At 38.7% G+C, this 121,896-nt stretch overlaps 8 protein-coding genes across 22 annotated transcripts; 5 read left to right on the top strand and 3 right to left on the bottom strand.

Annotated features, from left to right (window-relative positions):
* Positions 1 to 2,825: 2,825 nt before the first annotated feature.
* lrrc58b (leucine rich repeat containing 58b) lies at positions 2,826 to 11,515 on the bottom strand. The gene is made up of 4 exons (XM_034693948.1): positions 10,770 to 11,515; positions 4,961 to 5,089; positions 4,443 to 4,720; positions 2,826 to 4,316 (listed from the first exon to the last, which is right to left on the bottom strand). Exons 1-4 carry the CDS (start codon positions 11,240 to 11,242, stop codon positions 4,123 to 4,125), a joined length of 1,074 nt encoding a protein of 357 aa, XP_034549839.1. The 5' UTR covers positions 11,243 to 11,515; the 3' UTR covers positions 2,826 to 4,122.
* A 1,983-nt stretch (positions 11,516 to 13,498) lies between these two features.
* On the bottom strand, positions 13,499 to 45,153 carry fstl1b (follistatin-like 1b). The gene is made up of 11 exons (XM_034694436.1): positions 44,823 to 45,153; positions 44,635 to 44,691; positions 24,890 to 24,991; positions 24,630 to 24,759; positions 21,326 to 21,358; positions 20,006 to 20,136; positions 19,131 to 19,249; positions 18,608 to 18,720; positions 17,823 to 17,933; positions 17,618 to 17,712; positions 13,499 to 14,984 (listed from the first exon to the last, which is right to left on the bottom strand). The coding sequence occupies exons 1-11, from the start codon at positions 44,823 to 44,825 to the stop codon at positions 14,943 to 14,945; spliced, it is 936 nt and encodes a 311-aa protein (XP_034550327.1). The 5' UTR covers positions 44,826 to 45,153; the 3' UTR covers positions 13,499 to 14,942.
* Positions 45,154 to 56,081: 10,928 nt separating this feature from the next.
* LOC117820476 lies at positions 56,082 to 57,324 on the top strand. The gene is made up of 4 exons (XM_034694253.1): positions 56,082 to 56,192; positions 56,289 to 56,609; positions 56,718 to 56,808; positions 57,027 to 57,324. Exons 1-4 carry the CDS (start codon positions 56,120 to 56,122, stop codon positions 57,154 to 57,156), a joined length of 615 nt encoding a protein of 204 aa, XP_034550144.1. The 5' UTR covers positions 56,082 to 56,119; the 3' UTR covers positions 57,157 to 57,324.
* A 1,811-nt stretch (positions 57,325 to 59,135) lies between these two features.
* On the top strand, positions 59,136 to 61,539 carry LOC117820475. The gene is made up of 6 exons (XM_034694252.1): positions 59,136 to 59,209; positions 59,859 to 59,988; positions 60,097 to 60,405; positions 60,514 to 60,604; positions 60,999 to 61,081; positions 61,164 to 61,539. The coding sequence occupies exons 2-6, from the start codon at positions 59,919 to 59,921 to the stop codon at positions 61,268 to 61,270; spliced, it is 660 nt and encodes a 219-aa protein (XP_034550143.1). The 5' UTR covers positions 59,136 to 59,209; positions 59,859 to 59,918; the 3' UTR covers positions 61,271 to 61,539.
* A 16,248-nt stretch (positions 61,540 to 77,787) lies between these two features.
* LOC117819933 lies at positions 77,788 to 79,410 on the top strand. The gene is made up of 5 exons (XM_034693472.1): positions 77,788 to 77,858; positions 77,967 to 78,275; positions 78,384 to 78,474; positions 78,871 to 78,953; positions 79,035 to 79,410. The coding sequence occupies exons 1-5, from the start codon at positions 77,789 to 77,791 to the stop codon at positions 79,139 to 79,141; spliced, it is 660 nt and encodes a 219-aa protein (XP_034549363.1). The 5' UTR covers position 77,788; the 3' UTR covers positions 79,142 to 79,410.
* A 3,958-nt stretch (positions 79,411 to 83,368) lies between these two features.
* On the top strand, positions 83,369 to 91,253 carry LOC117819934. Of its 12 annotated transcripts, XM_034693475.1 has the most exons (5): positions 83,369 to 83,384; positions 88,499 to 90,215; positions 90,324 to 90,632; positions 90,734 to 90,824; positions 91,041 to 91,253. In XM_034693475.1, the coding sequence occupies exons 2-5, from the start codon at positions 90,146 to 90,148 to the stop codon at positions 91,168 to 91,170; spliced, it is 600 nt and encodes a 199-aa protein (XP_034549366.1). In that variant the 5' UTR covers positions 83,369 to 83,384; positions 88,499 to 90,145; the 3' UTR covers positions 91,171 to 91,253. The 12 variants fall into 12 exon arrangements, 9 of the variants coding, with proteins under 9 accessions (XP_034549366.1, XP_034549367.1, XP_034549371.1 ...); XM_034693476.1 differs by lacking the exons at positions 83,369 to 83,384; positions 88,499 to 90,215 and adding an exon at positions 86,088 to 86,244; XM_034693480.1 differs by lacking the exons at positions 83,369 to 83,384; positions 88,499 to 90,215 and adding an exon at positions 86,088 to 86,296 and having other exon boundaries at positions 90,324 to 90,419; positions 90,809 to 90,824.
* A 693-nt stretch (positions 91,254 to 91,946) lies between these two features.
* Positions 91,947 to 111,771, top strand: LOC117819932 (nectin-1-like). Of its 4 annotated transcripts, XM_034693468.1 has the most exons (8): positions 91,947 to 92,350; positions 96,452 to 96,790; positions 96,888 to 97,190; positions 100,798 to 100,888; positions 103,433 to 103,587; positions 106,676 to 106,778; positions 106,910 to 107,015; positions 107,304 to 111,771. In XM_034693468.1, exons 1-7 carry the CDS (start codon positions 92,278 to 92,280, stop codon positions 107,010 to 107,012), a joined length of 1,167 nt encoding a protein of 388 aa, XP_034549359.1. In that variant the 5' UTR covers positions 91,947 to 92,277; the 3' UTR covers positions 107,013 to 107,015; positions 107,304 to 111,771. The 4 variants fall into 4 exon arrangements, with proteins under 4 accessions (XP_034549359.1, XP_034549360.1, XP_034549362.1 ...); XM_034693469.1 differs by lacking the exons at positions 106,676 to 106,778; positions 106,910 to 107,015; positions 107,304 to 111,771 and adding an exon at positions 103,904 to 104,221 and having other exon boundaries at positions 92,153 to 92,350; XM_034693471.1 differs by lacking the exons at positions 106,676 to 106,778; positions 106,910 to 107,015; positions 107,304 to 111,771 and adding an exon at positions 103,868 to 104,221 and having other exon boundaries at positions 92,153 to 92,350.
* A 683-nt stretch (positions 111,772 to 112,454) lies between these two features.
* LOC117819776 lies at positions 112,455 to 119,322 on the bottom strand. Its single transcript, XM_034693234.1, has 7 exons — positions 119,316 to 119,322; positions 116,518 to 116,586; positions 116,047 to 116,133; positions 115,264 to 115,572; positions 113,062 to 113,200; positions 112,955 to 112,970; positions 112,455 to 112,814 (listed from the first exon to the last, which is right to left on the bottom strand). Exons 3-7 carry the CDS (start codon positions 116,126 to 116,128, stop codon positions 112,728 to 112,730), a joined length of 633 nt encoding a protein of 210 aa, XP_034549125.1. The 5' UTR covers positions 116,129 to 116,133; positions 116,518 to 116,586; positions 119,316 to 119,322; the 3' UTR covers positions 112,455 to 112,727.
* Positions 119,323 to 121,896: the final 2,574 nt, after the last annotated feature.

The raw sequence follows: 121,896 nt of genomic DNA, 5'->3' as shown, positions 1-121,896 counted from the left end.
CTTTATAGTAATGATGTTTCTTTGAAGTTACTTTGTTCCTCTTTATAGTAATGTTGTTTCTTTTTAGTTATTTTGTTCCTATTTTTAGTAATGTTGTGTCTCTAAAGTTATTTTGTTCCTCTTTATAGTAATTCTGTATATTTGCAGTTCTTTTGTTCCTCTTTTTAGTTATTTTGTTCCTCTTTATAGTAATGTTGTCTCTTTGAAGTTACTTTGTTCTTCTTTATAGTAATGTTGTGTCTCTGAAGTTATTTTTTTCCTCTTCATAGTTCTTTTTTATCTCTTTAAAGTTATATTGTTCCAAATTATAGTAATGCTTTGTCTCTGAAGTTATTTTGTTCCTCTTTATAGTAATGTCTCTTTGAAGTTATTTTGTTTCTCTTTATAGTAATGTTGTCTCTGAAGTTATTTTGTTCCTCTTTATAGTAATGTTGTGTCTTTGAAGTTATTTTGTTCCTCTTTATAGTAATGTTGTCTCTGAAGTTATTTTGTTCCTCTTTATAGTAATGTTGTCTCTGAAGTTATTTTGTTTCTCTTTATAGTAATGTTGTCTCTGAAGTTATTTTGGTCCTCTTTATAGTAATGTTGTGTCTCTGAAGTTATTTTGTTTCTCTTTATAGTTCTTTTTTTATCCTTTTAAAGTTATTTTGTTCCACTTTATAGTAATGTTTTCTCTTTGAAGCAATTTTTGTTTCTCTTCATAGTTTTTTTTTGGTATCTCTTTAGAGTTTTTTTTTCCTTGTGGTTATTTTGCTTCTTTTATTTTGTTTGAATGTCTTGAAGTTTGTTTTTTTGTCTCTTTGTAGCTATTTTATGTCTCTTAGTAGTCATATTGTATCAACTCTCAGCGGTTTTGTTTTTCATTTAGTTGTTTTGTGCCATTGTAGTTGTTCTGAATCAATTTGCAATCTTTTTCAACTCTTAATTGTTGATTCAAGTCTCCATGCAATTATTTTTCATCTGTAGTAATTGCCTCTTTGTTTCCTTTGCATCTCTTGTTGCTGTTTTGCATCTCTCTGGGTTGCTACACTGACTTCCCAACAAGAAAAGATTAGCTGTTGCCTTAGCAGAAGCTCTGAAGCTCTGGTCTAAGAGCCTCATGATTCCATGGGCCCCTCCGCACGTGACTGGTGGACAAGTTGAGTTATCCATCCATGGTGCTATGGGAACTTGCTTGAAAAAAACACTGAAAAAGGAGCAAAAAGAGCGATGTAATAACACTGGAACCCAGCTGCGACTTGATCAGACACCATTCAAACAAAAAAAATATGTGAGACTTAAAGTTTTGTTCTCAAAAGCCGGGTAAATAGAAACAGTGAGGTGAAAAGAGGTTGAATGAGGCGCTGGTGTAGAAGCAGAGTGTGTGAAAAGAGACTGGAGAGAAGCGAGTGGCTCTTAAATGGTGAGGCTAAGGGATAAGCACATTGTGTGAAGCAGAATGCACTCACCCTGGCATCCCTTTGCTTCTAGATGACAAGAATGGTCTCTACATAATTGGCCTACAGAATGAACTCAAATGCAAATGAAACCTGAATAAATCCCAAAACTGCAGAGTGCTTGGATTGCTTCATGTATACAAACTCACAGATTAAAAGCTCACTCAAGAGGAGTGTGTATTGAAGTTTGTCAGTAAATATAAACAGGTCATTTCATGTTGAGAGGAAATTGATTACATGATGTTATCACTTTCAATCTTTCAACTACTCACTTGGGGAAGAACACACCTTGTTAGTCATAGCTCACTCTCAGTCTTAGGTGCAGTTTCACCTTCTGCTGAGACACTTCCCACCCACTGTAGTCCACTAGTGATCAATATTCCTGCAGCATAGTGTCAAAATAATTAAATCCCTTACAAAGAATGTTTGTGTCAGTTTTGATCGCACTTTAGAAACCACTTCTTGGGTTATTGTGATTGATTTTGCATTTTTTTCACAGATGGAGGGATGGAGTTTTTTATTTAAGATAGGTTGCAGAACTGCAAACATATTTCATCATTCAGGGAAAACTGTGTCCACAAGTTTTTGCCTTTGATAGATAATATATCATAACTAACCACTAGGGGGTGCAATTGGTACCATATTTGAAAGTGTGCATTTGAAGAACCCCGTAATTCAGCACTTTCAGTTTAAGACATACTAAATTTGAAACTTTCCACTAATGTTAATACTTCAAAAATGTAAATAAAATGACTTGAATGTTAGAATTAATTTCTTCTTCTTCTTCTTCTTCTTCTTCTTCTTCTTTTTTTTCTCTCTCTCTCCCTTCTGTTTCCCTTTTCTTGCACTGTTTTGAGTTTGGGTTATTTTATTGTTATGTTATTTTTAATTTAAAGTATTTAAAAATATGGGGGGAAAAATGCAATTTACTTAAAAGTACAGTGATCTGGAAAGTTGCAATTGTTTTCCATGCAATAAAGTAAAAAAAGAATATGTTAGAATGAGGAATATTAAAAGAATACATTTCCCTTATGAGCTCCACAGTTTGGTATCAGAGGTAAGTGTCTAGCACGAACAACTTTCTGGAGATACAACTTATCAGGAAATCACAATGCATCACATTTTAGAGATATTACAATCATTCTTTATTATTATTATTATTATTTACAGTACAGTTAACTTACATTATTTTTATGAAATACAAGACCATACAATTAATATAACTGATATATTTCAGTTTACGTGCCATCTATTCTGCAGGTCATTCAAATATGAAGCGTATTTAACATTAGAAATATGATTTCTATAAAAGCAGCTTATCCTGTTATAAAAGGCTATTCTTCTTCTTCTCTACAGTTATCTGTACAAAATCACTCACTGAAAAACGGGTTATCATTCATTATGTTAATCTTGTCACATTACAGGGTGCATATATCACATTGTTTGATTATCTGCCTCACTGTCAGAGGTTCATGTTAGTAAGGCACTTAATGTTTTAGTTCAGGTATTAATGTAACAAAGAAAGGGGCGTCCTCTTCTGTTTTGTGAACATGATGGTAAAGCTAGGAGCACCTCTCTCTCCTTAATGATGGAAACAGGCTGTTAAATATCCTACAGCTTAAAGAGTCATTTTTCTGTTTGATGTGTTGTTTCTGTCAGAGATTAACTGTTTGTCTGTTGACTCTATTCACACATATTTAGCCTTATTCTCAACAGCCCCAGACATAGACCTGAACACCGTTTTGTTCAGTAGCTATTGTTTCTGTGCGAGCATTGTGAAGAGTTTTCCCCGGTCCAACCCACGTCCACTTCCTGTGTGTAAGCCCCTTCTCCACATATTCCCATGGCCCATAGTGTGGGTCAAATTAAAACAACTGTGCTATAAAAGGCAAACATTTTTCAAGGTTGGTTTGCAGCGGGCGTGGAGCAGCTTTACTGCAGGAAACCTTTCACCCAGAAATCCCACACAGTGAGTAAAAAAAGGCCAACTCACACATCGTTCTCTGTAAATTGAGAATAACTCAGAATAGTGGTGCTAAAGTTATGTTGAAGCTGCTGCTGCTGCTGAAACATTTCATGAACCTCAGACTTCATTTCATGTTGGCGTAGCAGCTCTGATGCTCATCAAGGTAAAAGCAGACCATGCGTGCTGTCAGCAGCTACACAAAAACCCAAAATGCATTCATCCAAAGATCCAGAAAAAACTCCCGAACAATCTTCTGCAGCCACCAAGAAGCACCAAATGTTTTCTAAAGATAAAGAACGCTGCCCTGAAAAATAAAAGAATCCGTTGGCTCCTTTAGTCTTCACTGAGTTAAACCGTCCTCTGTCACTCGACCGTGAAAAATGCCTTTGGGGCCAAAAGACTCAAAGACTGATTTGCATAGCTATGTGGAAAAAAAGCAAAGGTTTCCCTCGAATCCTGATGTGTAGATTGATTTGAGACAAGGGATAGATTTCTTTAAAAAAAAATAGCCACAAATTGCAGAAGTTAGAATGGTTGTCTCACATTTTGTGCATCACATACAGCCACTGAGAATGTCTGTAAAGCAGTATCAGTTCTTGAGTTTGTGTGGTTGTGTTTTTGTGATTATCCGTCTTGCAGTGAGGTTCATCCCTGTATGAATGTTTAACAGTGACAGACTGACACGGCTACGCTGGCCAGAGGGTCTACTCCGTGTTCGGGCTATCCCAAAAGCACCCTCTGGAGGCGGTACGCCGGCACGCTGCTCTCGTCCTCCGAGTCGGCGTCGCTCTGTGGGTTTGAGCTGCAGGGTGAAGTGCATTCAGGGGAGCACAGGTAGTGCATGAGGGGCAGCCGGTACTTTCCACAGAAATCTACAAATTTGATCTGCCGCACGCAGGAATCGAAGTAGACACCTGGAGAGAGTCATATATGACAGGAGAAACAAAAGGACAGGAAGGGTCACATGAGACCTTTTCCTTATGCAGGAGAGTCAAAGCCAAAACAAAATGCCAGCAGTAAAAATACTTTAAGCCTCTTACCTGCACATTTAGGGTTGGGGCACTTGCTGGCCAGGTCCAGGTAGTACAGTAGGTTGGAGGGCAGGTCCCGGGGGTAGTAGGGAATATTCCGGCTCTTTACGGTACGGCCTGCCAGCTCAAGCAGTGACGGGGGGTCGTAAGTCATCTCCTTGACAAAGCGCACCACCAGCGGGTTGCCACGGAGGCTGAGCTCTTGCAGGTGCACCAGACAGAGGATCTCCCTCGGGAGGTACGTGAGCAAGTTGTTGTGAAGGCTTAAAGATCTCAGCGAGTAGAGCCTTGAGTGAGACAGAGAGTGTTTTGATTATGCAGTCGTCCACAAAAGATCAGTGCAGGAATTGGGGAAGGAAACTACATACATACTTCAAGCTTTTTGTAGAAGTTGTGTGTGTGTGTGTGTGTGTGTGTGTGTGTGTGTGTGTGTGTGTGTGTGTGTGTGTGTGTGTGTGTGTGTGTGTGTGTGTGTGTGTGTGTGTGTGTGTGTGTGTGTGTGTGTGTGTGTGTGTGCGTGTACTTACTTTGTGAGCTGTGGGGGGACACTTTGGATGCGGTTGTCACACAGCACCAGGTAGCTGAGGTAGGGCAGGTTCGCCACTTCTGGAGGAATAGCTGTGATTAGATTTCCACCCAAGTACAACAGCTCCAAACTAAAAGACAGAGAGAGGAGAATTTGCTTTGTTATTATCAAACACTAAATAATATCACAAAGAACAGTAAAACCAAAAAATCATAATAATTTACAATTAGTTTTTTTTCATATTTTTCTCATACAAAAAAAAAAACTTTCAACGGTTGAGCCTCAAAGTGTATGTTTGTACTTTAATTTGCTATGATTTGTCACAGTAAACCTAACCAGTTTCATACAGTGAGGTGAACATTTTATGGAAATCAGCTCTGTTAAACCCAAATTAGAACCTAAACATCCCACAAGGGGGAGCTAAAGGTGTATGGTTTCATGTCCATAGTTCATGGCCTGTGTTTCAGGGTCTAAATGCATTTGTGGGGCCCTGCTTTATATCAGAGAGAAGAAAAAGGTGACAGAAATGATCTCATACATCGCTCAGCTACAGACAAATTGTTAGCATACAAAGATAACACATGAAAAAAACTTAAATGTGCACTTATTTTCTAAAGATAGATAATCTTGATATGTGGGGATCCAGAAGAAGACGAAGACAACAGAAGGATGCTTCTACAGCTAACATCTGTAGAGTATGGGGAGGGAACACAGAGACGAGGAGGGAGCGATGGATGGCTGGTCAGTGAGAGTAAGCTGTCAGACCATCTGCCTGCTGGATCTGATGACACAGCGAATGAGGGACAGGAAGCCATTATGCTGCTGTCCTTGGTGGCTGTGTACTGAGCAAGCCCCGTGTGTGACCGAAGTGGAGACACTTAGGGTTTTTTCGCTGACCTTGCAGACACAATGACACAAATCCCCACCCAGAGGGATACGTTAGCGGTTATGATGCGTTACAGTAAAAAGAGGGCTAGTTTTTTTTGCACAAGTTAGGAACTTTCATCTCATGCATGATGCACGAGGATTGTTTTTTTTTTTTTTTTTCTGATTCTAAATATGTTTTTGAACAAGGTAAAAAAATCTCAAGAAATCAAAACAACTTATATAATTTTTAAAATAAAGATTAAAGAGTCATTTCTTTTCAAAAAGGAAACAAAGCATAGCTCTGCTTTATTCAAGTGTCCTTGATAGACCATGACACTGCGAAGGGAACATAGCCAATTGGGGGGGGCTAAATGCCTTTTTTCACTGAGAGGACAGGACTGTGGATAGAGCAGGAAACCAGGAGAGAGGGTGGGGAGTGACACGAGGGAATGGAATCCCTGGTTGGAATCGAACTAAGGCTGCCAGCTCGAGGACAATGACCTCTGCGCTCAATTTAGCCACTGTAGGCCAAACTGGCGCCCCAAGATGCCCCTTCTGATGGCATTCACCACTTACTAATGAGCCATGTCCACACTCTCAACATTCACGAAAGATTTTAGGGCATCTTCACTTTTTCTTAAAATATTTTATTCCAGAGGAAAATGTTATATTGTTGCATCTTTGCGTCTCGTAGCATAAATATAACGTCAGTGTTGCAGCCTATAAAAGCCTTGCCTCGAATACAGAACCTATCACATATGTCACATCTCACCTGATAATCATGATCAATTGAATGCAACACTGGTAAACAAACAACAATAACACATTTTATGGCTTTATGAAGGAACTGTATTCTTTATTTTCCTGTTTGAATCCTATAATACGTCAAACATGTACACATGACGTGTCCAGAGAGTCGTTTTCAATCCAATCAAAGAAACTGGGGCAGATACAGAAAACTTGGAGTGAATACTCACCACACAACTGGCCAGTTCCAGTAAGTGAAAACAGGCTTTCAAGGGGGAGGAAGGAATCCAAAACAAATGAAGGCTGGCAACATGTGTTTATAACCACATTGCCCTCATTTATCCTCTTCCCGTTAACTCACTTAAGTGAGCGAGCCACATAAACATGATGCGGAGTCAGATAAAGTGGGTCACTGTGACGTTTTGACTATACTCATAAAATGATAAGGATCGATCTTGTATGTCACGTACAAACATATTCACTACTAAAAGTTTTGAACCAACTACCACTTACTGAACTTTATAACTTGTTTTTGTATGAGATTACTCATGTGTTTACTTACATGCTTGGTCATGGCCGAAGTATTTAAAACACCGGGGCTATTTTTTTGTAATGTATTGCAACATGCCTGTCTTAGTCTCTGTGTGTGGCCATTCTTGTTTCATCATTTTGAATGCAGTGTTTCAGTTATATTCAATAATACTTCTATTTATTTCAATCTCATGTCCAAATCAGTCCAGTAAAATTACTGGACCAACTTCAGAATTAAATATCATGCAAACACCCCAGATTACAATCTTTAAATAACCATATCAGAAATTCAAATGGTTGCCTCAGTGGGACGGTGTAATGTTTAACAGTAATAGTGTTGCCAGGTTGAAAAGGTGGGTCAACTCTGACTCACGAGACAACTGATAAACACTGGAGCTTTACAAATGGAGCACATGCAGCAAGTGCAAGAGCTGAAATACGAGTTTTTCAATGCAAACATAGCCGCTAGCATTTCCATTTGAACTAATTTATCAAGTTTAAAAAATTATCTTAAAAATTAATATTTGGCTAGAGGCAGGCATTGTTGTAATACTTGCACTTGGTGGGTAAGGATTATAAAAGGCTACATTGTATTTATAATGTGCTGTACATTTGAACCATAGACTGTATAAAATATGGACGTAGTATCTGTGACGTCACCCATCTGTTCCTGAGAGCTGTTTTGAAGCAAATCAACGGCGGCAGCCATATTGGTAATGTGGAACTCAACTAGGCAGAGTGTGACGTAGTGTGAGCCTCTTAGCCAATGGCTGTGTGTTCCCGACCGGGAGTCACGTCAGTCATATCCTTATTTGGGCAAAACTCGTAATCTTAATATCTTCTTAACCGTCACGTTAGAAAAAAATTCACCCCCCGTACAGTGTGTGCCATTAGAGAGATTAGCTTTGTAGGACCAAGCCGTTTTTTTGAACCAGGCTGTAAACATGTTTATTAATGCTGCAAAGATCGTCTTTTTCCCATTCATATCTATGTGGTTTCTGGTGTTTCTGCAGCCAGCCTCAAGCGGATTTTCGATGTATTGCAGTTTATAACACTTCCGCATTGGCTTCATCGTTTGAGACCGGAGTTTGCCACTTGATTTGAACACACATCGAAGTATGCTACTGTCGCAATAAAAGGCATATTTTGTCACAACTTTGATTCATTTATCTTTGACGCATTTATTGTGGTACATTTGTTCATTTTAAAAAAGCTAGTCTTTTTTAACAGCTTACTGACCAACAATATGAGCCCTTTTTAATATTTATGTCACTTTCAATGTAAGTTTCTTGTAGAAGTTTCGTACTTCAATATACAGGTATTCATAGCAACAGCATTTTGGGGCCATGTCGTCCTATAATCCAGGGGTTTGCGACCGCAAAATATGGGTGCCAAAGTTTTGTGACCCCCACTGTCCCTCAAAGTGATTTAATGTGGCTTCATTTAGCTGGTCTGCAGAAAATTACCCTACCTATATGAGCATGAGGCTGTGTTTCCTGTGCCTTTATGAATTACCTGCTGCTACTGAGGCTTTTGATAATTAACTGTTCACTAACCCTAAGGAGTCATCTGACAAAAAGAAAGACAGAAAACTCATGACATTTTCTATTTTCAAGGTTTTATTTCAAGTGTAGCCACTATTTTTGTCGATATTTTTTACTATAATGGGTAAAATGTACTATTTTAAAAAAAATAAACATTCTGGAAGACATCTCACAACCCTCAATTTGTGTTTCGCGACCCCAAAGTGTCCCGACCCAAACTTAGGGAACCCCTGATATAGGCTACCAGTTAACTTAAATGATCCAGGGGCTAAACCAACCACTTAAGAACAGTGACAGCAACTTACATTGGTGTAAACTTAATATAGCCTACTCTGAGGTGGCTTTATACGGAAAAATAATATAACTACACAGAAGTTTAATTTACCCTCTCTTTGTACTGACCAGTTATGCTAATAAGTCTCTAAATGAAGAAGGCTACTGATGCTTATGTGTCTATAGCATTACTTTGGTCACAACTTTGACTCATTTGTCAGTGAAGCATGTTTTAACAGCTAACTTACCAAATGATAACCAACTATCTGAGCCCTTATTTGATATTTAGGCCTATGTCATTTGCATTGTAGTTTCGTACTTCATAATACATTTATACCAACAGCACTTTGAGGCCATATCGTCATATAGGCTATCAGTTAACTTAAATGAACTAGTTACAAGCACAGCAACATTAACTTATATTGGTGTAAACTTGATAATATAGCCTACTCTCAGGGGTGGACAGTAACAAAGTAAATTTACTTGAGTACTGTACTTAAGTACAGTTTGTGAGTATCTGTACTTTACTTGAGTATTATGTTTTTGGGGGAACTTATTACTTTTGATTTCATTTCATTTGAAATAAATATTATACTTTTGACTCCACTCCATTTCTATCAATGCTCCAGTTACTCACTACTTTTGCTTTGAAGTCAGCTGATGAATTTTCTTTTCTGGAATGCAGATCAAACATTATTCAGATCAATCCATTCATCTAGTTGTGGTAATGATGACTATGAATGAGAAGGATGATGATTCTCTACCTGAGCTCTTCCATATTTTCAGCCCAAGTTTTAGGCTTTTTAGATAAATAATGATTTGTATTGTTGTATATCACTGATCTGTTTACCATACAAACTTCATCACAGCCTCCAAAACATCAGCATCTAACCTGAGAAAGCATGTGGAGGTCTGTTGCTAACACACTTGTTTTATTCCAGATGAACATTTTTAAACCTCATGCTTTGTGAATATAAGTTTTGAGATATTTTGAAAAGTACTTTGAATACTTAAGAATTTTTAAAAGCAAGAACTCCAGAACTTTAACTTAATTAATAATTTAATATTTTTTCACTTGTAATGGAGTAATATTTGACCAGGAGGATATAAGTGTAGGCTACTTGGTCCATCATTGGCTACTCTGAGGTGTCCTTGTATGGAAAAATAACATAACTACAAGGAAGTTTAGTTGACTGTGTCTTTATACATATAGGCTACTGTTCAGTTATGTTGTGGGTCAAATTGACCATTTTTAAAGTCTATTTTAGGCAATATATGACTTCCAAACCAGGTTAATGCAGCATAAAAATCTGGGCATCATGTGAGAGAAGAGAAGTCGTGTTAATTTATCAACATCACTACATAAAAATAAAAAATACAATTTTTTTTTAAATAAAATAAACAAAAAATCCATGTCATGTCAAACTATTGTATTTATATTTAGGGCTTTCCTGTGTGTATTAAAAACAGTTTTAACATGAATTTTAATGAAAAACGAGTGAGTTATCCTCATTGAACCTTGATCTGTGAGAATTAAAGAACACAAAATGCACTAAATCTTGATTTAAATGGTCAGTAATGGAGTTAAAAATTTGATTTAAAAAAAAATGTGTCAAATTGACCCAGTAACATTATTGCTGTTCCAGAGAAACCAACATAACAGGAGGGTTAAGTGTCCAAATGAAGTAGGCTTGGCTACTGTGGTTAAATCGTCGGACACAAGGAGGGTGTGTGAGAATGCGTTGGCCCCTTGCTGAATAGCTGGCCTTGCTATGTTACTCGGATGTGTAACTATTGTGCCAAGTAAGCAAAGTCTCCTTTTGTGGCCTATTAACCTCCATGACCTACCTGGTTAGGTTCTCTATCTCTGCAGGTATACTCCTCAGTCTGTTTCCGCCCACTGAAAGCGACTGCAGACGCAGCAGTTTCATACACTGCAGCGGGATCTCCACAAATCGGTTCCCACTAAAGTTCAACACCTCCAGCTGTAGGGAGCCGAAGTCTTTGGGCAGCGAGAACTCGTCCAGGCGGTTGTTCTTGGCTATGAGTGTTTTCAGCCTGGTGAGCTTCGTGATGCCCTCGCAGATGGCCGACAGTCCGTTGTTGCTGATGTCCAAAAACTCCAGGCTGCAGAACAGGCTGACGGATGAGGGCAGCGAGGTCAGCCGGTTGTAGTTCAGGTAGAGTTGTTTAGTGTCTCTTTTTCTCTCGTCGCTGATTGTGTCAACGCTTAAAGTGTTCAGGTTCAAACGAGAAAAGTCGAGCACGCTGTCGCCTGCTGCTGCTGCCGCCGCCGCTGCTGCCCCTTCGTGGATCTCCATTTTGGCAGTTCTAGCGTGGATTTAAACTCTGAACTAAGTCTTTGCAGAAGTTTTGCTGTCGGCTGAACGCCCCCGTACACCGCGAGTTAGCTCCGGGACTGTCCGACTGTGACTGACATGAGGAAGAGAGAGCTTTCTAAACACCCTACCGACACATCTAACAACATCTCCGGTTAGAAATCCAGGTCGCTAATTAAGTCCTGATTACTAGCTACCGTGGCTGTGTGTAACTACATTGAATTCAATGTGCCTGTAGTACAATGTAGCCGTTTTTTGAGGGGAACGTTCGCAACAGAGTGCTGTGATTGGCTGATTCTCACATAAGCCCCGCCCTCATACGCGTTGATTGGTCAGTCTCATACTCAGTCATTTCACACAAGTACGAGAGAGATTTGTATCAAGCTGATTTTGCAAGATGTATGATCATTAAAACGATAGAGTAGCATTACCACGTTGCTTTGTGTGGAAGCTGTTTTAGTTGCACCGACGAGAGATAATCAGCCGATGATCCCTCATGCCATTTGCCCAGTCCTCACTGCCATTATGCAACACCCCTCTTCTGTTACATTATGCAATGCTCTGCTGACTGAAATGTGCATAGAATGAGAAGTGGGTAAAGGATATTTGGGTGCCGCCCACTGTATTCAGTTCTGTCAGAGTTCTATTCTATTTATGTTAGTGAATGAGGAGCAAATTCTAGAGGTAGGATATGAAATTTACATAAGTGCTGCATATGTTCAAGTGTAAGCAGTGGTGGATAAAGTACACAGCTTCATTATTTAAGTCAAAGTATAGATACTCCAGGTCAAATATTACTCCAATACAAGTGAAAGTTGCTCTGTCAGATTATTACTTGAGTTAAAGTACTGGAGTACTTACTTTTAAAAATACTGAAGTTTTCAAAGTAATTCTTAAAAAATCTCAAAACATTGTATTTTCAAAATACATAAATGCAGTCAAGACATAGGAGTGCATTATGTTAACTCGTGTTTATTTAGAAACCATTACTTGAAATCTCTAAAACTATACCATGGAATAAAAACAGCAACTAAGTTACTCCAAGCACAGACAACTTAGTTTGAAATGTTCATCTGGAATGAAACAAATGTTACGTAGCTCAACACACTTTCTCAGGTTGGACAGCGAATGTTTGTATGTTTGAGCAGAGTGGGAAACAGGGAGAACATTTCAAACAATATGCATCATTCTTCATTTAAAAAACCTCTAACACAGGCTGAAGATATGACCATGGGTGCTCAGGTGGTGAATTATAGCCATCATTACCACCTCTAAATGAACTGCCAGATCTGAGTGAAATCTGCTCTGTTTGCTTCACGTTAAAACGTGGGATCAGATTTCAGAAAAGAGAAGGAAATTCATGAGCTGACTTCAAAGCAAAAGTAGTGAGTAACTAGAGCACTGATAGAAATGTAGTGGAGTAAAAAGTACAATAATTGTCTTCTGAATGTAGTGGAGTAAAAGTGATAAGTTCCCCCAGAAAATAATACTCAAGTAAAGTACAGATACTCAAAAAATGTACTTAAGTGCAGTACTCAAGTGAATTTACTTTGTTACCGTCCACCACTGAGTGTAAGGCACAGAACCAGACTCCTGTAGCCACTAGTTAATGTTAAGACAGAGATTTTAGAATTAAACATGACATGAACTCAGAAGATAAGGTGCACTGTCACTGTTCAAACAAGCTAACAGACTATGAAAGTATTCATCTAAAGCAGTAAGCATTAAAGTGCAATAGCCCATAACTGAAAAAGTTGAATGGGAAAGGTGATTTTATAATATTCCAGATCCCGGGATCCTGGATCCTGGATTATAGTGTGTTACATTTTTTGAGATACATTTTGAAATGGGCTGGAGGCCAGAGGAGATGATCCCACAGGTTCCCTGCACTTAATGCAATATCCTTTAAAGATCCAAGGTTTTTTATTGTCATACCAACACAAGCTGTCACATGAGGTGGAACAAAGTCTTGTTTCTCAGACACACACAATTAAAAAAAGAAGAAAAGCAAGAGCTCTTAGACTGCAAGTAGCAGCATACAAAAACAGAAATAAATAGAATACTATAAATATTGTGCATATATGAAGAAAATAGACTGATTTGAATTTGGTACGTGAATAGTGCAAATCTACTTTCCAAGTCTGACTGTTCATCTTCAAGGAAAAGGAATTTCCTTTTATATTGAAAACTAAAATGTGCAGATAAGAGCACACTTGCATACACAATGACAAAGCAGTGTTGTGGTTTATGGGTTTTATTGGCATACATACGTATTCCTTACAGTCTCTGCACGTTTAGTGGAATAGAAAGATTTAGCCTAAACCTAGAAATGCAACTTTCACACAGACATTTATCAGGGATAGAGTCACAAAGCACTAGTTCACTGCTAAACAGCAGCAGAAAGCACACTCATTCTTGCTCTGGCACGTGGCATGATAGCCTACGTGCAGGCGAAGGTAGAGACCTATACGGCTTGCAGGTCTAAGGCACTGATTTTTATTGTCAAACCTCCCAATTTAGGTACAGGATTTTAACAAATAAACACATTTAACAAATCAAACTACTCTCAGCATCAATAGCGCACACACACATACACACGCACACACACACACAATTTATACGCACCCCACTTATTGATGCGTCTAAGCTACTATAGCTGACAGTGAGGCTAATCCTTCTGTTAGAGTGATTTTGAAAGCACAGGTATAGTGTTGTTGCTGGGTCCAGAGTAATGTTTTACCTGGAGAGTTTTGTACAACATTCAAACACTTCATTAAGACTTTGGTTTCAGTTTTCACCATGCTATATTCAGATCAGGTCTCACCTGGCTGCAGCCGTGCAGCTCTGCACTGAAAGATGGGACCGCCAAGTCTCTGTCTGAGAAATGTCAGCCAATGAGAGAGAAATGTTAAAAAGCACCACAGAGACTGGCCTGAGCATAACATGGGAACAAGATGAGTTGCAACTCGAGCCAAAAACATACTGTACATAGAAGCAAACTTTTTTTTTTTGGCAGCAAAATTATTACTTAAGCAGGAAGATTAAAACAAAAAAAATCAGGCTTGTGATAAACATAAGAAAAGGAAAGAAAGAAAGAGAAGTGCATCAGTCAAGTAGTGGCCTGCTGTGGCAGTTCTAAAAAATAACAAAATGACTAGTAGCTCCTTCACCCTCTAACTCCAGCTTCTTTAACCAACCTGCTGCCTGTTAAACCACTGAGAGCGTGGAAACACTTGCTGCACCCGGTGTAAAGCGGCATTCTGACAGCCCCCTCATTTAGTCAGATGGATTCTCCACTCACATAACCCCGCTACCCTCCTTTGAACTATGACTCTCTCATTCCTAAGCAGTGACAAAATGCCTTTTCCCCCCCCCTAATTACTGTAAAAATATAAGGATTGTAGTAAAAATAGCCCCGAGGCTAGTGTAGGGGCGCAGTAATCAAATACAATCAAATATGACAGTACTGAACACGAGGGAATCCTATAATACTCTGATTGCCCCTGAATCTAACAAACATCAACACAAAAACACAAACATTGTAAAAAAAAAAAAAAAGTGTAATAATTAACATAGCAGAGAAACATTAAAAAGACAGTTTCAAAACAACACATGGCCGCAAGGTAAATCAAGTATGGAGAACTGGTGATGATGTGCATCCTCTCCTTCATTGCCCCCTTGTTTAGACCTCCTTTGTGCTGGCCTTCATCTTCTCAACTGTTTCCTGTTTTTAAAAAAACAAAAGAGTAGACAGAAGAGTTGGATGTATTTAACAGTTTAATAGAATTATTTCAAAATAATGCAAAAAAAAGTGTGATAGATAGATAGATAGATAGATAGATAGATAGATAGATAGATAGATAGATAGATAGATAGATAGATAGATAGATAGATAGATAGATAGATAGATAGATAGGAACTTTATTAATCCTTTGGGAAGGTTTCCTCAGGAAATTCAGAACAGAAGTGTGAGATCTATGTTATTCTTTAATATTACTCACCACATTTTAAAAAGTAAACATATCACTTTAGTGCCCTATGAAAAACAAGCTAGTTGTTTTCTAATGACTGAATTAAGCATACAGCTGATGGCACCAAAACGATTCCCACAGCGGCACATGTGTTTACAGTGGCATCATAAGCCTCCATCCTGGGGTGCAGAGTACATGGTCATGCTGACTCAGCCGTGGCCTAAAGCCAGAGATCTGGTCCTACCTTGGGAGCCTCATTCTCTCGTTTGCATACAGAAGTTAGCGTGACATTATGTTGGAAAAATATCTAACTGGTGTATCAGAACAAGAGGGAGTGTCTGCATTAGGTCATTTATACTTGCTTGTAAAAAAACAACAACACAGGACTAGACTCACTTCACTGTCACCAACTGTCTGGGGAGTGTTATGCTAGTAGCTGCTAATGTGGCTAACAACCTTAAAAGGATATATCAGTGTTTTTGAAGTGGGGTTGTATGAGTTTTATGTACACTAGTAATTGTACTAGTCACAACAGATGCTGCTCAGCTCGGCCCCTGTAATAAGAAATCCAAGGGAGCAACAGCACGCAAGCTAGGCTACAGATTTCAACAGAAGGGGCCATTTCTGCCATGTAATTTAGCTAATTTTGAAACATTCTTACCCAATCACTCATCTCGGTTTCGGTGTACGCTGTAGTGGGATTTTTTTCTGGCACTTCAATGTGCCACCAGAAAGCCTGTTTGTTTTTGCACTATGGACGTGCTTGACTCCAGCGGCAACAGCTTCTACTACTCGTCTCATCACTATCACCTCTCTCTCCTATTCTCCTCTATCCCTCTTTCAAGACCAAACTTGGTCGAGGCATGATGGCTGTCTAACATGAGTCTGGTTCTGCCTGAGGTTTCTGCCTGTTAAAAGGATGTTTCTCCTCACCACTGTAAATAGCTAAATACTGCGATGTGCAATGCCCATGATGGATTAAGGTGGGGTCAGACTGAGTCTTATCCTGTCTTGAAGTTGGGTCTCTGTTCATAATTTGACATAGAGTACAGTCTAGACCTCCTATGTTTGTAAAAGCGTCTTGAGATAACGTTTGTTGTGCTATACAAATAAAGATTGATTGATGGATTAATTGATTGATTGACTATTTCCGGATGCAACACAGACGTGCTCTTCCGCCTCAAACTCATACAAAGCCACTTCAAAAACACTGAAATATTCCTTTAAGAAGACAGTCTTGAGGAGGAGGATTGGTGTACAAGAATCCTATAAGATAAGTTCTTTCCAACTCTCAAATAAAATTGAAAAAAAAACAGACTTGTAGTTTTCTCCACTACTTCCTGGGAATTCTTTAAACAAGCTTAGCTTGGGAGGTTGTTGGCCTTGCGGATTAAGCTCAGAGGCTATAGCCTTCGTCGCAAAGGACGCATGTTCATTCAAGCCTCGTCCATTTACTGCATGCCCCCCCCCCCACTCTCTTCTCCCTACATTTCCAGTCTCCAGAATTTCTTTTTATATATATATATATATATATATATATATATATATATATATATATATATGTATATATATAAAGCTTGGCTCAGGCCTCTCTGAAATCACAAAATGCTCAAAGCAGCAAGCACTAAGATCTGTGAATAGACTAGTATGTGTAAAATGAAATGATCCCCTCTATCAGACTGCTATATGACACTGTTTTTATGTATATAAATTCAGCCATATACCGTATTGTAAGCTACTTGATGCTCACTCTAAAGAATAGCCAACAATATAACCACCTTTGAATCGCCAAACAAACCTTGAGGACACTCTACGATGGATAACAAAAAGGAAAGTGCTGGTGATCATTTGGCTCTTTTAATCTGCCATCTGCCCTCTGTTTCATACCCACGGCCGTATCATAGTTTTATTGATCTAATTTAGAAAACACTTCTTCATTTCACGGTGTCTGATTTATCGTTTCACTTTTCAGGCCAGTGCTCATAAAGCCGCTGGTGCCCTGGCTCACTGAGCTGCGTTGGGTTGGTACAATGTCGCATAAAAATTTACACTCACAGATTCCTCTGTGAATTGTTTTGTGCTGGGTGAGCAGTTTGATTTCAAATGCTCTTTGTCCAGAGACACAAAGTCAGATCCCGGAGGAATCTCCGAGCAGACACTTGCTTTATGGGCGACGTCAACTATATTTCATGGACCCTATAACCGAGTGGGATCCTGTGAGGAGTGGGCTTTAATATGACTCTGATATACACTTCAGATTTTGTGACTATGGCTATTTGCCCTGTAGAGAAATTCTAGGACACACCTATGACCCTTTTTATATTGATATGATTCATTTTTTTTATTATTCTATTGTTTGTTGTCGTTTTTGATTGCAAACACAGACCTGGTGCTTGTTGAGCTCAGCCACACGGAGGTTCCACTCTTCCTCAGTCATCTCTGCCCCAGCATCTGCTGTCTCATCCAAAGCTGCTGTTTTGTCTGCAAAGATAATGTCAAAGTAAAAGTGTAGTTTTATATATAAATATAGTATAAATATTATTGAAATAATAATAAGTAGTGTAAAATCCCTTTGTGGTGTTGTATCTTACCAGTGCAGGTCATCGCAGTGCAGACCCAGTTGCCACAAGCACAAACACAGCGGTTACACTCAACCTGGGTCTCTGCTCCATCCTCGTATGTCTCATCCTCCAAGGCACATTCTGCAGAACACACAAAAAGATTCAGATAAGACCACATGGACTGGACTATGTAGAAGAATGCTGACAGAAAAAAAGGCCACTGGGAAATTAGTAACCACAAATGAGACTCTTCAAAATGCTTCAGACTTCATGCACTAGTTTAGTTTAAACTCACGTGTCTACATTAAGTTTGAGATGACAAATGCAAAGTGAGCACGTCTGCCAAAAAACACTGAAAGAGGCTTGTGTTTCAGAATTAAAATAAAAAAAGAAATTCAAGACATTTAAGATTTTTTCCAGCCCTGGAGGTCCACGATACACCCTGACCCTGTTTGTGAGCTAAACATGGAATTTATAAACACACAAGACTCAAGGACACACAAACCCAGCCAAATGTTTGTGTATCCTTGAGTCTCGTGAAACTCCGGGGGTTCAGTGCTCTGAGCTGAATGCTATTTTTCTCTCTGCTTCCTGTGAACTTTATCCTAAATATTTCCACATCTGATGACTTGGCAGGCTTCAGCGTCCACCACAAACTCTGACTGTGTCTCAGACTGTGCAGGAAACTGTTTCAGATAAACTTCTGCTGCCTGCCGGGCATCAGGACTGCCTGACCAAACTTAAAGCATCCATATGAACAGTATGTCCATGTGTTTCTTTCTGTTACTTTATGTACACAATCACTGTAAACTTACTCTTCTCTGGTGGATTGAAGCCAGGCTTGAGGCAGTTGAGGAACTCATCAAAGCTCAGCTTCCAGTCTGCGTTCTCATCAGAGAGCTCGATGAGGGCATCAACACACAGGCTCCTGGAACACACAATCACACATGCAAACATGGGATTTAAATGAGCTTCTTCATGCAGGTACAACAGAACTCTGGAAAATCACACAGTAGAAATGAAGATTGGGTGAAATAGTTTGATTTTTCACACAGCTCAGGTGTTTATTCCAGGGAGGGTTCCCACAGGAGGCCTTCGATAGTGTTTGCACCGGCTAGATAGGGTTCATTGAATGTACTGCGTGTCTGAAAATAGCTCCGCGGCACACAGATATGGATCTGTACGTGCAAGCACTGCCACAGAGGAAAGTGTTCCCAGAATTTGAAGGTAAAAGTGGCAGAAAAATATGCAAGCTGGAGCCATTCTCCCACATCTCCACCCTTCCCTTATATAAACTCATGTCAGCCTGCCAACCAGCAAACACATGCACACACTGACCTGAGCAGTTTGTTGCTCTCTTGGTCTGCATACGACTGCAGCTCGACGACGGAGTCATTTTGCTGGATGAATTTGAGCAGCTCTGAGGAGTCCAGCTGAGAATCACCATTGTCGTATGACTGTAGAGATGTGGAGGGCACACTTAACATCAAAGTGAAAGAACATGTGTACAATATATAGAATAACGTCCATTTTATTCTGACCTTCACAATGTAAAGATTACATTTCAAAGTGTTAACACTTTAATCCCATCAATTCAGATTAGACGCATTTTTCCAACAGGAAATATTCCAATCAGTGTTTGAAATATTTTGTAATTAGCCGTCACAACCACAAAGAATCCAATCATGTTGCATTTTCGGCTAACATCTTAACATGAATGCATAATCATTTCTCATTGGGAATTATCGCCGGAGGTATTTGTTGGCTTCAGCTTTCAGAAAACATTCAAATCAAAGAACTGTTCACATAATTAAAAAGCCGTCACATCAACATGTCGTTTGTGAGACATGCTATAGATCTTAATGCTAAGGAGAGTTAGTTTGAAGAAGGCTGTGTTCATACTTAATGATGGGAAAGATCACATAGATAAACCCTGCTGTTTAAACAAACTCTTCACAGAACCATCTGTTCTTCTACGGGGGATCTCACACACAGAGGCAGGGGTGCTCCTCTACAGGCACCCTCATTAAACTGAATTACAGCCCTCAGCTGACGGGCTTGTCAAAGCTCTGTCACATGAATAATTAGACGCTGTCTGAGGCAGCTTTGAGGACCAGTGTGGTCAGAGGAGACCCACATGAATTATTTTGGGGCCATTCTGTAAGAAGAACAGTCGAGGGATAGTTGTTTTGTCTTTTTGTACAAAACAATACCTTGAAGTATTTGAGCAGGATGTCGGAGAAGTTGGATCCTTTGACAAACCAGCCGTCTGGGACAACCTCAGTCTGCAGCCACTGGATAACACGGCCCCTCAGCTCATTGCGATCAGCTGCATAGCAAACCACTGGGAAGTGTAGGGAACATTTCCATGCGTCATTATTTCATCATAAGAGAATTGTCAGAATATGATCGAACCAATAAATAATAATAATAATACTAACTTTATTTATATAGCACCTTTAAAAACAAATGTTTACAAAGTGCTTTGACAAACAAAGCGTAGTTCAAATAGCAGAGTAAACAATTTGACATACAGTGAGGAGAAAATGTTAACAATGCAAAACATAATGCAACGCAAAAGGTTAAAAGGAATACACGTCAATTAAACAGTATGGAGTGGTGTGACAATGGACCAGTAAATCATTGTTGAGAGGTTTTTCAGGGTAAATAGATTAAATAAATAAATAAATACAAATAAATGAATAAATAAAAAATGGAGAAGTAAATAAAAGCATTAAAAGGGCAATAAAAGAGGTTTTAAGAGTAAAAGGACAACATCAAATTGGGAAAAGGATGAATTAGCAACATTAAAATAATAAAAGAAAAATAATAATAATAAATTAAAACAATAAATAATCAAATAAAATCTAAGACAATTAATTAGTTGGATAAAAACTAAAATTAATAATAAAACAGAAGTAAAAGCGGTTAGAAGATAAAGTCACATAAAAGCTAGTCTGTAAAAATGGGTTCTAATAAGGGATTTAAAAGATGTCACTGACTCTGCATGCCTAATCTCCTCAGGGAGTTTGTTCCAAAGTCGAGGAGCTCTGACGGAGAAAGCACGATCCCCTTTGGATTTGAGCCTCAACTTTGGAACGACCAAAAATGCTCCACCTGAGGATCTAAGATGGCTCACTATTTATTAGCATTTCTGCAATGTATCCCGGGGTGAGACCCATATGAGCTTTAAAAGTGGTCAGTAAAATCTTAAAATCTATTCTAAAATGCACAGGAAGCCAGTGGAGAGAAGCAAGGACAGGAGTGATGTGATGAAAGACTATTTGTTGAGCTATTGTGTCCTTTTTTCCTGACAATAAAATACTTATTACACCTTGATAAAAGCCAGACCAGATCAACCTAAATCTATATTTAAACAACAACTGAAAAGAAGTCTAAATTTACATCAAATACCTAAACATCAATGCAAATAATGCAAACAATTTTCAAGACATACGTCCCCAGGACATAAACACACATGCACATAAATACCAAAACAAGCAAGGACACTCAAAAACCACACACACACTCACCTGGGCTAGCAGCTGCCTGCTCCGATTTCTTCTCTACAGTGTTAAAAGGAGAGAAAGAACATGAAATGTGAAGTGTAATAATGCTTTTATTCAACAGCATTGATTCAGAACATTGGAGATAAACTTTGCTGTCAATGAGCTCTTGGCCAAAGGTCTTTTAAAAGTGACTGCTGCAGCTCTGATCAATGTTCAGCCCAGCGGGGACACAACCACTGTGACATCTCAGACTGCGAGCAGTGAAAGGTTCACTCCACATAAGAGACGACTGTGTGATGCATTAACGCATAAAGTCATGGCTAGGTGTGTGTGTGTGTGTGTGTGTGCAGCACACTGTTTTTGTGCAGTGACACGTGGGTGGCCTTATATGGTCGACTATCAACCTGTTGACCTGGAGTATCAGTTATATGAATATGGGCAAGTAGATAATAAATGGAGAAGTAGATGGGCAGGGATCAAACAGCAACCGCTTCAATTTACCACACACGCTGTTATCAGCACTCACAATTTGTCAGGTGAGCCAAACACAATCCCACTCACACAACTGATCTGTTCTTCTACTTCAAAACAGTAACAGTTTTTTTTCTGACAAAAGTTGAACAAAAATGTGAGTAACTGGAATAAATACTTCCCAGATTGTGATCTAATGAAAAGTTGAGACCTCCCTCTGTTATAATATTCATGTATCAGACACACATTTATCTCATATCAAATCAAAATCATATCTTAAATTGAAGGGTACAAAGTGAAGTTTTACAATGTTCTCTTAAAAGGACACTTATTTGAGATTAGTGTTTGACGTCATGTGTAGAGGCAACAGAATCTGTGTTTTAAAGGGCAGTTTTTAAAGTCTAACAGTAATGAGCTGGGAGAACTCTGATGAACCATGAAGTTAATATAAAACCACATTACTTATTTTGATGTGATTTGATGGAGAATTCATGTTATTTTATTTGCAATCTGTGTTCATTCATCTTTCTAAAACTTAAACTGAGACGGTATTAATAGTTCTGCCTCTGCTGATGCTTTAAAGTAGAATACCCCAGACATATCACTCTGCTTGCTCAACAATGAGAGTACATACTGCTCTGAGAGAATTTCAAATTTCAGGAATGTTGTTCTTTTCCATCTCGTTTTATACAGTACAACAGAGTAAATAAAGATCCACTGTTTGTCAATAATCCACCAACGAACAAAGACAGTACACTTTTCGTATATGAGTCATTTGATCAACTCTGTTCTATTTTAACTAATTTTTTACTTGATTTCTTTCTTGATCTTATATTTTAAAGTTATATTTTTGGGGCTTTTTCGCCTTTATTCGATGGGACAGCCGAAGAGAAACAGGAAACGTGGGGAGCAGAAAGCAGCCTCCGTACGCGGGGCGCCCAGACCGCCAGGCCACCAGTGCCCCCGATCTTATATTTTAAAATATTTTCTGTTTTAATTCTTGTCACATTTTAAATTGGATATTTTCTGACAAGGTGTGGCGTTATGGAATTAAGCTGACATCGGTCTACAATTATATGTTGGGCATATGGGCACCCTGCGGGGGTGTCAATAAGTCTGAGCCAGCTTTGGGCTGCGACTCGACACAGAAAAGATTGAATCTGTGAGTCTTAATCCTTGGGAAGAAGTTCTGAGATGAATCAAAATGAAGGGGTTCATTTCAGTTAAGGCGAGATCAGTTGTGATTCTGTATCCAGCAGGACAGTAAGACTCTGCAAGTTACGGACTTCAGAGCAGTGAAGGGGGCTGATCATGTGTAATAATCCCTCCTAGTTTAAATAAATAATAAGACCCAACACTGTTTACTATGTACATTAAGTTACACAAGTACACAGAGAGAGAGAGCAGATCCAACATAACTGGCCGCATAAAAATGTGTAATGGTTATGAAATGTTTGAAGTGTTTGCTGTATGTTTTTGTTGATTGTTACTGTTCTGTTTTTTTGTTTTTAACTCTTTAAAGCACTTTGTGAATGGTGCTTTATAAATAAACTTGCCTTGCCTTTATAACTGTACAACTTTTATGTCATTTTCAGTGTTACTGTACTTTTATCACCTTATTGGACTGTTTGCCGTGTTTTAACAACATTTTTTACTATTTTGTATTACTATAATTTAATGGGAAACTCCTGGCTCTATTGTTTTGTTTTCTACACTGGTATGAACAAAACAACAATAAAGTTGGATTTGATTTTAATCAACTAGCCTATACAAAAAAATAACCCTGATCATAGAAAATCTACATAAATTAGCAAACCACGTAAAACCATGGGCGAATAATCTTGGAGTGATTTTTGACCAGGACTTGTGTTTTGAGCCTCAAATAAAGAGAGTTGTCCAGTCCTGTTTTTATCAGCTCAGATATATTTCAAAGGTAAAGTCCATTATTTCATCAAAAAACTAATTCATGCTAATTCACATCACCCCTCTATTGGCTCCCTGTTGTTTTAGGATTGATTTTAAGATACTTTTAATCACGTTTAAAGCACAACATGGACTCGCCCCTTAAAATATCTGTGTGCTTTTATCCCCCTATGAACCAGGACCAGTCTGAGATCCTCTGGCAGTGCTCTGCTTGTTGTTCCACAGTCTAAAACTGAAAAGTAAAGGTGACAGGGGCTTTTCTGTCAGAACCCCTCGACTGTGGAACAGCCTGCCAGAGGACATCAGACTTGCAGAATCAGTCCCTAATTTTATTTCACTACTCAAGTCACAAAAATATTTCATTTTGTGAATTATGCAATTTTTTAACGTTTTACCTTTCTGCTTTTATTGTCTGTTTATATTGTTTTTATGAAGCACTTTGTTACTTGTACTGAAAAGTGCTATACAAATAAAAGTATCATTATTATTATTATCATTATTATTTTAACTCAGAATTATTATAAGAGTGCTACTTTTCTCTATGAAGTCAAGGGTTTATGGCCATTTTTTAAAACAATTATAATGCCTGTGTGCTAAATTCAAGTTTATTTTGTAGGAACTCTAAATGTGTTTCTTAAACTTTCCTTTAAATCTATGTTATGTGTTTGTTCTTCAGTTAGTTGAGCTGGTTTCAAGATGTATTTCCGAGGCTTGTGCCAAGAAAAAGGCAACAGCAGTTGCTCATTTTAATTACTTTCTTCTACGCAGAGAGAAAATGATTCTCCAAAGTTTTCTCTGAATCAGATTCTTTTAGAGTTGGGGTTTCTGTGGTTTCAAGACAAGGTAACTCAAAGTCTTTTCATATCCTTTCATGTATCTTTTGTTCCCCTTTTTCTCATTGTGCTGTGTTGTCATGTGCTGCTGCTGCTCGTACCCTGGCAGTGTCCATCATGAGCCACCTGGATCTTCAGACCGGTCAGACAAGCGTCCCTGTGGAGCTCACAGTGGTTCCTGTACGTCTTACCGTTGCTCCCGCACACAGACCTCTTGTGGGGCTTACAGCTCTGACAAAGAAGACAGGAGAATAACAATGAATTCAAAAATAACCCAAGTGCTGCTTCTACAGACTTTCTGACATTCCTGACATGTAGTCAAGTCACGTCAGCTCCAATCCCAGTGACCCCTGACTCTCACCTCTATGCACAGACAGCTGGGCTCCCCCTTCTCATTTACTGCACACTCTCTGCCGGCCCCACAGAACACGTTGGCACACACTTTGCTCTTGCTCTGGAGCTCCTGAACAAAAAAAGGGAAACACGATGTTGAGACTTTAGGGCAGCTTTCTGCACGTTTCACACTCAAGGCGGCGCTGTTGTGTCATTTACATGTCCATCAGAAATCACTGAGAGGGTGTTAATCACAGTTTGTAATGCATCACTGACACTGGGCTATGACACCAAGGATTATACCTTTACATTTAACTATATATTTTCAAACTTCTATCTCTTGTACACAGTGAGTGGAGAATATTTCTTTTTTGCTCTCTATAAGGAACTCTGTATTTCCTTTTAATACTTCAGAAGTGTGATACATAAAATAGTTTTTCGGGGGCACCTTCTACCTGATTTCTGGAGTCTAACACCTCTACCTGTAGACAATCCACTGAGTCACTGCTGTGGACCTCCTGCTGCTGTGGTGCTGTGGATGTTCCAAAATCCAGCTGCTACAACTATTACGATCTGTCTCACCACTATCATCTCTCTCTCTCTCTCTCTCTCTCTCTCTCCCTCTCTCTCTCTCTCTCTCTCTCTCCCCAACCCCAACTCGGTCGAGGCCGATGTGTGTCTAACATATGTCTGGTTCTGCTCGAGGTTTCGGCCTGTTAAAGGAAGTTTGTCCTTGTCGGTGTAACTTGCTTAATACTGCAAGGAGCCCTGCTCTTGGTGTATTAAGATGAGATCAGACTGAGTCCTGTCGGTAAGATGGGACTGGATCGTATCCTGTCTTGATGTTGGGTCTTTGTTAATAATATAACACAGTATGGTCTAGACCTGCTCTGTTAGAAAGCGTCTTGAGATAGAATTTTTTTGATTTGGCGCAATATAAATAAAGACTGATTGATTGAGCACATCAGACCTTTTTGTGTACAAACATTACATTCTGTCAAACTATCCTATTCAACACAGACTGCCTCTTTAATATTGTTTAAGATAAAATAAGATATCCTTTATTCGTCCCTCAATAGGGAAATGTAAGTGTAGCAAAGTAGACAGTGCAAAACAGCATAAAGCAAACAAGAGCGTATAAAATAGCAATTATTAAAAAGTTATTAGCAATTACAATTTAAGAAGTAAAAATAAGCATATCTTACAACATATATACACAACGTATATACACAACTAAATAAGTAAATTTACATTTTTTGATTCAAGCCCTACTCTGAGCCTGTTCGCACCTCTTCCTTTAGAGTGCGCTGTTCCTCCAACATGATCACTTTAAATGGCTTTAATTTGTGGTCATGACTCTGACTCACTTTGCACACTTCGTCCCCTGTGTATAGAAGCCACATTCTTGGGCATGATTCAGATTATCTCCATAATTTATAACTGCAATCTTCCAATCCAGAGGATTATTCATCACTGTGTGTTTTGATTCAGATCTGGGCCAAGACTAACCTTTAACAATCTCACACATCTGTCTTTACAGTCACAAATATGTGTCAGTTTGCTTCCTAGTTGGTTTCTTTTTTCCTTCTTTTTCTCTAACACTGAGTTCATTTTTTAGTGTCTCTACAGATTGAGATTTGTGGAAAGACCCACTTGTGTATGCCAGTAGTTGCCATGTCAACGATGTCAGACTTTGTTCAAGTAGTGACAGCTGACCGTACTCCACTGAAATAGTGGAGCTGCTTCTTACAGCGAGTAGAAGAGGGGATACTGCAGCAGATTAAAACATTCTGTGATGCAAACAACACAATTTCCTCTCACGTGTGGAACAAAGAGTGAGGACAGAATGAAAATGTTTTAAAGTTTTAAAAATGCTTGTTAAATCTGTGTACAACTTTTTTCCTCGTTCTTTAACTCTCATTTCCCTTTGTCGACAACTTCAGGCCTGAGTCTGTTCAGCGTTTGTTTATCATAGAAGATTGCCAGTCAACTCGCCAAAAAAGTGATTTCACTGGAGCCACAAACGGACCAATCACACAACGCCAAGCGTAGTTCCAAGAGCTGCTTTATGACCCTCATTACCTCCTTCTCTCCCTCTCTCTATCCGTGTGCTTTTGTATACATGTGTGTGTGTGTGTGGGTGTGTGTGTGTGCGTGCAGGGTGTTTCCACATCTGGAGTCTGAGCTGTGTTTTCCTTTGGGCCCATTCCCATGCTCTGTGAAATCATTTCTCCTCCCTGTTCCTCTAGACTCCCCTCCTCCCTGCTCCCTCAGTAAGCCGCTGTTTCCTGTAAGAGTGAGACACAAAGTTGGCCTTGTGTGTGTGGGTGCACGTGAGCTGGCTCCGAAGCTGGCTATGCGTGTGTGTGTGTGTGTTTTTGTTGAGTCCAGGGTTCTGGTATGTAGGTTGAAATGAGGGTGGATTCTTGTGACCAAACTCCCTTATGATAGAGTGAAACAAGATGGTTGCAAGGTTGGGGGAAAGTCGAGTTAAGCGATGGAGAAGGTTTAACCCCAGAGCAGCGAGAGGAGAGGGATTGTAGAGTTTGGGTTCATTTCTATGCATGATTTTGACACACACAGATATGTACACACACACACTTGCACTCAAATGTTGAGGTCATGGAAAAATCTTCAAAGTGATCCCTGTGGCTTTGAGAGTGTTGGACAATTCAGTTTGTTAGACACAGATGTGCTTGAAGCCTGTTGAAACCTGTAGAAACCTCCGATGAGAAGATGAATAATGGATGTGCTCCTCAGATGAATCAGGTTTAAGCATACACCGCTCTCTCTTCGTCCAACTCTCTCTGCGAGGAGAATCAGCAGAGGTTCCCTGACATTTAGCTAATGAATACACAAGCACCAGGCTCTCATTTTTTTTTCCTCTTTCCTCCAGCTGATTCAAGTGGATTGTTGCCATGGTGAGAGCATGTACAGGCTCCTGTTGTGACAAGATCACAGAGGTGTCAATCAAAAGAGGCAGATTAAGCCGAGCCCCGTAATAGGATCACAGCAGAGCATGTGGTGCAGATTTTATGATTGACATAGACTGAAAACGCTGGAGCTGGGAAGGGAGACTGCCTATTTTGGTCATAAACCAAGCCTGCAAGGGCACCACTGTGTACGGCCTCATGCATGTGTCCTGGTTCTGGGTTAGAGCCTGGTCACTACATGGAATCTTAAGAACCAGCTTTTATCACAATGGCTACGTTTACATGAGACTTTTAATTTCTCTTTAATTCAGAATAAAAATGAAATCCTCAATGACCTTGTAAACACCTAATTCTGAGTGAAAATGACTATTCCGAATTATAATTGAATCCGAAGTACGTGGCTGGTTTATTCTGATTTTAAAAACAAATTCAATAATTCCTCAATCATGTATACGTTCATTCCGCTTTAAATTAATTACGGTTGTTCTGCGCATACTCGTTCCCTTGTCCTGTCACGGTGACACCATAGACTGTAAAAAATATGGACGTAGTATCCGTGACGTCACCCATCTGTTCCTGAGAGCTGTTTTGAAGCAAATCGACGGCAGCAGCCATATTGGTAATGCGGAACTCAACTAGGCAGAGTGTGACGTAGTGTGAGTCTCTTAGCCAATGGCTGTGTGTTCCCGACCGGGAGTCATGTCAGTCATGTCCTTATTTGGGCAAAACTCATGATCTTAATATCCTCTTAACCGTCATGTTAGAAAAAAATTCACCCCCCGTACAGTGTGTGCCATTGGAGAGATTAGCGTTGTAGGGCCAAGCCGTTTTTTGAACCAGGCTGTAAACATGTTTATTAATGCTGCAAAGATCGTCTTTTTCCCATTCATATCTATGTGGTTTCCGGTGTTTCTGCAGCCAGCCTCAAGCGGATTTTCAATGTATTGCAGTTTATATCACATCCGCATTGGCTTCATCGTTTGAGACCGGAGTTTGCCGCTTGGGTGACACACATATTCCGCGCTGGTGGGCACATATTCCAGGATGGCCGCCCGAGGCAAGCGTTGGACTCAAGCCGAGACTATTTATTTAATAGGAGCCTTAGAAGAAATGGATATCATGAAAAGAGTTGATGGACGGAAGCATAACAATGTGGACCTTTTTAAAGCTGTAGGGTCCAAGTTAATCAAGGGAGGTTTCCCTGACAGAGGCGCCACCCAGGTAAAAAAAAAAACAAGTGGAAACTGTTGAAGCAGGAGTACAACAAAGCAAAGGCACACAACAACAAAAGCAGGGACCGGGGTCTGCTTTCTTCCGGTAGACATAAATACGTCACGCCCGACCCTGTCCAATTAGAACCCTTCCCAACCCCCAGACCTTAAGTGGAATTGAATAAAGACGATTTAACGTGTTTTCTGTGTAAACCTCAATTCGGAATTAGTATTTCCATGAAAACGTGAAGGAGAAAAATGTAATTCCACATTATTTAATTCTGAATAATTAATTCCAAATAAAAAAACATCATGTAACCGTGGCCATTGTATCCAACTATGTTTGGGTTTTGTGCATCAAACTGCCTCATTATTACCACCTCCAGATGTGCCGATGTAATTTATTAGCAGGTAGTGGCTTTGCAATCTTAACTACTGTGATATGTTGTTGGGATTAAGAGAGAGCTTCTAAGGGGTTGTGTTATTTGACATCTCCAATGCTGACTCAAGACCATTTTTTAAATCTGGACTTGTACTCAGTCTCTGCCCCACAAAATGTTGGATCTATATCAACAAGGGTCGGGACTATAAGTAGGATACCATTACATTTCCATGCAGAGGAACTCAGTTTTTATTCTTGGTGCTACAAGGGGAATGAGGATTTTTCTAGGGATGTAGAATATTATTGGCAAAATATCAGTATTGGCAGGTAATAGCTTTAAAAGTGAATTTTCGTAATTAGCAAATATCTACTGCCGATATGTATAGCCAATAAGGTGATGCATTTGTTGTGTGCACACAATGACAGCTTACGCATGCCAACGACTAGCTTCAACATGTCTGCATTGTGAAGTGTTGGAAACAGACAGTAAGCACATTACTAGATGTCTATATTTGAAAAAGAGTACATTTAGCATTTATAGTAGAATCAAATATTTCTCTTGTTTTATGTCTCTTTCTAAGATAGACGGTCACAATATGAGTAAAAGGTAAAAAAAAATCTAGTGCAGGAGGAACAATGAAAAAAAGACTGTATCAGTATCGGCAAAAATGAGTTCGAAAATATCTGCATATCGGATATCGGCAAAAATCCAATATTGTACATCCTGGATTTTTCAGATGAATTATAAGACTGCCCATGGCTCTGCATTTAACTGTAGGCTGTGTGTGTGACTTCCACCGGAGTGGTTTTGATTTCACCTCTGTCCCTGAAATGAAAGCCTTGGTGCTGTCTTCATCTCTTAGTAGTAGCTCTAGGTTAATAACAGGGTCCTGACAACAGCAAAAATAACCACTGTACAGTTTAGGCTCCAGAGACCACTCAGCATGTCACACTATACTGCACTACTCTCACAATAAATTCACAATACAAGTGTTTGCAAAAACACATAATAATACATTGTCACATTGGGGAAAACGGAAGGAGGACCTAAGTGCAGATTTTGTACTTTTTGTTCATTTGTTTATTAAAACCATTCAATTTTAAAATCTGCATCTGGGTCCTCCATCAGTTTTCCCCAAGCAACAACCTCTGGTCTAAAAATATGAGTCCAATGCAGAAGTGCTAAAAACTGCAGTTCATGGAGGATCCGCTTGAGGGTGGCTCCGGAAGTACCGGAAACCACATACACACCAATTCAAAAAAGACGATCTTTACAGCAGAAATAAACATGTTTACAGCCTGGTACAAAAGACGAGTGTAGTCTGGATAGCTCATTTCTCGATCGGCACACACTGTATGGGGTAATGAATTTTTTTCTAACGCTGCAATTTCAAAGATATTGAGATTACGAGTCTTCCAATGAGAGGCACAGCTGACTTGATTGACAGGCAGGAACACTGTAGCTGTTGGTTAGGAGGCTCAAAGCAGCATCGGATCTGCAGGCTCAATACAAAAGTTTAGCCTGATGACCAGTTAGCTTAGTTTAGCTTAGCTTAGTTTAAATGATTTTACTTTAGCTTAGCTTAGCTTAGTTTAGTTTAAGTTTAGCTTAGTTTGGCTTAGATTAGTTTACCTTACCTTAGTTTAGCTTGGTTCATTTAGTTGGGTTTATATTAGTTTAGCTTAGTTTAATGTAGTTTAGTTTAGCTTAAGTTAGTTTAATTAAGTTTAGCTTAGCTTATTTTAGCTTAGTATAGTTTAGCTTAGTTTTATTTATTTCAGATGAGTTTATCTTAACTTAGTCTAGTTTAGTTTAGCTTAGTTTAATTTATTTTAGAATAGTTTATCTTAGCTTAGATTAGCTTAGTTTAGTTTAACTTAGTTTAAAGACTGAAAGCCAGAGGAAAACTAAGACCTGTTGAAAGCATGAAAAAAATCAAGCTTATCTATTTTATCCATTAAAAAGGATTGCCCACCTCTTTTCCTTGTAGGATCTGGGACTTCTTGTTATGACTGGTGGCCAGATGAACATCAAAAAAACAAAAGTTGTAAAAGAGTGTTTCTACAAGTTGTAGAAATGCCAGTAGGCAAGTTTTGTTGTCTTTGTAGAGAGCCTAAATATTACACTTTATGTTCCACATATTTATATAAAGCTAAGCCAACTAGCTGGGTGCACCTTACTGTATACTGAGCACTATGTTGTATATTTAAACACCACAGTACTCGGTTGTTACACACTCAGATTTCCCAAAAACCAGGAAATTCAGTTATCCATGTTTCAAATATTTACATGATCAAACAACGCATCAAGGTTCTCCCCAAACCCCCTCATTGATAACATGATTACTAGACTGATATAAACATGATTAGTAACCCAATAATCATCAGTACAGACATTAGAGATAAATGTTCAAAGTCAGCCTGAACAAAAACAAACACACCCACAGTGGGTGTCCTACTTAAATGGCATCAATTTTTCAAAACAATAAACAACGGCTCCTTATTTTCTTTCTCCCCCCATTCAGAACAAATCACTGGAGACGGAGCTCTAATAAGTGACTGGTGAATCATTACAGATTAAGCAGGGCCCTTCATACAGAGAGCTGCCTCCAGCAAAGAAATGATTGTATTTATGCACATTTCACAGCTCATTTTCACAGACTTTTTCCTCCATTTTTTCTCTGCTTCAATCTATTTATCAGAGGGTTCAAAAAGATTAGGAGAGCGAAGTGATTTTTCTCAAACCCCTCAGTGCATACTTTCGTCTTCCAATCTGAAGTACAGTGTAGCTCAATTCTCCCTGCCTTGTCTTATTCCCAGTGCTGTGGCCTTTTACGGCTGCGAGAGAGATGTGCCGGTGAGCCGAGACAAGCTTTTCAGGGCTAGACAGAAGTCAGGCGAGAAGAAGGATGAGAAGAGGGAGTCTGAGTGTTCAGAAACAGGTAGATGGTGTAAAAAAAAAAAAAAGAGGCAGGTGGTTAAAACTTGAAAGTGAAAATCTCCCCTGCCACATGTTGAACGGCTCCATGCTGAGGCTAACCGGAATTTAAGGGCAATGTAATCTCACAAAAAAATGCAAAAGCCTCTTTCATTTTCCAACACTGATGATACACATGCAGTGAAACAGCAGGACGGCTAAATCCGAACGCACTTACACATTAAAATCCCATTAGAGCATCCATCTACACGCCTTTCTGCATCCCTCCGTACGTACAACGGTACAACTAACAGAGCATGTCCGCCTTTAACTGCATGTTTTTGTGCTTTGTGCGTTTATGTTTGTCTCTGTGATGCTCCATTGATCCAGCAGGCCAATCAATGCTTCTCTCCTCTGGGTGTCATTTTACAGCCACCGTGGATCCATACCCACAATGCACCCAGACCCTCATTAGCATAAACAACATTGACTTACTGATTGTAAACACCCTGCCATGTATACGCCTACAGTGATAAACGGCATAAAGGAATCTGCTTGAAAAATGTACTGTCTTTAATAACAAGTTCATTTCTGTGAATGAATAATGCAACGATATGCCTCTCAGTAGTGATCAGGATCAGTTTAATCAGCTTAATGGGTTTATTGGGCACACAGAGTTTGATTTAATAAGACCCAGCGCTGAATCCTTCAAAATTGAGCTTTTCTCGAGACCCTCTTTTAGCGAGATGTTGATTCAGCGCTATGTTCGTCTGGAGGTTGTACTTTCCAGGATATTGAGTTGTACTGTATTACACGGAGGTGAAAGGTGAGTCAGCTTGAGTAACATCAGCATCTCAGTGAGACAGGTTCAACCATTACTGAATACCAAGAGCTTCATAAATATTTTGAAGCTGGCCCTGCATCATGAAAGATTTAATGTAACAAACAACCTGACATTTCTCCTCTCTGCACTGAGGCGCAGTTAGTCTGTTGCTGTGTTTTTTTATAAATAAAACATTGTGCTAAATGACAACTTGAATTATTAAATACAAGTTTTCCCAGACAGGTGTAAGAGGATGAACAAGTACTGGTGTGTGCGTTCATTTTGGAGACTACAATATACATTTCCAGTCCGTATGACACTCAAGAGGCTTTTTCACAACAGAAACTTTAACCAGATGATAAAAATGTAATCTGAATCGAGCAGTTGTTTTAATTTAGTTTTACTATCTTCAAAATAAGGACTACTGCTGTGAGTACAAGCAAAAGGAGAACATGATTACAAAAACGAACCCCCCAAAAATTCAGTGATTCATCAAAGAAATTACATTTCAGAACTCATTATAGAGCTATAACAATGATGCCGACATGAACAGATGAGGCTGTGAAGTCAAGGCAGGCTTTCAAGCTTCCAACTGTGTCCTGAAGGCATCAGTCTGTCTCCACACTGAGATTATTTTCTGCTCAAATTTATAATCAGCAATACGAAAAACTTAAAACAGACTTGTAGTTCTGCACTTTTTATTTCTTGTGTTTGACATTTGGGGAATGAAGCTGCATTTTCAAAGTGAAGAAGAGATATTTTCAGCACTTTCTTACAATGGCTACGTTAACATGAGACTTTTAATTCCTCTTTAATTCAAAATGAAATCCTTTTTAAAAGATTAAATACGTCACACCTGCCCCTGTCCAATCAGAACCCTTCCCAAATTGAATAAAGATGATTCAACGTGTTTACCATGTAAACCTCAATTCGGAATTACTATTTCCATGTAAACGCGAAGGAGAATACTTTAATTCCAAATGATTTAATTCTAAATAATTACCCAGAATTAAAAAACATCATGTAACCGTGGCAAATGTCTCTGAAGTAAATAGGATTCATAGCTAGCTAGGGGTTAGCATAGCTTTGGATAAATGAAGAAAAAAGGGGAAAAATCTGGTCTGCTTTGTTGGAAACGTACATATGGCCGTTTCTTTACATAGGAACAGCATTTTGGGCGGCTGAAAACACAAACTTTTGAAACTGGGTTCTAGCGTCCCCCCATCTGTTGACGTGTAAACTGCCGATTGCAATCCTGTAAAAAAATGTTGACACCACATCCCTATTTGCGTGTTTGCACTCATGACCTCATTCCCTAAACTATGTACTTTACCACTTGAACACAGCGTGTTCAGCTGACAGATGGACTGACAAATGTGTTCACAGCGAGGAAACTTCTCGCAACCCTGAGATGCATCCTCGTGTTTTGTGAGCATGTTTCTGATTACTCTGCAATGGAATAATGGAGTGAGGAAAAAAGGAAGAATCAGGAGTTGGGGTGGGTGCATTCCTGAGCTGTGTTGTGCCTCAGCTGGGGTCCGACAGAGTTCGCCTTGAGCCAAAATCTCCTCTAGTATCTAGGTCAGAGAGGTGCCCCGTGCTTGTGCCCCCCCCCTCTCCAGCACTTCCCGTTTCCCCCCTCCCCAAGTGTTGTCTCTCCAATTCTGGACTGTCCAAGACTCATCAGCCTCACGAGTGGTGTGCTCATGCCAGAAATAAAAAAGAAGGGACCCGAAAGTGCTCCAAATGAACAGCTCGTCTCCTTCAAGCCACGAGGACCTCGCTCTCACTTCTTTCTGGCTCTGAGCAGGCCTTACAAGAAGACAAGTGGAGCACAGCCAAAGAGGAATGAGAAGCAGTCTTTTTCGACTGTACGCAGACGATGAACCAGTTTCCGTCTTTAAGGAACTATCTCACATGGGAGCAACATTACTTCTCTTTTTGAATCATTACAGAAAGCTGTAGCGTTTGCCCTCAATTATTAACGCCTTTCCCTCCTTCAGAATCTGTTCAACTCTTTTTCATACATATCAAATCAGGTTCAGGCTCATTTCTTCTTGACTTGACAGCCTCCTGAGATCAGACATACAAAAAGCCTCTGCTGTGAAACACGCATCCAGCCTCAGAATGACACTATCTGCTGACATGCTTCCTGCTGAGATGTCTGTTTAGCATTTCATGGATTTCTATGAGAATGAGCTGATAGTGGATAGCTGGCAGGATGTGTCCTTGGAATAATGAGGCCAAAGTAGAGACTAATTTGAGCGGGCTCTAAAGATATGAGCTCTATGTAAAGGCTCTACGGGTGGTCTCAAACACTCTCTTGGGGGGGCCATGTTGAGATCAAACCTGCAGAAACAAAAGGAGCCCTAACAGGCGACCAGTTTACGCTGTTATTCTTCTCCCTGTTTCTTATTCAGTGCAAAAGGAATGTACCAACGGACAGGATGATGTCACCCCCGTCTGCAGCTTCTTCTTTCATAACTACCAGCCCTGTTGTTTCAAGAGCTAAAGTACAACAAACTGGGAAAGAGGAGAAACAATGGAAGAAAAGAAGGGAGAGAAACAGAGAAAGTTAAAGAGAGAGGGAGAGTACAGAAAAGCAGGAAATAAGTCACGGTCTGGGCAGGGACACATCTGCTAGCAGTTAAAACGTCACCAGAGAACATAAAATGCAACAAACAGCACCACACCAAGTCTCCCCTCCCCTTTGTAGGGACAAAAGTCTCCCCTGTCACCCACCACCTGACCCATGTCAGTCCCTAACACGACTACAAGCAGAAAGTAAAGCTTTTTGTCGACTTAAATGTGCCTTTTTTTTCTTATTATTGATTAAAAAACCATCCCTGTTTTTGCCAAACCCATTACTCTCCTTTCTCTCCATCCACTTTACCACTTTTCTCCCTCCTCTAACCCTCCCCTGCTATGTTCTGGGCATTTTTCCACTGCCAGGAGAGAGAGGGGGGGAATGAGAGGGGGGGGGAGGGTCCATGCTCGCCTCAGTCCAGGAGAATGAGTCGCTTCCCTGACCTTCTCTCTGCTCTCTTTGAGGCCAGTATTGGGGCAAATGGCTGGAGCATGTTTGTGGAGGGAAACGGCCCGTTTTTCAGACTGCAGGATGTCTTCAGTGTCAGCAGACATTTAAAATCTGTTCATAGCAGACAGTGAGTGAGAGCTGTGATTCTTGCATTTAAGAAATCAGGTCTCAAAACTACAAAGAGGCATATTTGTATCTTTTTTTCTGTAGTTCTTTGCAGACATATCCAGTTACGAAGCACGTCTGACTCAACTTTGATGCATAACACACACTAAAAGATCATGTAAAAGACTAGATTCTATTAAATTAGAGCTAAAAAAAATCACATTACAGTACTTTGTATTGAGGCTTAGAATGTTCAGCTTCATATCTTTTATCTTAAATTTTCTGATGCTTCAAAATACTGAGGCAACAACATAATACAACGCAAACAACCTCAGCTCCAATTCACGCATCTGAGCCAGTTCTACTCACTGAATAAATAACAAGATCTGTGGCTGAAATCTCAGCAAAGACACTGCTGATATTTGAGCGAGGAATACTGTGACTGTTTCAAATGTTTTAAATGAAGTAGAGTGGGCCAAATAGTTCGGGCTTTCACCCTGTCAGGTCTGCTGATTTATGTTCCTGTGTTTGACATGTTATCTTCCCAACATGAGCATGACCTCTTTTTACTCGTTTACACCAAATCAGCAGCTCTGGAGTGTCCCTGGGTCAAGTCAAGACACAGACCGACCAGGGCCTCACATACAGTAGATGGTTGTGCTCTACATCTATGCAGTTTTATTCTATTTTTTTTTTACAGTACATGAGGAGCATCTGGTTCTGTGCCTTGAAAAAGGAGCGTCTGCAGCTGGAGGTTACTTTTGTTTAGTTAGCCTACAAGTTGATGCATGAGCCTGGTGTTCAGAGGCTACAGTCCTTGCCACAGCGGTCACTGGTTCAACTCTCGGCCACAACCCTTTGCTGCATGTCATCACCCACTCTCTGCTCTCCACATTTCCTGTCTCTTCTGAGCTGTCCCATTCAATAAAGTAAACTGGCTAAAAATAACCCAAAAAAAAGCGATAACTAGGGATGCACGATATTATCAGCACGTTATCGGTATCGGCCGATATTGGCTTATAAATGAACTATCGGACATCGGCCAACACGCCGATATCAGCCGATATAATTAACCAATAAAATAATGGGCTGCTGGGGCACTGGTGGCTTAGCAGTCTGAGCACCCCACGTGCAGAGGCTACAGTCCTCGTCGCAGGGGTCGCCGGTTCGATTCCTGCCCAGTCGACCATTTCCTGCATGTCTTCCCCCACTCTCTACTCCCCATATTTCCTATGTCTCTTCAGCTATCCTATGGAATAAAGGCAAAAAGCCCCAATAATATAACTAAAACAGAGGTTAGGTTTACTTACTATGTCAAATGTGAAATTGGCCAAATTTGCCCTGGTTGTGTGTATTGTTATGATTGTCTCAGGGAGAGCATTATCCAAGTTTTATGTAGGATGTATCTGTTTGTATTAATTTTGTTTGAAAGCAATTGTCATAAATAAATATGCAGCTTTAAGTATTAAGTATTTTTCTTATTTTGCACAAGAAATGAATATAACATAACCAATGTGATAAGAGTATTAGCATAATACTGTACGCTAATTCCAATACAGAAGAGAATTGATGATCTCTGCAATAAGGTGTGCGGCAAAAAAAAATCGTTAGCGGTAATCGGCTTAATGAGTTGTAAACTATCGGCATACCGGATATGGGCAAAAAAAAACAATATCGTGCATCCCTAATAATAACTTATTTTCTATTGGATATTTTAGTACATTTTGTAAGCAGAACTGGAGAACTTTTAGTTCCATTGCAACATTATCTATGCAAAAATTCTAACTTTTAATTGAGTGTTTTGACAACATGGTAATATTTTTCGTATTTTGGTAAATGATCTGAGAGGAACATCTTTTCAGAAGACAAAGAAAAAGGAGCAAAGCAAAACTGAATTTGCTCTCAACACAACTGAATAACAAACACTCAAACACTCAAACACTGCATATCAAGCTGTTTTGCTGCCTCATCATACACATCGCAACACAATCACCTCTGTGACACAAACCACTATTAGGTAACACTGTGTACATGAGCCATGTTTTTCACTCTGCTGCAGTTGTCAAGGCTTTCTGGGTAAAGGTGGAGGAATTCAAACAATGACAACTGGCTAGAACAATGGCAGCCGGTTAATCACCAATCCCGCGGTGACCCCCTCACTGCCAAGTAAACTGCATTACAGATGCAGGGCCTGATCTCAGGGTGCGTCTGCTACACAGGCTGCTGGATGCAATCTGATCTCTGGAGGAGGTTAATGGGTTGTGTGAGGTTTCTGCCTGACTAGTAATGCTAAAAAAATGTCGGTGCTGAGGTAAAATGCAGCATCATAGGGATTCAAACTACAAGCTACAAAGAGAAATACTTCCTTAAAGACAGAAACTGGTTAATCGTCTGCATACAGTCGAATAAGAATGTTTCTCATTCGTCTTTAGAGATGCACAAGTTTCATCATAATGAATATTATACTCTTTAAACAATACAGCATAACCTGATGTCAGTAAATCTACCTCAATGTATCTTTAACTGGATTCCTTTCAGGGCCCTGCAATTGACTTGTGATGGTTTGTATCGTCTCACCTTCAAACAGGAAGCATTACTGAGGAGTCTGATTTGGGCCTCTTCACCTTTATGCATGCTTCACTTTTAGCATGCATGACAAAGTTAAACCCTTTGAGCACCCTTTCATGCTCCTCTTTGTCATCTGTGTGCGTGTTAATTTATGTGTGTAGAGCCTTTAGTGCAGAGTGCCGGTAATGATAAGACACCGGCACAGCTGGTACGCTAAATGAGGATTCCTTTCAAGCCAAGCCAAGAGTGAAGAGTACACACTGCAGGGACATGAAACGCAGCACACACACTCCTTTACTGTGTCCCTCTGCCCCCTCACCCTACAGCCAAGTCTTACCTCACTCTCTGTCTCCCCCGCTGTAATTGCATGACTGTGGCTCCATCCTCTCTCTGGTTTACATCACTCTAAACTCTCCGGCCTGTGCAGGATCCCTGACTGGATGCTGGGCTACAGTAATTAGAGCAAGCTGAAACAGACAGAGGACATAGCGTCCCCTCTTGCTCATGTTCCCTACACCTGGGCAGATATTTTTAGCCCACCTTGAATTAGAGGGAGCAGGCATCAACATGGCAACATAGCGGGGTTGCCAAGCTCAATCATGGTCTGCAGAATCTGGCCCTAAACAAGAACCTTCCTCTTCTTTTTTACTTCTCCCTGTCCTCTCCCGCCTCCGTGCTCTTGGACGTTTTGAGATGGGAGGTGAAACCGTGTGGTTGCCTTGTTGACATCTGCATTTTTTCCGAGATCCAGAGCTGGTGCAGATAACTTAATTAACCCGTGTCATTCCACCCAGTCACAGTGGATGAGGGAGGATAACAAGATAACGCAAAAAACAGAAACACAAACCCACCTTTCTTTCTTTCTCTGGGTTCATGTGCGAGTGTGTGCGCAGGCATGTTTCCCCCGAGGCTGCAAACTCCTGTGACTTCCACTATGCCTGGATCCCGACCTCCTTTGCATATCAAGCTCTCCGTGTGTTTGACTTCAACATTTTATTCACAAGATGCATATCTCCTTCCTCGCCTGCAAACACACACACATCCGCACACCAAGTCCTGACCCAGGCCACCCTGCAGCACTTCATCTCTGAGCTGCTTGTCTTCAAACGCTGCAATTTCTCACCTCGGAAAGCACACAGGCATTGTCCTTCATAATAAATCACGAGTTGGTGTCCAGATTTTAATAACCTGCCCTCACGCCAGCGAGTAAACACATCAATTCACACTCAAAGAGTCCTATTTTCATCAGTGTTTACAGCTTTTTTTACACTGTGTATACAGTTTTAAACACATCTCTCCTTGCTAAACACACATGCTGGAGGCTCATCAGATCATCTCCGGTGATTGCTTTGCTCAAACTTGTAGCATCATTGGAATGCCTCTTCAGACCCCTTCCCACGGCAAGACAACAGGCCGTATATTATCAGGGTAATTACCTCTGGAGAATAGATGCCTCTCCAATGCTTCCCCATTAACTTGGTGGGTATACACTCAACAGACTTTTCTGTGTGCTCTGTCCTCGCCATGTCATACCTCACAGATCACCGCCAAGCACATTTTTCCTGCCAGCAGACGGATGTAGGGACAGCAGCGGAAGGTCAACCTACACGTCAGGCTGTTGTGGCAGTAGGGACACTAATGGCCATCTGCGTAAGGCTATAAAAATGGATTGGGCTGCAGACAATTGGTTTATCTAGCAGGGCACATTTGGTGTAGCTGCAAGTGCTTGAAAAAATTCATCCTCTAATTAGGCCACAGCTATTTCCCCGTTTAGTCCTTCAGCCTGCAACTGTTGTTCAGGTCAACAGAGGAGTCAACGCAAAGCCAGGTGTTCAACAGCTGTGACTGACAATCAATCACCACCTGGTGTTTGTTCAGAAATTTAGCTTTGAGACGAAAAATGCGTCTACGACAAACAAAGTGAAGAGTCTCAATAACATCCTTTACAATCGAAATAATATTAAGCTCATTATGATATTCGTGTACTAATTTCTAAAGACTGTGTGGGCGTGGCTTGTCACATTTTGACTGACATCAGCCTGGCTCATCAGCACAGAGAACCAGCACACTGTGGCCTTAAAAATTATATTTAAAATCATGAGTTTTAATCAGAGAAGGAACCAGAAGCCAAGACATCTGAAGGTTATTTATTCCAACCAGTCACGGAATGGTGAGTCACGGAACACTTTGCTTACTTTGCCAGAGTTTGCAATTAGCATAATCATGCAAAGCCGGCCGAGATGCCCTTTTTTTCTAAAAAATGTAATGCTGAATGGTAGCTCTTTAGCTTACGCTAGTGCTAAATAATTCTGACGCTATACTACTTATGACAACACTCGACAAATATCAGAACAATAAAGAGTCACCGCTAATGAAAACATAGTCAACTGGAGTGTTCACTCAACTCCTTGAGCTGTCATTTTTTTTCCACCCTTCCTGTTCAAAAAGCCTCTGAGAGACTTTCCTATGATTGACTGCTGAATTAATTATGAAACTAACAACTGGATTTTAACAATTCCCAATTCAGACACATTTTTGGGCAAGTTTACAGAAACTTTATGGACAATAGATTCCAAGAAAAAATTCTCCAAGGGGACAATTATTATTGTATCATTCATATCATAACGAATTGTGTCACTGTGTAGTTAAACATTCTTCATATTGTATTGTGTTATACCTTATCGTTTCAAATAACATCGTATCCTGACGTTTAGTTTAGTTTCGGTGTTGTGTCGTATCCATAGACTGTAAAAAATATGGACGTAGTATCCGTGACGTCACCCATCTGTTCCTGAGAGCTGTTTTGAAGCAAATCGACGGCAGCAGCCATATTGGTAATGCGGAACTCAACTAGGCAGAATGTGACGTAGTGTGAGTCTCTTAGCCAATGGCTGTGTGTTCCCGACCGGGAGTCACGTCAGTCATGTCCTTATTTGGGCAAAACTCATAATCTTAATATCTTCTTAACTGTCATGTTAGAAAAAAATTCACCCCCCGTACAGTGTGTGCCGTTAGAGAGATTAGCGTTGTAGGGCCAAGACGTTTTTTGAACCACGCTGTAAACATGTTTATTAATGCTGCAAAGATCGTCTTTTCCCATTCATGTCTATGTGGTTTCCGGTGTTTCTGCAGCCAGCCTCAAGCGGATTTCCGATGTATTGCAGTTTATATCACTTCCGCATTGGCTTCATCGTTTGAGACCGGAGTTTGCCGCTTGGTCGTATCCCATGATGTACCTCTATGGACAATGGAGTCGAAGAAAAAAATTCCCAGGGGACTATTGTAGCTTGTCATATTGTAAAGAATTGTATCATACAGTAATGCAACCTACTGTATTGTTTCTTACTGATCATAGGGCATCACTTCATATCATGTTGAGTCTATGTGTCATAACAAATCCTATCATATTGTTATATCTTAACATTTCAAATAACATTGTAGCCTAGACATTTCATGTCGATTTCGTGTCGTATCCCATCCAAGCGGCAACCTCCGGTCTAAAAATATGAGTAAAATACGGAAGTGCTAAAAACTGCAGTTCATCAAGGATCCGCTTGAGGCTGGCTCCGGAAGTACCGGAAACCACACACACACCAGTTCAAAAAAGCCGATCTTTACAGCAGAAATGAACATGTTTACAGCCTGGTACAAAAGACGAGTGTAGTCTGGATCATTCTCGATCACACTGTACAGGGTGTGAATTTTTTTCTAACGCTGCAATTTCGAAGATATTTAGATTACGAGTCTTCCAATGAGAGGCACAGCTGACTTGATTGACAGGCGGGAACACTGTAGCTGTTGGCTAGGAGGCTCAAACTCTGCCTCTTCACGTCACACTGGCTCGACAGCAGCAATATGGCTGCCACCGACGATTGACCTCAAAACAGCTCTTCAGAAACAGATAGGTGACATCAAGGATACTACGTCCATATTTATACAGTCTATGATCCCATCATATACCTCTATGGACAATTGTATTGTATCTTATTGTATCATAGGGCATCACTTCGTGCCACTGTGTCGTAACACATCCTATGTTATACGTGTCGTGTCATTTTGTGACGATTTCATGTTGATTCGTTTCGTGTCGTATACCATCATGTACCTCTGTGGTGTTGTATCTTAGTGTATCATAGGACATCACTTCTGTGTCGTGAAACACCCTATCCTATTAAATTGTGTTATATCTTAGTATTTCAAATAACATTGTATCCTACCGTTTCGTTTTGAATCGATTTCGTGACGTTTTGTTTTGTACCCTATCGTATCCCATCATATACAATAATGTATCACTAAAATTTGCATTTGAACTTATTTACTCTACTGATGCTGTAAACCCCCCATACTACACAGTTAGGTGGGCATCCCTCTGTGCCATCAGTCCAGTACATTATCTCCATGTTTACTCAGTGGCTGGACTACTTAGCGCCGCAGTGCGAGACCCATAAGGTGAGCATTCTCACAGCCCCTGAGTACACTCACCACCCCTGAGCACACAGACAATCACACACAAGCTCTCAAGTTGTCTGACCACCCAAACAAGGTGTTTGTGTGCCATTAGAGCAGCTGCCAGGCGGCAGAGCGTTACACCGCCAAACCCTTCAATACTGATGATGAGGACCATCAAACCCCAAGTGCCAGCACACACAAGCCCTCCCTGCTTTTCTTTTCACAGCTGTCTGTCACTTTAGTGTCACTCTGGCAGCTTTTTATTTGTGCTTCTAACTTCAAACCCCATAAATAAGACTTAAATGGTATTTTTTCTGGTGTATGTGGTCAAGTGGGATGCAAAGCATAAATGTTATATCCTCAAAAAAAGGGGGAAAGCAAGTAAAAAAGGCCATAACAAGAAAATGATTAAAAATAGAACCACCTACAGTTGAGGAATGGATTAATATTGTGTACGAGATTTACATTATGGAAAACACTGTCATTTCACCTCAGAGTGCAACAAGGAAAGTTCTACCGGATTTGGACAAAATGGACTGAGTATGTGAAACCATTAAGATCTGATTTCATTTAAAGCTATATGTCGTTGTGATGGCCCGCTCTCTTCAGCTACTCTTAATTTTGTTTTATTTTTGAATATCACAAGAGGAAGCTCCCCTGTTCTTTTGTTTATGTTATTGCAATAGAATGACTTAAGAACAAAAAACCTTGGAAAGGCAACACAGACAAAAAAACAGTCGGACTACACATACGATCACCTTTCCCGATTCCCAGGGAAGGGGGTGATTATACGATGGAAAATACTTGAAGTGGACTAAAAAAAGACTGTGATACCGAGGTGTTGAATGCCAAAGAAATTGTATTGTATACTGTGCAATTCCAATTAAAAAGAAAAATTCAAAAAAAAAGTGTGAAAAGTCTCACATTTTAATACCATGAAATCATGTAGAGGATTAGGAATGATGTCCCTACTGAAATCAGTCCCACTGGCAATTAAGTTCAACTGTTAGCCTGATTTTATCAACAATGAAGCTCATAATTACTTAAGAGTGACAACAATAAATGCATAATTGGTTCTCCTTGAGATGATGAACACTATGACAAGCTATAGGCTATAAGTATAGGCTTGAAAGCCCAGCTGTGAATGTCTCATTTTCACAAAGGCACCATGTTTTTTGAGGATAATAAACGCTTTACAGATGTTTCATATCTCGTCTATGTGAATAAAACTGTTGTTTTTATGTTGCAGAAAATATTAGGAAGTGGTTTTAAGCAATATTTGAACCCAATTTTTAACCGCACATGATTTAGTTTTAAGTTTAAGTGACAAAAACACCGTTGAACTTACCTCGGCGTTACAGACAGCCAGGGCCAGCAGAACCAGCACGGTGATACCTCGCGACATCTGGACGCAAAAAGGAGAAAAAGTCAGATTTAGTGTGATAAAGAGTTAAACATGTATATAGTCTCTAAAGCAGCTACTTATCGGGTGTAGTAAACTTAAAGAAAAACGCTACTTTTACAATTCAATGTTACCATTTTGTGAAGAAAAAAAGAAAGCAGCAGCTCCGCTCGGAAAGCTTCTCGGAGGAGGAGGAAGAGGTGGAGGTGGAGGAGGAGGAAGCCGGAGCTGGAGCTCGTCTGGTCTGGTGGATGTTTGTTGGGACGGAGGGAAGCAGGGGAGCAGGAGGTCCGTGATTTGAAGAAATGTGAGGAGCGCGGAGGAATTCGAGCCAGTCCGTCGGTCTCTCCTCCTTCTCTGTCTCCGCCACGGCCAATGAAAACGTCTGGAGTCCTCTGAGGACGTTTACAGAGGAGCAGAAGAGGGGGGGAGGGACCCAGGAAAGAGTGTGTAGGCTTGTGTCTACCCTTTTATGTGTGCTCCTGGAGAAAAATTACACTACAAAATGGCTTTTTCATAATGTATTTTCGCTTGACACGCCATTTCATCTGCGTCGACAGTGTTTCAGCACCAACATTTCCCTGCACAATTATCTTTCGTCGAAGGACAACCCCATTTTTCGTGTCATTTATTGTGTTTGTTGCATGAACCAAACAATGGCAGGTGTCGTCAAAAAAAAAGGTTTAAAGTCAAATTAATTAAAGTTGGTTTCTACCCTGTGGCAACTTAAAGCTGTATGTGTTGGTCTGTGGTCACTAGTGGGCAGCAGAACTCCAAACTAAGCTCCAGTGGTGGACAAAGTGCACAGCTTCATTACTTCAGTCAAAGTATAGATCCTCCTGGTCAAATATTACTCCAATACAAGTGAAAGTTGTTCAGTCAGATTATTACTTGAGTTAAAGTACTGAAGTACTTGCTTTTAAAAATACTTCAGTATTCAAAGTTCTTCTTAAAAAATCTCAAAATGTATTTTCACAAAGCATGATGGCAGTCAAGAATACATAGGAGTACATTCTGCTGCATTATGTTTATCTAGCAACCATTACTTAAAATCTCTAAAAACTATACCATGGAATAAAAACAGAAACTAAGTTACTCCAAGCACAGACAACTTAGTTTGAAATGTTCATCTGGAATGAAACAAATGTTACGTAGCTGAACACACTTTCTCAGTTTGGACAGTGAATTTTTGTCTGTTTGGGCCGAATGGGAAAAAGGAGAACATTTCAAACGATACCTATCATTCTTCATTTCAAAAACCTCTAACATGAGCTGAAGATATGGCCGTGAGTGTTCAGGTGGAGAAATATAGCCATCATTATCACCTCTAAATTAACTGCTTGATCTGAGTGAAATCTGCTGTGTGTTTGCTCCACGTTCAACTGTGGAGACGCACGATATACAGGTATGGCTAAACCACTGAGACAAACAGAACTATACAAACACATTTTACTGTCTGTGGGATCAGATTTCAGAAAAGAGAAGGAAATTCACGAGCTGACTTCAAAGCAAAAGTAGTGAGTAACTAGAGCACTGATAGAAATGTAGTGGAGTAAAAGGGACAGTAATTGTCTTCTGAATGTAGTGAAGAAAAAGTAATAAGTTCCCCAAAAATAATACTCAAGTAAAGTACAGATACTCCAAAAATGTACTTAACTACTGTACTCAAGTAAATATACTCTGTTACTGTCCACCACTGCTAAATACAAAACTTACTTCCTGCTGCTACTGAAAAGGAACTTGATAAGAATCTGAACAAACTGTGGTGTGAATGTGCAACCAAGACATTTCAAAGGATATCAAAAACAAACCAAAAGAATTATGTGCATATGTATGCTAGCACATTTGAATAATGTCTAGTACTTTTGAGATACTTAGTATGACAGGCAGAAAAATTTAGTAGTTATCAAATCAAATCAATTTATACATCACTTTACACACAACACAGTTGCTCCAACGTGCTTTACAGCAGACACAACAAGGAAAACACAAAGCAAATTAAATGAAAACAACACAAACAAAGGAAGAGATAGAGAGAAATCAGAGTGGTCCGAGAGCAATACAATTAAATTAAAACAGCAATGACAGGGATGACAATTGACAGTGCAGTGACCATGGTTATAGTAGTGGCACTATTACAATAACTTCTTTGTTGTTGATAGTGACAACAACAACAACAATGGCAACAACAATTAACATTATCATTGCCACCATCATCCTTATCATAATAGTAATGATAATAGAGCTCACAAGAAGCATCTGAGATAGTTAAAAGCTAATGAATATTGTTCTAGACGATTGGAAACCATTATAATACCTAAATTGAGTCGTGTTGAATTAAACACTAGGGTTTCTTTTGCTCCTTTAGAGTCAGAAAGCTATTGTTGACTAATTTACAAGCTAGTTATTTCACCAAACACAAAATTCACACTTTCTATGAACAGATATCTAAGTTCCAGCTGTACAAAAAGGAAAGTTTTGACATTTTTTAGTCTCTAAATGTCTCTCCAAGAGGAGTTCTAAGTGTTTAAAATATCTGCATTCAAGAAAAAGACAAATTCCTGAAACAGGTGAATCTCAACCTGGATAAAACTAAGCCACATTTACTGCGTTGGCATAATGAATATGATAAAAACCAAGCATCTAGAATTGATGTGACTTTATTGGGTTTTAAAGTGACATTGAATAGGTTTATGTTTACAGACAATGCTACAAATTTGAGCATTTAAATCCCGAGGATTAAAGCCCTCCACATCTCTCATATTATGTGTGTTTTGTGACAACATGTACTCCAGGATTACAAACAGTATTGCATGCATGCTGCTTTTGAGGAGTAATTAAAGGGTGATCTCAGGAATTGAACACAGCACTGAATTCTGCACAGAAAAGAGAGGATGAATGAATTCTCCCCACTGCAAGACATCAATTATATATAACTCCATCCCCCTCCTAGCAAGCCTACCTGTTTAAATAGATGCTGTGATTATTTGACACCCTGGGGGCTTCTTGTATGAACCTGTGTGTTTTTGAGAGTGTGTACATGTGTATGTGTTAGCATGTGTTCTGGTGATTCATTTTCTGCACTGATGTTGAATAAGAAGCAGGGGGGAACATGCTGAGTGTTGTTTTATGTTCTGTATATGACTTCATGCATATTATTTCCCCTGCACATTTAATATAAATGCAGATATAATTTTCCATATTTTTTAACTTATTCTGTGACTTTTGTTTGCCTTCTGGTTTAGCTGCCACGCAGGAAGCTGTGTGGAAAGAAAGGAAAGGTAAGGTTGTTTCTCTTTGTGTGTGCTTCCCAAGGGGAGTTCTAAAAAAAAACATGCATCAAGTCAACAATGCAACAGTGACAAATTCATTTTTACATGTTGAAGAGAAGACTAAACTTTGCCGCTTATTTTCAGAGTTACCTCCTGAGATACTGGGAGACATATTTCAAGTATAACCCAAGATGCCAAATATTAATACTTATAACTTTGCAGATCAAAGTCATTTTATAGGTCATGGGAAATACAAGTGAATATATAAGAAGCTGTATGAAGCCTTTTTGGGGGGACTCCACAGAAAAGCTGAGACATGTCTGATACACTGACTCAAGTGGTGTCACTAGACATCTGGCACTAGGAAGAAGCAGAAGGGGAAAGAAATTAATTACATTTACTCATGTTACTGTGATTGAATGGCTTTTCATGTACTTTTTTGTGTAGTTTTTAAGATCAGTAATTTTACTTTTATGTACTTTTGTGGGAGGTCCCTCTCTTTTGCAGCTGTGGCATGCATACGAAATTACAATACAAACTGTTTCAGTTGTGTTGCTTATTGTCTCAGTTGCTTTTGTAGGTTATAAAGAAGCATCATTGTTAATTTAATTCTGTTTCGCAACCCATTAAAAACTCCTTATTGTGGTTTTAAGGCTAGCCGCTCAAGGCTACATTGGCTGCTACTAGCATTACACCCCAAATCTTGTAACAGTTTCTGTTTGAGTGGCATTTGGGCAATGTAGGAACCCTGATTTTACAAGATGGGAGTCATTGGGGAAAGAAAGATGAAATCTCAGGTATTGGTAGATGCATTATTATGGCTTTGAACTTTCTGGGTTTGCTCAGCTGGTAGAGCAGGCGCCCCATTTACAGAGTCTACAGTCCATGTAATATTGGTTCTGGATCCCAACTGATTTGGTGCATGTCATGACTCTGCCCACATTTCCTGTTTCTCTGTCAGGCTGTCCAATCCAATAAAGGCCCATGTATATAATCTTTCAATTTTACATGGTGAGTTTAAAAATGTTACAGCATAGAGCAGATGTGGAGCAGCTCAAACATATCTGCAAATCTGTACCTGGCAACTTATTTCAGTAGTTTCTGCCTCTATTCTTAATTCTTTCAATATATCATCTGCTTTAAAGCTAGGGTTAGTAGTCACAGAAAACTAGCATGAATTTGATTGTAGCATTTCCTCTGGACTCCATCTAACCCCTCCCCCCCTCCCCTCGGAGCTCCTCCAAAACGACACCCCCATTCACATGCATGAGCGCCGCTGATTCGTGACCATATGATCGTGACTGATTCAAAACCAGTCCTCAGCACATCATTTGAGTTTTGCACTACGTCAACTTATGTCTCACTCAGCGGTATGAAAACACCAAAACATTATCATAGTAAACGTTAAAAACACAAACAAACATGATATGTACGCGCAGGAGGCGGGCAGAACGGCAGGACAGGATTTGATTGGTTTCATAATTTGGCTCCTAATGGCAAGGATTGGTTGATGTTTTCCCAGGTTTACTCCGGCTGTAGATAGCAGCTTTTTTTTCACTCTTTTTTAAGAACACGTTATTTATTGATTGTCATCGGGACATAAAGACAATTTTAACCGGTATAACAAAAAGTGTATCTAAATCTGACTACCAACCCCAGCTTTAAGCTGCTAAAGCTGTGTGAAAAGTGTTTCCTGTCGATTTTTGAGAATTCCCCAGGGCCTGGTTATTGCAAAAGTCAACTGCACAATTAAAGCAAGTGGTGGTTTTGGTTAACACTCAGCAGAAACCTGACCAAATATTACTCAGAATACAAACTGTGCTCTGTGGTGAGATGTTTCTCTAATGTTTCTACGAAACATTATTTGATCTTGACAGGTCTACCACAAATGGCACAACGAAGAGCTGTTTTTCTATTATTAGTATTGTATTAATTTGATCTATTGAATTCAACAATAGCTCTACTTCCTCCTTACTATCTGACACAGTCCTTCTCTGTTAAAGACCTCTAAATTATTAGACAGAAAGTAACTGAAAAACACCTCTTGATTAGTAAACCGAAAGTTCATAGACAGATTATCCTGTCATCTGCTCCCTCCATTTTGCCACTTGTTCATCGTTCATCCTATCTTTGCCTGTGCACATATGCATGAACACACAGACACACATACACAGACACAGACACAGACACAGACACACACACACACACACACACACACACACACACACACACACACACACACACACACACACACACACACACACACACACACAAACACACACACACACACACACACACACACACACACACACACAAACACAAACACACAGAAATATTAAAGATCGACTCTGAAAAGGACACACTGTTACAGCAGATTTACTTCACCATGTTCTGCAAGCAACTGGGAGACGATGAATACTTAATCAGACAAAATGTTTAATCTCTGTTGTTGCTGTAGCGTCCAACAATACACTGTCCGAGTCATCAGCATAAGAAACTTCTCTCTGCAATAGCTGATTTAAATTTGCACTCTATTCACATACATGCGGACGAATCATACAGTATTCAGGATGGAGAACAGAGGTATTAGCTCCTCTCATGTCCCTCTGTGTTCTGCCGGAGGCTCTCCGAGAGGCATCTCAAATATTCACAAACATCCATCAATGCCTAAAGGGTCAAAGACTAGCCACGGTCACACTGAATCACACTCACACAGACACATACTTGGAGGCAATAAAACACACTTGGGCACACACTCCCATGCACCATACACACTCAATTAGTTTCATTCGGCTGCTGGACTTTTCTTTAATCACAATGTTTCTATCATCTCTATCTCTGAGGCATGCCGAAAAAGTGTGTTTCAAATGCAGCCATGGTGTGTGTATCTGCACCTCAAGGGCTCTGAAAAGAAATGCTCTCTATGTGTGGGTGTTGAATTGCAACGTATATGTACTTGTCTGAAAAATGTGTTGTGAAGGTCTGAGGCTTCCTGTTGCATGTGTGTTTGTGTGTGCGGGGGCCCCTGCAGTCTCTCAGAATGTGATCGAGCTTCGGTCTCACTATAATGCTCATGACATTGTTCTGCCCTCACAATTTTCCCAGCTGCAAGTACAGAATAGAAGATAGAAATGATGCTGCATGCAAACAAAACAGCTAATTAGCTCTAATTAAAGCAGTGTTAGAATGTTTTAGGGGTGTTTCTCGCCTTAATGGAAACAAATGAGCTGATGCTACAGGGGTTTCCTTGTTATTGTTGTTGAAAAGCAGTGTTTTCTTTTCTTGCTTGTTAGTTGGTCTTTTCTCACTTGGTCTCAGGTGAATATGGCCAAGGGCGCCTGCTGGCTGCTATTACTGAAGACCTCATTCATTAACCTGGCTTTAGGACAAAAGAAAGAAACCCTTTAGTGCGTGCATACTGCATACACACATAACCCTGAATGCAAACTAATACCACCAACGAGGGATACAGAGTGGGAGGGGGCTTGTGCAAAAACACAAAGGAGTTGCATCAGATATATGCAGTGATGCCCCAAAGAGTAGCCACATACATGAGACATATTGAAAGTATGGTGTCCAATAAAAGGAATCACAGAGCTTGTTGTTTGTTCCTGTGGCGGTCTTGTTGCTCTGCAGACCTTTGGTCAAGCAGTACTGTTCCAAAAGATCAATGCTCAAATTCTGCTTCAGTCCAGAGCAATGCGAACAAGATACTGAGAGATAATGACATCAAGAAAGCTTATATGTTCATTCTTTATACTTTTATAGTGTCATTGAGTAATAGAAGATACTAAGCAGGGGCGGACTCAGGTTGTTAAGGGCAAGGGGGCTACACCACAGCCTACCACCGGCAATGACATTCAACCCTCCCACAATAGAGGGGAAGTGCCCACCTACTTAAACCAACACAAGAAACCATTAACACAAATAACATCCATTCTACTTTATTGTACAATAGTCTGCATTATCTTCATTTATGTTATATACTATAGTGATCTTCATTTAACAGCTCTGTTCTTATTATTTTAGATCCTTCTGTTGCTTTTGACACAGTCAACCATTCCATCTTACCTCAACGTCCTGAAACCTCGGTCGAGCCTTAAAATTCCTCCATTCTCAAAGAACCTTTTCAATTGTCTCAGGAAATTCCACTTCACCTGTTTTACATTTCCAGTGTGGTGTTACTCAAGGATCTGATCTCAGCCCCCTTCTTTTCTCCATTTACATGCCTCCCCTCAACCAGATCATTCCGAAACATGGTGTCTCTTTTCACTCGTATGCAGATGATGCACAGCTGTCTACTACTACTACTATTCCTCTCATCACTATCGTCCCTCTCTCTCTCCCTTATTTTTCCTCTATCTGCTACCTGCTATGTGTGTAAAAGCGTCTTGAGATAACGTTTGTTGTAATTTGGCGCTATACAAATAAAGATTGATTGATTGATTGATTGATTGACTGATTGATTGATGTTCCCCTCCATCCCAACAATCAACAGATCATTTATTGTATCGCCTCACTGACATTAAAAGCTGGATGTCTCGTATATTTTTAAAGCTCGACCATGACAAATCAGAAATCATCATTTTTGGTCATTCTCTCTCTTCCATCCTTCCCCAAAACAAACTCACATCACTGAACAATAATATCACAATGAGAAATATACTAATAATTACTGTTTTTCCATCTCAAGCAAATCTCCAAAATAATATCATTCCTTTCTCCCTCTGATTTGTACAAAGTCATTCATGCTTTTTTCTCGTTTACATTACCTTAATGCACTTTTAATTGGTATCATTCAGAGCTCTCTCCATTGACTCCAGCTGGTTCAGAACAAAAAAAGAACAACACATCACTCCTGTCTTTACTTCTTTACTAGCCTATATTAGTTGCTCATGTTTTTTTTTTTATCGTATTGATTTTTAGGTTTTATTGATTACTTTAAAAGCTTTGTATGGACTTGCTCCAGAAATGTCATGTGTCCTTTTGACTCCCTATGTGCGACTTACCTCAGATCAGTGGTTGATGCTCTGCTGGAGGAGCCCCAAGACTGTGAAACTCTGTATTTTTACTTTCTTTCTTTCTTTCTTTCTTTCTTTCTTTCTTTCTTTCTTTCTTTCTTTCTTTCTTTCTTTCCTTTTTCAGCTTACGCTCTTTGCGTCAACCACAGCAAAGGTGCAGGCTCTTGGTATAATTCACTACACACTGAGTACTACTAAATGAAAGTATTTCTTTCCCTTACTTATTGCAGCTGTTGCGGCAAAATGACAAAAATGAGACAGAAATATTAAATAAATTCAAGGTAAATCATCACAACACGCACTGTGCAGTGCAGTGCAGCACGTGGTCACTGTGAGAAGACTCCATCAAAGTAAATCTTCTTTGCTTTGATGAGAGATGATAAATTCATACTCCTTCTGACACACACACACACACACACACACACACACACACACACACATCATCAAACTGTTGATACATTTTCAGCATACCTGATGTTACCTTCATCCTGTTTTGGTTACTCTGGCAGCTTCTGTGTTTGGTCAAATTTTAAGGCACCTTTAACAAACACAAACACAAGTACAAACTGAATTATACAGTGACTGCTGCTGGCTGCTTTGCAATTTTGGGAAACAGGTGACTGTAGCATCCTCTGCTGGGGGACTGTACAATTAAATCACTTCTGCACCATTCACATCTTCAAGTCTTCACAACCATGAATCATTATTCAACACAGTTACTGATTCCTTCTCCTCATACATAACAAGGCTAATAAATGTCCCAACTATTCTTTATTTTTGCTGCAGACAGCATGTCCATCCAGAGCATAATAATGGATTCTGTGCTTATGATCAAAATAGACGGCTGAATATGATGACAGCAGATTGACATGTTTGAGATGCATTTCAGATCAGACAGTCAACGTCTTCAAGTAAATTTTCTACCATCAGGTTCCTTCCTGTTTGGCTGTTTATCACCTTTTGAAAGTGAGTTTCCTGTTTCTGTTTTTTTTCACAGTTTGAGTGTGATTGAGTGGGTGCAGGAAGGAAAAAAGGAAATGAGAGTCACCTTTGTGTGTCAAAGCTTCTGTATGAATGTTTTGGATATGATGGAGGCAGATAATATTATAAGTAAACTATAAAATATAAAATAAAATTGTAAAAAGATAATATAAAATATACAGAAAATATAAAATATGTAATATATAATATAAAAAATATAAAAATGTAAAATATATTATAAATATTTAAAATATAATATGAAAACAAACATTAAATATAATACAAAAATGTAAAATATTGTATTAATATTATATATGTAAAAAAATAATATAGTCTATACTAACGCATCAATCAACCAATAAATCAGACCTGGAATATTCCCCACACCATGACATTTTAGTTTCCATTTACTTTAAGCTTGATTGAGATTTATTGTACTTCTGTGTGACTTGGCAATATGTCTCTGTCTTCCCGGGTCACTGTTTATGATTCACACTGACACACTACTCTGTCAATCTCACATCTTAATCGCACTGATTTCTCATACTGTGTGTGATTTTTTAATAACCTGGTGCAATTTTATCTGTGCAATAACTTACATCACTATCTATATTTATCAGATAGAAGTGTACATAGTGTGTATATATCTGTAATATTTGCCATATTTTATTTTATTGTATTGTTTTAATATTTTTAACTATGTTAGTACATTGTTGTATTCCTCTGTCCCGTGTTGTAAGCTGCTGTAACAAAATAATTTCCCCCAATGGGGGATCAAATAAGATATATCTCATCTTATCTTATCTTATACTATGTCTTAAACCTACTTTTTGAAATGCATATACAAATGAAAAATAAGTTATAAATGCAATCAAGCATTTTACATTAGTAAAGGAAAACAAAGATAATAATGATTAAACAGACTAAAAATGTATCATTTTTGGACATTTGGACTTAAGAAACAACATTTTTGTCTTTAACAGAATATTTGGCAGTCAATGAGCGAGTACAAGTATTTCATTTGTCAAGCAAAGCAACGTCAGACTTTCCTTTATAATGCAGAGCAGAGGTTTTTCAATCTCAGAAACACAAACAGGAAATGCAATATGACCATTTGTGCCTTTGGCTTTTCTAAAATGAATCCAATATCCAACTGTAGCAAGGGTTTTCAACAGGCTTTAACAGGAGGTCTCTGCCCACACAGTTGAAACATACACATACAATGTATGTTTTCACTTCCCTGTATGAGGACACCATGAGAAAGTATAAAAACAGGTTTGTTTCAAAATGTTCAAAAGTCTTGGAGAGTATAACTCTCTGCCTTCTAACTCATTTGTGATGGAACAAAGCTTGAACTGTCATGATTTTCCCTATAAGGTGGGTGTATAGTATTTGCTTCGTCTGTCACATAAGGAAACCTGTCCCTTCTGAAATACAGAACCCTATTTAAGAGTAGGAGTAGCTAACGTGTCTGGAAAAATGTACACAAATTGAATTCAGACAACTAAACTGACAAACAGTTTAACAGTATGTAGTGCAGTGTCAATGTGGAATATAGATGATTGCATCATGTTACAATATGACTTTAAATGTCAAACACTCACACAGTAACAGCCAGCATGCACATCACTGGGGCCATGAACTGAAGCAGCTGAGATGGATTAAGCTTTCTTTTCATTTTCTGTGATTCAAATAGATATCGGTCTTTTCTGATGTTGGTTTCTTTTTACAAATTAGATGCAGAAATGAATCAACGTTTGTTAAAGTCATTATTGTGACTGTTAAGTGTCAGAATGTTTAGAACATGCGGTGTAATGGTGTTGCATAGACAATGCTCAACCCTGTGAATCTTAAGTCACACCCTGTGGAGACGGTCTGTTTAGAAATAAACTAAGGTGTTACCTACAGCTGAAAATTGCACTCATACATACTGCATGTGTATTTTGCTTTATATTACAGCATGATTAAGTTGACTCAAACGGTGACTTGTGTTACACTTTGCTGCTGTTTTATTTACTTGTTAAATCCATGATGGTCCAAACCATGTCACACTTACTTGAAGCAGCTGAAAACCATCAAACCACTTCCTCTTCTCTACGCCCCCTTTACAATTAGACTCAGAGGCTGGTGGTAAAATGTCAGTCAGTCTGTCTCTGTATGATGGTCATCATGTCTCCCCTGAACCAAGCAGCTCTGCTCTTGTTTCTATCCACGTACGGAGTCTCTGCAGGTAGAGTAGAGATTTGTGTTTGTTATGCATGCTTCTCTTCAGGCTAAACTGGGGATATGTTTTGTATTGATTGGTTGTTTCTTTTCCGTTTTTAAGGATATCATTCAGTAGTCCACATGAACATGCTGGGTTACAGGGGAGACTCTGTCACACTCGCTTGCAACAAATCAGAGGCAGATACAACACAAATCAGTTGGACCAAAGGCAGATCTCTTTTTGCTTATTCAATCTCACTGAATAATACTTTATCAAATTTCAGCTCTGACAGAGTGAAGATAGACATTAACTCACCTTCACTGCTGATCATTATCAATGCTCAGGATGACGATGAAGGACTCTACACATGTAATGTAACTGACACTGATGGTCTTTTGACTATTAATTGGAATTTAACTATATCTGAGAGACCTGCTAAAGGTAGGTAGAGCTCAAAGCTGAGCTTATCACGTTTTTACAACAGTTACATTGTCCGTCAAAGCTCTGATGAAATGCAATAAAAGATCACTCACATCTCTTTCAATTCAGAGGCCAGGTCAATGTGGTATTCACCAAAAATAGTCATACCTGTGGCTGGAGTGCTTCTGTGTTGCATCATTGCAGCTGTCTGTCTCTGCAGGTGAGTCATGTGTGTCTTTTTTTATTATATTATTATCTCTGGGAGCTAATGTAAATTTGAGTATAGAGTTCAATATTTAGTTGTCTGCATTTAAAAGTATGTTAATCCCTATCAGAAAAGGGGTTTCTAAGCATGTCGTTTAGCTGAGTTTCAGACAATCAGATCAATAAATCATCTGAGGTGTGTGAGTCATTTCTGTAACTGCTTTATTTCTGCAGAAAACTGAGGCGCAAGACACCGAACCCGAACCCGGCCCATTCTCCAAACGTGCAGAACTCTCAAGAGCAAACGGGCACAGAGAGGAATAGTCAGTACATGGAGAGGCTCAACTCAATCTACAACACCTAATGAACTGACATGACTTTAAATGAAGGATAAACAAAGGACACAGTATCATATGCAGAGATAAGTAATGATGGACATCAGCACACATTTTACGGTTTAGACCAAGTGTTACAAAGACAGCCAGCCAGAGGATGGAAATACTGATAGCTTTGCTTATCATTAAGACATTAAGACCTGTGAATTAATAGTGGGGATTTGTTTTTCTACATTCAGTTTTTATATCCATTGAACTCCATTGTATATTTGTTTGTTTTGTCTTATATAAATAGTAGTTTTGACAATATGCTGTATTAAAAATTGTCCTTTCTGTCCTGCACTCACAGAGGCAAGTTCCTAACCATTTATGTGGGACTCCAGCTCAGTTTAAACTAATCCTAACTCTAATCTTAACTCCAGATTAACTCCAGTTTAACTTTGACTAAGCATCTCTCCAACTTGCTCAAACTGAACTTCAACCAAACTTTGACTCACATCAGACTAAACTCCCACTCAGCTTCTCAACAGAGTCTCAATGAAGACGTCAGTCCAACTGAACTCTGACAAAGTTCTGACTTAACTCGTACTTAATTCCAGCTTAAGTCCAAATCAAGTTTAACTTTGACCAGACTCCAAATCCACTTTGTCTCCACTCGTACTCAACCCAACTCTAACTTAACTTCAACAGAACTCCAGCTCAAATTCAACTAAACTCAGCTTGACTCATATTAGACTCCAACCCAACTCAAATCTAATTCAAGCTTAACTCAACGTGAACTCAAGTCCATCTTAAGTCCAACTCAGACTCCAACACATTGATTACACTATGACTCAACCCAGACTCAACTTTGACTACACTCTGACCCAACTTTAAATAAAATCTGACTCAACTCGTGTTTAACTCTAACTGAATTCCATCCTAACTCAAACTCAAAAGCTGCATACATAATTATTCTTTGCTTTAAATGGGCCTCAACGCAAAATAAAAACAACCCCCTAATTTACTTAAAATCAACAAAATCACTTCCATAACTCTGATTCTACTCAAACTATACTCTAACTTAACTTCCACTCAACTCAGCTTGACTTCAATTAGACCTAGACTAAACTCAAGCTGAAGCTAAACTCCAACTTTACTAAACTCAAACTCAAGTCCATCTCAAGTACCACCGATCTTCAACTTGACTCAAACTCAATTTAGACTCAACTCTGACTCAACTAGGCTCAATTCTTATCCATCTTGGCTAAACTCAAGTGGCTTAAACTGGGATGTTTTGTCTTCTATGGGGAACATTATGGTATTACAGGACAGTATTATTTTTTATTTGATTTATTTTGTGGGGGGTGGGTCATTTTTGCCTTCATTGATAAGGTGTTATTTATCTTTAACATTTTTATGAGCTCTGTTTGACCTGCCAGGACTACAGATGAAAGCCTTATTGCTAACTCTGGCATACCAGGGGATTCATGTTAAGGGTCTATTTTTTGGGAAAGAGACAAATGTCATTTTGCCAGTGTGGTTTAGCAGGATTAATTCCTTTAGTTTTATTAACATGTATTTAATCATTTAAACAGAAAAAAGTCTGAAGTACATGCTGTTGACTCCTCTTAGTGGACGCATCTGTAGTCCACATCTATTACTAGGATCTGGTTTTGCTTCTCATAAAAGTTGAGAAGTTACTACTTTCTCCTCACACACCCTGTGGCCAGCTTTTTGCAGAAGTGGTTTTCACACATCTTAGCATAGCTGAAGTATGTAGATGTTACCTTGTGGCTCATAATAGTTACAGTTCAAAGAATGTTAACGGTTTATTACTGCAAAGCTTGATACCTATAGATGCTAACTTTGATTAAATTATGGCAATAGGGTCTTTAATTTTGCTCACTGTTTTGTTTGACCTATTATTGTTTTGTTGCTGATAGAAAAAGAATCAAACCACTTCCTCCCTTTTTGAATGTTTCCGTAAGAGCATTCAAAAATCCCAGTCTGTTAGTTTCTGTCAAATGGTTGCCATGTTTGGCCTGAACCAAGCTGCTCTTCTCACCATTCAGCTACTAGTTTTGTGCCAAATCCTTCCAGGTAGAGTAGAGATTCATATTTGTTAATGCATACTTTTCTTAAGGATAAACAGGTGATATGTTTTGTATTGATTGGTTGTTTCTTAGGATTAGCTAACCTATCTGGAAAAATGTACACAAATTGAATTGAGATAACTCAACTGACAAACAGTTTAACACTATGTAGTGTAGTGTCAATGTAGAATATAGATGATTGCATCATGTTACAATATGTCTTTAAATAACATTTTCTGTGATTAAAATAGATATCGGTCTTTTCTGATGTTGTTTTCTTTTTACAAATTTGATGCAGAAAAGAATCAACGTTTGTTAAAGTCATTGTGACTCTTAAGTGTCAGAATGTTTAGAACATGCGGTGTAATGGTGTTGCGCAAACAATGCTCAACCCTGTGAATCTTAAGTCACACCCTGTGGAGACGGTCTGTTTAGAAATAAACTAAGGTGTTACCTACAGTTGAAAATTGCATACATACTGTACGTATGTACATTTTGCTTTATATTACAGCATGATTAAGTTGACTCAAAAGGTGACTTGTGTTACATTTTGCTGCTGTTTTATTTACTTGTGAAATCCATGATGGTCCAAACCATGTCACACTTAATACATTGAAGCAGCTGAAAAGCATCAAACCACTTCCTCTTTTCTACAGCCAGTTCACAATTACATTAAAAGGCTTGTGGTGAAAAGTCAGTCAATCTGTCTCTGTCTGATGGTCATCGTGTCTCCCCTGAACCAAGCAGCTCTGCTCTTGTTTCTATCCACGTACGGACTCTCTGCAGGTAGAGTAGAGATTTGTGTTTGTTATGCATGCTTCTCTTCAGACTAAACTGGGGATATGTTTTGTATTGATTGGTTGTTTCTTTTCCATTTCTATGAACATCATCCAGTTGTCCACATGAACATGCTGGGTTACAGGGGAGACTCTGTCACACTCGCTTGCAACAAATCAGAGGCAGATACAACACAAATCAGCTGGACTAAAGGCAGATCTCTTTTTTCTTATTCAATCCCACTGAATACGAGTTATTCAAATTTCAGCTCCGACAGAGTGAAGATAGACATTAACTCACCTTCACTGCTGATCATTATCAATGCTCAGTATGACGATAAAGGACTCTACACATGTACTGTAACTGACACTGATGGTCTTTCGACTATTAATTGGAATTTAACTATATCTGAGAGACCTGCTAAAGGTAGGTAGAGCTCAAAGCTGAGCTTATCACATTTTTACAACAGCTACACTGTCCGTCAAATCTCTGATTAAATGCAATAAAAGGTCACTCACATCTGTTTCAATGCAGAGGTCAGGTCATCTGGGTCTTTTCTGCTCGTAGTCTCATCTTTGACTGGATTTCTCTTATTTGGCATCCTGCTGGCTACCTGTCTCTGCAGGTGAGTCACAGTTTTATTTTTGCTCTGTGTGTAAAAATTGTTGCCAAATTTACATTCCTTAGTTCATCTTGGCACACAGTTACTTCCCCACGCATGTAATGTCCACCGCTTGAATGAAGGTGTGCTGCATTCTGATATATGAGTTGAAGTGCTTCCCACAGGTTTTATGTTAAAAATAAAAAGACAGCTAAAGACAAAGTTTGAGGAAGAGGTAGATAAGGGTGAAAGTGTAGAGAGCAAAGTGAGAGGCAGAGGGCGACAGAGTCACAGAGAAGAGACTGCATGACATTGGAAGCAAAAAGAGAGTGAGATGGGAGAGAATTAAACAGAGACAGAATCTGAGAGGAAGGGAACTGATTTTGATATGTCATATTATTCACATTTATACCTACAGAAAAAGCAACACCAAGACTCAAAACCAGGACCTATCCTGGAGCAGAACCCTGACTTTTGCCGAGTACCGAGTTCACTCTGGAGGTCAGAAAAATGTGCCATCACTCAAATGAACTTCTCCCTGCATTTCATTCTTGGAGTTCATTTCCACTCTCTGCCCCTGCAGGTGCCTCCATTTCATCCCCAGAGCTGTCTGGTACTCAGGATGCAGGAATTGATAGTCAATGGGTCTCAATTCAATATTTGCCCAGACAGGCATGGAGTTCAGATTAAAACTGATTAAGAAACAAAAAAGATGTTGGAGAGATGTTTTCAAAAGAATGGGACAAATATGATGATGTATACGTAAAAAAGAAAAAGATGCAGCAAGAAAACTGATGGCCTTGTTTTTGTTTGCACCACTAGACTGAAACAAATTTGCTCCCTTGGTTCTTTAAATTAGAGGTTAACACTTTACTGTATGCCTTTGTCTTTTACTGAAGTGCTCTGTAGCTGTAATGTAATTTTTTAAACCCCTATTAAATCACCCTTTTCAATTCTCATCACCTCTGTGGAGTATTTTTGCATTGTTTAAAACCGTTTCCAAGTGTGTTATTGTCTTGTTTTGTTATGCTCATTGTCTCCTCATGTTTTATTTAGAGCACTTTAAATTGCCATAGTTTCTTAAAGGTGCAGTGTACAGGTTAACATATCATAATTATTAATAATATGTTTAATGTTTCTGTGAATTATAACGTGTAAGGTGGAGCAGCAATTAAAATTTTGGGGTTCAATCAAGTGTTTCTGTTCCAGATGTGGAGAAGGTCTGTTGAGAAATAAACTAAGGTGTTACCAACAGCTGAAAATTGCACACATATTGTACAAAGTTACATTTTGCTTTATATTTCAGCATGATTAAGTTAACTCAAAGGGTCATTTGTGTTTCACTTTGCTGCTGGTTTTGCTTCTCATAAACGTTGAGAAGTTATTACCTTCTCTTGCCGCATACTGTGGCCAGCTTTTTGCAGAAGTGGTTCTCACACGTCTTAGCATAGCTGAAGTATGTAGATGTTACCTTGTGGCTCATAATAGTGACAGTTCAAATAATGTTAACGGTTTATTACTGCAAAGCTTGATACCTATAGATGCTAACCTGAATAATATTATGGCAATAGGGCCTTTAATTTTGCTCACCGTTTTGTTTGACCTATTATTGTTTTGTTGCTGACAGAAAAAAAATCAAACCACTTCCTCCCTTTTTGAATCTTCTGTGAGAGCATTCAAAAGCTGATTGTCGTGCCAGTCTGTTAGTTTCTGTCAAATGGTTGCCATGTTTCGCCTGAACCAAGCTGCTCTTCTCGCCATTCAGCTACTAGTTTTGTGCCAAATCCTTCCAGGTAGAGTAGAGATTCATATTTGTTAATGCATACTTTTCTTAAGGATAAACAGGTGATATGTTTTGTATTGATTGGTTGTTTCTTAGGAACAGCAAACCTGTCTGGAAAAATGTACACAAATTGAATTGAGATGACTCAACTGACAAACAGTTTAACACTATGTAGTGCAGTGTCAATGTAGAATATAGATGATTGCATCATGTTACAATATGTCTTTAAATAACATTTTCTGTGATTAAAATAGATATCGGTCTTTTCTGATGTTGTTTTCTTTTTACAAATTTGATGCAGAAAAGAATCAACGTTTGTTAAAGTCATTGTGACTCTTAAGAGTCAGAATGTTTAGAACATGCGGTGTAATGGTGTTGCGCAAACAATGCTCAACCCTGTGAATCTTAAGTCACACCCTGTGGAGACGGTCTGTTTAGAAATAAACTAAGGTGTTACCTACAGTTGAAAATTGCATACATACTGTACGTATGTTCATTTTGCTTTATATTACAGCATGATTAAGTTGACTCAAAAGGTGACTTGTGTTACACTTTGCTGCTGTTTTATTTACTTGTGAAATCCATGATGGTCCAAACAATGTCACACTTAATACATTGAAGCAGCTGAAAAGCATCAAACCACTTCCTCTTTTCTACAGCCAGTTCACAATTACATTAAAAGGCTTGTGGTGAAAAGTCAGTCAATCTGTCTCTGTCTGATGGTCATCATGTCTCCCCTGAACCAAGCAGCTCTGCTCTTGTTTCTATCCACGTACGGACTCTCTGCAGGTAGAGTAGAGATTTGTGTTTGTTATGCATGCTTCTCTTCAGGCTAAACTGGGGAAATGTTTTGTATTGATTGGTTGTTTCTTTTCCATTTCTATGAACATCATCCAGTTGTCCACATGAACATGCTGGGTTACAGGGGATACTCTGTCACACTCGTTTGCAACAACTCAGGGGCAAATACAACACAAATCAGCTGGACTAAAGGCAGATCTCTTTTTTCTTATTCAATCCCACTGAATAAGGCTTATTCAAATTTCAGCTCTGACAGAGTGAAGATAGACATTAGCTCACCTTCACTGCTGATCATTGTCAATGCTCAGGATGACGATAAAGGACTCTACACATGTAATGTAACTCACAGAGACGGTCTTTCGACTATTAATTGGAATTTAACTGTGTCCGAGAGACCTGCTGAAGGTAGGTAGAGCTCAAAGCTGAGTTTATTACTTTTACAACAGCTACATTGTCTGTCAAGGCTCTGATGAAATGCAATAAAACGTCACTCATATACTTTCATTGCAGAGGCCAGGTCATTGTGGTATTCACCAAAAATAATCATACCTGTGGCTGGAGTGCTTCTGTGGTGCATCATTGCAGCCGTCTGTCTCTGCAGGTGATTCATTCTCTTTAGTTATGTAAAGTTAAATTTCAGTTCTCTGTCTTTTTTGGATTATATTTCATCTCTGGGAGCTAAGGTTAATTTGAGTATAGCGTTAAATCAAGTCTAAGTTAATCCTTGGTTATCAGAAAAAGGGGCTTCTAAGCATGTAGTTTATCTTTGTGTTATACAATCAGACCAATAACACATCTGAGGTCTTCATTTCTGCAGAAAACTGAGGCGCAAGACACCGAACCCGAACCCGGCCCAATCTCCAAACATGCAGAACTCTGAAGAGCAAATCGGCACAGAGAGGAATAGTCAGTACATGGAGAGGCACGTCTCAATCTACAACACCTAATGAACTGATATGACTTTAAATGAAGGATAAACAAAGGACATGGACACTATCACATGAAGAGATGAGTAATGATGGACATCAACCCACATTTTACGATTTAGACCAAGTCTTACAAAGACGGCCAATCAGATAAAGGAAGAACTGATAGCTTTGCTTATCATTAACACATTTAACCCAATATTACCTCTGGGATTTTGTCTCTGAGCAGTTTTTATATCCACTGAACTCTGTGTATTTGCTTTTTTTTTCTTATGTAAATATTAGTTTTGACAATATGCTGTGTTGAAAATTGTCCTTTCTGTCCTGCACTCACAGAGGCAAGTTCCTGACCATTTACATGGTGATAGCACTTAACTCTGAATCGAAGCAAACACAACTCCAGCTCAATTCAAGCTAATCTTAACTCCAGTTTAACTCCAGTTTAACTTTGACTAAGCTCCTCTCCACTTTGTCTCTGCTCGTACTCAACCCAGCTCTCATTTAACTTCAACTAAACTCAGCTTGACTCATATTATACTCCAACCCAACTCAAATCTAATTCAAGCTTAACTCAACGTGAACTCAAGTCCTTCTTAAGTCCAACTCAGACTCCAACACATTGATTACACTATGACTCAACCCAGACTCAACTTTGACTACACTCTGACCCAACTTTAAATCAAATCTGACTCAACTCGTGCTTAACTCTAACTGAATTCCATCCTAACTCAGACTCAACAGCTGCTCACAGAACTATTCTCTGACTTAAACGGGCCTCAACGCAAAATACAAACAACCCCCAATCTGACTTGAAATCAACAACAACACTATCATAATTCTGATTCTACTCAAACTAAACTCTAACTTAACTTCCACTCAACTCAACTTGATTTCAATTAGACCTAGACTAAACTCGAGCTGAAGCTAAACTCCAACTTTACTAAACTCAAACTCAAGTCCATCTCAAGTACCACCGATCTCCAACTTGACTCAAACTCAATTTAGACTCAACTCTGACTCAACTAGGCTCAATTCTTATCCATCTTGGCTAAACTCAAGTGGCTTAAACTGGGATGTTTTGTCTTCTATGGGGAACATTATGGTATTACAGGATAGTATTATTTTTCATTGTATTTTTTTTTTTTCGTCTTTATTGATACAAAAGCTTTACAGAGTCAGGAAACGTGGGAAGCAGAGTGGGTGAAGACATGCAGCAAGACGAACCAGAGACCTCTGTGATGAGGACTATAGCCTTTATATATGGGGCGCTTGGACCACTAGGCCGCTATAGGCCACTGGCGCTCGTACAGGATATAATGTTAAATTAAAGCTGGGGCGTCGCCTTGGAGGAGCTCTGAGGGAGGAGGGGAGGGGTTAGACGGAGCCCTGAGGAAATGCTACACTCAAATTCATGCTAGTTTTCCGAGACTACCAACCCCAGCTTTAAGAATATAAATGAAAAAATATATATATCTTAAAAAAGGGGGGTCAGGCTCTATTACTGTACTGTGTTTTAATTGTCATGCTATCATGATGTATTGTTTCCATCTATTGTTATTTATCTTTATCATTTGTTATGAGCTCTATTTTGACCTGCCGGGGACTAAAGATGAAAATTAGCTTCATGGCTAACTCTGGCATATTCACATGGATGCTATGTTGAAATGTTCATTAATGTGCACTGTCCCTTTAAATAAATATTTGCCACCAGGGGATACATGTTGAGGGTCTAGGGAGATGTCATTTTGCCAATGTTGTGTAACAGGATTAATTCCTTTAGTTTTATTAACATGTATTTAATCATTTAAACAGAAAAAAGTCTCAAGTACATGCTGTTGACTCCTCTTAGTGGACGCATCTGTAGTTCACGTCTATCACAAAGACCTGGTGTTGCTTCTCATAAACTTTGACAAGTTACTACCTTCTCTTGCCGCATACTGTGGCCAGCTTTTTGCAGAAGTGGTTTTCGCATGTCTAAATATAGATGAAGTATGTAGATTTTACCTTGTGGCTCATAATAGTTACAGTTCAAAGAATGTTAACAGTTTATTGCTGCAAAGCTTGATACCTATAGATGCTAACCTGAATTAAATTATGGCAATAGGGCCTTTAATTTGGCTCACCGTTTTGTTTGACCCATTATTGTTTTGTTGCTGATAGAAGAAAAAAATCAAACCACTTCCTCCCTCTTTGAATCTTCTGTGAGAGCATTCAAAAGCTGATGGTCGTGTCAGTCTGTTAGTTTCTGTCAAATGGTCATCATGTCTTCCCTGAACCAAGCTGCTCTGCTCTTGTTTCTATCCACATACGGAGTCTCTGCGTAGAGTAGAGATTTGTGTTTGTTATGGATGCTTCTCTTCAGGCTAAACGTATGTTTTGTATTGATTGGTTGTTCATTTTCCATTTTTAAGGATATCTTCCAGTTGTCCACATGAACATGCTGGGTTACAGGGGAGACTCTGTCACACTCGCTTGCAACGAATCAGAGGCAGATACAACACTAATCAGCTGGACTAAAGGCAGATCTCTTTTTTCTTATTCAATCTCACTTAATAAGAGTTATTCAAATTTCAGCTCTGACAGAGTGAAGATAGACATTAACTCACCTTCACTGCTGATCATTATCAATGCTCAGTATGACGATGAAGGACTCTACACATGTGATGTAACTGACACTGATGGTCCTACTACTATTAATTGGAATTTAACTGTATCTGAGAGACCTGCTTAAGGTGAGTAGAGCTAAGAGCTGAGTTTATCACGTTTTTACAACAGCTACACTGTCTGTCAAAGCTCTGATGAAATGCAATAAAAGGTCACTCACATCTGTTTCAATGCAGAGGTCAGGTCATCTGGGTCTTTTCTGCTCGTAGTCTCATCTTTGACTGGATTTCTCTTATTTGGCATCCTGCTGGCTATCTGTCTCTGCAGGTGAGTCACAGTTTTATTTTTGCTCTATGTGTAAAAAATGTTGCCAAATTTACATTCCTTAGTTCATCTTGGCACACAGTTACTTCCCCACGCATGTAATGTGTACCGCTTGAATGAAAGTGTGCTGCATTCTGATATATGGGTTGAAGTGCTTCCCCCAGGTTTTATGTTAAAAATAAAAAGACAGCTAAAGACAAAGTTTGAGGAAGAGGTAGATAAGGGTGAAAGTGTAGAGAGCAAAGTGAGAGGCAGAGGGCGACAGAGTCACAGAGAAGAGAGTGCACGACATTGGAAGCAAAAAGAGAGTGAGATGGGAGAGAATTAAACAGAGACAGAATCTGAGAGGAAGGGAACTGATTTTGATGTATCATATTATTCACATTTATACCTACAGAAAAAGCAACACCAAGACTCAAAACCAGGACCTATCCTGGAGCAGAACCCTGACTTTTGCCGAGTACCGAGTTCACTCTGGAGGTCAGAAAAATGTGCCATCACTCAAATGAACTTCTCCCTGCATTTCATTCTTGGAGTTAATTTCCACTCTCTGCCCATCAGGTGCCTCCATTTCATCCCCATAGCTGTCTGGTACTCAGGATGAAGGAATTGATAGTCAATGGGTCTCAATTCAATATTTGCCCAGACAGGCATGGAGTTCAGATTAAAACTGATTAAGAAACAAAAAAGATGTTGGAGAGATGTTTTCAAAAGAATGGGACAAATATGATGATGTATACGTAAAAAAGAAAGAGATGCAGCAAGAAAACTGATGGCCTTGTTTTTGTTTGCACCACTAGACTGAAACAAATAATCTCCCTTGGTTCTTTAAATTAGAGGTTAACACTTTACTGTATGCCTTTGTCTTTTACTGAAGTGCTCTGTAGCTGTAATGTAATTTTTTAAACCCCTATTAAATCACCCTTTTCAATTCTCATCACCTCTGTGGAGTATTTTTGCATTGTTTAAAACCGTTTCCAAGTGTGTTATTGTCTTGTTTTGTTATGCTCATTGTCTCCTCATGTTTTATTTAGAGCACTTTAAATTGCCATAGTTTCTTAAAGGTGCAGTGTACAGGTTAACATATCATAATTATTAATAATATGTTTAATGTTTCTGTGAATTATAACGTGTAAGGTGGAGCAGCAATTAAAATTCTGGGGTTCAATCAAGTGTTTCTGATCCAGGTATGGAGAAGGTCTGTTGAGAACTAAACTAAGGTGTTACCAACAGCTGAAAATTGCACACATACTGTACAAAGTTACATTTTGCTTTATATTTCAGCATGATTAAGTTAACTCAAAGGGTCATTTGTGTTTCACTTTGCTGCTGGTTTTGCTTCTCATAAACTTTGAGAAGTTATTACTGTCTCTTGAACCATCCTGTGGCCACATTTTTTCAGAAGTGGTTCTCACACGTCTTAGCATAGCTGAAGTATGTAGACGTTACCTTGTGGCTCATAATAGTGACAGTTCAAATAATGTTAACAGTTTATTACTGCAAAGCTTGATACCTATAGATGCTAACCTGAATAATATTATGGCAATAGGGACTTTAATTTAGCTCACCATTTTTTTTGACTAAAACAAGACTTATTATTGTTTTGTTGCTGACAGAAAAAAAATCAAACCACTTCCTCCCTCTTTGAATCTTCTGTGAGAGCATTCAAAAGCTGATTGTTGTGCCAGTCTGTTAGTTTCTGTCAAATGGTCACCATGTTTCGCCTGAACCAAGCTGCTCTTCTCGCCATTCAGCTACTAGTTTTGTGCCAAATCCTTCCAGGTAGAGTAGAGATTCATATTTGTTAATGCATACTTTTCTTAAGGATAAACAGGTGATATGTTTTGTATTGATTGGTTGTTTCTTAGGAATAACTAACCTATCTGGAAAAATGTACACAAATTGAATTGAGATGACTCAACTGACAAACAGTTTAACACTATGTAGTGTAGTGTCAATGTAGAATATAGATGATTGCATCATGTTACAATATGTCTTTAAATAACATTTTCTGTGATTAAAATAGATATCGGTCTTTTCTGATGTTGTTTTCTTTTTACAAATTTGATGCAGAAAAGAATCAACGTTTGTTAAAGTCATTGTGACTCTTAAGTGTCAGAATGTTTAGAACATGCGGTGTAATGGTGTTGCGCAAACAATGTTCAACCCTGTGAATCTTAAGTCACACCCTGTGGAGACGTTCTGTTTAGAAATAAACTAAGATGTTACCTACAGTTGAAAATTGCATACATACTGTACGTATGTACATTTTGCTTTATATTACAGCATGATTAAGTTGACTCAAAAGGTGACTTGTGTTACATTTTGCTGCTGTTTTATTTACTTGTGAAATCCATGATGGTCCAAACCATGTCACACTTAATACATTGAAGCAGCTGAAAAGCATCAAACCACTTCCTCTTTTCTACATCCAGTTCACAATTACATTAAAAGGCTTGTGGTGAAAAGTCAGTCAATCTGTCTCTGTCTGATGGTCATCATGTCTCCCCTGAACCAAGCAGCTCTGCTCTTGTTTCTATCCACGTACGGACTCTCTGCAGGTAGAGTAGAGATTTGTGTTTGTTATGCATGCTTCTCTTCAGACTAAACTGGGGATATGTTTTGTATTGATTGGTTGTTTCTTTTCCATTTCTATGAACATCATCCAGTTGTCCACAGGAACATGCTGGGTTACAGGGGAGACTCTGTCACACTCGCTTGCAACAAATCAGAGGCAGATTCAACACAAATCAGCTGGACTAAAGGCAGATCTCTTTTTTCTTATTCAATCCCACTGAATAAGACTTATTCAAATTTCAGCTCTGACAGAGTGAAGATAGACATTAACTCACCTTCACTTCTGATCATTATCAATGCTCAGTATGACGATAAAGGACTCTACACATGTACTGTAACTGACACTGATGGTCTTTCGACTATTAATTGGAATTTAACTATATCTGAGAGACCTGCTAAAGGTAGGTAGAGCTCAAAGCTGAGTTTATTACTTTTAAAACAGCTACATTGTCTGTCAATTCTCTGATGAAATGCAATAAAAGGTCACTCACATCTGTTTCAATGCAGAGGTCAGGTCATCTGGGTCTTTTCTGCTCGTAGTCTCATCTTTGACTGGATTTCTCTTATTTGGCATCCTGCTGGCTATCTGTCTCTGCAGGTGAGTCACAGTTTTATTTTTGCTCTATGTGTAAAAAATGTTGCCAAATTTACATTCCTTAGTTCATCTTGGCACACAGTTACTTCCCCACGCATGTAATGTCCACCGCTTGAATGAAAGTGTGCTGCATTCTGATATATGGGTTGAAGTGCTTCCCCCAGGTTTTATGTTAAAAATAAAAAGACGGCTAAAGACAAAGTTTGAGGAAGAGGTAGATAAGGGTGAAAGTGTAGAGAGCAAAGTGAGAGGCAGAGGGCGACAGAGTCACAGAGAAGAGACTGCACGACATTGGAAGCAAAAAGAGAGTGAGATGGGAAAGAATTAAACAGAGACAGAATCTGAGAGGAAGGGAACTGATTTTGATTTATCATATTATTCACATTTATACCTACAGAAAAAGCAAGACCAAGACTCAAAACCAGGACCTATCCTGGAGCAGAACCCTGACTTTTGCTGAGTACCGAGTTCACTCTGGAGGTCAGAAAAATGTGCCATCACTCAAATAAACTTCTCCCTGCATTTCATTCTTGGAGTTCATTTCCACTCTCTGCCCCTGCAGGTGCCTCCATTTCATCCCCAGAGCTGTCTGGTACTCAGGATGAAGGAATTGATAGTCAATGGGTCTCAATTCAATATTTGCCCAGACAGGCATGGAGTTCAGATTAAAACTGAGTAAAAAACAAAAAAGATGTTGGAGAGATGTTTTCAAAAGAAAGGGACAAATATGATGATGTATACGTAAAAAAGAAAGAGATGCAGCAAGAAAACTGATGGCCTTGTTTTTGTTTGCACCACTAGACTGAAACAAATAATCTCCCTTGGTTCTTTAAATTAGAGGTTAACACTTTACTGTATGCCTTTGTCTATTACTGAAGTGCTCTGTAGCTGTAATGTAATTTTTTAAACCCCTATTAAATCACCCTTTTCAATTCTCATCACCTCTGTGGAGTATTTTTTTGCATTGTTTAAAACCGTTTCCAAGTGTGTTATTGTCTTGTTTTGTTATGCTCATTGTCTCCTCATGTTTTATTTAGAGCACTTTAAATTGCCATAGTTTCTTAAAGGTGCAGTGTACAGGTTGACATATCATAATTATTAATAATATGTTTAATGTTTCTGTGAATTATAACGTGTAAGGTGGAGCAGCAATTAAAATTTTGGGGTTCAATCAAGTGTTTCTGATCCAGATATGGAGAAGGTCTGTTGAGAACTAAACTAAGGTGTTACCAACAGCTGAAAATTGCACGCATACTGTACAAAGTTACATTTTGCTTTATATTTCAGCATGATTAAGTTAACTCAAAGGGTCATTTGTGTTTCACTTTGCTGCTGGTTTTGCTTCTCATAAACATTGAGAAGTTACTACCTTCTCTTGCCGCATACTGTGGCCAGCTTTTTGCAGAAGTGGTTCTCACACGTCTTAGCATAGCTGAAGTATGTAGATTTTACCTTGTGGCTCATAATAGTGACAGTTCAAATAATGTTAACGGTTTATTACTGCAAAGCTTGATACCTATAGATGCTAACCTGAATAATATTATGGCAATAGGGCCTTTAATTTTGCTCACCGTTTTGTTTGACCTATTATTGTTTTGTTGCTGACAGAAAAAAAATCAAACCACTTCCTCCCTTTTTGAATCTTCTGTGAGAGCATTCAAAAGCTGATTGTCGTGCCAGTCTGTTAGTTTCTGTCAAATGGTTGCCATGTTTCGCCTGAACCAAGTTGCTCTTCTCGCCATTCAGCTACTAGTTTTGTGCCAAATCCTTCCAGGTAGAGTAGAGATTCATATTTGTTAATGCATACTTTTCTTAAGGATAAACAGGTGATATGTTTTGTATTGATTGGTTGTTTCTTAGGAATAACTAACCTATCTGGAAAAATGTACACAAATTGAATTGAGATGACTCAACTGACAAACAGTTTAACACTATGTAGTGTAGTGTCAATGTAGAATATAGATGATTGCATCATGTTACAATATGTCTTTAAATAACATTTTCTGTGATTAAAATAGATATCGGTCTTTTCTGATGTTGTTTTCTTTTTACAAATTTGATGCAGAAAAGAATCAACGTTTGTTAAAGTCATTATTGTGACTCTTAAGTGTCAGAATGTTTAGAACATGCGGTGTAATGGTGTTGCGCAAACAATGCTCAACCCTGTGAATCTTAAGTCACACCCTGTGGAGACGGTCTGTTTAGAAATAAACTAAGATGTTACCTACAGCTGAAAATTGCATACATACTGTACGTATGTACATTTTGCTTTATATTACAGCATGATTAAGTTGACTCAAAAGGTGACTTGTGTTACACTTTGCTGCTGTTTTATTTACTTGTGAAATCCATGATGGTCCAAACCATGTCACACTTAATACATTGAAGCAGCTGAAAACCATCAAACCACTTCCTCTTTTCTACAGCCAGTTCACAATTACATTAAAAGGCTTGTGGTGAAAAGTCAGTCAATCTGTCTCTGTCTGATTGTCATCATGTCTCCCCTGAACCAAGCAGCTCTGCTCTTGTTTCTATCCACGTACGGACTCTCTGCAGGTAGAGTAGAGATTTGTGTTTGTTATGCATGCTTCTCTTTAGACTAAACTGGGGATATGTTTTGTATTGATTGATTGTTTCTTTTCCATTTCTATGAACATCATCCAGTTGTCCACAGGAACATGCTGGGTTACAGGGGAGACTCTGTCACACTCGCTTGCAACAAATCAGAGGCAGATACAACACAAATCAGCTGGACTAAAGGCCCTTTTTTTTTTGCTTATTCAATCTCACTGAATAAGGCTTATTCAAATTTCAGCTCTGACAGAGTGAAGATAGACATTAACTCACCTTCACTGCTGATCATTATCAATGCTCAGGATGACGATGAAGGACTCTACTCATGTAATGTAACTAACAGTGAGGGTCTTTCGACTATTAATTGGAATTTAACTGTGTCCGAGAGACCTGCTGAAGGTAGGTAGAGCTCAAAGCTGAGTTTATTACTTTTACAACAGCTACATTGTCTGTCAAGGCTCTGATGAAATGCAATAAAACGTCACTCATATACTTTCATTGCAGAGGCCAGGTCATTGTGGTATTCACCAAAAATAATCATACCTGTGGCTGGAGTGCTTCTGTGGTGCATCATTGCAGCCGTCTGTCTCTGCAGGTGATTCATTCTCTTTAGTTATGTAAAGTTAAATTTCAGTCCTCTGTCTTTTTTGGATTATATTTCATCTCTGGGAGCTAAGGTTAATTTGAGTATAGCGTTAAATCAAGTCTAAGTTAATCCTTGGTTATCAGAAAAAGGGGCTTCTAAGCATGTAGTTTATCTCAGTATCATACAATCAGACCAATAACACATCCGGGGTCTTCATTTCTGCAGAAAACTGAGGCGCAAGACACCGAACCCGAACCCGGCCCAATCTCCAAACATGCAGAACTCTGAAGAGCAAATCGGCACAGAGAGGAATAGTCAGTACATGGAGAGGCACGTCTCAATCTACAACACCTAATGAACTGACATGACTTTAAATGAAGGATAAACAAAGGACATGGACACTATCACATGAAGAGATGAGTAATGATGGACATCAACCCACATTTTACGATTTAGACCAAGTCTTACAAAGACGGCCAATCAGATAAAGGAAGAACTGATAGCTTTGCTTATCATTAACACATTTAACCCAATATTACCTCTGGGATTTTGTCTCTGAGCAGTTTTTATATCCACTGAACTCTGTGTATTTGCTTTTTTTTTCTTATATAAATATTAGTTTTGACAATATGCTGTGTTGAAAATTGTCCTTTCTGTCCTGCACTCACAGAGGCAAGTTCCTGACCATTTACATGGTGATAGCACTTAACTCTGAATCGAAGCAAACACAACTCCAGCTCAATTCAAGCTAATCTTAACTCCAGTTTAACTCCAGTTTAACTTTGACTAAGCTCCTCTCCACTTTGTCTCCGCTCGTACTCAACCCAGCTCTCATTTAACTTCAACTAAACTCAGCTTGACTCATATTATACTCCAACCCAACTCAAATCTAATTCAAGCTTAACTCAACATGAACTCAAGTCCTTCTTAAGTCCAACTCAGACTCCAACACATTGATTACACTATGACTCAACCCAGACTCAACTTTGACTACACTCTGACCCAACTTTAAATCAAATCTGACTCAACTCGTGCTTAACTCTAACTGAATTCCATCCTAACTCAGACTCAACAGCTGCTCACAGAACTATTCTCTGACTTAAACGGGCCTCAACGCAAAATACAAACAACCCCCAATCTGACTTGAAATCAACAACAACACTATCATAATTCTGATTCTACTCAAACTAAACTCTAACTTAACTTCCACTCAACTCAACTTGATTTCAATTAGACCTAGACTAAACTCGAGCTGAAGCTAAACTCCAACTTTACTAAACTCAAACTCAAGTCCATCTCAAGTACCACCGATCTCCAACTTGAATCAAACTCAATTTAGACTCAACTCTGACTCAACTAGGCTCAATTCTTATCCATCTTGGCTAAACTCAAGTGGCTTAAACTGGGATGTTTTGTCTTCATGGGGAACATTATGGTATTACAGGATAGTATTATTTTTCATTGTATTTTATTTTTTCGTCTTTATTGATAGAAAAGCTTTAGAGAGTCAGGAAACGTGGGAAGCAGAGTGGGTGAAGACATGCAGCAAGACGAACCAGAGACCTCTGTGATGAGGACTATAGCCTTTATATATGGGGCGCTTGGACCACTAGGCCGCTATAGGCCACTGGCGCTCGTACAGGATATAATGTTAAATTAAAGCTGGGGCGTCGCCTTGGAGGACCTCTGAGGGAGGAGGGTAGGGGTTAGACGGAGCCCTGAGGAAATGCTACATTCAAATTCATGCTAGTTTTCCGAGACTACCAACCCCAGCTTTAAGAATATAAATGAAAAAATATATATATCTTAAAAAAGGGGGGTCAGGCTCTATTACTGTACTGTGTTTTAATTGTCATGCTATCATGATGTATTGTTTCCATCTATTGTTATTTATCTTTATCATTTGTTATGAGCTCTATTTTGACCTGCCGGGGACTAAAGATGAAAATTAGCTTCATGGCTAACTCTGGCATATTCACATGGATGCTATGTTGAAATGTTCATTAATGTGCACTGTCCCTTTAAATAAATATTTGCCACCAGGGGATACATGTTGAGGGTCTAGGGAGATGTCATTTTGCCAATGTTGTGTAACAGGATTAATTCCTTTAGTTTTATTAACATGTATTTAATCATTTAAACAGAAAAAAGTCTCAAGTACATGCTGTTGACTCCTCTTAGTGGACGCATCTGTAGTTCACGTCTATCACAAAGACCTGGTGTTGCTTCTCATAAACTTTGACAAGTTACTACCTCCTCTTGCCGCATACTGTGGCCAGCTTTTTGCAGAAGTGGTTTTCGCATGTCTAAATATAGATGAAGTATGTAGATTTTACCTTGTGGCTCATAATAGTTAGAGTTCAAAGAATGTTAACAGTTTATTGCTGCAAAGCTTGATTCTATAGATGGTAACCTGAATTAAATTATGGCAATAGGGCCTTTAATTTGGCTCACCGTTTTGTTTGACCTATTATTGTTTTGTTGCTGATAGAAGAAAAAAATCAAACCACTTCCTCCCTCTTTGAATCTTCTTTGAGAGCATTCAAAAGCTGATGGTCATGTCAGTCTGTTAGTTTCTGTCAAATGGTTGCCATGTTTCGCCTGAACCAAGCTGCTCTTCTCACCATTCAGCTACTAGTTTTGTACCAAATCCTTCCAGGTAGAGTAGAGATTCATATTTGTTAATGCATACTTTTCTTGGGGATAAACAGGTGAATTTTGTATTGATTGGTTGTTTCTTAGGAACAGCAAACCTGTCTGGAAAAATGTACACAAATTAAATTGAGATGACTCAGCTGACAGACAGTTTAACAGTATGTAGTGTAGTGTCAATGTGGAATATAGATGATTGCATCATGTTACAATATGACTTTAAATGTCAAACACTCACACAGTAACAGCCAGCATGCACATCACCAGGGCCATGAACTGAAGCAGCTGAGATGGATTAAGCTTTCTTTTCATTTTCTGTTATTCAAATAAATATTGGTCTTTTGTGATGTGGGTTTCTTTTTATAATTTTGATGCAAAAAAGAATCAATGTTGACTCTTCACTGTCAAAATGATCAAGACATGCAGTGTAATGGTGTTGCACAAACAATGCTCAACCCTGTGAATCTTAAGTCACACCCTGTGGAGACGGTCTGTTTAGAAATAAACTAAGGTGTTACCTACAGTTGAAAATTGCATACATACTGTATGTAGTGGCTTGCTTTCGCCAAACGAAACAAACACCTATAAGCCACTGAGGGGCTGCTTTACCGGGACTCAGTTGACGCGTCCTCCTCGTCAGGATGAATGAATGAAGTCCGCTCGTGCATTGACATCAACGGGTTTATTAGACACACAATACACGCACAGCCGATCAATCCACACTTGCATCTAATCGAACTTGTAGAATTACAGGCTTACGTCTATTGTAGACAATACGATGACAATGACGGAACAAGACGGAACGAGACGTTCGAGACAATCGAGACGATCGAGACGGTCAAAAACTGTTTGCTACCCGGTAGGCAGCTCACCTGCCACTGATTGGGTCTTCTTCCCTATATGCTTTCTAACACCTGGTTTGACACGCCCGCCACCTAGTGTCCACACAAGTGCATGAAACACACAAACAGTCCACACATAATATTGACACACATATGGCTCTAACACTGTATGTATGTTCATTTTGCTTTATATTATAGCATGATTAAGTTGACTCAAAAGGTGACTTGTGTTACACTTTGCTGCTGTTTTATTTACTTGTGAAATCCATGATGGTCCAAACCATGTCACACAACTCGGGGAATCCACAGGATGCGTGTGCGCCGCGTTACGGCTGCGACACGGCTCTGCTCCGTCCCGGGGCTTTCGCCCTGGTCCATAGGATGCGTGTTTGGAGCGGCGCGCACTCCGGAGCAGGAAACTCAAGATCCCTTGAGAACTCCAAAACGCGCGGGAACAACACAGTATAAACTTTTCCTCGTCCATGGTGTCGGATATCTTTTGAGACTGACGTCTGGCCCGATGCCACAGGTTATGACGTAATGTTGAAGAAGTGGTGAAATTTACGATCTTGTGTTTGCACATGGTGTTTATTTTGAAAGTGAGCGGATGTTGCATACGATCCTCGTGCCTGACTTCCGGGATAGTTCGATCATTTCTGTGTCGATTGACGCGTGCTGGGCGCGGGGAGCGGCGAAAATAGACTCCCCGCGTATCTCTGGCAGAGCGGCGCGGCGGAACGCTCCAGAGACGGAGCTGAGACGCGCCGCAGCGCGCCCTGTGGACTCTAGAGCATTGACTTGAATGGGAACCTATTTGCTGCGACGTGCGCGGCGCAGCCGTAACGTAACGCGACGCATCCTGTGGATCTTCCTCTTTTCTACATCCCGTTCACAATTACATTAAAAGGCTTGTGGTGAAATGTCAGTCAGTCTGTCTCTGTCTGATGGTCATCATGTCTCCCCTGAACCAAGCAGCTCTGCTCTTGTTTCTATCCACGTACGGAGTCTCTGCAGGTAGAGTAGAGATTTGTGTTTGTTATGCATGCTTCTCTTCAGGCTAAACTGGGGATATGTTTTGTATTGATTGGTTGTTTCTTTTCCATTTCTATGAACATCATCCAGTTGTCCTCAGGAACATGCTGGGTTACAGGGGAGACTCTGTCACACTCGTTTGCAACAAACCAGAGGCAGATACAACACTAATCAGCTGGACTAAAGGCAGATATCTTTTTGCTTATTCAATCCCACTGAATAAGAGTTATTCAAATTTCAGCTCTGACAGAGTGAAGATAGACATTGACTCACCTTCACAGCTGATCATTATCAATGCTCAGGATGACGATGAAGGACTCTACACATGTAATGTAGCTCACACTGGTGGTCCTATTACTATTATTTGGAATTTAACTGTGTCCGAGAGACCTGCTAAAGGTAGGTAGAGCTCAAAGCTGAGCTTATCACATTTTTACAACAGCTACACTGTCCGTCAAATCTCTGATTAAATGCAATAAAAGGTCACTCACATCTGTTTCAATGCAGAGGTCAGGTCATCTTGGTCTTTTCTACTCGTAGTCTCATCTTTGACTGGATTTCTCTTATTTGGCATCCTGCTGGCTACCTGTCTCTGCAGGTGAGTCACAGTTTTATTTTTGCTCTATGTGTAAAAAATGTTGCCAAATTTACATTCCTTAGTTCATCTTGGCACACAGTTACTTCCCCACGCATGTAATGTCCACCGCTTGAATGAAAGTGTGCTGCATTCTGATATATGGGTTGAAGTGCTTCCCCCAGGTTTTATGTTAAAAATAAAAAGACAGCTAAAGACAAAGTTTGAGGAAGAGGTAGATAAGGGTGAAAGTGTAGAGAGTAAAGTGAGAGGCAGAGGGCGACAGAGTCACAGAGAAGAGACTGCACGACATTGGAAGCAAAAAGAGAGTGAGATGGGAAAGAATTAAACAGAGACAGAATCTGAGAGGAAGGGAACTGATTTTGATATGTGTCATATTATTCACATTTATACCTACAGAAAAAGCAACACCAAGACTCAAAACCAGGACCTATCCTGGAGCAGAACCCTGACTTTTGCTGAGTACCGAGTTCACTCTGGAGGTCAGAAAAATGTGCCATCACTCAAATGAACTTCTCCCTGCATTTCATTCTTGGAGTTCATTTCCACTCTCTGCCCATCAGGTGCCTCCATTTCATCCCCAGAGCTGTCTGGTACTCAGGATGCAGGAATTGATAGTCAATGGGTCTCAATTCAATATTTGCCCAGACAGGCATGGAGTTCAGATTGAAACTGATTAAGAAACAAAAAAGATGTTGGAGAGATGTTTTCAAAAGAAAGGGACAAATATGATGATGTATACGTAAAAAAGAAAGAGATGCAGCAAGAAAACTGATGGCCTTGTTTTTGTTTGCACCACTAGACTGAAACAAATTTGCTCCCTTGGTTCTTTAAATTAGAGGTTAACACTTTACTGTATGCCTTTGTCTTTTACTGAAGTGCTCTGTAGCTGTAATGTAATTTTTTAAACCCCTATTAAATCACCCTTTTCAATTCTCATCTCCTCTGTGGAGTATTTTTGCATTGTTTAAAACCGTTTCCAAGTGTGTTATTGTCTTGTTTTGTTATGCTCATTGTCTCCTCATGTTTTATTTAGAGCACTTTAAATTACCATAGTTTCTTAAAGGTGCAGTGTACAGGTTGACATATCATAATTATTAATAATATGTTTAATGTTTCTGTGAATTATAACGTGTAAGGTGGAGCAGCAATTAAAATTTTGAGGTTCAATCAAGTGTTTCTGTTCCAGATGTGGAGAAGGTCTGTTGAGAAATAAACTAAGGTGTTACCAACAGCTGAAAATTGCACATATACTGTTCAAAGTTACATTTTGCTTTATATTTCAGCATGATTAAGTTAACTCAAAGGGTCATTTGTGTTTCACTTTGCTGCTGGTTTTGCTTCTCATAAACTTTGAGAAGTTATTACTGTCTCTTGAACCATCCTGTGGCCACATTTTTTCAGAAGTGGTTCTCACACGTCTTAGCATAGCTGAAGTATGTAGATGTTACCTTGTGGCTCATAATAGTTACAGTTCAAATAATGTTAACGGTTTATTACTGCAAAGCTTGATACCTATAGATGCTAACCTGAATAATATTATGGCAATAGGGACTTTAATTTAGCTCACCATTTTTTTTGACTGAAACAAGACTTATTATTGTTTTGTTGCTGACAGAAAAAAAATCAAACCACTTCCTCCCTCTTTGAATCTTCTGTGAGAGCATTCAAAAGCTGATTGTCGTGCCAGTCTGTTAGTTTCTGTCAAATGGTTGCCATGTTTCGCCTGAAACAAGTTGCTCTTCTCACCATTCAGCTACTAGTTTTGTGCCAAATCCTTCCAGGTAGAGTAGAGATTCATATTTGTTAATGCATACTTTTCTTAAGGATAAACAGGTGATATGTTTTGTATTGATTGGTTGTTTCTTAGGAATAGCTAACCTATCTGGAAAAATGTACACAAATTGAATTGAGATGACTCAACTGACAAACAGTTTAACACTATGTAGTGTAGTGTCAATGTAGAATATAGATGATTGCATCATGTTACAATATGACTTTAAATAACATTTTCTGTGATTAAAATAGATATCGGTCTTTTCTGATGTTGTTTTCTTTTTACAAATTTGATGCAGAAAAGAATAAACGTTTGTTAAAGTCATTGTGACTCTTAAGTGTCAGAATGTTTAGAACATGCGGTGTAATGGTGTTGCGCAAACAATGTTCAACCCTGTGAATCTTAAGTCACACCCTGTGGAGACGGTCTGTTTAGAAATAAACTAAGGTGTTACCTACAGTTGAAAATTGCATACATACTGTATGTATGTACATTTTGCTTTATATTACAGCATGATTAAGTTGACTCAAAAGGTGACTTGTGTTACATTTTGCTGCTGTTTTATTTACTTGTGAAATCCATGATGGTCCAAACCATGTCACACTTAATACATTGAAGCAGCTGAAAAGCATCAAACCACTTCCTCTTTTCTACAGCCAGTTCACAATTACATTAAAAGGCTTGTGGTGAAAAGTCAGTCAATCTGTCTCTGTCTGATGGTCATCATGTCTCCCCTGAACCAAGCAGCTCTGCTCTTGTTTCTATCCACGTACGGACTCTCTGCAGGTAGAGTAGAGATTTGTGTTTGTTATGCATGCTTCTCTTCAGACTAAACTGGGGATATGTTTTGTATTGATTGGTTGTTTCTTTTCCATTTCTATGAACATCATCCAGTTGTCCACATGAACATGCTGGGTTACAGGGGAGACTCTGTCACACTCGCTTGCAACAAATCAGAGGCAGATACAACACAAATCAGCTGGACTAAAGGCAGATCTCTTTTTGCTTATTCAATCTCACTGAATAAGAGTTACTCAAATTTCAGCTCTGACAGAGTGAAGATAGACATTAACTCACCTTCACTGCTGATCATTATCAATGCTCAGGATGACGATGAAGGACTCTACACATGTAGTGTAACTCACAGTGAGGGTCTTTCGACTATTAATTGGAACTTAACTGTGTCCGAGAGCCCTGCTGAAGGTAGGTAGAGCTCAAAGCTGAGTTTATTACTTTTACAACAGCTATATTGTCTGTCAAAGCTCTGATGAAATGCAATAAAATGTCACTCATATACTTTCATTGCAGAGGCCATAGTATTATTTTTCATTGTATTTTATTTTTTCGTCTTTATTGATAGAAAAGCTTTAGAGAGTCAGGAAACGTGGGAAGCAGAGTGGGTGAAGACATGCAGCAAGACGAACCAGAGACCTCTGTGATAAGGACTATAGCCTTTATATATGGGGCGCTTGGACCACTAGGCCGCTATAGGCCACTGGCGCTCGTACAGGATATAATGTTAAATTAAAGCTGGGGCGTCGCCTTGGAGGAGCTCTGAGGGAGGAGGGTAGGGGTTAGACGGAGCCCTGAGGAAATGCTACATTCAAATTCATGCTAGTTTTCCGAGACTACCAACCCCAGCTTTAAGAATATAAATGAAAAAATATATATATCTTAAAAAAGGGGGGGTCAGGCTCTATTACTGTACTGTGTTTTAATTGTCATGCTATCATGATGTATTGTTTCCATCTATTGTTATTTATCTTTATCATTTGTTATGAGCTCTATTTTGACCTGCCGGGGACTAAAGATGAAAATTAGCTTCATGGCTAACTCTGGCATATTCACATGGATGCTATGTTGAAATGTTCATTAATGTGCACTGTCCCTTTAAATAAATATTTGCCACCAGGGGATACATGTTGAGGGTCTAGGGAGATGTCATTTTGCCAATGTTGTGTAACAGGATTAATTCCTTTAGTTTTATTAACATGTATTTAATCATTTAAACAGAAAAAAGTCTCAAGTACATGCTGTTGACTCCTCTTAGTGGACGCATCTGTAGTTCACGTCTATCACAAAGACCTGGTGTTGCTTCTCATAAACTTTGAGAAGTTACTACCTTCTCTTGCCGCATACTGTGGCCAGCTTTTTGCAGAAGTGGTTTTCGCATGTCTAAATATAGATGAAGTATGTAGATTTTACCTTGTGGCTCATAATAGTTACAGTTCAAAGAATGTTAACATTTTATTGCTGCAAAGCTTGATTCTATAGATGGTAACCTGAATTAAATTATGGCAATAGGGCCTTTAATTTGTCTCACCGTTTTGTTTGACCCATTATTGTTTTGTTGATGATAGAAGAAAAAAATCAAACCACTTCCTCCCTCTTTGAATCTTCTGTGAGAGCATTCAAAAGCTGATGGTCGTGTCAGTCTGTTAGTTTCTGTCAAATGGTCATCATGTCTCCCCTGAACCAAGCTGCTCTGCTCTTGTTTCTATCCACGTACGGAGTCTCTGCAGGTAGAGTAGAGATTTGTGTTTGTTATGGATGCTTCTCTTCAGGCTAAACTGGGGATATGTTTTGTATTGATTGGTTGTTCATTTTCCATTAATATGAACATCATCCAGTTGTCCACATGAACATGCTGGGTTACAGGGGAGACTCTGTCACACTCGTTTGCAACAACTCAGAGGCAGATTCAACACTAATCAGCTGGACTAAAGGCAGATCTCTTTTTTCTTATTCAATCCCACTTAATAAGAGTTATTCAAATTTCAGCTCTGACAGAGTGAAGATAGACATTAACTCACCTTCACTGCTGATCATTATCAATGCTCAGTATGACGATGAAGGACTCTACTCATGTAATGTAACTCACAGTGAGGGTCTTTCGACTATTAATTGGAATTTAACTGTGTCCAAGAGACCTGCTAAAGGTAGGTAGAGCTCAAAGCTGAGTTTATTACTTTTAAAACAGCTACATTGTCTGTCAAATCTCTGATTAAATGCAATAAAAGGTCACTCACATCTGTTTCAATGCAGAGGTCAGGTCATCTGGGTCTTTTCTACTCGTAGTCTCATATTTGACTGGATTTCTCTTATTTGGCATCCTGCTGGCTATCTGTCTCTGCAGGTGAGTCACAGTTTTATTTTTGCTCTATGTGTAAAAAATGTTGCCAAATTTACATTCCTTAGTTCATCCTGGCACACAGTTACTTCCCCACGCATGTAATGTGCACCGCTTGAGTGAAAGTGTGCTCCATTCTGATATATGGGTTGAAGTGCTTCCCATAGGTTTTATGTTAAAAATAAAAAGACAGCTAAAGACAAAGTTTGAGGAAGAGGTAGATAAGGGTGAAAGTGTAGAGAGCAAAGTGAGAGGCAGAGGGCGACAGAGTCACAGTGAAGGGACTGCACGACATTGGAAGCAAAAAGAGAGTGAGATGGGAAAGAATTAAACAGAGACAGAATCTGAGAGGAAGGGAACTGATTTTGATATGTCATATTATTCACATTTATACCTACAGAAAAAGCAACACCAAGACTCAAAACCAGGACCTATCCTTGAGCAGAACCCTGACTTTTGCCGAGTACCGAGTTCACTCTGGAGGTCAGAAAAATGTGCCATCACTCAAATGAACTTCTCCCTGCATTTCATTCTTGGAGTTCATTTCCACTCTCTGCCCCTGCAGGTGCCTCCATTTCATCCCCAGAGCTGTCTGGTACTCAGGATGAAGGAATTGATAGTCAATGGGTCTCAATTCAATATTTGCCCAGACAGGCATGGAGTACAGATTAAAACTGAGTAAAAAACAAAAAAGATGTTGGAGAGATGTTTTCAAAAGAAAGGGACAAATATGATGATGTATACGTAAAAAAGAAAAAGATGCAGCTAGAAAACTGATGGCCTTGTTTTTGTTTGCACCACTAGACTGAAACAAATTTGCTCCCCTGGTTCTTTAAATTAGAGGTTAACACTTTTCTGTATGCCTTTGTCTATTACTGAAGTGCTCTGTAGCTGTAATGTAATTTTTTAGAACCCCTATTAAATCATGCATTTCAATTCTCATCACCTCTGTGGAGTATATTTTTCATTTTTTAAAACCATTTTCATCTTCTCATGTTTTATTTAGAGCACTTTAAATTGCCTTGGTTTTTAAAGGTACAGTGTACAAGTTAACATATTAGAACTATTATTAATAATAGATCTGTTTCATGTTTTTGGGAATTATACTGTGTGAGGCAGGGTTGCAGCAGCAATTTAAATTAGGGTGTTCAATCAAGTATTTCTGATCCAGATATGATGGTGACAAACCTCCAAACTGATATCGTTTAAAGGTGCAGTGTGTAGAATGGGGAATAAATATAACTGCCCAACCCCTGGAAAAGAAGCTCCTGTGATTTATGAGGAGTACGATCCCTCCGTTATCAAGTAATCTCTATTAAAAATCTGCATGGTTGATAGTTTGTTTGTTCTTATATGAACTTATGAATACTTATGGATATCATATTCCATTTCTGTCCGTTCTGCTAAACACTGCTAAATTCTGCACACTGTACCTTTAACTGCTCACCTTTAACCATTTTCCAGTCTTATTTTGAACTAGAGAGTAAGGTAATCTGAATAAAACTCAACTCAACTCAGCTTTTAAGTTTACTTTTAAAAACAAAAAGCATGGTTATAGCGTGGTATAGACATAATTTGTTCCTAGTGAATTTTGTTTCTTATAATTAATGTTCTCCTTAAAAATAAGGAATGTCTCCTTAAAGGGAAATGAGTCCTAGCTAATTTGAAGAACAATGAATTGCCTAAAACTTATATATAAAAAGACAGGATTGCTGGAACTAATAGCAGTAGTATTTTATGCACATCAGATAATCAGTAACATTTACTGTGAAATAAGTAATAATTATTAATAAGTATAATTCATAAAATAATATACCACAACAGCACAATAGAACTCCTGAAATTTAGTTATGGCTTTTGGTTTTGGTGCCACCCTAAGATTTTCTGTGGCCCCGTCTGGCCACCCCTATGAAACATTTGTGGAGGCCCCACAGGAAGGCAGAATTCCTGCCGTGAAAAACTCATAGGAAAAACTACACAACGTCACGAAGAAGGAGGAGTGCCATGCAGAGCTAAGCTCTGCATGGCACTCCTCCTTCTTCGTTTGATGTGAGTTTTAAAAACAAAATACTGATCGCAAAATCATAAATTCAATATAACAGAGGATGGATTATGTTATATCTGATTGTTTTTGTCAGATTCACTGTCTAATGAAATAGAGTAATAGAGTCTAACATCATTGATAGAATATATATCAATGATGAGTTATTCCTCCTGTTAGTTTCCCCCATTGTTCTCGTTTTCTTCATGAAGAGAAGTCTGACAGTAAAGTTTGTCTGTTAGTAAAAACACTTGTTATATTTCCTGTCACGTTAATAAAGTTTCATATGAGGCTGATCATTAATGAGCACGGGGTTTGAAAAGAGTTGCATGGTTTCTATTTTCCCTTGAAGTAATAAATCATTTAATAATGAGGCATTTTACCGGTGAATCGATCCACGATGCTTTAGGACAGAATAAACAGAGAGCTGATTCTCTTCATGTGCAAGTGTGTGTTAAACATGTAAACACAGAGACAGAGCTCTGTTACTGTTTATATTTATCAGAGTTATTACAGTGAACATGTGTGCAGACACAAACAGCTGTTAAAGCCGTCATCACAAACCGACGTCGCTTCACGTGACGCTCCGGAGGAGAGGACGTCTCATTTCTCTAAATACAAATATCCTCTCTCCTCTCTCCTCTGGTTTCATTTCCTCGCATCTCTGGTCGGCGGGACTAAGAGACGCGAGGAAGAGACGCGAGGAAGAGACGCGAGGATGGACGTTTGGAGCTTTGAGAAGCACCCATAGAGTCGCATGCGTGGATGGATGAGTTCATCACAGTGTTTTCCACGAAATTTTGGATGCTACGTTTCACGAGGAAGGTGAAGATGTTTTTTCTTGGGTTCACGTTGATCCTTAACACAGTTTCAGACGGTATGTTGACTCTGTCACTTTGAAGAATGTCATGTGAATGCGTGACGTTTTTCATTTTAAAGCAAAGGCGTATGTCCAAAAAAACGCACAACTCACCTCGAAATGTGTTCAAGTTCCATCACAGGGATACGAGCAGACGTGGCTGCTTTGAGTAGGCATATAGGTAACAAGCTGTGAAACAAGATAATTAGATGTTTTCATAACCTTTGAATAAAATAATGTATTCAGTGTCTTTAAATTAAATTGTCAACGTTAAATGAAGAAAAAAAATGAAGTGTGTGAATTAAGCACATGAGTATTTGTCCAATCAAGTAAACTTTATTTATATAGCACATTTAAAAACAACCAATGTTAGCCAAAGTGCTTAAAAAGGTAAAAAAAAAAAAAAAGTACAGGAAGACAACAATAAACACAACATTTTTAACATATTGTTGTTTTAACACTTTAATAATTGACTGCTACGGACGTGACAGATTCTAGCTGCTACAACTACTACAATCCGTCCTACCACTCTCATCTCTATGATGTAAGTTTATGAAGTTGTATATTCTACCAAGTCTAATTTCAGAGTAGATTTTATGATTTTTTTCCACATCTCTAATTGTGTAAATAAATTTGTTCATCATCTAATGCATGTTCTATTGGTTTTAACCATAATTTAATTTTAGGTGGACTTTGTCTCCATGTCCTTGTGACCTGCTTCAAGGCAGTCACATATGGGGCGCCGTTTGTAAAGTTGTGCACACCGAAATTAACAGCAACATTTCTCCACATTTAGCTCCAAAACGTCATAAAAACGTAGTGATTTTTTAAAAGTCACTTTTTTTTTATCACATTTAGAGGAATATTTGTGATCTTCTTCACATTTAATTTTGTTGTGAAAAATATATTAAGTTGAAATAATTGTTAAATCCAAATGCTAAATATAAATCTAAATGTTAAATGTAAATCTAAATATTAAATGTAAATCTAAATGTTAAATCTAAATCTAAATGTTAAATGTAAATCTAAATCTAAATGTTAAATCTAAATCTAAATGCTAAATCTAAATCTAAATGTTAAATATATATCTAAATGCTAAATCTAAATCTAAATGTTAAATGTTAAATCTAAATGTTGCTCTGCGATCCTAAATATTTAGCTGATATGCAAATTCACACTGCAGCCCAGCGGAAATACCAAAATAAAAGCTTCAGAAAGAGATACAGACTTAGCAATAGCAACATAGCTTGTTCGTACCATAGACTGGGTTAGTTCTGTCTCTGAGCGTTGTGAAATCCCTTTATAGCCTCCAAAACTGCCTATGCGGCATTTTTACAGCGGGCAGTCCGGCTATAACCCGTAAGAGTCAGTACTGACAGACTATGGTTAGGATATATGTATCGCTTTATGAAGCTTTTATTTTGGTACTAACAGCGCCCAATACAAATTCACACAGTACGGAAGTACCAAAATAAAAGCTTCATAAAGCGATACATATATCCTAACCATAGTCTGTCAGTACTGACTCTTACGGGTTATAGCCGGACTGCCCGCTGTAAAAATGCCGCATAGGCAGTTTTGGAGGCCATAAAGGGATTTCACAACGCTCAGAGACAGAACTAACCCAGTCTATGGTACGAACAAGCTATGTTGCTATTGTTAAGTCTGTATCTCTTTCTGAAGCTTTTATTTTGGTATTTCCGCTGGGCTGCAGTGTGAATTTGCATATCAGCTAAATATTTAGGATCGCAGAGCAACATTTAGATTTAACATTTAACATTTAACATTTAGATTTAGATTTAGCATTTAGATTTATTCTAAATTTACACTCTGGCTATCTGTCTCTGCAGGTGAGTCACAGTTTTATTTTTGCTCTGTGTGTAAAAATTGTTGCCAAATTTACATTCCTTAGTTCATCTTGGCACAGTTACTTCCCCACGCATGTAATGTCCACCGCTTTAATGAAAGTGCTTCCCATAGGTTTTAAGTTAAAAATAAAAAGAAAGCTAAAGACAAGATTTGAGGAACAGGTATATAGATATTAAGGGTGAAAGCATAGAAAGCAAAGTGAGAGGCAGAGGGCGACAGAGTCACAGAGAAGAGAGTGCACGACATTGGAAGCAAAAAGAGAGTGAGATGGGAAAGAATTAAAGAGAGAAAGAATCTGAGAGGAAGACAACTGATTTTGATATGTCATATTATTCACATTTATACCTACAGAAAAAGCAACACCAAGACTCAAAACCAGGACCTATCCTGGAGCAGAACCCTGACTTTTGCGTGTTTAAAACCGTTTCCAAGTGTGTTATTGTCTTGTTTTGTTATGCTCATTGTCTCCTCATGTTTTATTTAGAGCACTTTAATTTGCCATAGTTTCTTAAAGGTGCAGTGTACAGGTTAACATATCATAATTATTAATAATATGTTTAATGTTTCTGCGAATTATAACGTGTAAGGTGGAGCAGCAATTAAAATTTTGGGGTTCAATCAAGTGTTTCTGATCCAGGTATGGAGACGGTCTGTTGAGAAATAAACTAAGGTGTTACCAACAGCTGAAAATTGCACACATACTGTACATAGTTACATTTTGCTTTATGTTTAAGCAGGATTAAGTTAACTCAATAGGTCATTTGTGTTTCACTTTGCTGCTGGTTTTGCTTCTCACAAACGTTGAGAAGTTATTACTGTCTCCTGACACACCCTGTGGTCAGCTTGTTTCAGAAGAGGTTCTCACACATCTTAGCATAGCTGAAGTATGTAGATGTTACCTTGTGGTTCATAATAGTTAAAGTCCATAGAATTTTAACGGTTTATTACTGCAAAGCTTGATACCTATAGATGCTAACCTGAATAATATTATGGCAATAGGGCCTTTAATTTTGCTCACCGTTTTGTTTGACCTATTATTGTTTTGTTGCTGACAGAAAAAAAATCAAACCACTTCCTCCCTCTTTGAATCTTCTTTGAGAGCATTCAAAAGCTGATGGTCATGTCAGTCTGTTAGTTTCTGTCAAATGGTTGCCATGTTTCGCCTGAACCAAGCTGCTCTTCTCACCATTCAGCTACTAGTTTTGTACCAAATCCTTCCAGGTAGAGTAGAGATTCATATTTGTTAATGCATACTTTTCTTGGGGATAAACAGGTGATACGTTTTGTATTGATTGGTTGTTTCTTAGGAATAGCTAACCTGTCTGGAAAAATGTACACAAATTGAATTGAGATGACTCAGCTGACAGACAGTTTAACAGTATGTAGTGTAGTGTCAATGTAGAATATAGATGATTGCATCATGTTACAATATGACTTTAAATGTCAAACACTCACACAGTAACAGCCAGCATGCACATCACCAGGGCCATGAACTGAAGCAGCTGAGATGGTTTAAGCTTTCTTTTCATTTTCTGTTATTCAAATGAATATTGGTCTTTTGTGATGTGGGTTTCTTTTTATAATTTTGATGCAAAAAACGAATCAATGTTGACTCTTCACTGTCAAAATGATCAAGACATGCAGTGTAATGGTGTTGCGCAAACAATGCTCAACCCTGTGAATCTTAAGTCACACCCTGTGGAGACGGTCTGTTTAGAAATAAACTAAGGTGTTACCTACAGTTGAAAATTGCATACATACTGTATGTATGTTCATTTTGCTTTATATTACAGCATGATTAAGTTGACTCAAAAGGTGACTTGTGTTACACTTTGCTGCTGTTTTATTTACTTGTGAAATCCATGATGGTCCAAACGATGTCACACTTAATACATTGAAGCAGCTGAAAACCATCAAACCGCTTCCTCTTTTCTACATCCCGTTCAAAATTACATTAAAAGGCTTGTGGTGAAAAGTCAGTCAGTCAGTCTCTGTCTGATGGTCATCATGTCTCCCATGAACCAAGCAGCTCTGCTCTTGTTTCTATCCACGTACGGAGTCTCTGCAGGTAGAGTAGAGATTTGTGTTTGTTATGCATGCTTCTCTTCAGGCTAAACTGGGGATATGTTTTGTATTGATTGGTTGTTTCTTTTCCATTTCTATGAACATCATCCAGTTGTCCTCAGGAACATGCTGGGTTACAGGGGATACTCTGTCACACTCGTTTGCAACAACTCAGGGGCAAATACAACACAAATCAGCTGGACTAAAGGCAAATATCTTTTTGCTTATTCAATCCCACTGAATAAGACTTATTCAAATTTCAGCTCCGACAGAGTGAAGATAGACATTAGCTCACCTTCACAGCTGATCATTATCAATGCTCAGGATGACGATGAAGGACTCTACTCATGTAATGTAGCTCACAGTGAGGGTCTTTCGACTATTAATTGGAACTTAACTGTGTCCGAGAGCCCTGCCAAAGGTAGGTAGAGCTAAAAGTTCATCACTTTAACAACGGCTATACTGTCTGTCAAAGCTCTGATGAAATGCAATAATAAGTCACTCACATCTGATTCAATGCAGAGGTCAGGTCATTGTGGTATTCACCAAAAATGGTCATACCTGTGACTGGAGTGCTTCTGTGTTGCATCATTGCAGCTCTCTGTCTCTGCAGGTGAGTCATTCTCTTAAGCAATGTAAAGTTATATTTCAGTCCTGTGTCTTTTTGGGATTATATTTAATCTCTGGGAGCTAAGGCTAATTTGAGTATAGCATTAAATCAAGTCTAAGTTAAAGCCTGGTTATCAGAAAAAGGGGTTTCTAAGCATGTAGTTTATCTCAGTATCATACAATCAGACCAATAACACATCCGAGGTCTTCATTTCTGCAGAAAACTGAGGCGCAAGACACCGAACCCGAACCCGGCCCAATCTCCAAACATGCAGAACTCTGAAGAGCAAATCGGCGCAGAGAGGAATAGTCAGTACATGGAGAGGCTCAACTCAATCTACAACACCTAATGAACTGACATGACTTTAAATGAAGGATAAACATACACTCTGTGTATTTTTTTTTTCTTATATAAATAAGAGTTTTGACAATATGCTGTGTTGAAAATTGTTCTGTCCTGCACTCACAGAGGCATGTTCCTGACATTATGATACATGGTGATAGCACTTAACTAGGACTCAAAGCAAACTCAAATCTAGCTCAATTCAAGCTAATCTTAACTCCAGTTTAACTTCCGTTTAACTTTGACTAAGCTCCTCTCCAACTTGCTCAAACTGAACTTCAACCAAACTCTGACTCACATCAGACTAAACTTCCACTCAGCTTCTCAACAGAGTCTCAATGCAGATGTCACTCCAACTGAACTCTGACAAAGTTCTGACTTCACTAGAACTTAATTCCACCTTAACTTGGGGAGTCCACAGGATGCGTGTGCGCCGCGTTACGGCTGCGACACGGCTCTGCTCCGTCCCGGGGCTTTCGACCTGGTCCATAGGATGCGTGTTTGGAGCGGCGCGCACTCCGGAGCAGGAAACTCAAGATCCCTCGAGAACTCCAAAACGCGCGAGAACAACACAGTATAAACTTTTCCTCGTCCATGGTGTCGGATATCTTTTGAGACTGACGTCTGGCCCGATGCCACAGGTTATGACGTAATGTTGAAGAAGTGGTAAAATTTACGATTTTGTGTTTGCACCGGTTTGCACATGGTGTTTATTTTGAAAGTGAGCGGATGTTGCATACGATCCTCGTGCCTGACTTCCGGGATAGTTCGATCATTTCTGTGTCGATTGACGCGTGCTGGGCGCGGGGAGCGGCGAAAATAGACTCCCCGCGTATCTCTGGCAGAGCGGCGCGGCGGAACGCTCCAGAGACGGAGCTGAGACCATAGACTGTAAAAAGGCGCCGCAGCGCGCCCTGTGGACTCTAGAGCATTGACGCGGCGTGCGCGGCGCAGCCGTTACGTAACGCGACGCATCCTGTGGATCTTGGGCTTAAAGCCCAAGATCGTTCGCGACCGACACATCCCTACTAGCCAGAGCTAGGGCCTAGAGTAAAGACTAGAGTCGTTTGCGTGGACGGATGATTTCTCCACGGGGATTTCCACGAAATTATGGATGCTACGTTTCCCGAGGAGGATGACGATGTTTTTTCTTGGTTTGATGTTGATCCTTAACACAGTTTCAGACGGTATGTTGACTCTGTCGTTTTGAAGAATGCCATGTGAATGCGTAACGTTTTCATTTCAAAGCAAAGGCGTATGACCAATACAACACAACGCACACCTCACCTCGAAATGTGTTCAAGTTCCAACAAAGGGATACGAGTAGACGTGGCTGCTTTGAGTAAGCATATAGGTAACAAGCTGTGGGCTAGCAGGGTCTGGGTCTGGCCAACTGTGCACCCGTCTTTTTTTACATTACTCATTTTTGGGGCGAATGAGTGAATTCCCCCCAAAAATGTGAATTAAGCACAGGAGTATTTGTTCAGTCAAGTAAACTTTATTTATATAGCACATTTAAAAACAACCAATGTTAGCCAAAGTGCTTAAAAGGGTGAAAAAAAAAAAAAGTACAGGAAGACAACAATAAACAACACAACATTTTTAACATATTGTCGTTTTAACACTTTAATAATTGACTGCTACGGACGTGACAGATTCTAGCTGCTACAACTACATAATTTAATCTTAGGTGGAGTTTGTCTCCATGTCCTCGTGACCTGCTTCAAGGCAGTCACTCGTAATTAATTAAAAAGATGCCTTTCGGGTTTACTTATTGCTTCTAATAAGTTGATCCCTAAAACATTTTCAAAACTTAGATGTCCCTTTAACTCATATAGAAATATAAATAAATGCGCTCTCCACTTCTTTCCGGTATGATTCTAATACTGGACATGTAAGTGAGTAAGTAAAAGTTTATTTATATAGCACTTTTAAAACACTCAGTTACAAAGTGTTTTACAGGCACAAAACAATAAAATAAAAACAATCAAGATAAAAACAAAATACATGTGCAGAAATAATCAGACAAACAAAGCAATAGACAGACAACAGTAGAGGTTAGATGGGAAGTTCTATGAAGGCTTGTGTTACTTTCCAGGTAAATTCCCTCATATATCTGGATTGTGATGGTTTTAGATTTTTGTACAGGGAGTTTTTCCATTCTTCTACTGTTATGCAGTTTCTAGTTAGTTTACTCATTTTCTCTAACTCTCTTTTCTACGGTATAGTACTTTTGCATTATTTCATATATATTTGATAGATTTCCTTTAGCTTTATCAATTTTAATGATATACTGCACTCTCATTTGTGAGTTCTTCATCCACCAAATGTTTCTGGAGATAACTTCTTACCTGTAGATACTTAAAGGTTTCTGATCTAATTAATATTTTGAAGCTATCATTTCAAAGACTCTGTTGTGTTGTTTGTGATTAATTGTGAACAGAGGTGGATAGAGTAAACCAAAACAGTACTCAAGTAAATGTACTGTTACTTTACAATGATGTTACTCAAGTAGAAGTAAGAGTACTTGTAGAAATAAGTACTTGAGTAAGAGTAAATAAGTACCTAAAAAAAACCGACTCAAGTAGTGAGTACCTTGTGAGTAGTATCATATATACAATTGTATTGTATTGGAAACGCTAATAACAATGTGAAGTGCACACTGCCTTTAATAAAGTGACATAAACAGGAAAATGTCTAAATGAATGCTGTTAGGCATGGTTTACTTTCAAACATTAAAGTAAGAGCAGCTGCACTGTGCACAAACTAATGTACCCACTTTCATTTTTTAAAACAAGCTGAAACTTCAAACTGTGTCTGAGATGTCATCAGAATTCCAGAACATTAATACTCCAACATTACAATAAAAAATATATCTATGCCTTCTAAACTTCCTTTTTTTAACCTTTAACTTATTTTCAGTACATCTTACTTAAAAACATAACTTTAAAGTGCTAAAACAACTTGGAAGTGTTTAAAAAGGCCATGAACTCAGTGCTGAAGAATCTCTCTGAGTTGACTGTTGAGCTTCAGGAGCAGCTGTTTTTTTAGCTTACTACCTTCCTCTTATAAGTTAGTTTAGATTACTTTCCAACATTTCTAACATGCTTTTAAGATTTAATATTAATCAGTATGATCCTTTGCTTACCTAACTGATAAATAACTATAACATGTTTTTGAGATTTAATATTAACTAAACAAAACAAATACTCCCAAAAGTAATTTTTTTTGAAAAAACTACTCAAGTACATGTAACGGAGTAAATGTAACTCATTACTACCCACCTCTAATTGTGAATATGTTGTTAATCCTTTGCTTGCCCAATCGTTTAATATTTTGTCTGTCTTGGATAAAGTCAGGATCATGTGCCATTGCCCTAAAGCACACACACCCACTATTTATTCTTAATATTTTACAAGCCTCTTTCCAGTTTTTGATAGTGCTCAGGGTGCACTGGTAATGCGCCCCAGGTAATTTCCATGATCCTTTACCAATAAATGGTAATGTTCCAATTGATATCCCTGCTTTTTCATTTTCAGTATTGGTCCATTTATCTTCGATTTCCCCTTTCATCCACTCAATATTCTGATAATTTGTGAAGCATAAAAGTAATTTTGCAAATCTGGAATCCCTAAATCTCCTTACTCTCTTTGTCGAGATAAAGTTTTGAATTTGGTTCTCTTTCTTCCATTATTCCAAATAAACTTTGTTATTATATTGTTCCATCCGTTAGAAATGGTTCTAAGTATTGGTATGGGTAATGACTGGAATATAAATAAGAATTGTGGAGGTACCATCATTCTTATTGTTTCCACTTTGCTTAGGCCATCTGGTATTATTCTCCACCAGTTCAGATCATGTCTTATTTTGTTTTCCAAAACATAATGATTATTTTTATACAGTTCTTCAAAGTTCTGATTAATAATAATGCCCAAATATTTTATTTTCTCTGCATTCCATCTAAGTTTATACTCATTTTTTAGGGCATGGCTGACTTGCTTTCTTATGACTAATGATTCCCATTTATTTTAATTTAATTTATACCCTGAAACTTGACTATATTCTTCAATTGTTTTCTTTAATTGATGTACCGACTCTTCATGTGACGTAAAATAAACAATAATATCATCAGCGTTCAGTGCTAGTTTATGGTTTTCCTTTCCTACCTGTATTCTTTTTGTATCTTCATTTTGTTTAATTGCCTCTGCAAACACTTCAGTATACAGTATATCGCAAATAAGAGAGGGGAAAGAGGGTCTCCCTACTGTTCTCCTTATGTTATCCGCCAGAAGTCTACCTGGAATAAAGCCACACTGATCTGTGTTCAATATGTGTAATAATATCTTTTAATCTATTTGCTGATATTGCTGGTATTATTTTGTGGTCTGTATTCAGAAGAGGAATATGAGGTAGCACCCTTACTCTCTTTATAGATAAGTGTCATTATAGCAGACTGCCATGTCTGTGCCCACTCTATATTGTCTAACACGTAGTTTTAAGCTCTTAAAAGTCATGGGATAATTTGTTATTGAAATTTTTTATGAAATTAATTTGTAAATCCATCATCTCCTGGAGATTTTCCTGTTTTGAGTCTCTGGATTTGTTGTTTGAGTTCCTCTGCAGTTATAGCTTTTATTAGGTTGTTGTTGTTGTTTTTTTCCTGTAGTACTCTTGGTAGCTTCAGATTACTAAAATATGTTTTATTTTGGTCCTTATCTGCTTTCAAATCATTTCTGTATAAAGTTTTGTAACGATTAGCAAACTCCTTTGCAATATCATCTTTATCCATTACTTGTGATTGGTCTGTAGCTAATTTTGTAATATCTTTTTTTTTTTCATCTGTCTTATTTTGTTTATAGGCCAGACTTTTTAAAATATTTCTTTTTGTGCAAACCTCATTAATCTTTCAATCTCTGCTGTTTGAATGTTGCCTAATTCACTACGTTTCTCCTTTAGTTTGTATTCATCGTCCTTACTACCTGTGTCCCTGTGTCTCTCCTCCATTGGTTTAATCTCCTCCAATAACTTTTTTATTTGTGTTTCTTCCACAAGGTTTTTTTAAAAACTTTTAAATAGTAAATAGAGTGTCATTGTGTATATCTTCATCATTAATCTTATTCTTAGCATACAGTTTTGACGAGTAGAACTGCAATGATGGATATCTGAGATATGATGTATTGTGTTGGTCTCAAATGTTAAAAACCCTTGCCACAATGGCTGTGTTTTTACTATTTGTTGCCTCCCATTATTGTTCCTAAAACCTGATAAGATTTTTTTTACCTTCACAGCTCTCCAGGTCATTGGAGGAAGCACAACAGTTGAGGAAAACGGAACCATTGTTTTCCCCTGCAAAATTATTGATACCACAGAGGCACTCAGCCAGATTTCATGGCAGAGGCTGACCAGAGTAAAAGTTCAGAAAGACAACTTCTATACTATCTCAGAAAAAGGTCCAAAGTTTGTGAATGGAATTGATGATCGTTTTGAGTTTGCTGGGGATTTCACCGCCAAAATTGGAGACCTCATGTTATCGAATGTCAAAGTGTTAGATGAAGGCAACTACACTTGTATCTTTACTATGTTTCCAAGTGGGAACCACGAGACGACCATACCTCTGACAGTGCTTGGTATGAATTATATTAAAAATGCTCCAGATATCAAGTTTGAGTCTTGTTTGACCTTTCTGCTTGCATGTTCAGCTTGTGTTTTCTGTCACGCTCTTAGTGCCTCCGGTTTCAACCCTGAAGGAAACTCTTCTTACCTTTGGAAATGAGGAGGTGCTCCTTGCTACCTGCACAGCTGTTCGTTCAAAACCTCCTGCAGAGGTGACGTGGCTTACTGATGGTCTTACAGTTAAAGTGAGAACAGAAAACAACTCCACCCTTAATGATGATGGTACAACCACCACTGTCAGCGGGCTGTATGGAGTGCCCACCAGAGAAATCAGCAATCATTCAGTCCAGTGCACAATCTACAATGCTGATCTGCGGAAAAGGAACACCCTGCCCTTCACTATAAAGGTCCATTGTGAGTATACAAATCCTCCACTTTTAATTCTGTTTTTACTTATCTCTGTATTAGTAATGTTTTTTTTATGGGACAAAGTAAACCAGAACAGCAGCTTTAGTGGAACAGGAAAAACATTTTAAAATAAGGGGGAAGTTTTTTCTGCTCCTCTTCCTTATTTATATCTAAAATACACATATACATGTGACTATCATGAGGCACACACCGGTGGCAGTGGAGATAACAAGACTGACATTTGGGCCTCTTCTTTTGCTCATATTTATCTGATGTTGTATGGAAAATGTTGAGCACAGTGTTCATTTTTAGAGTTCTAAATGTGCTTGAGAAAGCGTGAGAAGGCAGCATAAGAACTAGATAAAGCTGAGGTTAAGAGCCGCAAAGATGCTATCACTCTTTTTATTCTTTTTGCCTCATATGTTGTAAGAAAATTACACATACTGAGCAGTGTTTTTTCAGGCAGGCCATGAAGGCAAGCTCAGCCCACAGTACATTAACTTCTGTTTACGCCAACTGACAGCTCAGCTGATTAGATCTATGCATCCAGTTGGTAAACAGTAAAATTGGCCTTCTGTTAAGCTGCCTACTCTTTCTGCTTCCCCTGCAAGCCACTTTATTAACCTTTATTTTTATTTAACCAGGTAAAAAAAATATTGAGATCAGGATCTCTTTCACAAGGGTGACCTGGCCAAGAGGTCAGCAGCACATGTCATAAAAACAGTTACACGAAAATGACAGTACAAGTTAAATCATACAATTTATAGGTGCATAGTGTTTTACAATAGGAATAAGAGGTGTGGAGGCTGTAACAAAACAACAAACAATAATTTAAGGTTGAAAACACAGGCACTGTTCAGTGCTCTCACACTGTCTGTCCCTCAGGATAGAACGGAAGGCTCCAAGTGTAATAAGTTCAGAGTTTCAGTTTAGTCTGTAGAGCATTCCATGCCATGGGGGCAGCAAAGCTGAAAGCTCTTTTTCCAAATTCAGTCCTTACCCGAGGAGCAGATAAAACTATTCTACTCAACGTGTTAACTCCCACTGGATTGGCTCTGTTGGACTCCAGTGTGTCTGATCCGGCACGCTGGAGCCCTCCTGATAAGACACTAAAGCCTTCTGTTTATGATGGAGCACGACGCATCAATCTCAACAGAGAAGATGGAGCAGGACAGGAAGTCAGGCACCAAAACAAAATTAAAACATCTGGTTAATTTTCAGTATAAAACACTCTGTGTTATTTCTAGATCGTATTTCACTTGATAACGACAACAAACTATCATAATGAGCAAAGCCAGGCCTGTAGTCAACATGTCAGAGATTTTCAGAGGACCACAAAGACAACATGGATGAGGAGAGGAGTCGGATATTAATTAATGCAGTAATTACAAGTGGAAAACCTCGGTCACATGACTCCTGCTGTCCAGGGCACCGGGCACGAATCTGGTTGAATTCCTGGGTTAGTGTTTCATACATGCACATGAAAGGAAGAGGAGGTGCACTCTCCCCACTTCAGGCTTTGGCATTCCACCTGTGCACATGGAAGGGCAGGGAGCTCTCAGAACACAGCCAAATCGCTAAACATAACTTATTGCATGCAAGTTATAAATTCTTTTGACGAGAGTAGTCCTGACTGAACTTAAGAGTAGTCCTGACTGAACTTAAGAGTAGTCCTGACTGAACTTAAGAGTAGTCCTGACTGAACTTAAGTTTTGCGAGATTGTGTTTTTATATTACTGTTCAACAAACATTTTGTTCCCCAAAAGAGAAGTTAGCGTTGTAATCGTGACTTTGCAGAGAATACATGTCTACTTCTTTTGCCTTCATAGTTTATGATAGTTGTGGGTTTTTCCTTAGCAGATGGGATGGAGAAATGTGGGAAACAGTACGCCATGGAAACTGGTCCGCAGCATACTGAGAAATTCTCCCAAATTAGTGTGACATCCGGGTAGTTTTGGCATACTGCAGTATTTTGCTCTTGTTCACATACTATATACTACATACCTAATTTTGGCCAAATCAGTACGAGCAGCTAGTATAGTAGGCTGTTGCAAAAACAGCCATTTTTAAGGATATTTGGATGGCACAATGTGTGGCCAATCAGACTTCAGTTGAGGCCTGCACCTTCCCTCTGGACACCTGCATGAAAGTAAGACCAGTATACGTTACAAAACTGCTCACTCTGATGGAAAAAAGATTATATCTAACTGACAATAATAAAAAAGAACGAGTATGCAAAATTCTTTCAAATTGCACAGGAGGAGGAGGAGGAGGAGGAGGAGGAGGAGGAGAAGGACTTGTGTGAACACTCTTTTTCAGCAGACATGTGATCCTGTGTGTAAGATGGAACTCCCCCGGCAGCCAGAAAGTCCCCAATTGTTGTGCCTGTCTTGATTTCACAGTCCTTTGGCCTTGCCTTCACACGGCACAGCGAAACAGTAGCTTTATTTGAAAAACATACCATATTTTCACACACTGATACAGTGCTTGGGATCCACTTCCCAGCAGCTTTAATGATTACAGTAATTCTGAATTGTATCTGTTTCTTTAAGGAGCATCAAAAATGTTCACTCCTTTAAAAGCTCCTGTTATCAAGTGTCTTGTTTAGTCACGTAAAACTATTATCACAACTGGATTAGGAACAAACTCTACAAATACACAAATACCTGTCCCCCCAAAAAGTCGCCACTGGATTTACCAAAGCAAATAGGTTAGAGCCTTCCATTGGATAATTACTGCAGTGATGAATATGTTTCATATAGCAACAACTTATTTAACCCCAGCTGCTGCAGTGAGTAGCTTATCATTCTTTAAACAACCATGTCAGAAGACATATCCTGTAGTCGTGTAAAGGATGTTTATCTGTTTCAGAAGGATCAAATTATTGGCCTGCAACAAGCAAAGAAAACCACCAAGGAGATTTGCTAGGGAGCATAAACATTGGACTCTTGAGCAATAGAAGAAGGTCATGTGACGAGTCCAGATTTACCCTGTTCCAGAGTGATGGGTGCATCAGGGTAAGAAGAGCGGCAGATGAATGCCTTGTGCTTACCATACACGCCTGTAGGGCCAGTGTTATGATCTGGGGTTGCTGCAGTTGGTCATGTCTAGTTTCAGCACTGTTAAGTGCCCAAGGAATGAGGTCGGCTAATTCCCTGGATGTAAACTGAATGACCCGGTCTTTCCATCAATGGAGTTTTTCTTCCCTGATAGAACGGGAATAGATGACAATGCCAGGTTTCATCGGGCTCACATTGTGAATGAGTAGTTCAGTGATATCATTTCTACACATGGATTGGCCACCACAGAGACCAGATCTCAGACCCATTGAAAATCATTGGGATGTGCTGGAGAAGACTTTGCGCAGCGGTCCAACTCCCCCATCATCAGTTAAATATCTTGGTGGAAAATGAATGCAACTCTGGATGGAAATGAATGTTGTGACATTGCAGAAGCTTATCAAATGATGTCACGGCGAATGTGTGCCATACTCAAAGCAAAAGGCAGTCCAACAAATAATAGTGTACAATTGTTTTTGGGAGAGGTGGTGTATGTTCTGCTTGTTCTCAGATAGAGCAATAACACAACTGGTTTTGTTCCTTTTTTGTTTCAGCCCCTCCCCTGGTTAATATCACTGAAAGATCTGCAAACCAATTTGAATGTCAAACAGAAGGCTTTCCAACTCCAGTGGTGACTTGGTCCAGGTACAGTATTTACATAAACAGGTTTCAATGAAAAGAGTCAAAATAGCATGACAACCCCTCCTGTTCTGCTGGCCTCTCATGTCTGCTTCAGAGTGTCAGTTGTGTGTTTTTGTGCTGCTTGCTGGTAACTGAAGATCACATGTGGTTGGAGCTGGGAGGGATGAGTCTTTGTCACCTGTCCAGCTGGTAACAAAGACTTCCTTTTCCTGTCTTTCTTTGTTTGGAGCATGCATCACCACCACTAAACAACACTTTGACTTATCTGCACATTCCAGACATGATTATTCTCACACTGATATATCACATTTGTTATTGATGAGTTTGATTATGTCAGTTAAATAAATAACTTTTGACTGCTTTATCTGTTTGTGGCCTACCTCTTTGTTACCGTCCCTCAGCCAGGTGGTAACAACAGTAATATGTGTATCTTTTACCTTAAAGCATTTTTACATTTATACAAACTTTGTATAATGGTGAAAGACTAATCATTTTAAGCATAGAGCATCTGAACTGATGCTAAAAAAGACAGAGGGCTGCTCAAAGTAGACGTGAGCAAGTTGATGGTGGACAGGGAAGGTAAGTTTTAGGAATGTGTTACAAAAGTTCATTACCGCAAGCTTGTGACAGGGAGAATTATTGACCTCACTTATGTTATTTCCTGGATGCTAATTTTAGTTAATACCACAATCCCACTCATATGTTCTCTGGTCGGATATAATACACAGATGTTTGGTATGATATGTTTTTTTGTGGAAAGTGATAAAAACAGATTCAGAAGGGTCCACAATAGTGGCAGCCATCTTTGGCAGTCTGTTAATGAAAGTGACTCAACAGCGCCCCCTGAACTGTCAGTTAACCAGAGGCAGAGTCAGGCCTTTTTTATCAGGATGGCTAAAAACTGCAGTTCATGGAGGATCCGCTTGAGGCTGGCTCTGGAAGTAATGGAAACCACATACACACTAATTAAAAAAAGACGATCTTTACAGCAGAAATAAACATGTTTACAGCCTGGTACAAAAGATGAGTGTAGTCTGGATAGCTAATTTCTCGATCTACACACACTGTACAGGAGGTGATTTTTTTTGTATCGCTGCAGTTTCAAAGATATTGAGATTACGAGTCTTCCAATGAGAGGCATAGCTGACAGCGGGAACACTGTAGCTGTTGGCTAGGAGGCTCAAACTCCACCTCTTTACGTCACAATCGCTCGACAGCAGCAATATGGCTGCCGTCATCGATTGGCCTCAAAACAGCGCTTTAGAAACAGATGGGTGATGTCACGGATACTACATCCATAATTTATTCTGTCTATGGTAAGCAGCAATGAGGCAGAGTTGAGGTGAGCCATTAGCCTCCTCATTAACAGCTTCAGTGTGCCCACCTGCCAGTAAAGTCAGCTATGGCCTTACTTATGCAAAACTTAAGTTTGCTATTTCACCCCCGAACAGTTTGTGCGCATAAAAAAAGCTATTTGTACCAAAACCGTTTTTATAACCAGGCTGTAAACATTTATTTTTGTAAATACTAGCTTCTTTAAATTGGTGTGTATGTGGCTGCCGGTCTTTCTGCAGCCACCCTTAAGCCAAAATACTTTATTTTAACTCAAATCCTGCCAATAACAAAGCAAGATAGCCAATCTTAGATTAGGACTTTGGCCACTAGGGGGGGCTTCGCCACTCCTTGGACCCGCCCCTGCAGTTGTTATATCACAAAAATGCTATATCAAATATAATGTATTATTGTCTCAACATCAGTCCGGTTAAATTGAAATCTGTCTGAATGCATCAAATACATCTGCCAAAGCAAGAAAAAAACATTAGCTAGCTAACTTTTCTTGTTGCCAGGCAAACGTAGAGTAGGCACCAGGTATCCTACCAATAAAGAGACTTTTTTTTTCAATTTTATTGCCATGGATATTGCCCATATAATTGTGTACATAAACCACGTAGGACACATTGACTACAATCCTTGTTTTATTGATTTGCAGTAAAAAAAAGTGCGTTAAGGCTGACATTTAGAGGCATAAACAGAAGACTAAGACTGTGTTACAGCCCAGTGAAGGCCTACTTCAGAGAGAGGTGTTTCTGAATAAGGAGAGGGGGATTCTGTTACTATGGTAGTATGATTGTATGAAAAAAATATTAACAGTTTGTCGGAGAATATGACAAATATATATCAGCCCAAATCCCTCTTAAAAATGATTCTTATTTGAATTTGAACCACTCTTAGAATACAAGCCTCTTGCTGACTAAAGTGGTGTCACAGGCAGAATTGTGCAGAAAATGCCTTTTTTTGGATCTAAAAGTCAGACTGAGCGACAACAAGAGTGTAACATAAATTTACTGAGTGGCTAAACACGCTGGTTTGTTTATAGAAGAGATACTCCTCAAAAATGTCTCTTAATTAGAAGGAGGTGAAAACAAGGATGAAAAACCTATTATTTTATAGAACAGTTTAAGTATACATCTTGGAAGTTGTTTAATGTCTTGACATAACACTTTTTGGTTTGTATTCTTTATTAAGCTGTGTGTTCTTTCTTTTCAGATCCGGCCAGTCAATGCTTCCGTCAGGTGTCAGAGTAGAGGCTGCAACGCTGCAGTTTCTGAGTACAACCTCTGACCTTAATGGCCTCTACCACTGCAAAGCAAATAACCCTTACGGAAGTCAGCGTGGTGACCTGTATGTGTACTTTACTTCAGGTGAGGTCACTATTGATTTGGATGCTTATTGTCAGCAGTTGTTTGTGTCTTTTTATTCACAAAAAAAGGAAAATCCTATACCCATAAAGGGGCTAAAAATGAGCTGTTTACTTACAGAAGATAGTCTTATATATATGTTAGAAAACTCATCCAATGCTGACATGCTGCCACGTCTTTGTTTTGTCTTGTTGTGTTTTCTTGTTTCTTTTGTGTGTGAAAACTACTAAATAAAAAGTATTAAAAAAAAAAAAAAGGAAAATTGTTCCCATGGATATTCCAGCCACGTGAAGCTGAAGGACAGGCTCAGGAGGACAAGGACTACTTGAAGAAAAATTTTACCTACTCAACAGAGGAATGCCTCTGTTGCTGCTGCCGCCTGTATCCAGGTATACCACGGTAGCCTGAAGGAATGAAAGGGCTCACTGAACATGAAACATACAAATTAGTCAAGTTTACTAACTCTGCAACTTGGTTTATTCTGTGGCTCAGGAAAACCGGAAAATCATGTCAAAAGCTTATTTGCCTAATGACTGAACCTGATGTGTCATATAAAGAAAACTCTTTGTTATAGACAGTGAACTCATTGTTTACACATCAATTTACTTGGTAAAATAAAGAAAGAACAAAAACAAGAGTGCTCCTTTCATAGATGAATGACTTTTTCACACAAGACATGTCTGAATTTTTTTTGCCAGGAAGAGCATGAGTGCAATCTGAAACTGGCTGCTTTCCATCAAGACGAGCAACTGTTACTACCAAGGCTAATAAGTCAAATAACAAGCCAGCCACTAACTACAAGGTTTGGCGTTGAATCACCAGCACTTCTTGTACACGTGTCAAAGTGCCTCTGGTGAAGACTTTGAAACCAGTCTGTAGCGACTACAAAGAGCCAAAAGCCGCTGAGAGGCTGGTGTTCGGCTTAGTTAGTGTTGGACGCGCTAAAAGCAAAAATCACTAATGCACATACTGAACACGATCCCTGTCGAAATAAAGAAATTAATAAATAGCTTTCAGATGCCAGTTTACAAGTGTTTGAATGGCGTTATATGGCGCTATACAAATAAAGATTGATTGATTGATTGATTGATTGATTTATCATAACAGGCCAAATTTCAATCTGACTGTTATGGTAGAAAGTGCAACCAATTTAAAGGTGACATATTAAGCTCTTTTTCATCAAAATATATTGGTCTAAGAGGTCCCTAAAACATGTCTTTAAAGTTTATGCTCAAAAAAACACTTGGAAATCAAATTTTGGCATGCCTGTAAACCCCTCTTTTTCAGCCCTGCTCAGAACAGGCTGTTTTCTGTACGTGTGCCTTTAAATGAGAATGGGCTCTCTGACCCCCTCAGGAAGTGGATGTGGCCTCGGCTCTCCAGCACGTTGATCTAATGTTTACATGTTGGCTGAATATACACACTGCTTACTGACCTGCATTACTTCAACCCTCTGAATTTGATCCAGAATCTGATCCTGACGGAGAGGCGCCTGCAGCAGGACCTTTCTGAATGATTGGTCACAGATTTAGTGTTTCTTATTGTTTTATTTATCAGTATGTTGACGTGTGTCTTGGTACACAGCCACGAACATGTAGCTATGTGGCTATGCTAACTAGCGCTAGCACTTATCCATGATAAATAAAAATCATCCACCCAATCTTCAAATCTGCAGACGTGGGGAGTAAAACCAACCTTTGTGTTTATTAAGACAGCCTACAACTAGCATGCCTCCCTCCTCAGCTTCTTGTTAGCACACGTGTGTGCAGGTAATGAAAAACGGAGGAGGGGTTGAGTTGTATTTTATACAGTCTATGGGTTGAACAAGCTCCGAGCTCTGACTTCCGTTACAGACCGGATGGCGTTATGACGTATGAAAAACACAGAAAACTGAAACGGCTCGTTTCAGCACACATTTACAGAAAGGTGGAGAAATCAGAACAGGGGCAGAATGGGTTTTTTTCATTTTCGGAGGGTTTGTAGACATGCCAGGGACACATATTTCAGGTAGAGAACCATTAAAAAGTCGATTTTGCATGATATGTCACCTTTAACATTTTTTGCATTTTAGCTAATGTCATGGTGTACTTGGACTGTTAATAAAACTCAGCCACCACTAACACAAATAGTTTAAATGTCTTATCACTCCGAGTTTGGGGGATTTGAATTGCATAGTTTGTGTTCTACACAGAATGCTAAGTATTTTATAAATGAAGCACTCATAGTCCCAATGTTAATTGTTGGACTTTAACATCTCAGTGGTTTATAAAATGTTCAAAAATGTAAAGAATGCAATTGATATATCCTCTTGGCTCCACTATTAGAATCGTATAACTTAAATTACGCCTGGGTGGCAAGTGTCAGCACATTGCTGTCCACAACCTCGCCCCTCCATATCTGTCCGACCTCCTCCATGTTCCCACTCCCTTCATACACCTGTCTATCTCTGCCCGTCTCACCACTATGGGGAGCTGAGCATTCAGCCGCTCTGCCCCCGTCTCTGGAACTCATTACCACCTCAACTCAGAAACATTGTTCCTTTTCCCCATTTCAAATCACAACTCAAAACATATCTGTTCAAAACCGCCTACTCCGTCTGACTCCAATTACACTGTCACTTTGTATTGTTTCTATTTTCTAGTTTTTTACCACTTTGTCAGTTTACATTGTTTTCATTTTTGATTTTGATTTTGTTTCCTTTAATGTAAATTTGTATATATATATGTGCGGTGTCCTTGAGTGCCAAGAAAGGCGCCTTTAAATACAATTTATTATTATTATTATTATTATTATTATAATTATTATTATTATTATTATTATTATTATTATTATTATTATTATTATTATTATTACTTAAGCTGGGATTTTTTTCCTCTGAAGTTTCCAGCATTATGTTAACCCTTAAACTCCTGACCTGAACTGATCTAACTGCCAAATGATAAGTAGCATATACATCACCATATAATAGGCTGAAAGGCTGTATCCATCATAAGGCTGCTCTGTTGTTTCTCATTGGATTAAATGAGTCAGCTGTGTGTATTTTGTATATGTTGGTACTGTATTCTCATTCTTCCACCCTGTCTCTCAACAGGATCCTGCACTGCATGTTGGACCTTATATATTCTGCTGATCATCCTACTCGCTGCTGCTGTTGCTGCTTTGGTGTACTTGTTTAAAACCGGGAAACTTCAAAGGTATTATGTCAAGTGTAGTAGTATTTCATACATTAAAGTCCAATATTCAGTCCAACTGCTTAATAACAACCATTGTACTCATTGTACTATAATTGTCTTGAGTTGTATATTAACTGGTGTTTTTTATCCAGGAAAGAAGAAGGTACGCCAAGGGAGATGCAAAAGGTACGGGCAACTTCGACCTCAAGTGAGGAGAATCAGAGAGTGGAAGAAGAAGAAGCTGAAGAAGAATAATTGGTAACACATGATATTTATTTACTGATATTTACAAAGGGAATGTTTGTTATGTCTTATGTAACAAGAGTGCTGTGCAGAAGTGCAGGTTTACTTTTTTCTTTTTTTTCTAAGTGTAAACTTTAAAACAGTTACCAGACTTTAACCCTATTGGTAATGGTGATTTAGTTTTATTTAAACAAGTCTTTTTAAGCTATTTCAAATGATATCCTAGAGACCGTTACATGCCCTGAAACATTTGCATTTGTTTATACAAGCTCTGATAAAAATGTTTTGAAAAATTTCTCTTAGGCTCTCTCTTTGACAGTTGGACAGCTGGATCCCAGTTGGACAGCTGGATCCCAGTTGGACAGCTGGATCCCAGTTGGACTGCACAGGATTTTGTCAGCCTTCCAATGCGTGCATTTGTTCCTGACTCAACTTGTTAGTGAGAATATTTCACTGGGTTTCAAATACCTTTTTTTCGTACTTTGTTGTTGCAAAACACCTGAAAAAAAAATCTGATTTAACATCAAAATTAATTAAGTAATAAAATAAAAAAATATCTTATTACACTTAATATATGACCTGACAGTTTTAGATATTATTTTTGTTATTTTATCTTTATTTATCCAGTTTCATTCATTTTCTAGTCATCAAGAAATGTCGTACTATCTGGAATTAAGATTGCTATCTATACTTGTCAGCATGCTCTATATTAAGCGTAGTGAGATATTTAGATGAGAAGATTTGACCTTTTGCAGTGTGTGTTAGTAATTTCCTCTTTGCGGAATTATTAATAGTGATGATGCCAAAATGTTTTCAAGTGTTTTTCCGAAGGATACCCAAAAGTTTCAGAGAGAATCTATAAATAGACCTCACGGGGGAGAAAAGAAGGAGGAGGTGAAACATGTTGAACTGAAGGAAACCGTTAAACTGACTTAACAACCAATGCAAAACTTCTGTTCGTTGTCAGGATGTGGCTTTAACTGTCATCTTGTGCCTTATATGTGGTATTATCTGCTGTGGCCTCTATACTGTGTTTTGCCACCAACAGTATTAACTGCTGATTATGGAAGAGGATTATGGAGCATATTTACATGCACACAGAACAGGCTGGACAGAAGCTGGTTCAAAATTGGGAAACAAATGCACAGTAGTGGGTTTGTTATATCAACAATTCAGAGATCAATATTCCTAAGGTTACTTATTTATTCGGAGAGGAAGCGATACAAAATACTGTCCTCTTTTAGTTGTATGTATGTTTGCAGAGTTGTACCTGGTACATTGTGCTTTTAGCATTGACTGAGGATATAAGCAGGCAAGGCTGATACTCTTAAAAATAGAGTCTAAAATAGACACATTAAAGCATAGAAGTGGTTTACTTTACAGTTAATAAACTAGTACTTTTCTTGGAGCTGCATTAAAGACCGTCACAGATCTTCAGCTGCATAGCATGCAATAGCTCTTGAAGTGAATGGTAGAAAGCTCAATTTCATTTTGAAGAAAAAGCTGTTAGTTGGATTACTAATAATGATTGTTTTTTAATGATAAACCATTGGGATACTGCTCTGTAGCAAGGCCAATATAAGCTTTATGTCACAAACCACTTATTTTAGTCTACTGAAGAAAAAAAGGTCTTATCCTTTATATGAGCGTTATACTTTTAAAAGACAATGTTTACCTTCTTCCCTATCATTTGAGAACATATTACTGATGGGCTAGTTTTCTGTTTAGGTCCTATGCAGTTAATATCGTTTCTTAACCAGTTACAAATCATTATAGAAGGTCCCTGGTAATTTAGTAGAGGAGTAGATTTTCTGAGACTCAAATCCGTCAGTTCCTATATGGCTGTATAAAAATAGAAAATGGAGATAAAAAAACAGGGGAATTTTGTATTTTGAGCTCTTCATTTATGTGTAAACACTATGAAGTCAGACTGAAGCCAAAATAAGCATTAAAAAAGTATTTTTGTACCATTGAAGTTCACTAAAGGTTAAAATGAAGTCCTGTCTTCTTCTCTTCTTCTTCTCTTCTTCTTTTCTTCTTCTTCTTCTTCTTCTTCTTCTTCTTCTTCTAATCGCTGCATTTTCAGGTAAAATACAAAAACATATAGGCTGTAATAGTTTGTAGAAATATGTTAATGCAAGATAGCACTGGCTTTATGGCTCCTTATGAAGATATTTAAGGCTTGTTCTAAGTAAACAAAAACAATACATTTTTTATTTTCAGGCCACTATACACTAATTTAAACGTACTTCTTGTTTATTCAATTTCTACCAAAACTTTTCTGTTAAATGACACTGAAAACTACACCTTTAAGTCAACTACTTTGTTGACTGATTTGCAAAACAAAACCTCATACATGTTTGGACCATGACTCACTCCTAGCTTGGAACAGGAAAAAACCCTGTGGGTTACAGTTGGTATGTGTCTACTGTACAGCTATGCTAGTACCTCAACGATCCTCACACACTTAAGTAAATGCATTATTACTAGACTGCTGACTTCTGTATGCTGAAATGCTAAAAATTGCAAAACAATTTGCATGCCTAGGTTCAAGATATACAAAGAATGAAGTTGTCCTTAGGCTGCTGTTACAATCCATAAAGCTAAAGCATTACTCTGGCTAAAAATGACCTCTTACCCACTGTAAGCTAGACATTCACTCCAAGCTTTAAATACGCTGCTAGTGGTACTAGGGAATATTTTGGGACCCACAAAAAATTGGTGGGATACATCATCTAAGGATACATCATTGTCAACTAACACATATGTCTGCATATTTATGGGATGGATGATTCATCCTCTGGGGACACAGCATCTGGGAACATTATGGGAACATTTTTGTTAAAAAAACAAACTCAGTCAAGATAAAAGTTTTAAATCTACCAAGTGGCAGAACATAAATTCCACAATTCACAGATCCACTATATGTTAATTCTTAGTCTAAAGATTTTAGTCCATTTGAATTTCAGTCATATTGGATAAAATTCATTCAAGTAGCTGTACTTACATAAAGATGTGTATTTTTTTTATTAATTGAAATCTCTGAGTTCTGTCCTCCCTGTTCATTTTGGGCATTTGGGGTCGAGCGCACCGGCTGGGCGTGTGCCTCGGTGTAACTTAACATCCGACTTAGAACTGAAAGGTACAACCGACCTAAAGTTTGAATCAGTTAGAATTAAGCATTGTTTATATTAAAGCTGGGTGTATTTTTTACACCTCGTAGGAATAGGCGTAAGTATGTTAGGTCAGAGTAGTCGGCCTGGTTAAGGTAACATAAACAGAAAAGGATAAGGTTCATTTAGAAAAGGTGATGGCAGCAGGTCTTGTTTAATGGTCAATGAGTGAAAGTTGGTTAAGATTAGAGCAATCAGTGATCAGACGCTACTCAGACGGTGAGCTGATTTGTCGGGTATGACCTGTTTGAATTATCAAAGAGCTCTCCCTCTACCTACATCATGTGTCGGATAGGACAGGACACTGTCCCCGCCCTGCAACTGCTGATCGCTCTCAGGCTTTATGTTGGCTAATTGAAACTGTCAGCTCTGAGCTGTCAAGTGAATGTAGGGAAACTCTCCCAAAGTCAATAATAATATTGCATTACAATGATTTGGTCAGACCCCCCTAATTTCCCTGTCTACACTATTGTTTCTTTTGGGTTGTGTTATCCATACCTCCCTAAAGATATTTTGATTGGAGAGGGGAGTGTATAGAAGTGCCTTACTTAGCAACACTCATTGCTACACAAATGTTACATGAACGCATGTGATGAGACCAGGCGCAGCTGCGACCAATCTTGGTCAGGCTTGGTGTCACATAAGCCGTCCAACATAAGGGATATGCCTGACTTAGTTCACGCCTAGCTTGCGCACTCGGCCCCTGATGTTTTTATTGAAGACTGAGACGAGGTACTTAACACAAACCTCACCCCAACAAAACTGACCTCATTCCCAGGACTGTACTGTACACATTCATTTTAATAAAGGTACCTTTTACAACGTCCTTACCCAATTTTCCTGATGAACCTAATGTAAACATCAACATAAAGTTGTGCTAATAAGTTTACATACCCTGGTAGAATTTGTGATTTTTTTGGCCATTTTTCAGAGAATATGAATGATAAGAGAAAAACTTTTTTTTCACTCATGGTTAGTGGTTGGGTGAAACAATTTTTTTATCAAACAACAGTGTTTACTCTTTTTATATCATAATGAAAACAGAAACTACCCAAGAAACCATAAATTCTGCCAGGGTATGTAAACTTATGAGCACAACTGTATGATCAAAAACTCTACTTCTTACGAGTAGTCTGGGATCACTAGTCTCATAATGGAGCATTATGAGACTGGAAATGTTTTGGATGCATCGGGCTACATTAGTGGACAACTACTTCCAACTCACAAAATTAGAAGTGTCACTTCACCACACAGTCGTTCTCAGCATGTAATGTTTTTGTTTCAAATGGCAGCTTTTTTTGTTAACTTTTGGAGCTTTAGTTACTTGTGTGTTTTCATAGTTTGCACTAATAGCTTTGACTCCAATTTTACATTTTGTGTTATTGCAGTAGCTCTGATGTATTTAACTTTGCTTGAATTTTTGGGGGTGGGACCTACAGATGTAAAAGCTTGTTTTTTGCCTTTATTGTTCACACTTTATTGCCTGCTTTTTATTTGTTATCATGTTTGTATTATCCTATCCTTCTGAGTTTATTGCCTTTTCTTTTTATTAAACTATTAAAGTGTGAATAGAAAATAAAACTGATGCCTGAAGCTCAGGTCACTACCTTTTTTGCTTTATTTAGTTTACACATACCATCGTTAGTAGGTAACCTTTGTTGAGTTAGGCATGACTGGGATTGTTTTACCTTTAACACACACAGTAGTCATTGATTCAGTTTGTACTGTGAAGACAGAGTAACATTACTGAATAAAGCTTTCCTTATTGACCTTACTGATAAAAAAGCAGCTGACAGGAAGCTTAAAGGGAATAAAAATAGCCTGTGCGCTGTACCTATGGAACAGAGTTGCCTTGTTCTCAAGTCATTTATCACAGTGTTCAAGGATAGAATCAGATTTATGTATCTGTCATCTTTCTGTAATACTCAACACAGTTCAACATGTGTTGTGTTAACCTGGGAGAATGATTTCAGAATGCAGAATATAAAGTTAAATTCTGCTCCAAAAAGAGAACTAGACTCGTTTGAAGTTTTTGATCCTAAAAGCATCGCTTTTCTTGGTTAAGAGGTGATATTTTTATCTTGTGTTTTCCTTTCCCTGAACACTTCACTGATTTTCCTCATTTGGAGGAACAGCAACAGATCTGCTGCCTAGTACCTACTCAGCAGTAAATGCAAAAATGACAAAGTTAGCAACTCTTAAGCATATGGGTGTTTGATATTTTAGTAGGAGTAGTGAAGTCCCAAAAAGAAAGACGCATATTCAGTTATGCTGCCCCCTAATGGCAAGAAAGTGCTAATATGCAGCTTTAATGACAAAAAAAAAGAGGTTCCTCATTACATATGATACATTCATTGAGGCAGAATTTGAGAATAGCATGGAGTAAAGTATGACATAAAACGCCCAAAATTATCAGTTGGATTTAAGGTTACATGCAAAGTTATGTTATTAGGGTATGCATTTCCAATGATTTTGTTCAATTTTTACACATTTTCCCACCACTAATCTCTGCTTTTGTCCTATTGTCCTTCAGGAGATTGAAGCATACTTTACATCAGTGAGCCCTGGGTTTATTTTGAGAAGGCCCATTATAGCCACGGTTTTCCAGGCAGTTTTCATAGATATCCTCTGTGCGCTCATGCTGGAGGGAGAAGGGAAAACGAAACAAAGGATACGATTTTGATCACTTTGAAACACAATACTACTGTACTTTACTCGAGTCCTTTTTAATCTAAAGGCTGTATAAAAATTGGAACTTCAAATGAGATCATATATAGTTACCATGTCTCCCGGGTTCCTTGAAAAGAAGGTGACAAGTTTTTAATATTTTTGTGGTTTACATCTTAAAGAGCATGGTATCATGTTACAGAAGGACTGAGGCAACTTACTCTGCATGATTTCTGCAGACTGTTAGCATACAGGTCAAAGCTATTATAAAGGCCAGGATAGACGCACAAGGAACAGCGGTTGCAACAATGATCGCCTGCTTACTCCAGTTCCCAGCATTCTCTGGGTCATCAGCTGACTCTAGGGAAAAACAGCAAAAAAAAAAAAAAAAAAGTAAAATTAAACATGCATATAAGAAAAACAAAACAAAACAAAAACAAAGCAGCAACCTGTGGGGCAGAAATATGAATTTTATGCAAAATGCAAAAATATACAGTTCCTCTGAGTACCACTGGAGGCTTGCTACAGTAGGCTATGAATACTGCCTAGTCAATGTATCAATCAATCAATCAAGCTTTATTTATATAGCACCTTTCATACAGATCAAATGCAACCCAAAGTGCTTTACAGAGATTGAAAAATGAGAAAGAAGCAGAAATGAAACAATGGCAAGACATATAAGATATATAATAATATGAACCAGAAGCCATAATAATAAGAAAAATAATAATAATACAAATTAAAAATAGGAACAGCATAAAATAAAATAGAGACCAATGCACACCAAAATAAAATATGTGTAATTAAAATAAATTAAAGCATTAAAATTAAGAATAAAAAATAGTTAAAATAAATAGATTTTAAAAAAGGGTAAGGATAAGAGTTGAAAAATAAAACTAAGGCTAAAAATATCAATAAAACTGAGTAGATAAATATAAATTAAATAAATGAATGAATAAATACATAAACTAGAATAAGATAACAGTTAAAATTACTAAAATGATAAAGCAACATTTATATCAATATTACAGTAAAAGGTAAGTAATAAAATTGTTAAACCCTACATAAAAGTCGGACTGAATAAATATGTTTTTAGTTTACATTTAAAGGGATATTTACGCCCCTGTTACACCTTGGCTGTTTTCAAAACTGCCTCCTACACTAGCAGTGTGTACGCCTGCGGCCCAGCATACTGCAGAACAGATGCAACAGAACAGTCGTACTACATACTACCTTCAAATGCAGAATATAGTATGCAGTACGTACTGTATACTGCATTCATTGGTAGTATGTAGCAGGTGGTTTCGAAAACAGCTCATGTCTACAATTTGTAACCCATAATCCTGGAAGGGTGGAGCACAGTTGTTCTGCCTCTGATGCTAAGAACGCTGCAGGAGCCTGCATTGGTCAACAAAGCTGTTAATCATCTTTTCAAAATCAAATAACTAATTAAAACTAAACTTCTCTTTATCGGATAAAGTTAGCGTGATGAAAACAAACTATGACAGAGACAATGCTTGAAAAAAAATGTATTTGACTTGTATTTCAATATTTTAGTTTGACCTATGTTCCATCTGTTAACATAAAGGAGGCTGGTCTTTCGACCTGTAGTGTAGCCAGTCAGTAGGGGGAGCTCAAAATGTTTTTTATGCTTCATGGTTTGTGAACACTTATGGTGTCCAACTTAATATACTATCAGTGGGTTTTGATGTGTGAGTACAAAACACTTTCTTAAAGATTTAACTTATCAATGAATAATGGTATGGCAGCTTTGAGTAGTGAACACAGGTAGTGGTCTGTTAGCTTGAAAGCTCATGTGCTTCGGTTTTCAATGGTGAGAATCTAGTGGGATTTTTAAGTGTTAGTACAAGTAGCAGGCCTTTAGGTTTTAGCTTGTAATCTTTCTGATTCACAAGCAAAGACTCCTGTCAAAAATGTCAAACACAAGGCTTCAAAAAAGCTGTTAAACCAATGAGTGTATCAACATCATGCCCTATAGAGCAGTTTTTTAAATAATACACAGATACTTGTTTCATAAAGGAAGTACTGTGGCTTCCTAAAATAAACCAGACATCAACACTGTGTGCCATAATGAAGTTACACCCAAGCTTTGAGTTTTAGAAACTTTCCTTTACACCAGTGTATAAAAATGTTCCTGCTTTTCTCAAAGAGAAAGAAGTCATTGAAATACACACAGTAGGTATTGTGATTTTACCTCACTCACATTTGCAGTCAATGGCTAAGTTGCTCTTTTGTGTATTTGTCTAAAGGGTTGATTAATAACAGGTTTGAGGTACATTTGTGTTTGATCTGCATTTATTTGTGCAGGTATAATTGCACCCTCCCACTTCCTATCTGTCTGTGGTCTCAAAGAAGTTTTATGTAGAGTTTCTAATCTTCAAACAAAGGATTGGGTAGCACACCTGTAATTATAAGTTCCCAATCCTGTTTCCAAACTCCTGTGTTTGTAGTGGTCTCACAGGTGTAGTTCCCTGTATGAAACTTCTGGGCTCTCTCTAAGACCAGCGCATACAGCTTGCTTTCTGAATCTGACATACTAATGCTCAGGTTACGAGCTTCAGGTGAGATGTGGAGAAGTTGCTTTGGTTTAAAACTGAACAGATGATGATCCCCATTCATTTTCCACATCAGCTGAGTGAGGTCACTGATTGACTTGTTGTTGCATGGCAGATTCACTGTTCTGTCAGGCTTGGCTATGATGGTTTTTCCATCTGTGAGGAAAGCACAAAATAGTATTTGATAAAATAATTGTTTGAACCTAAAGCATGTTACATCTTTCCACTATTAAAGCAATGTTCTAGGAACACTTTCTTACTGAGAAATTAAGAAGGTCAATTCTAAACTCAAACCAGGTCCTTCAAATTTGAACCTACAATCTGTTGAGAAGCTATATTTATCTTTTTTATCAAGACCGGAAACAGGGGAGAGTGCCAGCCTTGCTCTTGCACAAGTTCTAAAGAACTTTGTACACGCTCCCTCTCAGCTCACTTAATAACGCATTTCTTGCTTTTAAATCTGCATAATAAGTAAAAAGTAAAAACATGATTTCACATTTAATTACAGACATGAGATGTATCAATCCTATCATTTGACTCTTCACAAGAAAGGAAACAAACATTTTTAACATTTACCTTTAACTGAACTAATAATCATTGTGAAAATAAAAATATTAATACGATTTTTACCTGTTGGTAAGAACATCGAGAACATGTAAAACATCAGAGGAAAGGTCTTGTATATGTTCATGTAATTATGGAAATTCCTCATCACACCTTGAAACAAAAACAGTTGTTATTATAATAAAACCCTCATGTGTGTTGATAACTGGGTGTATCATCTTCTTACCCCAGAAAACAAAGATTATTGCATAAAACTGGAATATCGTGACTAAATTTACCTGAAAATGTTATTTATTGATCATTTATTTAACTAGAATAGCGTCACTGAGTCCAACATTTTCTTGAACGAGGCTGACATAGCAAAGAAAATCCATTTGTTACTCATTGTTAATTCATAATAGCAATGAAAAATAACTCACCATGTCAAAATACTGTTATGGATTTTTCAAACATGATGTTGTAAAATCATAAGATTGCTATACACATTACAGCTTTCGCTAACCCAGATATAAGATACAGACATATACAGGAACTTACCTGTGGCCAGTATTTGCGTCTTCTGCTGTCCCTCCTTCCTTCCCCGCACGACAGACTTGGTTAATGTCTCTGAAGGTGACAAATCCAAGTTTATTTATATATTTCCAAAGATGATGATGAAACTAACTGTGTCTGGGGAAGTACTATACAGGTATGTGAAGACTACAGCTAAACCTGGTCAGGCTGCCCACACACACTCTTGCAAGGAACTGTTTCCATACAGGAAGTAGGTTCAGTGATGTCTTTGGTGGTCTTGTGGCCATGCAAGTTGCATGTATTGTATGTCAGCCATCTTTGGGGTTGTAGAGCCATTTGCTAGGTTTTAATCAGGATTTGGTTGAAGAAAATTGAATGTCAGAAACTGAGCTCAGCCTGCATCATATAGTTCGTCTCAAAAGCCCATTACACAACTGTTAGTGTTTTATTTTCAATTTGAAAATGAAAAAGGACAAAAAAAACTGGTGTGCTAGACTTGACAAAATTTAAAAAGTAAAACAAAAACATACTTAAATGTCCATAAACAAAATTCCGAAAGAAGCACACAGTGAATAAAATTGAGGCACAGAACACAGGAGACAATATAATGTTCCCACACGCAAGGGAGGAAACTGTGGCTGTTTTCAAAACCACCTACTTTACTAGCAGTGTGCACTGAGTCAGCCTAAATTCCATATGTGGTATGTAGTATGTGAACAAGAGAAAAAACTGCAGTATTAGTAAACTACCCAGATGTCGTACTGTTTCAGGAAAATTACTCAGTATGCATCTGACCAGTCTCCCTTGCATACTGTTTCCCACAATGCACAGCGCTAACGTTCTGCTTCTTCTTCTTTTTTGACAGGGGTACTCAGTTTTTAGGTGCTGTAAAAATTATTATATTACATATAAACCACTTCTTAACTTTTTGAGTCATAAGTGATGCTAAAAAAGCAGTTTCACTATCAGCTTGGCCGCAACGCCTGGCCAAGCATACTGAAGAACAGATGCAACAGAACAGTCATACTACATACTACCTTCAAATCTATTACATTTCTAGGTAGTATGTAGTATGCAGGCAGTTTTCAAAAACAGCCAGAGACCACACACAGTGGGTAATGAGCAGCAGGTGTGAACACAGGACACAGATGAAACTAATGTGGTGCAATCAAAGTGGAGAGACCTGCACAAGGGTAGGTAGTAATACAAGGCAAGAACTTATAAGAATAAAGAATAAAACAGGAAACACTACACGCACAAGGAGTACAAGAACACAAGGGCTAAGAATGACAATACAACACAAGAAATGAAAACTAAGAAGATATGAAACACAAGGTAAATCTACAAAATCAAACAGGAAATCATAGACATAATACAACACAAAGGAAATACAAAATAAAACAAAAGCAACTGTGTCAACTGAATGAAAAATGGACCACATGTCCCTATTTTAGCAGACTCTAAACCTTGAAAATGAAAATGCAAACTGAGCCTTTTGCAGTTGAAGTCAAGGATTCATTGTGTCAGCTTTTCATCAAAGGAAAATAAATAGGCATTGCATTTTCACGTTAACAATGGCTGCATTGTCAATGTTACTAACTGGATAAAAACTTGTCTTGTGAGAGGAGGGCATGATATGATAGCTGAAATACAATGAGAGGCTATGTTATTCTGTCAGGAATACAGGCTATGTAGGCGTGGTAAGCTTAAACAGAGCTCTCTACTGTTTTCAAGGGCCAAAACAAAATTGCCTTAACAGGCACACCCCATTCCATAAGATTGTTGGATGCTTTGCATTTCATCTTCTTGTAGAAACTTGAAGCCTTTTATTCACATCAGTCCAAATTCATATCAAATAGACAGAGATCTCTGTTGACTCATTACTGCAGTGTTTTTGACATCATCCCATAATGGAACAGTTTTCCAAAGCTCCAAAAGCATCTCTGTCACCATCAAGAAAGTTAAGTCATCCCCTTTGAGACTCATCAGGAATTACATACACCCAGGCAGCATTGAAAGCACCCTCTCACTTCAACAAACATAAAGAAGAGGAAGAAGAAGTAGAAAAAAAACAAAATATGCGGTGCTCCCCCTTTCCTTCTTTGTCCTAGGACTTAATATAGTATCATGTATATTAATTGAAATGTAAATGGTAGCATTTGTTCATAGGTTCATAGGGCGTACCGAACCGTGAACACTGTATCGAACGGTTCAATACAGATACACGTATTGTTGCACCCCTAGTGTTTATCCATTATTTTAACTTATGGTATGATGTGCCAATGACTGTGCAGTATTGTTTTGCATTTAACATATCAAAGTCAAACAATTATGAAATCTGCAGTTGGAAAGTATAGATAGGACGAGTCTTTGAGCTAATTAGCTGAGGGCATGACTTTACTTTAATTTTTTGTGACCTATGATTGTAACAGACATGGTGATACAATATGAGGATGTCAGCGAAGGGAGGACTGCCTGAACATACTCCATCTAAACTGTAAGTTCAAACTGTATGCTAAGAGTATTCTGATAGTGTCATGCATAGACTGTAATGGTGACATGCTGTCTGTCAGAAGGGCTACACGTTAGCCACAGCTAGCAAGCGGCTGCCAGCTAGTGAGGAGGCTTCTGGTTCATAATAATAATAATTAATAATTTCATAATTCATAATCGTTTTTTGCTCACCGTTGGAGAAGGCAGGCTTTCGTTAGCCTACTCTCTATGGTGGGTTGGATTTTAATTCATTGAAGCTCTTGTGTTAGCCTACTTTTTTTCTTATCCTTTTCAGTTGTTCCTTTTTAAAATCCTGAAAAACGTGTTACCTTTGCAAATATTTGTTTCTGTGTTGTAGCCAAGATCGTTGACTCTATTTGTTTGTCTGTTAAAACCAAGCGGCAGCCTCCGGTCTAAAAATATGAGTCCAATGCAGAAGTGCTGAAAACTGCAGTTCATGGAGGACCCGCTTGAGGCCCGCTTGAGATTGGCACACACTGTATGGAGGGTGAATTTTTTTCTAACGCGGCAATTTTGAAGATATTGAGATTACGAATCGTCCAATGAGAGGCACAGCTGACTTGATTGACAGGCGGGAACACTGAAGCTGTTGGCTAGGAGGCTCAAACCCCGCCTCTTTACGTCTCAATCACTCGACAGCAGCCATATGGCTGCCGCCACCGATTGGCCTCAAAACAGCACTTCAGAAACAGATGGGGGATGTCAAGGATCCTACGTCCATATTTTATACAGTCTATGGTTAAAACCCTTACCACGTGCCCTTAATAAATATTTAATGTATAGTTTTATCACCTGTTAAGTGCATTCGCATTGAGCACATTAAATATTAAGCATTTTTGGAAAACATAAGTAAATATATAGGAAAAGTATTTTAGACCTTTTTCTAATTGCAAAATCTAAATTGTCAAGTAAAAAGTCCAAAGTACTTAAAAGCTTTTGAAGGTTTTTTCAATAAGCCTACATGGTACTCTAGCTCAGGGGTTCCCAAAGTGTGGGTCATGACCCCTTGGGAGGTTGTGAAACACAAATGGGGGGTCGTGAGATGTCTTCCAGACATGTTTTTTTTTTTTAAATGATCTAAAAATAGCACATTTTACCCATCATAGTAAAAATATTGAAACTGTACCTAAGTTTAGGGTCAGTGAAAAATTAATTATCAAAAGCATCACTAGCAGTAGGTTAATTCATAAAGGCACAGGAACCTGGGGGTCGAGGGCTGAAAAGTTTGGGAACCCCTGCTCTAGTTGAGCATAGTAATGATGAGTTTTTAAAAGTATGTGATATATCCTTCCTGTGACGTGCCATTTATCTCTGTTGGCTAGTAAATAGTTAACCTAGTAGTCAATTTATTAGATGTGCTTTAAGTTACATTTTAATCAGGAAGGAATTGCACTTGTCCTTATTTTTCTGGGTGAAAGTTTAGGCAAATATCCCTGATAATAGAGTAAGCTGCACCCACCTTGCCATTGCTCTCTGTTGGGTTTTAGAGCAGTAGCTGTTGGATTAGAACTTGCAACATAACCTGGAACTTGACTCCATTAAGGCATTAATGTTGCCATGACAGGAAAGGCGTTGTGGTTAGAAAAAGGTTAAAGCTGGGTGTGTGTTGATGATGTTATCCTTTTCCTGTCATCGAGAGGCCAAACATAAATGTAATGGAAAGCTTAACCAAAAACCCACACAGACTTCATATGACACTACTTGGTGATACAAAAATCTCAGATTCAGAGCGTTTTCTTTTTTTTCTTTCCTCTGATTTTGAAATAATCTCCAAATTACTGGATAATTACCAGATATGGTTAAATTAATAAGAAATACACTGATGAATGAAATCAATGTGTCCATTAGAATATTAAAAGCTTTTATTTGTAACCTGATAGAAGACAGAGGCCAGTCATGGAATAAAATGGCTTTCACAATACTGCGCTCTAGTGGTCATTCTATGACGACACTCAACCTTCAGCTATCAGTCATGATTTAATCTGAATAATTTCAGTTTTATTAATTCATCCATGTTAACCTAGCACTTTAATGAAAATCTTTGCACTGATTCTCTGTCCTAGAGTGGAGCATGCAAAACGAATCCAACAGTGTTCCTGTGCTTTGATTGATTTCCTCACCCAGTTTAAGATGTGCTGATGGTGTAGAACAGGGGTGTCCAAAGTGCGGCCCGGGGGCCAATCGTGGCCCAAGGTCCATTTATTTATGGCCCCAAGCTTCCATCTTAAATTGTGTTATTTATAGCACAGAAATTAATCACATTCTGAATCATCTGTACATTTGCAGTTTCTTTCAAGTGCACAAACAAAACTAAAGTCAATCCAGAAACGTCTCAAAAAGCTTCATATGGACTACTTAAAGGCAAAGCACTGGGAATTCTGCAAGACAGCAGTAAAGAAGAAACACAAGAACTCAGCACAAATTTTCTAATTAATGTTTTTATCATGATGTGAGAATGTCAATAAAAGTTCAGAAGACACAAAAGAGGACACAAGACAAGATCAAAATTAGGACATTTTCCAGAAAAGGCAAAATTAGGTGCATACAAATTGTTTAGAACTCAGGAAAGTAATGATTGTGTTATAAAATGTTGTCTGCTGGTCAGAAAAGTCTTAAAAACAACATGAAAAAGAAGTGTGATGAAATCCAGATAGTAATCCTGCCATAGGAAAATAATGAGACAATATTTTTCCCACATTACCTGACCCGAATGAAAAACATTTTCCTCCAGAAGAAGATAAAGTTTGATCATGTTTATGTGGCTTGTGGAGAACGGAGGACTTCCTAGTTACTGATTTATTGAGATAAAAAGTAAAATAATTGTTAATAAATATTTCATATATAACTTTTATGATTCCTAAGTCTTAGTAGGAGTCACTGGCCCTGAGG

This window comes from Notolabrus celidotus, chromosome 10 (assembly GCF_009762535.1).
Source record: "Notolabrus celidotus isolate fNotCel1 chromosome 10, fNotCel1.pri, whole genome shotgun sequence".
In the NCBI taxonomy this organism is placed as follows: domain Eukaryota; kingdom Metazoa; phylum Chordata; class Actinopteri; order Labriformes; family Labridae; genus Notolabrus; species Notolabrus celidotus.
This window is presented reverse-complemented; position numbering and strand designations above follow the sequence as displayed.

Excerpts from the sequence above, each read along its gene's own strand:
- fstl1b (XM_034694436.1), bottom strand. Across the intron at positions 24,992-44,634 it reads TGGCTGTCTGTAACGCCGAG|GAGCTCCAGAGCAAGAGCAA; the intron begins GTAAGTTCAACG and ends TTTTTTGTTCAG. Across the intron at positions 21,359-24,629 it reads TCATGATGGACACTGCCAGG|AGAAGAAATCGGAGCAGGCA; the intron begins GTACGAGCAGCA and ends TTAACACTGTAG.
- lrrc58b (XM_034693948.1), bottom strand. The coding sequence starts at position 11,242 with ATGGAGATCCACGAAGGGGCAGCAGCGGCGGCGGCAGCAGCAGCAGGC. Across the intron at positions 5,090-10,769 it reads GAGATAGAGAACCTAACCAG|TTTGGAGCTGTTGTACTTGG; the intron begins GTAGGTCATGGA and ends TCTGTCTTTTAG. Across the intron at positions 4,721-4,960 it reads GTCCCCCCACAGCTCACAAA|GCTCTACTCGCTGAGATCTT; the intron begins GTAAGTACACGC and ends GTCTCACTCAAG.
- LOC117819776 (XM_034693234.1), bottom strand. The coding sequence starts at position 116,128 with ATGAGGAATTTCCATAATTACATGAACATATACAAGACCTTTCCTCTG. Across the intron at positions 115,573-116,046 it reads CTCGATGTTCTTACCAACAG|ATGGAAAAACCATCATAGCC; the intron begins GTAAAAATCGTA and ends CTTTCCTCACAG. Across the intron at positions 113,201-115,263 it reads TTGGGAACTTATAATTACAG|AGTCAGCTGATGACCCAGAG; the intron begins GTGTGCTACCCA and ends GTTTTTCCCTAG.
- LOC117819933 (XM_034693472.1), top strand. The coding sequence starts at position 77,789 with ATGGTCATCATGTCTCCCCTGAACCAAGCAGCTCTGCTCTTGTTTCTA. Across the intron at positions 77,859-77,966 it reads CACGTACGGAGTCTCTGCAG|TTGTCCTCAGGAACATGCTG; the intron begins GTAGAGTAGAGA and ends AACATCATCCAG. Across the intron at positions 78,954-79,034 it reads GTACCGAGTTCACTCTGGAG|GTGCCTCCATTTCATCCCCA; the intron begins GTCAGAAAAATG and ends TCTGCCCATCAG.
- LOC117820476 (XM_034694253.1), top strand. The coding sequence starts at position 56,120 with ATGATGGTCATCATGTCTCCCCTGAACCAAGCAGCTCTGCTCTTGTTT. Across the intron at positions 56,193-56,288 it reads CACGTACGGAGTCTCTGCAG|GATATCATTCAGTAGTCCAC; the intron begins GTAGAGTAGAGA and ends TCCGTTTTTAAG. Across the intron at positions 56,809-57,026 it reads GCAGCTGTCTGTCTCTGCAG|AAAACTGAGGCGCAAGACAC; the intron begins GTGAGTCATGTG and ends TTATTTCTGCAG.
- LOC117820475 (XM_034694252.1), top strand. The coding sequence starts at position 59,919 with ATGGTCATCGTGTCTCCCCTGAACCAAGCAGCTCTGCTCTTGTTTCTA. Across the intron at positions 60,605-60,998 it reads CTGGCTACCTGTCTCTGCAG|AAAAAGCAACACCAAGACTC; the intron begins GTGAGTCACAGT and ends TTATACCTACAG. Across the intron at positions 61,082-61,163 it reads GTACCGAGTTCACTCTGGAG|GTGCCTCCATTTCATCCCCA; the intron begins GTCAGAAAAATG and ends CTGCCCCTGCAG.
- LOC117819934 (XM_034693473.1), top strand. The coding sequence starts at position 86,185 with ATGGATGAGTTCATCACAGTGTTTTCCACGAAATTTTGGATGCTACGT. Across the intron at positions 90,633-90,733 it reads GTCCGAGAGCCCTGCCAAAG|AGGTCAGGTCATTGTGGTAT; the intron begins GTAGGTAGAGCT and ends GATTCAATGCAG. Across the intron at positions 90,825-91,040 it reads GCAGCTCTCTGTCTCTGCAG|AAAACTGAGGCGCAAGACAC; the intron begins GTGAGTCATTCT and ends TCATTTCTGCAG.
- LOC117819932 (XM_034693468.1), top strand. The coding sequence starts at position 92,278 with ATGCTACGTTTCCCGAGGAGGATGACGATGTTTTTTCTTGGTTTGATG. Across the intron at positions 92,351-96,451 it reads CCTTAACACAGTTTCAGACG|CTCTCCAGGTCATTGGAGGA; the intron begins GTATGTTGACTC and ends TTACCTTCACAG. Across the intron at positions 100,889-103,432 it reads CCAGTGGTGACTTGGTCCAG|ATCCGGCCAGTCAATGCTTC; the intron begins GTACAGTATTTA and ends CTTTCTTTTCAG.